This window comes from Mirounga leonina, unplaced genomic scaffold (assembly GCF_011800145.1).
Source record: "Mirounga leonina isolate KUSES-001 unplaced genomic scaffold, KU_Mleo_1.0 Mir_129, whole genome shotgun sequence".
Taxonomy (NCBI): domain Eukaryota; kingdom Metazoa; phylum Chordata; class Mammalia; order Carnivora; family Phocidae; genus Mirounga; species Mirounga leonina.
The window spans coordinates 17,950,187-18,094,365 of record NW_023270323.1 but is presented as its reverse complement, the minus strand read 5'-3'; the positions used below and the strand labels follow the sequence as shown (position 1 = coordinate 18,094,365).

Sequence of the window (144,179 nt, the reverse complement as noted above, 5' to 3'; positions counted from 1 at the left end):
TGACTTCAAATGTATAATTGTTGTGACTGCTACTGTAAATCATAGTAAAATGGTCTGTGGTCAGAGTGGATCTGATTTGGCTTTACCTATGCATGTGTTCTTATAATGAGAGAGGTATGGAAATAGACTCATCACTTCATTGTTAAAGTATATCAGAGGAACAGGCTGCTAAAATCAAATGGTTACTTTAGTTTGGTCCCAGCTCCACTAACATGGCCTGTTGTATAGGATAACACTCAAAAATTACCAACAATTTTTTTAAAGATTATTTATTTATTTATTTATTTGACAGAGAGCGAGTGAGAAAGAGAGAGAGAGAGAGAAAGCACAAGCAGGGGGAGCGGCAGAGGGAGAGGGAGAAGCAGACTCCCCGCTGAGCAGGGAGCCTGATGTAGGGCTTGATCCCACGACCCTGGGATCATGATGTGATCCAAAGGCAGACGCTCAACCAACTGATCCACCCAGGTGCCCCACCAACAAATTTGATTGGCTGTTGAGTTAGGTTGGATTCCATGATGTGATTCATTTCATTAAATTTTGTTGCCTCAGGATTAGAGTTATTATTGTTTCCTTTTGAGGGAAACTTAAAAGAGGGAACACTATAGGAATAACTAAAAGTCCTAATTTTTCATGGAATTTTTAACCTTAATGGAACCAAGTTAAGATTTAAAAATACGCAAAATTCATTTTCTATTTTTGAAAATCATGTTCTAACTCAAACCATGTATTTCCTCTTGGTAGTGATTGGTTGGCAGTCATGTATGCTTTTATGGTTTGTGGAGTTCTTAGAAGTCTGAAATATGCCACAGGCTGGGTGTTGTAAGATGAAAATGTGTCGACCTTGATGTTAGGCACAGGGGTGTTAAATGTACTGGTCATGAAAAAGCCTCTTTAGATCAGGCAACAAATAGTAGGTATTATTACTACTATTATCCATGCAGGGCTTGTTAGGAGAGTAAGAGAGAGATACTGTATATTGAAATAATTTATTTGTTGCTAATAACTAACATCATATCTGGTTTAGAATCATGGTTTATTTTGGCCAAGAAATTCCAATGAATCTCAAGGGAAAAAAGTGCACAGAGGAAAAACATGGATATCTCAAGGTTTGAGAACTGACTGATTCTTAATATTCACCTCATTGAGAGCATTAGGTTAAGTTGTGATCTTATCATGTGTATTACTTTGTTCGGCCATGGTCTTGTGGGCAAGAAATTAATATTTAGGTCCGAAAATGATAGCAATTTGGAGGCAAGTACAGAACTGCATTTATTTTGTGTTTGGCGGCTGTATTGCTCAACACTGTGAGCATATTTTTTTTTTTTTGTACGAAAATGAATGTTTCTTTTGTGGGAGGATGCCATTTTATGTGATGTTGAAATTACTCCCCTACAAACTGTACTTTATCTTGGGAAGTGACTGGTGTCAGAAGTATTGCTTGTATCAAGATAGATGTACAGAGTGGCGGTTGCTCTGTAATATATAGTGCCCTGATGGTTTATGTGGATGGTGTACTGGCGCAATTTACATCAGCCATTCTTCCTTACCTTGAACTGTAAGGTGCAATAGCTTCTGGATTTATATTTGTAAGACTTTTAACCATTTAAGGAGTTACTTTTAACCAATTCACACATATTTATGATATTCTAGTTCTATCTGATTTGAAAATAAATATAAAACAGCACTGCCTGTGAGGCCATGAACAGGTAGGGAGCTCTTTGACACGCAGTGCAGTTGATGCAAGTCATAAGAACCAGCAACAAACAACAAGAACAACCACAACTGTTATTATTGTTTCTCACAGCTTACACTTAAGGGGGTGCCCTTTTGAAGTAGTTTGGTGTAATGATTAAGCACCTGGCTCCTGGAGTCCAAGTGCCCAGGTTTGAGTCCCAGATCTGCTAGGCATGTGACCTAGGCCAAGTTGCTTTACCTTTTTGTGCCTTAGTTTCCTGATTTTTAAAATGGGGAAAAGAATAGAAGGAGTGCTTTGGGGATTATGTGAGATAATATACAGAAATACATAGAATGGTAAACTATTAATTTAATGATGATGCTTTGCAACATCTCTAGTCCTTACAGCAACCCTGACAAGTTATTTTTTCCTCCAAATTATAAATATGGAACTGAGTCTCAGAGAAGTTAAATGACTTGCCTTGAACACAGAGACTGAAAGTTAGGGGTGGTTGCCTTTGATTCTTGAATTCATTTCACTAAGTTTCATTGCTTTAGGATTCAAGCTATTATTATTCCTTTTTTAGTGAAACTTTGACAAGGGAGCACTGTAGGGTATTTAAGTCCTAATTTTTCATGGAATGTTTTTAATGGTAATGGAACCAAATATCATATAGTATGTTGAAAGAAACCATTATCTAGCCTACAAATTGTTTTTGGGGGAGAGAGGATTAATATTATCACTGAGTCATAGTGTAAAATTTATGCAGTTTGGTTAAGTTGGAATTTATTTATAATCTAGAGAAAGTTAGAAGAAATTTTTGAGCATGGGTGTTGCACACAAACTGTCACACACAGTGTGAGCCAATTTAAATTACATGCACCTTGATTATCCAATCTGAGTACCAACCCTGGTAAATCTTACTTTAAGCTCCTATTAATATAAATTCCTGGGGCGCCTGGGTGGCTCAGTTGGTTAAGCGACTGCCTTCGGCTCAGGTCATGATCCTGGAGTCCCTGGATCGAGTCCCGCATCGGGCTCCCTGCTTGGCAGGGAGACTGCTTCTGCCTCTGACCCTCCCCCCTCTCATGTGCTCTCTCTCTCTCATTCTCTCTGTCTCAAATAAATAAATAAAATCTTAAAAAAAAATAAATTCCTACTTTGCTTAAATAAATAATTTATGGAGATTATGAAAAAAGTTTATCTCTCTTTGAAACTATTCCTCATACTCTCAAGATTTTTAGTGGCAAAAGCCATTAACATGCGAGTGCTGTCCCTTGCATAATTGTGACCCTCTTGCCATCTGGTTCAGTCTATGCATATTGTAGAGAGTTAGTAGTTTGTTGAATGGTTTTGTCAAGATTATCTTTTGTATAGCCTTCACTGTCCTTAAACTTTTTAGAACCTGCCCTCTGGAGCTTTCAGCATGGTACCATGTAGCTGCAGTTTGACATGTTTGAACATAATGTCAACACTAGTAGACTGTGCGAGGCCTGTGATATCAGAGGCAAGACAGAGTGAGATGTTCCCAATACTTAAAATACCCCTGTTGTGGGAGTAGGGGCTAAAACCCAATGAGATGAAAAGAATCGGGTACAAAGCGAGTGCTTATGTTTATATTTGAGAGCATTATGTTAAGTTGTGATCTTATCATGTATATTACTTAGTTCGGCCATGGTCTCTCCCACTCATGCCAACACCTGAGTCAGTGTCCTGGGAATAATCCCCCATATATCCCCATTTGCACACGCCCTTTTAGTGATCAGATCCTGTTTTATTACTGTGAATCTTAAATTGTTCTCCTGTTCATCCCTTTTCCTCACTGCTCTTGCTGTTAAACTTTTTACACATTTGGAATGAGAAATGAGCATTTCTCAAATTTATTAAATATCCTTCAAAACTGATTTTTATGTCTGTGTTCTACTTTATTATATGGTTCTACTCAATGAAAAAAATTCCTTTACTTTTGTTTAGCTGATCTCTATTTTTTTTTTTTTTTAGTTTTTATAAGTGATGTTTTTATGCAAATTATTTAGAAATGTATCTTGGGCTAGATTTCTAGATATAGAATTTCTGACCACAAGTTCTCATTATATTTTAAAGGCTCTAGAAACGTAGAGGTGTATTTCTTTTCAGAAAGGTTACCAGTTTATTCTCCCATAGTAGTATTATGGTATCCGTCTCACCAACCTTGATTATTATTATCTAAAACAATCTTGTCAATTCAGTAGATAAAAAAACGTTATGATGTTAATTTAAATAGAATGCTAGTGAGGTCGAGCAGTTTTTTGTATGTGTGTGTGACTTGCATCTCTAATTTTTATAGTTTGTAATGTTTGAATAGGCATTTTGCATATTAATATAGTAAAATCTGTTTTTCCATCATGTTTTCATTGGTTTTATACTGATAAAATACTTTTATAAACTGAATATTGATCTCTGTTTTATAACATTTAAAAAATATTTAACTCTTTGATTCATCTGAAATACATCTTGGTGTACTTTGTAAAATGAGTTTTCAATTTAATTTTTTCCAAGTAGGAAATAATTTTTCCTTTGATTATTTAATGTGTTCTTTACTGTATATGCTACAGTCTGTTTTATGGCCATCTAATTAGTTCCATTGATCTGTCTGTTGATTTTTGCACAGATTCTCAATTTGTTTTAAATACTGAAGCTCTAAAACTACATTTTGATATTTAATGGAGTGAGTGCCCCTTGATTGTTCTTATTTTTTAAAAATACCTCTTATGTTTGCGTTTCTGTTGTCTGTTAATCCAGAAGAATTTTAGAATAAATTTATCATGCTTTTTCCCAAAATATCCCACTGGAAAGAACTGACACATTTAAAGTATTTTGTGTCTCTTTATTTAATTAGATCTTATTTTACATTTTCAGTAAAGTTGTCTAGTTTTGGGTAATATAAGTCCCACACATGTTTTTGTCATAATTATTTGTAGGCATTTTCTATTATTTTGTTGTTGTTATGTTAGTCACCATACAGTACATCATTAGTTTTTGATGTAGTGTTCCATGTCATTGTTTGCGTATAATACCCAGTACTCCACGCAATATGTGCCCTCCTTAATACCCATCACCGGGCTAACCCATCCGGCATTTTCTATTCTTGATTGCTACTCTGAATGGGATATTTTTTCTATGATATTTTTCAGCTCAATTTACTGGTGTACATCTTTTAAATAGTTTTAATAGTTCCCACTGTTAAGTTGGGCACCAGAGGGAGCTGTGGTGTAGTGGAAAGAGACCTTGTCGTGAGAAGGCCTGAGTCTGAGTCCTGGCTCTGTAAATTATTATTTCCAGTGTAGCCTTGGCCAAATCTTCTATAAAATGGGAGAATTCCCCCCACCTTTCACAGTGTGTTGGGACAATTCATTCAGAAGTGTTAATGTACATGAGCCCCTTGGCAGATGATCTGGAGCGATTGAGTTTGGGAAACCTTGGGAGGCAAGTGTACTCACATTATATAATCTGGGCAGCTAATTACTTAGGTGTGAGGCAGTGCTTAATGGGAAACATGGTCTTATCTTGAGATGGGGAAGAAAGAAAAAAATCATTAGCAGCATTTTTAGGATTTGGTAGTAAAGTCAGTATCAGTTTCTGATTTTTATCTGTTATAATTATAGTATCACATGAATCAAGAGGGTAGATTATTAGGATGGCAGCATGGTGTTGTGGAACTCAGGGAACATGGGTTCTAGTCCCCACCGTGCCACTTTGTAGGGTGATCCTGAGTGGTTCAGTCTTTTGGGACCTCAGTTTGCTAATACATAAAACAGAGAGTTTCAAGTATAAGTCAAGACAGTACAGACTAATTAAAGATTGTTTTTGCAAATGAAATTATGGTGCTAAATGGAATACCTGATTTTTTCCACATGCTTCACTAGATTCTAGGTTTCTAGTGCCTGGGTGTAGGTATATGATGCTTGATTTGGGTGGGCTTCCTGCATTCTCTAAATTTATCATCACTGATAGATCAAAAATCATGGATCTTTCAGGAAAGCTTTTTTTTTAAAAAAATAAAACTAGAGTAAAAATGCTACAGTTTTTAAAATTTAAATATATTTTTAAAATATCATCAAACTATTCATGTCTTTTAGTTTGTTAAAGTGTTGACAGACTCTTAACTAGAGCCTTGGGAGGAGCAACACTGTAATCCAATGAATAATACCCACAAATCCAGGATCATATTGGATATTATCATTCATTACCATTGTGAGAAAAGGATGATTAAACTAATAGTTACTGGGAGACATTTCTGGTGACAGGAGGCAATGATGAAAATAAACTGACTTCAATATACATTTAGAATCGGGAATAATGGGATGTGGCAGGAAGCCAATAAATGAACATGGCCCTCCGCTCTAATCAATGAATTACTTTCCCCTCTCTCTCCCTCCTCTTGAGGGCAGCACAGGAACCTTAATGAAAAATCAATAGCCCTCTGTAATTCAAAACTGGAATCAGTTGTTTGACCTGCCTTTCTTCTTTTTTTTTTTCCCTCCCTCCCTCCCTCCCTCCATCCCTCCCTTCTTTCCTTTCTTCCTTCCTTCCTTCCTTCCTTCCTTCCTTCCTTCCTTCCTTCCTTCCTTCCTTCCTTCCTTCCTTCCTTCCTTCCTTCCTTCCTTCCTTCCCTCTCTTTCTTTTTCCTTCCTAAGAGAGTATCTTAGTTCAAATCAGAGTTTAGTTGTAAATAGCTATTCTTTAAAAAGCCTGCAGAAGAAACCTAACATCAGTCCACAATTTATGCCTGCTATCAGTAAGGCTTTTCTTTTTTGGCATCTCAGGACATGTTGGGCTTTAGATTTACTTCTCCCCATAGGTCCTCCTTCTAATCCAATCTTAAAAATTATATGCAACAATCATTTGTTTTGTTTTCTTGATGATTCTTACAGCAGTTACTGCTACCAGTGTTATAGATATTTTTAAAACATAGGTTTCCAGTTCTGGATGCTATCTTTAGACCCACCTAGGACTGAATGGGAATCAATTTTTCTAGCAGTCCCTCTCTCAATACCTTCTCTGGCATCTGTTAGCTGTTAAGTCTGTGCTCAAAACAAGTCAGGGCCCACAAGCCCTTGACCTAAAAGCAATTAGGACAGGCTGAAAGGGAAACTGGAATGTAGGTTTTAAAATTAGGTCTTCTGCTTTTATTTCAAATCTATCACAGTATAGGACAGAGGTCTTCAGGGTCTCAAATAGCCCATATGAAATGATATGCTGGTAAATCTTCAACAACTAGCTCTCTTATTGGGGATAGCCCTTCTTTGGATTTGCTAATTTCCTTGATATAAATACCCTCACCATGGCTGATTTCAAGCTACCAATGTGACTGTCCTTGTACATGGGGTTGGGAGGAGGAGATGCACACAATGAGCTCAGCTTGACAGCTGGTGTGAGCTGTCTTACTACACCCCTACCACTATAAGGCACCTTTGAGCAAATTAGAAAACAGTATCCCTTCTGTGTGGATACAGCATGGCTTAGTGAATGGTAGAGGAGATGGATTCAGTTCCTACTTCACCCCTTGACCAAGCATGATAGTGTAATAGATCAACCTGCACAACCATGTGTGACCTGTGGGAGTTCTTAGCTTGAGGTCTGCAAACACTGAAGGGCCCCTGGATTGGTTCCAGAGAATCTGTAACCTCCTAATCAGTCAGTGTGTGTGTGTGTGTGTGTGTGTGTGTGTCTGTTTGTGTATGAATGGGCTTTTATCTGGGGAGAAGATCCATGGGGTTTATCAGATTTTCAAGAGTACCTTATCCAAAAAGTTAAATCCTTGAAAATTCTAATTACATTGGTATGAATGTGGGGATTTTGGAACTACTTTTAAATGCAATTTTATAGGATACGGAGCCATAAGACCTAGTGAGAGTCCTGAGTTTGCAGCTTTCTAGAAATTAAGATGGCAAGATTTGGCAAAATGGAGGCAAACTGGAATTTTGATAGGCCTATGCATTTTTGAATACCTCATAGATAGATGCAATATTCACATTCTGTATAACGATGCAGTCAGAAGGCAGCAGAATTTGGTTTTTCTGCATACACACATACCAATCTCTACAACAGGCATTAAGAAAATAGGAGAATATTCATCCCTTTCATCCTTTGTAAGTGACACAGGACTTTAAGAATCATTGATTCTTTTTCTGATTTTACTCCATGGCTGGGCATACACTTAATTTATGGTCCTTTTGCTCAGGCTCATCCTGCACAATTTCTAGCATTTGGAAAATGTTTCTCATGGTAGCATCTACTATCTCTGACTGCTGTTGGAGGGCAAGGAGCGATAAAGGGAAGACACTGTTCTCCATTTGTAGTTAAGGCTGGGTAAGCCAGAGTTACAATCTAAGAGTATCACGTATATATAGAGGTTTAAAAACAATGCCTTTCTGGAGTGCTTCAGATTTTCAGTTAATAACCCAAAGGTGAGGTCCATAAGGTACATCTTATTATGACTATTTTGTAGAGATTCAGGAACTAAGATTCACAGGGCTTGAGAACATGCCCTAGGGAACTGAGAATTAGAAGCAGAGTCAGGTCCCAAACCCAAACCTTCTCAAATCTTGTCTATTGCTCTTTGCACTACCTCTATTGTTGAGCTGTCATCACACTCTTGATTGTTCCAAGGGTTGAAGGTGTCAGTCTAGCCATGGATGTGCTGAAGGTAAATCTCAGGACTGCTCATTGGAGTGTAGTTATTTAATACTCCTGATGACATTTTTTTTTTAAAGGTTTTTTATTTATTTATTTGACAGAGAGAGACGTAGCGAGAGTAGGAACACAAGCAGGGGGAGTGGGAGAGGGAGAAGCAGGCTTCCCGCAGAGCAGGGAGCCCGATGTGGGACTCGATCCCAGGACCCTGGGATCATGACCTGAGCCGAAGGCAGATGCTTAACGACTGAGCCACCCAGGAGCCCACTCCTGATGACATTTCTTAAGGCAACATCTCCTATGAGCAAGGACTTTGAAGCCACACAAACCTGGGGGAGAACCCTGGTTCTGCCTCTTACTGATTCTACAACCAATCTGAGTCTCAGTTTTCTCTTCTGCATAATGGGGGCAAAAGCACTTCCCTCAGGATTGTTGTGAAGATTAATGCACATAAAATACTTAGATAATGCCTGAAAGGCACATAGTAAGCATTCACTAAATGGTAACTATGGCAGTTATTAATACTGTATTCAACATATTGGTCCACTTACCACAATGAAAACACTATTTAAATGTTCAAGGTCATCATTTATTGGAAAGCATTGTATGGCAAGCTTTATTTGAAAACAGCTGCACTAAGATATGCATAAAAATTCCAAATAGAACCACATGGCCCATCAAGCTTTGTTTCTACTCTCTAAACACCAGAGGAGTCTACCCAAAGGAGCCTAATGTAACAAAGAAAATAAATAAAGGGGGAAAAAAAAAGAAAATAGAACAAACCCTTGGCTCCTTCACACCACAAAACTCTCAGGCATCCACAGTAGGGCTTCTGATGGCCCTCATTTCCAGCTCTGCCTAGATCCAAAAAACAATGACTGGCGTCTCTGCTTGTTTTTGTGGGCTACTCCTCCAAGGTTTCACTGAGTGACATATTTCTGTTCCCAGGTAATATAATCCACATTACTGCTGAGTTACAAGTACTGTCTCTTATCACAAAAATCCTGCTGCTATGGTCAGTGATAACCTATTTTTCTTATCTTCTCTCTTTTTCTCATAAATGCGCGGACGGTTTCTCCTCTGCTGGACAGTTCCCTTCTGCTTCTGTGCCCCTGCTTCTGCTGTGTCGTCTGTTTGCTGAATGTCTGGGCTGATGGCAAGAAGGCAGGCTCCATTCCTTGGCATGAAGCTAAGCACACTCACTGTTGCCAAGTGACCATGCATCACTACGCTTGTATTTTAGGTTTCCGGGTGTCTTATCCCTTGACATCTTCTTAAGTCCAAGCAGGGAGGAGCAGTGTTTGAAATGCTCGGGATGCTGGGGCAGATGGATGCATTCCTGGAGGGGAGGCCCTGAGAGCTGGCACAGACAGACTGAATCTGCAGTCATTTCTCCTCCATCAAGGTCATGGTGGGGTTCAGTTGGCATCAAACCCCTCTGTTTTTCTCCCTTCTTCCCTCCAAAAAACCTGTTCCAGTTGTCAAAAAGACTTCTTTTGATTCCTCAAGAGCATTTTCCAGACTTCCCCATTGCATTATAAAGACAAACTTAGCCCCCTCCCTTTTTTTTGACTCAGTTTTTTAAAGCTTTCTTATTCCTCCCTCCCTCCCTTCCTTCATTCATCTCTCCATCCCTCCTTCTCTCTTTCTAGAGTTACCTTTATTCGTAACTTTTAGTTTAAGAGTATAAACTTTGGAGCCAGACAGCTTGGTTTTGAATTCCAGCTTTACCACTTACTAGCTTTATATTGTAGGGCAGGTTATTTAACCACTCTGTGACTCAGTTTATTCATCTGTAAAATCTGGATAATAGAAGAATTTAATTTATAGGATATTCTGATGATTAAATGAGTTAATATATTTGTGACTATCACATAGTGGGTCATAAGTTTTATCTATCTATTTATTATTTTATAATCCAGAATTATGCCACATTGACTACAGACATTTTAGGCTGTACTATGATGACATTTAAACTTAGAAATGAGAAATATAAATATATAAATAAATGCATTTTTAAAATTTCTGTGAATATTCACTCTATAAAAAAATAGAAAAAATATTTAAAGAAAAAGGCATTTTCCAGAACATACTTTGGTGTTGACATTTTTAGGAGCAAGAAAGCACAATTATCCAACCCTGAACACTGTTGGCTTTGGTTGCCTGCAACCGAATTAAAATACGTAGGTAACTAAATACAACCGTAGGTTTTCGTTGCAATCTGCTATATGCATTTTTTGGGTTTTAGTCCCAGCTGTTACATGTATATTTAGTTAAATAATGTAGCTATATAAGAACAAGTGTTATGCCTATTTTTAAAGGCACATTGTTTTAATTGACTGCATATATATGTTTTATTTTAGTCTGTGTAGAAAGTACTCAGACTCAGGGCTCGTTCTGCATGGTTACCTACAGGACTTGTGAGCACCACTGGATACCAGAAAGTGCATTTTCTCTCAGACTTTCTCCAAAGACAAAAAGCTTTGGTAAGACTTGGACTCAGTTTTTCTAACGATACAGGTGTTTGTTTTTTTTTTTTCTCCCTTTTTGTGTACCACCACGTACGTCTTCTTGGGTTTATAACTGATAGCTCTTTTGCATTCCAGGCAGTGGCTCCCCATACTTTATAAACATTACTTGATGATATTTCTCTATCCTTAATCTCTTAACTCATCAGTGTCCTGTTTGTAAAATTAAGATAGTATACCTATACTACCTGCCTCACCAGAATTTGTTAAGGCATGACAAGCCATCTGTCATATGTCTTAAAACATTTTAAGGATTGTTGTTTTTAGAGGATACTTTCAAATGCTGTTTGTCACCATACTTAGGTTTCTAGGTAGGCCCGTTTTTGTTGATACACTGGGAGAAATGCATATTTAGATTCAAAATCAAATTATCAAGTGGAATATAAACAGAGAAAACATCAAAGTATATTTTTAATACTTTGGCATTTTCACATGAGTTCTTGCCAATCAGTTTCCTTTTTATGGCTATAAGCTAATTTTCCTCCCCTGTTAAGAACAAATGCCCTTTATTTTAATCAGTTTCCACTTGCTGACAGCTTCCTTTTTATATGAATTTCAAGTGCACTATATTATGTGGAGTTCCTGTTTGCCAAACTGTGCCCACGTACAATCATATTGGTCCTGTCAACTGATAGACATAACTTACAAAAAGAAACTCTGGTTTGGAAGGCTCAAAAACTGAAAGTTGGCCATCAGTAAGATTTCATTTGCTTCCAAATCTGAATTCTGTTTTTGATGTAAGAATTAAGGATATGATTTGTGTTAAAAAAAAATTTTTTATGGGTATCAAAACATACACTGCATGCTTCATTAACATTCTGCTCCAAAGTGTAGAATTCCCAATGCCATTTGGGAACTGGGACTGGGGAAGGAGAGAAGACTAGATGGCCCTGGACATGGATATCAAGTGGAACAATTAAACCACCTGGAGAACTATAGACATGGAAATGGAACAGGGGGCCTTTCATTGCCAGTTTGCTGATTAAAATCTGGGCTGAGTCAGAAGTGATTGCAAGCCATTAGCATCTTACCCTTGGCCAAGGGCCTACTGAGAATAAAATAAGTATAAAATGGGCTTGTTCAGCCCCCCAGCCACAGCCCATTCAGATATTTCTCAATACTATACTCATTAGCAATGTCTTTGGAGATAGAAACTTAAGGAAAACTGAGTTCTAATCATCCCCTTTAATTCTGAATGAACCAAGTTGGCAGGGTGAGTCTTGTCTCTTGCTCCTAGGGACAGTCACATAAATGGAGGGTTCCGATGTCTAGACTTGTTAATCCATCACCTTTGGTGTGCACCGTAAAACAAACAGTGATGTACTTAGCAAGGCTGTTGACCTTTTGTGAACTAGAATGACAATGTGCTTGCAGTTGGAGGGTGAGGTCTGGGGAAGAGGAGTAATAAAGATCTCATCAATATACCACATTTGGGTAACAATTGTAGTGAGTGTTATGGAGACAAAGGGAAGGGAACCAACCTATGCTGGAATCTCAGAGGACTGGAGCTGTTAAATGGTTGAAAGACCATTGGTTGTTCTGCAGGCATGCATGCACTGGGTTACTTGCGTGTGATATCCACACATATACATATGTGTACTATGTAAAGTAAAATACTGTTCTGTTACATGGATGCAGTTATAAAAGTGTGACTATACTGAGGCTAGCTCCACAATGTAAGAAGAAAGGTCTCATCCCTTTTAATGATCCTATCTTCTATAAGGCCATGAGCACTGTAATATTAATTAAAAACCATTCCTGTCTGAGTTGAGATTTTGGTATTTGGAGGGCTGGTCAGTGGAATGGATAGAGCTCTGTACTGGTTAGCGGGGGACCTTTCTTTTAGGCTCAGCTGTCTCACCCAAAAAGCTGTGTGATAGGCGGAAGCTTTTTAACTTCTTTAGTGTCCTTTGCTTGTGGGCAAATCGGGAGATAATCTCTGATCTCGCTTTTTAAAATTTGGTGCTTCCCAAATAATAGTTATGGTGGTGATGTTGGTAAGCATCTTTACCTTGGTTTTTCCTGAATTGGTGTAATTTCTGAAAGCCTTTCTTTGTCTTCTCTCTCCTAGGAAACCCTCTCACTTTTTGTTCCTTTGAGTTTTTTTTTTTCCCCCCTAAGAAAGGAAAAAGTGAGGAAAGTGATAAAAAGAGGTGAGAAGGAAGCAGAGAACTAGCCAGGGTGCCAAGCTGGCGTTCTGCACACCCAGCCAGGGCTCTGCCCCGCCGGGCCCACCTGGCAGCCAGACAGGAGCACCTCTCAACCTGGGCAAATGCTGTGCATCACAGTCAGGGAACAGCTCAGGGTTATAGCTTCACTTTATTTGTTAAACAAAAGGAAATAATTAAAGCAGCTATAAAAAATTCCCTCCAGAGCCTGTACTTGATCTGCACACTGGCTTGGTTTATTAATGGACACAGATTTCTGGTTCAGTTCACCTTGTGCCTGTTGTTGCACAATGATCTGTGTGGTCAGGGTCTGTGACTGCAGTGGTCTGGGGGGCTCAGGGCTGTGCACCATGTGAGGTATGGCTCCTCTTCCTGAGAAAATCAGTCCCCGTGGCCGAAGACATGGATCCAGATATTCAGGGCACGCAGGAGAGAGCAAGGGAGGAAGCCAATGTTGCTGATCCCACCTAATGTCCCTCTCTTGCCCTCCTTCTTCTTCATGTTCCATGTTTTCCTGGTCCATTTTATTCCCCCTTTTTCTTCTCCCCCATTCCCTTAAGTAGAGGTGACACAGATCAATACCTTTGATGGAAAGTAATAATCAGGCCTATTAAGTGACAAAGGTTTACTCTGCAACAGCTGTGCTGGCGGGGGAGGAGAGCTTGTCTGACTAATGAATCATGAAACAATCAGGCAGTAGCCATTTGTGTTTAGATCTGTAAATATGGTGTGGTTCAAGTGCCAGACCATTGCCGGCGCTCCAGCTGGGGGCACAGATGGTCCGCATTCAGAGCAGCACGAGTGTGAAGAAAGGGTTTTTTCCCTGTCTCTGTCCAACACTGCACCTCTCGGAGCTTCAACTCAGCTATCTGCAAGAGGAACTTCAGAGAAAGAAAGGAGACTCCTTCTAGGAGAGGAAGTACCTCCAATGTGCATTTCAATATAGGTTACCAAGCATTGAGGCTCCTAAGTGTTCTACCTGAGAGGAAAAAAATGCTAATGGAATGTCACTGTTTTGTATTCCCATAAGAAGATTCGATATGTATGTGCCTCTAAATGCCTATTTGCTTTGGCACTCCCAAATATATTTCTTTATACTTTTCTTACCCATTGCTATACTTGACCTCTGCTTTGTTCTTAGCTATGAACTGAACAAGTTGAGAGGAAAAGATATATTCCAAGATGAGAAACTCACATTTATATATAAAACAAAAACTATTCTGTGTAAAAATATGCTAGTAATGTCTGTTTGGATTCAGTTTCTCTTAGTTCTTGAAGTAAGGATCTTCATCTTCTTCAAGACATTACAACATCAAGAGCTAGTCATCCTGACCTTAATCAAATGTGGTTTTGCACTTTTTGTTACTATTGTTCACCTTAGCCAAGAAAGCTTTATTTCTTATTAGAGATGGATACTGAGGTTCCACTTTAAAAAAATCAACATTTAAATCATTATTGCTTGAATCATTTTTTATCTATTGACTTAATTGATGAATCCATTTGTAATTAAGTATTTTGTTCTGTAATTTCTTGTGGTGCTCTAAAAGCTTTGTTACTTACCAGTTTCTGGTGAGTTCCTTGCAGAACTTGCATTGTGGCATTGTTTTAACAATGGAAAACCTATTCTTCACCATTTTTTTCTTACCTTTAAAACAAGTAGTAAAAAAATGGTCAGTAGGAGGGAAATTTATAAATGTCTAGGAATATTTAGGAAAGATATTTGGAAATATATTCTGGAATTTATGTTTTTCTCTTTTTGGGAGGACTTTCTCTCTCTTTCTCTCTCTGGAAAAACTAACAAAGAAGATATTTTTCAGGATGAGCTGCAACTATTGAAATAATCCATATCAATTTTTTAACTGAAGTGCTAAACTCTTTGCTTTTAAAATTACAGATATGTATGAAATATATGTGAGAAAACTGAGTTGTGATAAAATAGGTCGAATGTTGTCTCCAAATTGTTCTGCATAGCTGCCTGGAGCTGGCTGACTCTTTGTTCCTTATGGATGGGCTGGTATAAAGATGACTTAGATTTGGTTTACAGTTGTTAGTAATTTCAGTTTATTATTCGACCAGGTAAGAGGCAGTACAAAGGGCACGATAGAAATTAGAGGTATCAGTGTGTGGAAATGGCTCTGCCCCTGGCCTCCACATCTCCTTCAGAGCTTTGCCCAAGGTTGGGTGGTCAGGGCCACCTGGTGAAGGCAGGACCTCAGAAGGGCGTGCTCAGTGCCATCTCTAATGCTCAGCATGTCATCACTCAGCATGTCATCACATAGGCAACACCCAGATATGGGGGCTCCTGCTACCTGAGGTATTGGGCTTATTGTCTTGAGAGCCAGGGCGTTGGACAGATTCCAAGTGCTTCCTCTCTCAGACCTTTAAACATTCACAGGTTCTGTCCCCAGCCCTCCTTTTTACTTGGTGTATCCTTTTTCCTGAGGTGGTTTCAGGCAGTCACATGACTTTAAATAAACCTTTAAATGTGTTGTCTCTACAACTAATGTTTCTGGCCTGGACTTCTCCATCTTTCTACTCTTGTACCATTTTTCTCATGCAGCAGAGTGCTTTTTGTAAAGGGGAAAGATCACATCACTTGCTGCCTAAAGGCACCCAGTGAGTTCTTTTGTCACTAGAAAAAAATCCAAGCTCATTAACACTCTGGGCCCTGTGTGTTCTAGTCCTGTCTATCCCTCTGATGTCATCTCCCTCTGTGTCTGCCTTGTCTGAGAAGCTGCAGCTACACTGACTTTCTTTCTGGGTCTGGAATATGCCCAGCTCATTTCTACCTCAGGGACTTTGTACTTGTATATTTTTCTTGGGAAGTTCTTTTCCCATATCTTCCCAAGTCTGCTTTCTTGTCATTCAGAACTGAACTCACATGTCACCTCATTAGCCTTTAGCTGTTCATCCAGCCTTAATCTTACTGTTTTGTCTTCATAGAACTTGTACATACTCAAAATTCTTTCTTTATTGGTATAAACGTTTATTGCTGGCCTCCTCTACTTAGAATGTAAACTCTCTGAAGAGAGAGTCTTCTTATTTTGCTCCCTGCAGAAGTCCCAGAGCTTTGAACAGTACCTGGCAATGAAAGGTCATCAATAATATTATTTGGCAGGCTGATTATTCCAGAAATCCTTCAGCTTCTTTGTCATAGACCTTACTATGAAATGTTTAATAAAATACCACGTTTCAGGAATATACCAGTGGCCTTCTAATTTCAAGATGCTTTCGGTTGCCACGCTGGTTGAATAGCTGGTAGAGAGGTACAATGGAGAAGAGCCTGATCCACTCAGTAAGAAGCCAGACAGTGGCACAGGGAAAGCTGTCAGAAGCTCTTGGGGGTTTTAAAGGGTAAGTGTGGATGATAGCTTTGGGTTGGGAGTTGGTGATAGAGAAGGGTGTTGGGTGAGCTGAGTTTTCTTCTAGTCCTTCCTATTTTAAGATACATTAGGAGTTTTCTAAGACTTATTCTAGAGGTTGGAATCTATTCAGTCCAGTGCCATAATACTTTTTTTTTTTTAAAGATTTTATTTATTTATTTTTGAGAGTGAGAGAAAGAGAGTGTGCCAGCACAGGAGCAGTGGGGAGGGGCAGAGGGAGAGGGAGAAGCAGACTGCCCACTGAACAGGGAGACCAATGCTGGCTGGATCCCAGGACCCTGGGATCATGACCTAAGCCAATGGCAGACGCTTAACTGACTGAGCCACCCAGGCGCCCCAAGTACCATAATACTTTTATGTACTTTATTTATATATTAACCTTATTACCTGGTTCCAGTTTTTATCTTTTATTTAGTAAAATCCTTCTGTTAGTGATATTCCCCTCTTTTATTTTTATCTGTCTCCTATACCCACTTTTATTTTCTAGTTCTTGCAGCTTTCAATAAGAAGAACCAGCATTTAAGTCCTAGACTTGAAGTTTGCTATCCTTTTGTCTCAGGTCAAATGGAATCTTAGTTTCTAATCTATAAAATGTGGAAACCTTGTGAAATTATTAGTTCCCTTCCAATTGAGTGGTATTTGAGTGGTTGTGGATATTTGAGAGAAGGCTAAGGGAAACTAAGTTGAGGATACATGTTATCTGGGTTTGAGTGGGATATAGGTATGTGGTTTGCAGTCACTTCTGAGGATAGTTAAATTTATTGCTGGGTGTTTTGGTGTAGACATTTCTTCTGGTGCTGTATTGATTGGCCTTCCGTATGACACAAAATAACAGGGCCAGAGACCATATATTCTATGGTGTTCATCATTGGCCTATAAGGATAGTGGAGGAGAAACAGTTTGAAATGTATGGAGCCAGAAGCTGGTCTGGATTATTCTTCTATATTCTGTGATGTTTGTGGTATTTATCAGTTTTGTGAATTATATAATTTGCTTTGATTTCTTTTATGATTTAAATAAATATCAGAATATTAAACAAATAGTCACTTCATAGCTAATTTTTATTCACAATTCAGTATTCTTTTTCTTAAAAATATCCTTCCCAAATTGTATAAGCTTTAGGCCCCATTAAACCTGGATCTACTCCTGCCTGATGATAAGAATTTTTAAGGCACCCAGGCCTTTGTTGAATTAAACTTACTTCATTAAAACCAATCTTGAGTTTGGAGGAAACAATCATATGGAGCCTCCAAAGCACTATAATTCCATGTCTTTTGTGCTTTTGGTAGAAGAGGTTCTACATTTTTCTAAAAGTGTTATTATTTTTTAGTTGAAAATAAGTGTTTGGCAGAGCAGGCTCTCTCTGTGTAGCTTCAGGGCAAAAGCAAAAGGATACAGGGGTTCCCACTACAGGAATCAAATCTTATATATGTATTTGGCATCTGTACAACTCTAGTCTCTAATCTCACCTCCTTCTACTCCTACTGGGACTGAAGTAGGGCTTAAAGGCAGCATTCAAGATGAGAAAATGAGACCAGGAATTCAAAGAGCTGTTCATTGTAATCATTCTTACTACCTACTGCAGTCCCAATCTTCCTTCTCTAACTTAACTTTTTTCCAAGGTACTTATTACCATATGACCTTTTAATATTTTGTTTAGTGTCTATTTACCCCAACTGGAATGTAATTCAGTGATGATAGTAATATTTTACCTGTTTTATTCACTGCTATATTCTCAGTGCCTAGGAAAATGCCTGGCATAATAGACATTCAAAAAAATTTGTTGGATGAATGAATGCTAATACTAGCAGATGTAATATGGTGAGATGACATTTCATTTCCTTTTAAGAAACACCATTTCTTTTTTTCACTTGCATAGATTAAGTCAAGGTCCAGGTTAAAAGATATATATACTCCTCATTTCTCATATTGAAGAAAGATCTATAACTTTTTTTTATCTCCGTCTCCATGTCCCATTCCACCATTTGTGCTATTGATTAATAAAGTGAGTGATAGTGTATTTGAACTGGATCATTCAAGGTGAGCTTTAGTGTACCTCTTCATATCTTCCTTCTTTTTCCTTTAAAAGTTATTTTATTATGCTTTTATTATAAAAGAATACATAATTATCATTAAAAAAACCAAACAGTTCAGAATTATATAACATAGCTCCCCTCCTCTGACTACATTTCTGCAAAAACAACCACTGTTAGGAAGTTGTTCTGTAGCCTTCTTAGATTTCTTTTCATCTTTATAAACTGTCAGCTATTTTACTAAACTTTCACATTGAACAGAAAGAGGCTTGCTTTGGGGAAATGCAAAAAGTCAAGGAAAGACGTGACCTTGACTTTGAGAAATCTAACACTTAAATATGGAGATAGGGCAAATGTATGAAAAAGAATACTTCTGAAGAAATATAAGTACTAGTTAATTTTGTGAAAATGAGAAACAAGTGCTAGAGGACAAAGAACAATAGTGCAAATGTGGCCAAATGAGAAGAATTAAGGAAGAGTATCTATGGTCCCATAGGATGTCAAAATGGAAATAAGCAATTATTTCTTTCCATAGTGCTTTGCTCCCAAAAACTTATTAAAAAGTATCCTTAAAGGATATTCTTCTCATTTATTATATAGATAGATAGATAGATAGATAGATAGATTTGTATCTACATCTATATATATATATATACATAAATACATATTTGAACTTTGTGGTTGGATACATTTTTTTGGCAGTGGATTTAACTCATCTAAATTTCTGCACTCTCTCTCTCTATCTCTCTCTCTATATATAGTTTAAAAAATATATATATAAAATTCAAAAGGCTATTTTCCTTTAAAGAAATGACCACATTGTTTTAAGCTGTAAAATCCCTGGAATAACTATGCATTTCTGTCACACTGATAAATACACTATGAGCCTGTGTGTGAAAGGCGAATAAAATTCTGTTCATTTCTACGTAACTAGAAAAGAAAAAATAAATCCTTTTGGGCAGTGGCATGGATAAGGATAATCTACTTGCAGGTAGATTATAATTTAAAATTGACTTCTGAGTTTGACAAGCCTTTTGACCTGTATTCAGAACACTTTGAGAGGGCTCATGCCAGCAAGTTACAATACTGTATTTATCAGCCACCACCTGCAGAGCTTTAGTCTCCAGCTGCTGCCTTTTTTCCCCTCAATCCTTTGGAACTTTTTATTTAAAATGGCTGTAGACCAAATAGCATTGACTAAGAAAAGAAAGCAAGAATTTCCCTAAAACCATTATTTTATTGGGACAAAAGAGCAAGGTTTTCTGAATCAACCTTAAGAAGTACAGATATTGAACATGTTAACAATACTAGTGTTCTTCCAAAAAACCACATTACACCCCACCTCACTGGGTCTTTTGAGTGGAATGTCATGCAAAATGAAAGGGAATAAAGAAGCCCAAACTGTTTCTTCTAACAAGGTGCCATCAATAATGCCCACATGGGTGATCGTTCCCTGATTTAAGACCTTGTCTCCTTCATGCATCCACTTAAAACTCTTTGGTTGGGGGAAAATGCCCCCCCTCCCCCCACCCCTTCTCCCAACAGGATGTTAGATTAGGAAAGATTTGTCCAGTTCTGCTGCCCTGTCCCTTATCTGGCTGATTTCCTTGGGATTCGTTCTGTTGATTATTTGTAGTATTGAATTGCTGATGTACATTTGTACTCCTAAACTTAGATCCTGTGCATGTGTATTTACATATGATAGGAACTTTGTCCTAATTTTTAAATAGGAAAAATTTTGCTTTTTGAAGGCATTTTCTTAGGAAGAGCAGTCAGGGGAGAACACAGCTGGCTTTTGAAAATTGAGTTTCTACTGAAAGTTTCCTGCTATTATCTTGGCAATCTTATTATTATCAAAGCATTTGAATATTAGATATGACAATGAACACTCACTGCAGGGAAGAGAGGAGCAAGGCCATAAGTGGGAGGGGGCCACTAACAATTGTACCCCCTATTGCAGCCATAATAATTTAATATTCTCATCCTGGGAGGCTCCATTTTGCTTGGCCTGTATTGAGCTACTTCATGTGTTGTTTCCCTTTGGCCAAACCATCAGGGTAGTCCCTTGAACAGCCTGTAAGATTTCAAATAAGGATCACGCTGATAATGGCCTAAGGGCAGGATTTTTGTTTTGCCTGGGAGTCAGTAATTTAACTGTTAACACTGAGGGAGGCTTCTGGGTTTTGAACAGAATTTATTTCTGTTGTATTAAGGTTGTATTAAAGTTGTTAGTAGATTGATAGTTTTTCTTCTTAGTGACTACTTGTCTCTTCCCTAAAAATAGGAATGACACATCCACTAAATGATAGAGACTAGATATATTGGAGTTGCCATGTGCAACTTGGTTTGTTTTGAACTTTGTAACTGGAGATATATATATGTATGTATATATGCAGTGGATTTAACTCTTTCATCTAAATTTCTGCTCAATGTCAGGTGGGACTTAAAGCTGTCATGTTGAAGATGCTAAATAGAAGAGAAAAAATATTCTTTCATGTAATTCCTACTCTTGTATTTTTCCTGGTATCAATGCAGAGGATAACTTCCAGAAGTCCTTAAGGCATTATCATTTGGAAATAGATTTGTGAACTCTGCTCTATCTTGGCATAGTATGGTACAGAAGATCTGTAAAGAAAATTTGTCTTCGTCTGTATTACATGAAAGATTTTATTATATTTTTATGCCATAACATCCTACTATAACAAACATTTGGAGGAAAGTGGTTACAGTGAGTTCTCGGGTATTTCTGAGAGGACAGGGGAAAAAAAGGATTAATACACTTTCTTCTTTGTAAAACTGATTTAGCCTGGGAAATAGTGGCTTATCCAAGGTTATGGATGTAGCAGAGTATAGTGTTAAATTAGGACGAACTGATCACCATGTGGTTTTTGAGTGTCATGAGTTGTCTCCAAGAAATACTTTTAAAAAGAACGAGAAATATTAGTAGAGCTGTTAAACATTTGGTCCTTTGTTTTTATTCATTTCGATCCAAACAGTGGCAAGCTCTCACTGAAAATGGCCTAGTTTAAAATACCATATCACCATGGGAAAGTGGATATTGCAGTTACTTTTTTTTTCAACTGCTGAATTTATTTTAAGAATTTGAAGGCTTTACCTGTTGATAAAGGGATTTTTTTTTTTTTTTTGACATACCTCAGAGCAGAGTTTAAGCTATGAGTTAATTAAGAAATGTCAGGTTGTGGTTTGAAATGTTCCTTTGAGATTCCCATGACCACAGGGTCTTATTTCTTGTTTTGGAGTCTAGTTACCTCATACATGAAGGTCACAGGGCATTGTAGTATTCTGTGCACTTTTGTGTTTGCATTTGCACTCGGGACAGTGAAAAGAGTTATCATTCCCAATCTTCATCTCATAATTGGCTTGATAGAGCATTTGTACATGAATTATTATTATTGGTATATTTGTGTTAAAGTCCCCAAGGGGAACAAAGGTTCTTTAGGAGATAGGTTCTGACCAGTACTATGGCCATTACCATGATAACAAAGAATGTGGTTTAGGTTAAGGAGTAGATCATCAAGAGTAATACCCTACTCTTTCTTTATATGTATATGTGTGTGTGTATAAAGTACTGAATAAGAGAACAACAGCTGAAGGACAGCATAAGGAAAATTCTTCCTTTTCAATAAGAGCTGTAAATGCTGTGGTAGACATGTGTGCAGATGTGTGGATCTCTCTTTGAACACTGAAAGTTAGAGATCTAATGATCAGTTTTAAAAATGAGATGTGAAATAAGGGCGCCTGGGTGGCTCAGTTGGTTAAGTGTCTGCTTTCAGCTCAGGTCATAATCCCAGAGTCCTGGAATCGAGCCCCGCACCGCATCGGGCTCCCTGCTTGATGGGGAGCCTGCTTCTCCCTCTTGCACTCCACCTGCTTGTGTTGCTGCTCTCGCTCTCTCTCTCTCTGTCAAATAAATAAATAAAAACTTAAAAAAAATGAGATGTGAAATAGACACATAGAGTATTGCATATGATGTTTGCATTTTGAATTTGTAAAAGGCACAGCATTCTAAACTTGGGTCTACAGAAAGTAAGAGATAAGAAAAAAGAACAGATGCAGAGAGACATTAATAATTAAATTAATTCAGACTCAAGATAATTTAAAAGTTCTAATAGAGAATTTTATTGGGGAAAGTATAAGATAAAATTTCCATAAGTTACATTTGCTAAGTCCTTGGTGGTAAGTGTATTAAAATTGTCATCTAATGATTGATGCTGAATATGCAGAGCAGGGCCATTGGCTCCTCCTGAGAAGCTCACATTTTCTTTAAAGTCTCACTTGGCAAGCATCACATTTTATGGTGCTAACTTGGCACAGACCTTACAGCTAAAGGAGGCAGAATGGCATAGTTGTGAGGGGCATGGACTCTGGAGCGCATTTCCCTGGACTCCATCCCAGCTCCACCAATTAGTAGTTGCATGATCCAAAGCAAGTTGTACCTTCTTGTGCCTGTTTCTTTCTTTATAAAATAAGGCTGATATGAAGATTAAATAAGTTAATAATATAGGGTGTTATAGTGCATGGCACATAGTAGATTATTTTAGCTCTCTGTGCCTCAGTTTCCTATTTTAGGGATAGTAATTGTACTTCTCCAGGGTTATTGTTAGGATTTAATAAATTGATATAATACATACAAATTGCTTAGAACAGTACCTGGCACTCATTTTAATGATTGTTAATATTCTACATGGTAATGATCAGATTTTCTGAACACACAATTTAGCTCTTTCAGAAACATGCTGACTTCATGAAGAATGTTGTTCCCTTCACATACAATTCTTAAAAAAAAATCAGAAGTGCTAGTCAGAAGTTTTGGCACATGATCACACTTGTATCTACAAATTTTGCAATCCTTTGTCGGAAATCACATACTGGTAGAAGAAATTAATTTCCATGAAATCAACAATGAATCTCTTTAGGGGCCTACTCCTAAATTTTATTTATATTTTTATTCAGAAAAAAATGGGTGTTACAGAAAATGTGCATATTTTTTTAAAAGTCAATTTTAAGGACTCTCCCTTTGCCACCAGGGTAGGCTTTCCTGAGAAAATTTTGTCTACTTGGAGAAGTGATTGACCTCGGTTCCCTGTTAAATTCTGAGTACATTCTGGTACACCTGGTGACAAGTAATAATCTGAACATCATGCAGTTGTTAAAGTTTTGTTTTGGCATAGAAATGCCCAATTTGAAGTCCTCACACTTTGGGCCTTATAAATAACTTCTAATTATTTTTATTCATTCGTTCGTTCGTTCATTCATTCATTCAACAAATAATATTAGGATTCCTATGTGCTTGGACTGGGCTAGGTGTTGGGTACCTTAATGAGAATGTTTTTTTTTTTTTTAAACTGTCTATGTGACCCTGCTTAATTGTTTCCATACTATAGGTTGTGGCCCCTTAGTAGATTGTAAGATAAATTTAATGGATTGTGACCAGAATTTCTTAAAAGATGAAGTGGAATTGAAAATAGCAGAGTGCACTGCACATAATATTGTTTCAGAAACTTTTTTTAATACCTCTATTTCAGTATCTATGACATACATATTTGTCATGTGAAATGTTATTTTCGATCATTATCCAAAAAATTTGAAAAACTGCACTCAGCAGTAATCTGCATCTTTCTGCACTTCACCTCTTCTCCCCTATTTTCTCTCTTGTTCACTCTTTTCCAAACTGGTTCCTTTGCCTCCCTTCAACTTGCCAAGCACACTTGCCTCTCAGGATCTTTGCATTTATGACCAGCTCTGCTTTGAAAGCAGTTCTCTCAAATATATTTCCTTTGTTTCTGCTCAAATGTCACCTTCTCAGAGATTCCTTGTCCTGACCACTCTGTCTAAAATAACTCACCATGCTGTCCATTCTCTCACTTCACATCCCTATCCTCTTTATTCAGCCTCACTTCATTTCTAGAGACTAGAGCTTAAATGGTCTCTGACATGTTACCTTTGCCTGATATGATTTGTCAGTGTTCTGTTGTCTTTCTCTCCCCATCAAAATAAGCACACCATGAGTTCAGGACTTGGTTCTGTTCATCACTGTACCACTGACACCTAGAACAGTGCCTGGCTTATAGTAAATGCTAAACACAACAAAACTTGCTGAATAACTAAAAGAACAAATAGATAATGAAATTAAAGTGTCATATTGGTTTTACTTTATTGCGTGTAAATGATGTTGGAAGGATTAGTGATTTAAATTTGTTACACAGCCCCCAACGACTTGGACTTTCCCCAGCTCTCCAGTTTCATCAATTGCTTTTCCTTCCCTTTCTTGTTCCTCAAGTTTATGATCACTGTGCTCTGACAATTTGGAGATCCCAGTGGTTCAATGAATACACAGAACTGTGCCACACATCCCTGTCTTTGCTCACACTACCCCCTCGGCCTGGGATGCCTTCCCCCCACTCTTGCTTCTCCAAATGAGTGACTGTGCTGGCTCTTCATGATTTGGTCTGAACCTCATCTTTCCTTAGAAGCCCTCCATGATCTCCCAGACTGGGGAAGATGCTTAGTCTCTGTGCTTTAATATCACCCTGTGTATTTTAAAGATTTTATTTATTTATTTGAGAGAGAGAGTGAGAGTGAGAGAGAGAGCACAAGAGGGAGGAGCGGGAGAGGGAGAAGCAGACTCCCTGCTGAGCAGGGAGCCCGATGTGGGACTCGATCCCTGGACTCCAGGATCATGACCTGAGCTGAAGGCAGTCGCTCAACCAACTGAGCCACCCAGGCGCCCCACCCTGTGTATTTTAAATACCTATTTTTGTGACTTCTTGTTTATGAGCTACTTGAGAGCAGAAATGAGTTATTTCTATTTTTATATTCCTAGAATCCCCCATTGGGCCTGGTATGTACTAGGAATTCAATAAACATTTCTTTCGCTGAAAGGAAACATGTTTGAAATTTCGGACAGTTTATTTCTTAGTTTGTCTGAATTGTATTTTCTTGAAATTGACAATTAACCTCTGTTTGGTAAGTTTATCAGATCTTTAGTCCATTAATAAAGACAGGTGTTTTCATGGCTATTTTGCTGTTTTCCATTTCTTAAAAATTCTTTTGACTGAGGGGAGAAGTTAAATAGTTTGGATGAAGGAAAAATGGAAAGGCACAGATGCAAATTGTACCCTGCATCATGCATCTTGTTTTTCTGTTGCACATCTCGGTTGTCTGAGGATATGTATTCAATGGGTAGGTTCTTGCTTTTGCTTTTTTTTTTTTTGTCCGTTTACTTGTAAAGAACTGATCCCTGGAGATGAGAAAGGGATTTGAGTAAAATGTGAAGTTGTCTTTTTAGATCCTGAAAATATGCTGGTAAAAGATTCAGCCCAAATGAAGATTTTGGATTATGTGTGGTTTTCACTTCTATTTGATGCTTTGGGTCCTTTTTGCCGTGGAAAATTGAGAGTTGACTGAACATGTCAACTACCCAACTAATATAACCTTCTGAGGAAAATTTATTCTTTGCACTCCTTTGACTTTTTATTGTGATGAAAAGAGAGAAAAAAAAAAAAAAACCCAGAGACTCAACGGGCTGTAACTTTAATAGGTCATTCCAGCCAGTGCTTACCTTCACAAAATTCTGATAATACGGGGAAGACAATACAGTGATCAAAAGCAGTGATGAGATTTTTTAGCAGCATTAACCGTCATGACCTAGCAAAATGAAAGAAAATGGTTTAACAGAACTGTCAGCTTCAATATAGCTAATAAAGGCATGGATAAATGTTTATTACATACCGGAGACAGATCATTTCTGTACAGAAATTGAGGATGACCTTTACTGATAACTCTTATCTGCCTGATATCCTGAGCGAGAGGGAGAGACAGAGGGGAGAGAAGCATATTTGCTGATATTTATGAAAGGAGAAATTATCATGTGCAAATAAAACATTTTAGCAGTGATTATCTCAAGTCACCCTCTTGCCCTCACTTCCACCCCCACAGACATACCTCATGGAGGTATAATGTACATTCTTCTCTAGGAGACCAAATATGCCTCAAAGAAGCATTGGTAATCCTCCCCCGCACGGGCCTAATAACCAGTTCTGCGCTCGAGTCGACGCGCGCCGGCGGGCTGCAGAAGCAGGTATGTCGGCTGTCCTGCAGCGCGTCGAGCGGCTGTCCAGTCGGGTGGTGCGCGTCCTGGGCTGTAACCCGGGACCCATGACCCTGCAGGGCACCAACACCTACTTGGTAGGGATCGGCACCAGGAGAATCCTCATTGACACTGGAGAACCAGCAATTCCAGAATATATCAGCTGTTTAAAGCAGGCTCTGACTGAATTTAACGCAACAATCCAGGAAATCATAGTGACTCATTGGCACCATGATCATACTGGGGGCATAGGAGATATTTGTAAAAGCATCAGTAATGACACTGCATATTGCATTAAAAAACTCCCACGGAATCCTCCGAGAGAAGAAATTATAGGCGATGGAAAGCAACAGTATGTTTATCTGGAAGATGGAGATGTGATTAAAACTGAAGGTGCCACTCTCAGAGTTATACATACACCTGGCCACACTGATGATCATATCGCTCTACTTTTAGAAGAGGAGAATGCGATCTTTTCTGGAGATTGCATCCTAGGGGAAGGAACAACTATATTTGAAGACCTCTATGATTATATGAACTCCCTAAAAAAGCTATTGAAAGTCAAAGCTGATATTATATATCCAGGACATGGCCCAGTAATTCATAACGCTGAAGCTAAAATTCTAGAATACATTTCTCACAGAAATATCTGAGAACAGCAAATTCTTACATTGTTTCGTGATAATTTTGAAAAATCATTTACAGCAATGGAGGTTGTAAAAAACATTTACAAGACTATTCCTGAGCATTTATATAAAATGGCTGAACATAATGTCTTGCTTCACTTGAAAAAATTAAAAAAAGAAGGAAAAATATTTAGCAACACGGATCCTGAGAAGAAATGGAAAGCTAATCTTTAGTTTCAGATTAATGAAAGCTTTTGTTGGCTTGTTTTATTTTTAGAGAATGGTATGTTTTCTTAACTATAATTATTTACAGGGAATATAGAGTATAGAACATTGAAAATAATCCTAAATATACTTTAAAATAATGTCTTATTTCATCTAAAATATATATTACACTTTACATGTATAATATAGGTCGCTTATCTAATCTGAATGGTATAACATTTTACCAAAAATTCAGAATCCAACAGTTTATCCATGTTCAACAGATTTATGGTTACTTTAAAAAGAATAAAATTTGTATAAGTTAAAAAAAAAAGAAGCATTGGTAAATTCATGGAAATTCTTAAAAATGTAAAAAAGCAAAGAATAGGAGCACATGTATATGAATAGTTATATCAGTAACATCGACTTTTAATTTCTTCTAAGACATGACAAAGATATTGCAATTATAGGACATGGTCTTCTAATAAAATGGTCTCAATTGTAGCTAGGAATTTAAAAGAAATTAGTAATAACCAATCCATGTCCATTCTGCCATAAATTACTTTGCTGATATCCATAACAATGTTTAGAACTTTTGAAAGACAATGCAATTTAAGTACCATTACTTATTTATTTTTTTAGTACCATTACTTATTGATATTAGTGTTTTTATTCTTACTATGAAACTACACAGTAGTTGTGATGATGGTATAAATAATGGTGGAGGTATTAATTAATTAATTATTTTTTATCCCCAAAGGAGATTTCTTTGTACTTCAGTTCAAACTGTTTATAATTTAAGTTGAGCTGTCATCAAAAATATAAGTGAACATTTGATGTGATAATTTGGGTAATTTAAGTAAGAAAAAGTAGATTTACCTGAAATATTTAAACCCTAAGCTTGTTTTTTGTTTGGAGACACATGTCAAATCTTGTTACATTGTTCCTGGAATAGTTCCATGCGTCTGGTGGCTGCCCAGGACATTTTAATTAATGACAGTATTTATGACAAAAAAGAAATCTCGGACACTTGGGGATTTTTCTACATATTCTTATTTTGAGATATGTTTATATATAGGACTAGTTTCACTCTGAACTTAAAGTTTTTTCAGAAGGCATAAAACCCAACATGAATAGTAGATTACAAGTGGGAAGAACAGACATGCAGTGAATGGAACTCATTTGACATTGAAATTGACAGTTCTTGTTTTTAAATTAAATTCGATTTAGTAATAGAGGTGGAACTGGAAACCTCTTATCCCCTTAGCTCTATGGCTTAATTAATTGTCGTTTTTATCCTTCCCTTCAGAGGCTCACTTATTTTTTCTATTTTTTTTAAACAAGCCTACAGGCCACTGTTTTGCACACCTAATATGCAGAAGCTCTGCCAAAAGGGTTGGTTGTATTTAGGAGCCATAGTTGGCACTGGGTGCTTAGAAAAAGGGAAGTGACTCCTCTCTCCCTTTCTCTCTCTGTTTTGCAGCTGCAGCAGCCATGTGTTCCCTTGGCCCATTTGGGCTGCTCTAAGCCGCCGACTCTGCCACTATTAGAATGAGTTTTCCAGAATGTCACAGGGGGTTTGTTTGGCATTTAATATTGAATATAGACTCCACTGAGGCTGAAACAGGCAACACAAACAAAATCTTGCAGATGAGGTAAAACAACAGTTTGTGCCTTGTCATAAACATGTCATTTTGTGCCTCTGACCCAATCTCCACACCCAGTTTTCCTCTAAGCACTATTTCTCTGTTGACACACAGGAACTGTTGGTGAGACACACACACACTTACACACATTCACAAAGAGAGAGAGACAGAGACAGAGAGAAGGAGAGCAAGTGCAAGCATCAGACATGGAAATCTGTCACTTCTCTTTGATCTCAATAGCTGATTTAATTTAGAAATTATAAGTTTGCAAATACCTGATAGCAGAAAGGAACTAGAAAGAGGTCTTTTAATTATTTCTGTCTACAATCTTAAACTATCATGTTGGAGCTATAAAGAACAGTAAAGTTGTAATTTGATGAAATTGTACTTTGATGAAGAATAATTAAATATTTACTCTAAAAGATTTCTCATTAGAATAACACAGCTTTTAGATTTATAGTTTTCTGCATTGTTCAGATTTGGTGTCTAAAATAAGTTAAAACAGGAATGAGGTTGACTATTTTTAGTGGTTATGTGAAAACTGAAAGCCTCAGAAATCTATTTGGATTAATTAATTTCTTAAAGATTTTTTTCCCAGTGAATAATTATGAATACTTTGTCTGACAAAAGATGAGGTGACTCACTGATCCTGCCATGTTTTGATAAATACTAACCAAGAAGTGTATCTGCTACCTGTCCTGGGTAATATATAATCTTTATGTCTTTACTTTATCAGCACCATGTGTAGACTTTATTATAGACTGTTTTAAGCACATGTCACATGTATTAATTGATTTAATGCTAATGATTACATCCTTATTTTATACATAGGGAAACTGAGGCATAGAGAACTTAGGTAATTTGTTCAAGCTCATGGAGCTAGTGTTATAGCCAGCATTTACCTCAGGGAGTCTAACCCCAAAGAACTTCTCTGTTGTCATGCTTTGCTGCCTCTTAAATACCAAGGGATTGGAATTGAGATAGTTATAAAGCAGAGTCTGTATGACTTTGGGTAGTGTGTGGTCTGAGTACCAATTTTGTAAATAATACTAAGTGATTGAAAGCATTAATTGGCTCTTTTTCTCATAAAGCTGGAGGGAAAAAAAGCAGGCAAACATAAATAATATATGTGTATATCCACCTGTTTGTGGAGTTAGTTAGGGTGGAGTAAAAAGGCATTTCTCTTACCCCACCTCTCTCCCAGTACCTCTTCATGTTTCCTGGATTGACTTTTATTTGTCTTTTCTGCCAGTCTTTTTCTGCCATTGAGCATTCATGGGGAACCTCAGTGGGTAGGACATAGTCCTTTCCCTTGCCGTCTAGGTGAGGAGACAGATTAATATCCTGCCCAGGGTTCTGGGGAAGCAGATGGAGCAGATATCATATACTGGCTGAGCCCAGGAAGAATGCTTGGTGAAATCTTCTGATTAAAAGGAAGAGAAAAATTACTTTTATATTCATAAAAAGTAATTTCTGTTTATAAAAGTAATTCTTAATATAGAAAATTTAAGAAGTGTTAAGAAAAGAGCAATCCCCTTTAAGATTAGCAGGCAGAAAGAAATATATAAAATCTTGGTGTATATCAAGGCTTTTTTTAATGCCCTAGGCATATATTTTTATAAATTTGGAATCATACCAAATATAATATTTAATATAATATTTGAATATTTTCATGAACATATGCTGTTCTATAACATGACTTCTTTGGGTCTGCAAGTATTTATCATATTAGTGTATTGTACCTATATTCTTATTGGATATCTAGGTTGTTTCCATTTATTCACTACTATAAATACAGGGATAATTAACATCCTTAAAAATGTTGTGCAAATCTGATTGGGCTAGAATATGTGGTTATTTATATTTTTTTAGTTCATATTGCTCAGTTGTCATCTTGAAGAATATACCGATTTATATTCCCACCAGCATAGTATAAATAGTAGCACAGTCTTACCAGTAATGTTATTTTTTTAACAAAAATTCTATTTCTTAATTGATGTAGTACTATTTGGATCCTATATTTCCCCTTGAGGGAGCTTTAGTAGGATGTGCCTTTCAAGGAATTTGTCCATTTAATGTAAGATGTTAGATGCACTGGAATAAAGTTTTTGTACTATTCCATTAGTATGCTTTCATACTAATCTATAGCTCACCTGCCTCTATCACTCCTCTATATTGATAATTTGTGTTATCTCTTTTTTGTTCCTCGTTAGTCTTGCTAGAGGTTTATTGATTTTATTGATCTTACTAAAGAAGTACTTTGAGAAGCATTGATTTTTTTTGTTTTCTATTTAAGTTGATATCTGATTTTTACTATTTTCCTTTAAATATTTGGGGTTTAATTATTCTTCCTTTTCTGAGGAAGTTGAGGTAATTAATTTGAGAACTTCAATTTTAATAGAGATACTTAGTGCTACATATTTCCCTCTAAGTACTGCCTTAGAAACATTTCATAGATTCTGATATGTTGTATTTTTCATTTGCATGCAATTCAAAATACTTCCTAGTTTCTCTTTTGATTTCTTCTTTGATCCATGAGTTCTTTAGAAGTTTGTTATTTGAGAATTTTTCAGACACTTTTATAGATTTCTAATTTAGTTTGTGGTTAGACAATATACCTCATATGACTTGAAATCTTTTGAATTTATTGTACTTGTTTTATGACCCAGAATATATTTTTGTCTAGGTAAATGATCCATGTGCCCTTGAAAAGAATGCATATTCTGCTATTGTTGGGTTGAGTGTTCTACAAATGCCAAGTGTATCAATTTTGTTGATAGAGTTGTTCTAGTCTTCTATATTCTTTTTTTTTTTTAAATTTTATTTAATTGAGAGAGAAAGTGAGAGTGAGCCTGAGCCAGGGGTGGGGGGCAGAGGAAGAGAGAATCCTCAAGCAAACTCCCTGCTGAGCACTGAGCGGGAGCTCAGAGCCCCATGCAGGGCTCATCCCAGGACCCTGAGATCATGACCTGACCCCAAATCAAGAGTCTGCTGCTCAATCAACTGAGCCACCCAGGTGCCCCCAAATCTTTTGTATTCTTTTTTTTTTTTTTTTAAGATTTATTTATTTGAGAGAGTGAGCAAGAGAGAGTACAGGTGGGGGGGTGCAGAGGAAGAGGGAGAGAGAGAATATCCAGCAGACTACTGTCTGAGCATGTAGCTGGACGTGGGGCTTAATCCCTCCATCCTGAGATCAAAACCTGAGTGGAAATCAAGAGTCTGACACTTTAACCGACTGAGCCACCCAGGCCCCAATAGAAATTTTTTTTTAATGGTTCAATTTTATCTCCTTTTTTTTTATTGTTACTTATAACTCTTCACTCTTACTTTAGTAGTTGCATTGATATTATTTACTTCATGTTTAGTACAAGTAATGTTTAGTACTAGTACTCTTGGATAGCTTTTTTTATTTGACTATATTTTCAATCTCATTAATCTTTTCTTCAGCAACAGTTACTCTGTTAATCCCATCAATTTTATGTTTCCCATTTCAGACATTGTTTTCAACTCTAGAAATTCAGTTTGGGTCCTTGTAAAGAATATATCTTCCATGTCTCTACTTAGCATGTCATTTTTTTCTCTACCTTTTTAAACATATTGAATACAGTTATAATAATTTTTTAATATATGTGTATATTTTGTCATCTCTGTCATTTTTGTTTTAGATTGAATTTGTTGATTTTTCTCATTATGATAATTCTTTGCATACCTTTTAACTTTTAACTTGATGCCAGACATTGTGAATTTTAACTTGTTGGATCCTGGATATCTTACATTCCTATAAATATTCTTAATAATTTATATATTTATGTTGTGAAGTTACTTGGAAACAGTAACTTTCATTTCTTGCTCTTAAGTTTTGTTGAGAATGCCCCTAATACAACTTAGTCTATGGCTAATTTACCCCACTACTGAGGGAAAACATTTATAAATAGCCTACTAAATGCCGCATGAGGTATGAGAACATTCTGGTTTGGTGAGAACACTCGATCTGGTGAGAACAGACATTAATTCTGGTTCTGTGTGTACTCCAGGGATTATTCTTTGTAATGCTCTCAGATGATTTTTGTCCAGTTTGTTTTGTAGTTTCTTCTCATAAATCCTGAATAGTTGGGGAAGACCTTCTTCAGATCCCTAGAGTTCTCTGTCTTTGTAGTTCTCTTCTCTTTGTTACTCTGCCTGTAAGACTGGCTATCTTAGCCTCCAAAGACTTTCAACTTTTTTTTTCAACTCAAGAAGACTTTTGTGTCCCATCTGCTTTCCCTCACTATATGCCATGGCCTGGATATTTTCTCCAGGTGGTATGCTGGGGCAAATTATAGGGCTAATCTTATTAGATTAGCTGATCTCTCATTGCTTCATTTACCGTATGTTGAAAACCACTGTTTTATATATTTATTCAGTTTTTCAGTTGTTCAGGCCTGAGAAAAAATCTTTTCTCTATAACTCCATCTTGGCCAGAAGCATAAGTTGTGTTGAGAATATTTTCATGCCCTTATTGGCCATTCATATATCTACTTACAAAATGTCAGTTTTTTGCCCATTTAAAGAATTGGGTTACTCATTTTCTTAGTATTGTGTTATAAGAATTTTATTTATATTTTGGGAAACTTTTAATCCTCACAGTTTTAGTATTAATGAAGTCCAGTTTATCAAGCCTTTCTTTAATAATATTTTAGGTCCTATCTAAGAAAACCTAGCTATAAAGTTCATGACAGTTTTCTCCTATATTTTCTTTTACAAGTTTTATAGGTTTAATTAAACTTTTAAATTTACATCTAAGATATATTTTAGGTTAAAATTTGTGTGCATGAAGGGCGAGGTTCACTTTTCCAACTTTTGCTGTTAAGCTGTTTTAGCATTATTTGTTAAATGGACTGTCCCTTTCTATCAAATTGCATAGACACTGTGATTGAAAATCGTGTGTAGTTATTTTTCTAGACTGACTATCTATTCAATTGTACCCTAGGTCAGTATCACTGTACTGATTCTTGTTAGCTTTACAGTGAATCTTTAAATGAGGTAGTGTATGTCTTTCACTTTTGTTTTTTCAAAATTGTGTTGAGTGTTTTGGGTTCTTTGTATTTAAATTTTTAGAATATTTAAAAATTTAGAATTTTTAAAATTTCCACAAAGTAGTCCTGCTGTGATTTTGTCTGGGATTCTCTCAAATGTATAGATCAATGTGGGAAAGATTTACATCTTAAAATATTAAATCTTCCAACCCTTAATCATGGTGCATTTTCCTCTTTTCAAGCTTTCCTTTAAATTTTCTTTAATTTCTCTCAGCAATGTTTTTGTTGTTGTCACTGTATAGGTAGTTCATATATTTTGTTAAATTTATCATTAAAATATGAAATATTTAATGCTATTATAAAATGAATTTTTTAAATTGTTTTCCGGTTGTTTGCTGTAAGTATTTAGATATACAAATTATTTTTTGTATATAGTCCTTGTATATTGTAACTGTTAACATTGCTTGCTAGTTTTGTTAGTTTTTTTTCAGATTCTATAGGATTTTCTATGTACAAAACCACGTGTGCAAATAGAGACAATTTCACCTTTTCCTTACCATGCTGCATGCTTTTTGTTTATGTGTCTTGCCTCAGTTTACTGAGTAGAGCCTCCAAACTCAGTATGAAATAGAGGTAGTGAAAGAGGATATCCTTGCCTTATTTTCTATTTTAGGGAGAAAGTGTTCAATCTGTCTCCACTAAGCATGATGTTACTTGTAGGCTTTTTATAGGTATCCTTTATTAGATTGAAGAAGTTTTTTCTATTCCTAGTTTGCTGATAGTTTTTAATGTGATTGTGATAGAATTTTTTCAAATTGATTTTCCGTATCTATTGAGATGACCATGTAATTTTTCTCCCTAATGTCCTAGTTCGGTTAAGTAAATTGATTAATTTTCAAATGTTAAACCAACTGTACATTCTTTGAATAAACCCTACTTCATCATTATGTATTAACTTTTTCAATGTTGCTGAATTTCATTTGTTAATATTACATTAAGATTTTTTGCATTTATATTCATCAGAGTTATTGGTCTGAGGTATCCTATTTTTGTTACATTTTTGTCTGGTTTGGTGTCAAAGTAATGCTGGTCTTTTAAAATGAGTTTGGAAGTATTCTCTTCCTCCTCTATTTTCTAAGGTATTTCCCTATAGCATTAGAATTATTTCTTCCTTAACTGTTTGCTATAGATATCAACTAGTAAAGCTATTTGGGCTTGTAGTTTTTTCGTGAGAAAGTTTTTATTTACAAACTCAATTTCTGTACTAGATATAGGGTTGTTTTATGTCAGTGTTGGTAATTTCTTTCAAGTAATTTGTTCATTTCATATATATTGAATTTACTTGTGTGTTATCTCCTTTTTTTCTTGATTAGTCTAGTTAGAGGTTTTTCAATTTTTTTTCAGAGAACAGGTTTTGTTTTCTATTATTCTATTATTTGTCTATTGTTTTTCTGTTATATGTTAATTGATTTAACATATCAATATTATTTCCTTTCTTTTTTCTAGTTAATATGCTATTGATTTTAGCTTCTTTTTTTTTTAGATTTTATTTATTTGCGAGAGAGAGAATGAGAGACAGAGAGCATGAGAGGGAGGAGGGTCAGAGGGAGAAGCAGACTCCCTGCTGAGCAGGGAGCCTGATGCGGGACTCGATCCCGGGACTCCAGGATCATGACCTTAGCCGAAGGCAGTTGCCCAACCAACTGAGTCACCCAGGCGCCCCTTGATTTTAGCTTCTTAAGGTAGAACTTCATTTTATTTATTTATTTATTTATTTATTTATTTATTTATTTACTTATTTATTATTTTTTATTTTTTTTAAAAGATTTTATTTATTTATTTGAGACAGAGAGAATGAGAGAGAGAGAGCACATGAGAGCGGGGAGGGTCAGAGGGAGAAGCAGGTTCCCCACCGAGCAGGGAGCCCGATGCGGGACTCCATCCAGGTACTCCAGGATCATGACCTGAGCCGAAGGCAGTCGCTTAACCAACTGAGCCACCCAGACGCCCAGAACTTCATTTATTTTAGATTCTTTTTTCCCCAACGTAAGCATTTAAACAAATTTCCTTTAAGCACTGCTTTATTTTATCCCACAAATTTTGATGGGCTGTATATTTTCCATCAGATCAAATAGTTTTTAATTTTCCTTTTTGTCTTCTTATTTGATCCATGGGTTATTCAGAAGAGTGTTGTTTAATTTCCAAATATTTGGGCATGTCCAGATTTTTTTTTATTGATTTCTAATTTAACACCATTATGATCAGAATACATATTCTGTATGATTTCAATCCTTTTAAGTTAATTCAGGCTTGCTTTGTTGGAATGTATTTTATAATGTCAGTTGTGTCAAATAGGTTGATGCTATTAGTCAAGTCTTGTATACTCTTATTTTTTGTGTGTGTCTTTGTATTCTATCAATTTATGGAAGCGAAGTGTTAAAATTTCCAGCTATAATTGTGGATTTGTCTCTTTTTCCTTCCAGTTCTTTTAGCTTTTAAGTATTTTGAAGCTCTGTTATCTAGCATATACACATTTAATATTGGTCTTTCTTCTTGACTAATTGAGACTTTTGTCATATTGAAATGCCTATTTTATATTCTGTCATATTCCTTTTCCTGAAGTGTAGTTTTCCTGATACTAATATAGCTTCTTCAGTTTTCTTTTAATTAGCATGTGTAGGTTTTTTTGTTATTGTTTTCCTGTCCTTTTACTTTTAATCTATATTTTTATATTTTAAGTTTTTTTTTTTTTTTTTGAGTAGTATATAGTTTGGTCCTGCTCCTTTGTTCCTTTGTATTTTACTGGAAACTTTAGACAATTTATATGTAATATAATTATTATTATTTTTTTAGTTTTATTTATTTATTTTAGAGAGGGGGTAGAGGGAGAGAGAGAGATTTCAGGGCCCTGGAATCATAACCTGAGCCGAAATCAAGACTCGGCCACTTAACTGACGGAGCCACCCAGGTGTCCGTGTAATATAATTATTAATATGGTCGAGTTTAGTTTTACTATTATCCTATTTGTTTTCTTTTTGTCTTATATATTTTCTTTTCCTCTTTCCTCTGTTTCTGTTTCCATCTGAATTAGTTTAGTTGAGTATTTTGTAGTGTTTTTTTAGCTGTATTTTTGTATTATTAGAAATATATCTGTTTTGTTTTACTTAGTTTGTGCATTATTTACCTTATAATCTACTTTCAAATAATATTACACCTTCTTATGCATATTGTAATAATCTTAGAGTTGTATACTTCCATTTCCCTCCTCCAATCCTTTGTTCTAGTATTGTTGTGCATATTTTCCCATGTTTTAAACCTCAAAATACTGTTATTACTTTTAAATATTTGCTCATTTTTTGAAGAAACTTTACAAATGACTAAAACATTTGTTATGTTTGTCACATATTTACCATATTGGCATGTATAGATTTCTTTGTGTATATTGAATTTTCTATATGGTTTTATTTTTCTTTAGCCTGAAGAATTACTTTTAACATTTCTTTAATGAACATTTGATGCAAAAAAATTCTCTGAGGTTTAGTTTTTTTTCTAAAATATACTTTGCCTTCATTTTTGAAGATTTTTTTTTTCCAGATATAGAATTCCACTTTTACCATTTTTTCTTTTAGCACTTTAAAAATGTCATTGCATTGTTTTTTGGATTGCATTGCTTTTTGACATTCTTATCTTTGTTTTCCTGTTTTATGTCCTTTCTCATTGGTTGCATTTACAATTTTCTCTTTATTATTACTTTTTAGCAATTTAGTAATGATATGCCTTGATGGGGTTTTATTTGTGTTTGTTTGTGTTTAAGTCTCTCAGAATGGAAAGTATATAATTTTTATAAAATTTTGAAGTTTTGACCATTATTCTTAAAATATTTTATCCCATGTCCCCTCAGTTTTCTAGATTAGACACAAAGAAATATCTGTGATATGTTATGATATATAGCTTGTTCTAAGAAATACTAATAGCAAAACAACTCCAATTTTAATATTGCTTTATAATTTAGCTAATTGTTTTGATCTATACTTAATATATTCATTCACACAATTATGAAAATTAGTTAATTTACTCTGTTACCTCATAATATAATTGAAGGTGATAGACACAAAGAAAACATCTGTAATATGTTGTGATAAGTGATTGCAGTGGAGGTTTGCATTCTGCACAATGGGAAAGGAAAAGAAAAACAATAATAAAGCACTAACTGCCCTGTATTGGGGTAGCTGGACAGACAAGGATGGTGACACTTCAGCTGGGTATTAAAGAATGAATTTAAGTATACTAGCTGGAGAAGAAAGGAGGATCAGTATGTCATCTAGAGAGAAGAACATTTAAAAAGTCTTGGAGGTTTCAACAAGCTTGTTCTTTGGAGAATGATGAAACATTTGTTGTTGCAGAAGCTAGAGTACAAGGATTTATGAAAAAAGGCATGTTAAGTAGTTGGCTCCAGATTGTGAAGGTCCTTGAGGGCTATGTTAACAAATTTGGATTTTGAACTAGAGGTAGTATATTGTGCTTCCTTTTTAGGTGATTTGATTAAAACAGCAAGTAATAGTGGCATTTTTAGCAACTTTGATCCTGATGTAGTCACAGGGCTTCTCTCTTGCTTCAAAATCTGTCTCAATTTTATACAAACACATAACAATGCAGTAAGCTTTCATTTACATACTTTAACAGTCCCCTAAGTGAGAAGCTCTGACAGAAAAGTTAGAAAACTGCCTTAGTCTTACTCTCATGGGACAGAACTCTTTCCCAGCCTTTTGAGTTTGGGATGTTTAGGATGTTGGTAACTTTTTTTAGTTCAATGATTTAATTGACTAAGCTAGGAAGGAAATATCTGAAACTGACATGGCCTCTTGTCAGAAGATTAGTGAGGGAAATATAAGATTTCCCAAATCCAGTCTCTATCCCTTTAAAGCAGATAATTTAGAGGAGAATAAAAAATCTTGAAAATTAATGGCAATTTTGAAATGGAATATTTTGTCAAAATCAAATTCATTTCATTAAATGCTTGAGGAGAATGCAAAGAGTAAATGAGGTATGAATAACTGTAAGATGGGACAATTACCACCTCAGAAACAATATATTTGTAAAGTTAATTCCTCTTGAACATGAACAATCCCCTTACACTTGACCCCTTTCTATTGCCTCTTCCATGCTTGAACTCTCCTTGAACTTTGAAGATCCATCTTGAGAGTATGATACGGCCATCTCTTTTGCATCTGGTTATTTTAGCTCCAATTTGCAGCCCTAAAATGGCAATTATGGTGATATATTGCTGAAGTCACCCGACATGGATTAGTATCGGGATCAGCACATTTATGCATAGGAGTAGTGAATGGAGACTGCAGCTATGATTTTAAATGACTTGATTAATTCTGAAACAACATTTCAGAGTCCATTAGGTCCAGCAGGTGTTGGGGTGCAGACTGCTTTTTCCCTAAGCAGCATATTTGATTAAAGTACCAAAGTATTTTGGATTCATATATTATCTTTCCCAGAATAGTTTCCTTTCACTCTGTTAAATCCCCTTAACACTCAACTATACTCCTGCTGAAAGAGATCTTCTTTCCCCCTATTCTGCCTCTACCCAAGTTCTCTTGTGTCAGTTACTGATCACCAGTTCTGTTTGAGCAACTTGAACAATGTGTTCTGTTCACGTTCAGGAGAGCATTTACATGACAGAACTCCTGCTAAAAGCTCCTGCTGACTCAGGTCAAAATAAGGCCAATTGTGTTGTTTATCCTAAGGGCCATTTCATCAGCAACCCTCTTGTCAAGGTTAGGAATGTGTCTGGTTAATGCCTTGGTTCAATGCTTTCTTTTACTACTAAATATACATGTACATGACATTATGTGTCTCCCCTCTGCCCTCTACCCCATCTGGATGTCACTGCTCTAATAAAAATGTGTAGGGCTGGGTTTTTCATTTAAGTTCTTTGGGGTTTCAAATTCCTGTATTCTTTGTTGATTTCACGGATTCTAAGGTATCTTTCTTTGAAAAATTCTGACAATGGGCCCTTCATGCTTCATTACTTCCAGTTCTTTTCTTTACAACATAAAGAACATTTCAATGGGTCTGTGGTACAACATTTGTAGAATAATCTCAGAATGTAGCACCATGAATTGTTCTGTCATCTGTTCCCCTAGTACAATGTACCTGTGTCTATTATTGCACATATCAACATGTATTCTAGCTATTTGTATGTCATTACATTTATCCTCCTTAGGGGTTACATCTTATTCTTCTATTTTCATGCCTATCACATATCTATCCCTCCATCCATCCACCCATCCATCCATTCATTCATCTATCCATTTACTTAACATACTTAGAACCTTCTATTATTATTATTCTTGGTATTTGCTAACCCATGTGCTGGATACTCAATAAATATATTTAATTATATTGAATTAATATGCTCTTAGAAGCCAAACAAAACACAGATTATACAGTTTTAGTCATCTTTAATTAATACTGTCCTTGTAAGTGTGTAATATAATGAGAATATAATAATGAGAATATAATAAATATATAAGTAGCAGCCTGTTTACTACTGGCTGAGTAACTTCAAATAGTCACATAATCTCTCTTTGTGAACTGTTTCATTGTTAAAATATAGATAAAACTATTTGCTCTACCCAATTTATGGTGCTGTTGAAGGGGTTGAATAGAATGTAAGTGAAAATATTTTGAAAACCATCCCCAAATACTATTTGATATGATAAAGAAGATGATAGTTGGAAGCATATAGTTATGATCAAGATGTGGTATGCCTGGGCATAATGTCTCCTATAGCAAGAGAATTTAATGTTCATTCTGAGGCTAGCTTAAATAAGCTGGTAAAGCTATTCTGCTTTCCAAAGCCCCAAATTATAAATTTATGTATACAGTTAATGTACTGGCCAATACAAATTTCCTTCATAAAAATGGATACCAAGTTTAGCAATAACAATTTAAATTTTTCTGTTTTACTAAAAGAAATATAGTATAAAAATGGAATACAGGTGATTGTAATGTTGAAAATTTGGAGGCTGAGTTACCTAATAATTTTCTCTGTTGGTTTTAAAACCATTGTAAATTTCAAAGGAAAGCTTATAATTTAGAGTTATTTAATGCATGAGCTTAAAAATTGAGACTTTCTGTTCTGTTTATCTCCTTTTTGTTGCAAATTTTGAAACAACTGTGAGATAGGACACAGGAGCCAAACAAATAGAAATCTTTATTACTCATAAGAGTTGAATTAATGAATTATATGTGGAATATAAGAAACAGTGCAGAGGATCATAGGGGAAGGGAGGGAAAACTGAATAGGAAGTCATCAGAGAAGTAGAAAAACCATGAGAGACTCTTAACTGTAGGAAACAAACTGAGGGTTGCTGGAGGAGAGGTGGGTGGGGGGATGGGGTAATTGGGTGATGGGCATTAAGGAGAGCACGTGATGTGATGAGCACTGGGTGTTATACGCAACTGTTGAATTACTGAACTCTACATCTGAAACTAATCATGTACCATATGTTTAATTGAATTTAAATTAAAAAAAAGTAGATGATAATCATACTTTGTAATTCTTTAAATTTCTCTTAACACTATTTAAATGCACATATGTATATTTTAAATTAGTTATTTTGTGCTCTATTATTTTAATAAAATATATTTTATATAAAAAAAAAGGAGTTGAATGGGTGAATATTACTTTACATTTATGGCCAAAAAGGGCTTGCTAATATATTATCTGATTTAAACCAGTCTCTCCTCAGAACTACAGGCTCCCCCTTGCAGAGGTAGGTCTTGATCTGCCAAGCAGATCATGGGAGAACAGGCCTAAAAGCTTGCATTCTTCAGGCAAGCTGGCTTTCAAAGTGAGGGACTCAGGATACTGAGCCAAATGTACTCAGTTACTTGTGAATTCATCAATTGGATCATGAGAGGAATGAGTTGAGGAAAAGGCTGAGTAGTTCTTCCTGGCTTTGCTCCCTGTGGAATAGAGTGGAAGAGCCCTCTTCTAGATGGACACATGAGGAGGAGGAGTAATGTCCTCCATACTTCATTACTGAAGTCCTCCACACTTCATTACATCTGTTACCCACTAAGTAAACTCTACCACAGAAACTCAGGCTGTGCCACTGGCAGTTCTCAACATCGACTAACATTTTGAGGAAGAGAGGAAAGGCCTTACTCTTTTTTTTTTTGACAGAGAGAAACACAGCGAAAGAGGGAACACAAGCAGGGGGAGTGGGAGAGGGAGAAGCAGGCTTCCCGCAGAGCAGAGAGCCTGATGCGGGGCTCGATCCCAGGACCCTGGGATCATGACCTGAGCTGAAGGCAGACGCTTAATGACTGAGCCACCCAGGCGCCCCAAGGCCTCACTCTTCAATCCCTCTTCCCCAACTCCTGGGGCGCCCACTCCCCCCAGCTTTTCTTTTTAAAAATCTAGCCAAGAGTTTGGTCCCCTTGTTTAGAAACAAAACAAAACAAAAAACCAAATCATTTCCTTAGCATACAATAATCTGTCTTTTGCTTCAAGAAGTTGGAACCTGTCAGTTGCTAAGAACTCTTTCTGCTGAAAATATTTAGTGACTCAGCAATAATAGTGTTCATATAGGGAAATCATGAAGTTGCTAAAAAACGAAATTTACTCTTTTCAGTCAGGCTTTCTTCTTTCCTTTTTCATTCCAGAAAACAGAGATTGTTGATTTTAAAGGGTAGATGATCAGGTACTTCAAATCTCTTAATAGATGTCAATAGTAAATTAATCAGCCACTATTAAATGAATGAAAAGTATCAAAAGATTATTTCAGTGCCTGATATTTTGTAAATATCATTATTTCAGCATTGTTTTACTTTTTTAGGCAATACTTTCTTAGGTAGAAAAAAAAAAGACTAATTAAATTTCACATTCCTTAGTTGAACATCTATCATGTGCAAGGCATTGTGCCAAGTGCTGTAGAAAATACAAAAAGACTAAAACATGATCAGTTCCTACCCACCATATATGAATAATTTCACCCACAAAATACATTTTATTCTATTAGGAATTATATTTGTAGAATAGAATTATTATTTATAGAATATATATTATATCTATATTCTAGTAGAAATACACTGAAATAAACCCCAATACTGCAGACCAAGAACATAAGAGTGTTTAAAACAAAATAGAACAAACTCTGAGCTGCCTGGATTAAAAATAATGGAAAAGAGACTCTAATGCTAAAGATGCGCATTCCAGCTGGTGGGAGGTGTATTAGAACAGATTGAACCACAGAATTCACCAGAGTATTATATAGCTGGACAATAGCACAAAGCCCTAAGTGCCTGGGAGGGAGCTTTGAATAGCTCAGTTAGTCTTTCAGTTTGAATAGATAGTTTGGGACAGAAGATTCTCAGGCCTTGGAAGAGTGGGAGGGAAGAGGAGAATATATTATGAATATCTTATTCCTGCACTTTAAAATGAGAACAATGGGCTTCTTATCCAAACTGAATTGACATGACCACCCTATTCCAAATAGCCAAGAAACCGCATAACTTAAACCTGGACATCTTAATGCCCCAGGGAGTTTGCATAAATGGAATCACTTTACAGAGTAGTACACTGTCATTTCTTGATTTTTTTTCAAGTTTCTTTAAACAAAATTACTTAAAGTTCATGAAATTAACGTTAACATCATCTTCCTGCTTAAAAGAGAGACACATGCCTTACTGAAAATGTCAAACAAGACTTAAGCTGGCCTTGAAGACGACATTAGTGGAATAAATAAATGTTTGTTAGATTTCTTGTTTGTTTGCTTACTTCACAAACTTTCCTAGCTTTTGACTTGTCATAGAGGTATAGAATTCTTAAAGTTTGAAGTAGTTTTAAAAATCATCTAAAAGTAATTTCTCACCCATTTCAGCAATACTTTCTCCTAAAGCATCTTTCATAGATGGTCATGGGGAGCACAGCACCTTCTGAGCAAGTAATAGTTTGGTAGTTTTAGTGATTCAAAAGGTTTTTTTGTTTTGTTTTGTTTTGTTGTTGTTGTTTTAGGTTGAGACAAAAATCTACTACTTTACAACTTCCACCCATTAATCCTGTTTCTGACCTTTAGACAAAAAGAGCAAATATACATTCCCAATCTGTAGCTGGCCTTCAAATGTTTGAGTGTCACTCTCATGTCTTTCTTTAGTTTCTCCTCTAAGCCAGTCATACTGAGGTCCTTTGGTTATTCATTGTGTGCCATCTTCTCTAGGAGGATATCTCAGGAATAATACTCCTCTGTATTTTTTATTTCATTACCCGTGACCTTAACACATCCTCTCCCTCTCCACTTTTTTTGGACCTTTTCCACATTTCCTTTCCCATACAAAATTGTTGCAAGGTGACTTGGGGGGCATAAACAAGGGTAGGCTTTTCATGAACAGATAGAATTTTCGAAGTCTGGGAGGGATTCAGAAGAGAAAACTGATTGCTTGCAAAAAAATGATTCCTCTGCAGACCACTGCTGTGTGCAGGTTGCTCATTGGTCAACTTTTGAATGGGCAGGAAAATTTAGTGGGCCATTTTCTTAGCATTTAGTAGTAAATTAGCGCAAAACAACTGGTCTGTTACATTCTACATGGCCATGTATGTGTACCACAGACCTTATGTCTACTTTTTATGGGCCAAAGCAGGAAAAAATATTTCCAAATGATTGGGGAGAAAAATTTTTCTCTGGAAAGGTGTTTTATTTTGGACCTAATTTAGCTAAGTTTTGTGACTGTGTTTATTCATTGCACAGAATAATTTCTCCTTTGTTGATTGTTTTTGTCATTTTTTCTTTTTTTAAATTGAGATACAATTAACATATAACAGTATATTAGTTTCAGGTGTATTAACATAGTGATCCAATACTTGTATGTATTGCAAAATGATCACCACAGTAAGTCTAATTAATGTCCATCACCACACATGTTTTTCTTGTAATGAGAACTTTTAAGACCTACTCTCAGCAACTTTCAAATATGTATACAGTATTGTTAGCTATAGTTACTATGCTATATATTACATCCCCATGACTTATTTATTTTATAACTGGAAGTTTGTACCTTTTGATCATCTTCACCTGTTTCACTCACCTTCACCCCCCACCTCTGGCAGCTACCAGTATGTTCTCTATATCAATGAGCTTTCTTTTTCTTTTTTTTAAAGATCCCACATATAAGTGAGATCATATCGCATTTGTCTTTCTCTGTCTGACTTAGCCTAATGCCCTCAAGGTCCACCCATCATGTTGTTGCAAGTGGCAAAATTTTCTTCTTTGTTATAGCTAAATAATATTCCATTGTGTATGGAATATTTTCTTTATGCATTCATTCACCAGTAGATACTTAGGTTGTTTCCATATCTTGGCTGTTATAAATAATGCTGTAGTGAACATGAGGATGCATATATCTTTTTGAGTTAGTGTTTTTGTTTTCTTTAGGTAAATATCAAGGAATGGAATTGCTAAATCATATGGTAGTTCTATTTTTAAATTTTTGAGGAAACTCCATCATCTGTTTTCCATAGTGGCTGCATAAATTTACATTCCCACCAACAATGCCCAAAGATTCTCTTGCTTTCATTTTTTTTGAATTGGTACTGCCTAAGAGTTGAAGTTGAAGTTCAAATACCAGAAATGGCCATTTAGTTTAATTTGAAGAAATCAAAACTTTGATTAGGAATATTTTGTCATTCAAAACTTCATTTCCTTGTGAGTTTCAAGTCAAAGCACTCCCTAGTTTTAAGGGAGAGGACTATAGAAGTAAAAGTAAAAGTGGATGGGTATTCTAAATAGCTAGAGAAACTAATATATGTATTGGGGTAATGCAGGAGTGATGCCACGGGTGGATAGTGGAATGTAAATTAGGTGAATTAGGGTGAGGAGCCTTGAGTAAGAAGGTGATGCACAGGACACTGGTCTTAGATGACCATCCCTTATTAGAATGTCTATGCCTGACATTTTCCCAACCAACAGTTAACATGTTTAGCCTGAGAAAATGGGAAATCGGAACTTCACACCCTTCCAGAGACTGGAGAGTGGGCAGACTTCAGGACTTGATTCACCACAGAGGGACCCTTTTTTCAAGTCCACACTGAACTCCTTTGGAGCCTCATCCAACATTCTTCCCCACCCTCCAAAGCTTTGAGACATCAGCCTAACACCAGTTATGTCTGTAATGAAAGAGGAGGAGTGGCAGCACCCCTTTCCCTGTTGCAGCCCTGAAAAATTCCACTGAAATATTTCATTTGAAGCAGAATCTGACTGTAGGCACACAGCATCCTTTGTTCACATTTCTTACTCTGCTCCCCTGCTCCACTCTAGCAGTTAAAATCTGCTAAAGTGGATTTTAACACTAGAAGCTCAAGGAAGATGTGCAAAATAGAGCACAGGGATATACAAATCTTCATTTTATTAACACTGTAAATTCCATTTTCTCAGAATGGCCAGTTTTTTTCCTGCTTAGCAGCAAAAAGACAGTTAAAGGGACTTTTGGTGACATTCCCTTTGTTTAATGAAGCTTGGAGTTATGGGCAAGTGCCTTGAACTGCCGTTATTATCTGCATGACTGAATAAGGGCTGAGGGTCCAGATCTGTGCAAAGAATTTTATTGCAAATAGGGACATTGATCATTCATAATCAGACCTACCAGGTCAGCAGTGCTCAGTGCCAGCAAGCCATGAAAAAGCTGACCAAAGGAGCACCAGTGCTCATAGGTTAAGGTAATATTCAAGCAGAATGAGATCTTTCTCTTCTTATATGCTTGTCTCTTGGCTTTCTTCTGACAGAGTGGAAATGAGAACCCAAACACATTTGAACTATATCCCATATAACCAATCACTGAGTCATCCTCTGTTCATCTGAGAGCTCTACATGTTTCCAGAGACTGTTTCCTTTAGAGGTATATTCCTTCTGTGTAAAGGTTTGTGCTTTAGATCTATCATTATCATACTACTTGAGGTATTATGGAGCTGCTTCATTGTAGATCACTGCTTTCTGATTACCAGTATTTACTCACATTAGAGATCATATTCAGAAGGGAGCATTTTAAAGAGATCACTATTTGAAGATTCAGAGTGAATGTCAAACCACATGTTTGTTTCTTTATCATTCCTTTGGTTAGTAAGCTTTTAAAATATACTTTTGTATACAAAAACATCCTATTTAAAAATTCAGCTTTGTGTAAGTTATTGCACTTGTGAAAATGTGATGAACATATTACTATCATGATCAGTCAGGTATTTATTTCACAGCAGTGTCTTTGTATATTGGATCACTGACACAATAATACAGGGACAGTTGAAAAGGGAGTGCCTTCTCCTAGATTACAAATTTGGAAGAACTAGAAGCACATACATTTTAGATTTTATGCCTCCCAATTCTGCTCAAAAGAGTAACAAAGTTAAGGAGGTATTAATGTTGGCTGGGATGTAAAATTTGAACAGAGTCTAAATCAAAGAGGAGGATTTTGAGATTAATAGCATATGGTGAAAGCACCAGAAACTTAATTTGATGTCCTATGTTCACACAGAAAAATGATGTTGCTAGCCCATTGTGAATTGGATCTGCTTTGTGAATTATTTTTCTATTGGTGATGAATTTGCAATGATACATCCACATGCGATCACTCAGTTGACCTTGTGACCAATGACAAGCATATGTCTGATAGCTGGCAAGGGTGAGAGGTTTACTGAGTCATCTGAATGATGAACCCATGAGCTTGTTAGCTAATCAGCTATGCTTAGTGAACACAGAGTGCACTAAAGGGTTAAGAAGGAAAATGTGACCAACTTGATAATCACCTCTTCTGAGATCTGATTCAGGTTATTATTGGAATTCAGCTCAGGGCATGATTATTCCATCATGTGTTGAGAAACAAAGAAGAATTTTTTTTTTTTTTTTTTTTTTTTTGAGAGAGAGAGAGCACAAGCATGCAAGCGGGGGTGGTTGGGGAAGGGAGAGGGAGAGAGAGAGAATCTTATGCAAGCTCCATACCCAGCCCGGAGCCCAACTCCGGGCTCGATCTCATGACCCTGAGATCATGACCTGAGCCGAAACCAAGAGTCAGATGCTTAACCAACTGAGCCATCCAGGCACCCCGAGGAACAAAGAAGAACTTTTAATCTAAAACAACCAAATATATAAAGTTACATATGAAAGTATTTTTAGATTTTTTTTCCATATTGTCAAAAAACTCAAGATCATCCCAAAATAGTAGTTCAACAAACTTTATCATTGATTTGTGTTTAGTGAAATACTTAGTCATTATTTGGGCACTAGTAGTTTGATTTAAACCAGTAATTGGAGGAAGTTGAATCAGAATTTTAGAAATAAAAGGGACTTTATTGTTTAATCACTCACTTTATAACTAAGTAATCTTGAGGCTCAGGAAAGTGAATGACTATCCTGAGGCTTTTAGGCTAGTGATTGTCAGACCTCAGGGTTCCCAATTTCCAGCTCAATGCTCGTACCTTATGCTTTGTAATAATTTGTATTTTTTTAGTTTTGCACAAATGAATATTCATTTCTGATGCCAAAAAAACTTGAAAAATATGACCACTCTGGTAACCATGGTAATTTTGTATGAGACGTCTATTCTCATTTCTATGTCTTGTCATTTCTTTGGCTAGTAAGCTTTTACAATATATTTTTCAATACATTCAATATATACTATATCCTTTTAAAAATGTTTTATTTGGAATTTATTTCATACTTATAGAAAAATTGGAAGAAAAGCACAACAGACTCCCATATATCCTTTACCCAACTTTCATAAGTATTAACATTTTATCATATTTACCTCATTCTGTATAATATATATTTTTATTATATATTTCTAAGCCCTTTGAAATTGTTGCAGATATAGCCCCTTAGTATTTCAGTGTATTTTTTTTTAAAGATTTTATTTATTTATTTGACAGAGAGAGACACAGCGAGAGAGGGAACACAAGCTGGGGGATTGGCAGAGGGAGAAGCAGGCTTCCGCAGAGCAGGGAGCCTGATGCAGGGCTCGATCCCAGGACCCTGGGATCATGACCTGAGCCAAAGGCAGATGCTTAATGACTGAGCCACCCAGGTGCCCCTCAGTGTATATTTCTTAAAAGCAAGGACACTTTCCTACATGACCACAGTATAAGCATTAAAAAAAGCAGGAAATTAGCACTGACATAATTCTACCATCTAATCCACAGACCCCATTCAAATTTCACCTTTTGTTCCAACTGTATTTTTTAGAGGTTCAGGATCCAACTGAGAATTATATGTTGCATTTATTTTTCGTGTCTCTTAAGTCTTCTTCAGTCTGGAACAGTTCCTTAGTCTTTTCTTGTCTTTTATGACCTTGATGTTTGAAAAGTAGGGGCCAGTTACTTTGTAGAATGTCCTTCACTGGGGTTATTTTGAGATTTCATTATGATTTAGTTAAAGTTATGAATATTAAGCAGGAATGCAACAGAAATGAAGCTGTATTATTTTCAGCATATAATACCAAGAGGTACACTCTGCCAGGTTTTCCCACTACTGATGATACACACTTTGATCATTGGGCTAGGGTGTTATCTTCCGAGATTCTCGATCGTGAAAGTATTTTGCACTTATTAAAAAATAAGTAACTAATAAGTATTTGTGGGGAGATGTTTGAGACCATGTAAGTATCCTGTTCCTCATCAAACTTTAATCCATTGATATTAATATCTATTGATGATGGTTGTCTGAAACAATTATTTTTTCATAGTTGCCAAATAACTATTTTCTAATTAAGATTTCTTCTTCATTCATTTCATTGTTAGCTGGCATTTGACTAAGTAAGACTTTCCAATCTCCTTCATTTATTTATTTAATCATCTATTTATATCAGTATGAATTCAAGGATATCGGTTTTATTTACTGGATTATACTTTTTATGATTATTATTTATTTTGTTACTCTATTTCACGTATTTGACCGGTAGGAGTTCCTTCAAACAGAAGCCTATGTCTTCCTAAAATGTGCCCTTCATTTTTTGGATATTTCATTAATTTCTGGCAAGCTATGATATTCTAGAATTATCATAGACTTTTTCTACCCCAGCCCAGAAATCAGCCAATTCTCAAAGGAACCCTGTTTTTTCAGTGGATAGTGGTATTTAGAAACCAAGATCTGTGTACTAGGTGTGTTCATTGCTATGGGGTATTATTGCTGCTAGGTCCTCTTAGCAGAAAAACCTAGGGGAACGTGTGTGTGTGTGTACATGTGTGTGTGTGTGTGTGTGTGTAAAGAAACATGAATTTACACTGATATCCTCAATTCCAATCTAAAAACCAACAGGTTTTTTTCTAGCCTTCTCCCTTTTTATACTTATAAATTCCTTTTCTGATAGCAAGAAATTTGGCTTTTTTTTTTTTTTTTTTTTACTTATTTGCTTAATCCCCTTACAAGTCTCAGAGACAGGTAAGCCACCTCCTTGGACTCAGCCAAATGGGATTTATCCTTAGCCCTGGCCCCAGAGAATATACTAGTTAAGTCTCTTAACATGCTAGGAGAATTCCCAGCTGGAGTGTCATGCCCTGTCCTTCCCATCCCTTATCAGCCTTTGCAAAATTCTGGTGGAGTCCATGACCAAGCCCTCTCTGGCCCTGACCCTGGCTCAATGCAATATATATACCAGATGAATTCTTCTAAAAAAAAAAAAAAAATCATTCTAGCAGTATACACTTATAACTAATCCAAGTTCACTTTCAAATAACACTATACCATTTCACAGGTAGTGTGAGTTCCTTATAACAACAAAATAATAACAAAGCAATTCTAATTTCTTCCTCTTATCTCGTGTCATTCATTCATTTCATTTATATGTAAGTTTTCATATATATGCAAATACATATATATGTAAATATATAAACATAAATAATAGAATCCATTGTTGTTACTATTTGGAGCAAACTATTGTTTGTTAAATTAAAAAAAAAGAAAAGTTTTTATTTTACCTTCATTTATTCCTTCTGAAGCTCTTTCTTAATGTATTTCCAACTTTCTTATATCATTTTCCTTCTCTCTATGGATCTTTTAATATTTCTTGCAAGGTAGATCTACTGGCAACAAATTCCCTCAATTTTTGTCTGTCTAAGAAAGTCGTTTTTTCTTCATCACTTTTGAATGATAATATTGCAGGGTTCAGAATTCTAGGTTGGTGATTTTTTTTTTCTTTCAACACTTAGTAGTTTGCTTATCTCTCTTCTTGTTTGCATTGTTTCTTTTTTTAAAAAAAGATTTTATTTATTTATTAGAGAAAGAGAATGAGAGAGAGAGACAGAGAGCATGAGAGTGGGGAGGGTCAGAGGGAGAAGCAGACTCCCCGCCGAGCAGGGAGCCTGATGTGGGACTCGATCCCAAGACTCCAGGATCATGACCAGAGCCGAAGGCAGTCGCTTAACCAACTGAGCCACCCAGGCGCCCCTGCATTGTTTCTGAGGAGAAGCTGGATATAATTCTTTCTTTTACTTCTCTATAGATAAGGTGATTTTTTCCCTCTGCTTTCTTTAAAAAATTTTTTATCTTTTGACTTTTTTTTTGTTTTTTCAAAATGATATACTTAGGTGTAGGTTTTTGTTTGTTTGTTTGGTATTTATCCTGCTTGTTATTCTCTGAGCTTCTTGCATCTGTGATTTGCTGTCTGACATTAATTTGGGGAAATTCTCAGTCATTATTGTTTCAAATACTTCTATTCTTTCTTTCTTTCTTCTTTTGGCATTGCCCTTATATGTATTTTATACTCTTTGCAGTTGTCCCACTGTTCTTGGATATTGTTTTGTTTTTGTTTTTTTCTTTTTCAGTTTTTGTGTGTGTGTGTGTGCTTTTCAGTTTTGCAGTTTCTGTTGAGATATGCTCAAGCTCAGAGATTCTTTCCTTAGCCATGTCTAATTTTCTTTTTTTTTTTTTAAAGCCATGTCTAATTTTCTAACAAAGCCCATCAAAGGCTTTCTTTATTTCTGTTACAGTGTTTTTGATCTCTGTCATTTTTTTGGCTTCTTTAAATAGCCTTCTCTCTGCTTACATTGCCCATCTTTTCTTGTCTGCTGTTTACTTTATCCATTAGAGCCCTTAGCATAATAATCATATATTTTAAATTCACAGTCTGAGAATTTCAATACCCCTACTATATCTGAGATTGATTCTGATGCTTGCTCTGTCTCTTCAAACTGCCTTTCAGTATGTCTTTTAAAGATTTTATTTATTTATTTGACGGAGAGAGAGAGAGAGACAGCGAGAGAGGGAACACAAGCAGGGGGCATGGGAAAGGGAGAAGCAGGCTTCCTGCCGAGCCAGGAGCCCAATGTGGGACTCGATCCCGGGACTCCAGGATCATGACCTGAGCCGAAGGCAGTTGCTTAACCAACTGAGCCACCCAGGCGCCCCTCAGTATGTCTTTTAATTTTTTCTTGATAGACAGGCATGATACCCAGGGTAAAAGGAAGTACAATAAATAGATCTCTGTAATGTGGTGGTGAGGTTTGGGGAAGGGGAAGTGTTCTACAGTCTGTGTTTAGCTCTCAGTCTTTTAGTGATCCTATGCCTCTGGACTGTGAACTTCACAAGTGCTTCTCATTTTCCTCACCCCAACCTTAGGTGAAACAAAATGGGCGAGTGGGCTGGTATTGGCTATTTCCCTTCCCCCAGGTCAGCTGGGCTCTGATAAAACCTCAGCTTATTAGGCTATAGCTAACTAGATTCTCCAGAGGGCAGGTCTTTTTAAGAACAGAGTGTTCTGATGTATTTCAAAATGGTTCCTGGGCGCCTGGGTGGCTCGGTTGGTTAAGCAACTGCCTTCAGCTCAGGTCATGATCCTGGAGTCCCGGGATCGAGTCCCGCATCGGGCTCCCTGCTCAGCGAGGAGCCTGCTTCTCCCTCTGACCCTCCCCCCTCTCATGTGCTCTCTCTCATTCTCTCTCTCTCTCAAAAAAAAAAAAAAAGGTTCCTTTCCCCCTTTACCTGCTTCAGTATTTGCTTTGAGGACCTGGTAGGGCTCCCAGAGGTGCAACTCACAAAAGCATGCACCCTCACCATGATGGCTTCTGCTGGAGTTTTTAATTGTCAGACTGAGCCTCCCCCAATTTGTCAATGACAGTTCAGCTTTCCATCTTTCAGCACTTGTTCCTGTGGAGATTTTAGCTCAGGGGTTCTGCTCTGGTAAGTTGTGATTCTCTGGGGTTGCCTATGGGTCTCTCCAATTTGGGGTTTGTCCTGTGATCTCACTTTTATTAATCTAAGAAGAGTGTTGATTTTTCAGTTTGTTTAGCTTTTTACTTGTTAGGAAAGAGTGGTGACTTCTAAACTTCTTAAAACCTGGGCTGAAAATCAGAAATCTTTATTTGGGCCTTTAAAACTTTCTCTTGGTGATGTTTTGTGGTTTTGAGTGGATAAGTCTTGGACTCATTTTGTTAAATTTATCTCAAAGTATTTCACATTTCTCAAAGGGCATTTTTTTATTTTAATTTATAATAGTTTTATTGATACTATATGGAAATATAATGATTTTTATGTATTGAACTTGTATCCTGCATTCTTGCTAGTGTCAAAAATCCAGAAATAGCAAAATTAAAATGACCAAATCAATAAACAGTATTTAGAAAGAGTGTACTGTGCATATAAGAATAGTTCATGAACTGGGAGCTTTTAAAAATAAAAACTGATATGAAGCTCAGAGGCATGAAGTTACAGGATGGCTTATGAAGTGAAAATGAGGAAGTTTTCTTAACCTATACAATAATTGGTTCTCACAGTGGTGATATCCAAATGGCAGGGGATTGGTTTAAAGTGATTATCTCACACCATTTTTAGGAAGGTGGTGTTTTAGGAAGGTAGTTTCTTTTTGACTGTCAGAGACACTTACAAGAAATAACCTAAGTTAAGTTTTGTTTATGTTCATGAAATAAGATGTAGTTTTATTTAAGTGGTTTTGTCTTCTCAGGGAATTCTCAGGTCCAGTCTCCATTTTGCTTTTAATTTTAACACTAGTAAGTACCTTTTTGTACATTCCTTAAGACTTTCTTCATTGATGATCATATTATCTGAACAGAGACAAATTTTATTTTCTTCTTTTCCAATTCATATGCCTTTAATTTCTTTTTTCTTATTGTAGTAGCTAGTACCTCCAAAACAATGTTGAGAATTGATGAAAGCAAACATCTTTGCGTTGTTCCTGATCTTAGGGGAAATAGTCTTTTATCCTTAATTTTGATGTTGGCTGTGGGTTTTTGTATGTGCCCTTTAGACTGATGAAGTTGCCTTTTTTTTCCTGGTTTCCTGAGAGATGTTAATCATGAGTAGGTGTTCAATTTTAGCAGATGCTTTTTTTTCATCTCTTCTTAAATGTGGTAATATATTGATTTACATGAATAGATTTTCAAATGTTAACCCAACCCTGTTTTCTTGGGATAAACTCTTCATAGTCCTGATGTATTATCCATTTTATGCATTCCTGGATTTGATTTGCTAAATTTTTAAAGGAATTTTTACATCTATTTTCATGAATATTGGATTATAATTTTCTTATAATGTCTTTGTCTGGTTTTGTTATCAGGATAATGTAGGCTTCATAAAATGAGTTGGGAAAAGCTCTTCCCCCCTTCGATTTTCTGGAAGAGTTTGTGTATTTTTGGTATGTTTAAAAAATTTTTTTAAGTGTTAGGTAGAATTGATCCAGGAAGCTATGTATTTTCTGGAACAGTTTGAGTATGTTTGGTATTTTTATTTTTTTCTTAAGTTTTATTAAAATTTACCCAGGAAGCTATGTGGGCCTATTGTTTTCATTGTGGAAAGGTTATTCAAATTTTTTATAGATCCAGATGTCTCAGGTTATCTATTTATTCTTGAGTAAACTTTGACAGTTGGTTTTCAAACTATGTGTCCTTTTAATTTGTTGAATTTATTAGGATAAAGTTGACCTTAAAATTCCCTTATTATCCTGTTAATATTGATAAGGTATTTAGTGATGACCCATCTTTTATTTTTAATATTGGTAAATTTTTTTCAGTCATTTATTGGCAAATGTTACAATAGTTATGATCTAAATTACAAGATATTGTCTCTTATAAGCACAAGTATTTGATTAATACTTTTTTAACTGAAGTATAGCTCACACATTATATTAGTTTCAGGTGTACAACATAGTGATTTGACAATTACACATTATGAAATGCTCACCATGATAAGTGTAGTTACCATCTGTCCCCACAGAAAATTATTACAATATTATTGACTATATTCCCTATGCTCTACTTTTCATTCCTGTGACTTACTTATTTTCTAGCTGGAAGTTTGTACTTCTTAATCCCCTTCATCTATTTTGCCTATCCCCCACTCCCATCCCTTCTGGCAACCACTAGTTTGTTCTTTGTATTTATGAATTATTTCTCTTTTGTTGTTGGTGTTATTTCTTCGTTCACTTGTTTTGTTTTTTAGATTCTACATATAAGTGAAATCCTATAGTATTTGTCTTTGTCTGACTTATTTCACTTAGCATAATACCTTCTGGGTCCATTCATGCTGTCAGAAATGGCAAGATTTTCTTTTTTACAGCTGAGTAATATTTTGTTGTATATAAACCACATCTTTATCCATTTATCTGTTAGTGGACATTTGGGTTGCCCCCATATCTTGGCTATTATAAATAATGCTGCAATGAATTAATGAATTTAGGGGTACATATATCTTTTTAATATTTCCATCTTTTAAATTATGTTGGGACTAATGTTATGGTCCAACATTTGATCAGTCTTGGTTACTATTCCATGTGCACTTGAATACATGGTGTAATTTGAAGTGGTGACATTATAGTGTTCTTTAAATGTCAAATAGATTAAGGTGGTTGACAGTGTTGTTCAGGTCTATATTATTATAGATGCTTTTGTCTGGTTGCTCTATTAATTTCAGAGGATGGTTTTGTTAAAGTCTGCAACTGAGATTGTAGATTTGCCATTTTTTCCCAGTTTTTGCTTCATATATTTTGATGTTCTTTTATTGGGTCAAGTATATTTATATTTGTTTTATCTTCTTGACACATTGACTTTTATAGCAATCAAATATCCCTCTTTATCTTTAAAAATCCTCTTTTTTTCAAGTTTATTTCTTATTATATCAATATTCAATTATTCTTATTGTTAACAAACAAATAGACAACTTTTACTTTCAGTATTTGTGTTTTCTTTTTAAGATATTAGTTCAAAGCTTTTCTATTTAATGTAATTATTGACATGATTGCATTTTGATCTGCTTGTCTACTATTTTTATTAAATTTTTGGATTGAGTTTTTTCTTCTCTTTCATCTTTTCTGCCTTTTAAAAATTTAATCAAATAAATTTTCAAATAATATTTTCATATCTGTGCTTGCTTTCTATTTATATCTGCTTATTTTAGTGGTTGCCACAGGGGTTAAAATAAGTAGTTTATACCTATTCAGTCTACTTAGAGATAATTTTTAATTTTTGTAAAATATAGGAGCCTTGTTACAGTAAATTTCCTTTTTCTCCCCCTTCATTAGGCTACTGTCCTGTGTATTGTACCTGTTTATCCTATAAAGCAACAAATAACATGATACTTTTTTGCCTTATGTACTCATATAACTTATAAAAAGTCAGGAGAAAAGAAAGTTTTTATACTTACTCATACTTTTACCATTTCTGGTGCTCTTCCTTCTTTTCTGTAGCTCTAAGCTGTCATCTAGTGTCTTGCTTTAGGTTGAAGAACTCCCTTTGGCATTTCTTATAGTGTATATCTGTTCCTGACAGTTTCTCTAATTTTTTGTTTCTCTGAAAATGTTCTTAATTTTCCTTCATTTTTAAGTATAGCTTTACTGTAAATTTTTACCCTTCATTGCTTTGAACATGCCATTCCAGTGTCTTCTGGCCTCCATAGTTTCTGATGAGAAATTGGCCTTTAAATTTTGTGGTACCCTTACTTTCTCCAGACCTCTTGAAATATTTTACTCTGGCTTCTTTCAAGATTGTCTCTATCTTTGACTCATAAGTTTGTCTCTGATGTGACTAGTTATAGATTTCTTTTTATTTATCTTGATTGGTATTTGTTAACCTTTCTGGATCTATAAATTAATGTATTTTACCAAATTTCTAAATATGTAGTTAATAATTTACCAAATTTCTAAATTTTTAGTTAATATTTTTCAATTTTTTTTTTTTTAACCTTTGTCTCTCCTTTTTTCCCCCTGGAATTCCAATTACATGCATGTTGGATCATTTCAGAGGTTCTGTTTTGTTTGTTTATTTGTTTGTTTGTTTTTTCCTCTCTGTTCTTTAGATTGGAGAATTTCTGTTGATTTACTTTAAGTTCATGGATTCTTTTATTCAGACAGTCAATGTCTGCTATTGAATTTATCTGGCTAATTTTAGGATTAAGGATTACTCCTTAATTTACAGCTGCTCTGCCATCCTGGGCTCTGTACTCTCACATTTTAAGCTTTCTGTGGCCAAACTGTGCAAAGTTGTGGAACTTACTCAGCTGGGAAAAGCATGAGACTTGGATTCTGTATAGTTTCCAAGAGGTTATTTCTTTTTGATCTCTTGCCATGTTTCTAATCATATTAACAGCAAGTATTTGGACAATCTCTGCTCTGAATTTTAACCTATTTCTTTTTTTGTGATTCTTTTACTCTCAGGATTTCTCCTTTACATTTCTAGTTCCTTTCTTTGCACTTCAGTGGTACCTGGCACTATACTCTGTATGCCTATGGTTTTCCCCTTTATCGTTTTCTATAGCTGTATGGGTTAGTAGTGCTTTTGGGCCAAAAGTCACTAAGGCAAATTCATACATGTAATTTTTCAGTTATGGTTTTTAAAGACTAAACTCTTCCTGCTTCTGCTTGCTTTTGATTGCTTTATAGTGTACGTAAATAATTGCTTGTTATTTTATTTTATCCAGTTTTTATAAATATTATCTGTTGCGTGTTTACATGACCACATCACTTCTCAACCATTTACCCTTTCTGGCATTGTTATAAATGGTGGTGTTCTCTGGTGTTATTTCAACATTAATGCAGGGATATCTGCTTTTCATCTTTAAAATATTTAGGATTTCTTTCTCTTATACAATCTTCTATTATTTTCCAGGAAGTTTTTATTTATTCCTTTTCAAAAATTACTTCAGAAAACTTGGAATAGAAATAAAGATAGATACAAATATTAAGCTTCCCACATTCATTCTAATCTTAAAATTGGTTATGTGAATATCATATGTTTCTTTAACATTTTATATTCATTCATCAGCTCATTCTATGTAAACTAGAATATTTTGAATTATAATTCTTTCAAAAATAAGAGTAAAAAATTGATAATTGAAGTAAAAATGCATTTGAATTTAATTACTTAAGATTGAGTTCAGAGTGGCAAATCCGCCACTTTTTCTCAGATATATAGAGTCTAATATCTTTGGTCTTTATCTAAAATTTTCTCTACATTATTTAGTTTTTTCTACTATTTATTTCAAATATATTTATAGGCAGCCTCTTATTTTTATTTTTGTTCTTGGTTGCATTTCTAGTTCTCATTTATTCACCTAGATAGATATAAACTTCTTATGGGCAGGAACTTCACATGTCAGGAGGAAAAACTCCAGGGCCTTGGCAATGTTGACTAAAAAAATGTATACTTATTTTACCTTTCTCTAAGTTAGTCTAATTACAATAGATGAAGAGAGGTCAATTCACTTAATATTCCTAAACCTGAGCATTTCATTTTATGTAAATTTTATAAGGAGACTGTTTAAAAAGGTGTAGATATTTTCTTTCTTTTATACCAGTTGGCTAGATATGTAATATCCACATTTTATTTCTGTTGTTTTTGAAGGAAATTAAGCACTATTGCTTGAAATCTTTCCCTTGTTTAAACATTTTTTCTTTTTATATAAAAGCTTTTTAAGATATATATATATATGTATATATGTATATATATATATATATATATTTTAAGAAATTAAAAAGGGCTGGGAGGAGCAAGATGGTGGAGGAGTAGGAGACCTAAATTTCATCTGGTCCCAGGAATTCAGCTGGATAGTTATCAAACCATTCTGAACACCTACAAACTCAACAGGAGATCGAAGAAAAGAATAGCAGCAATTCTATGAACAGAAAAGTGACCACTTTCTGGAAGGTAGGATGTGTGGAGAAGTGAATCCAAGGAGATATTTGGGAAGATAGACCACAGGGGAAGGGAGCCTCCCTCAGCTGGCTACCGGCAAGTGACAGAGCAGCGGAGCACAAATTTGGAACTTTTAGAAGTTTGCTGTGCCTACAGATGTCACTCCAGTGGCTAAGTGGGGGGGGTGGAACCCTTGCTGGGACAGTGTGGTCTCAGACCCTCAGGGTCACAGACTGGGGGTGCCTGAGTGTGGCAGAGCTCCCAGGTATTGGAGTGGGGAAGCCGGCTGCAAAGATGGAGCCGAGGAGTGGGCTCTCAGCTCGGGGTTGCCATAAAATGTGATCTGCGGCACAGTCGGGCCACTACTCTTCCAGCAGGGACCCAAAAAGCAGCAGATCCAGGGAGACTCCCCTCCTCCCCTGGGAGGAGCGGCATGGGAGTGCACTGCAGGAATCTGCTGGGTTAGGAGACTCCAAATGGGGTAATGTGCCAGAAATAGAAATGCTCAGTCACAGGCTGGGTGAGCACAGAGTGCGGCTGGAGACCAGGGAGAAAGTAGTGATTGACTGGTTTTCTCTGGAGTCTCACTGAGGAGTGGGGCCCTGAGTTCTCAGCTCCTCCGGGGCAGAGATTGGGAGGCTGCCATTTCACTCTCGTCCTCCAAAGCTGTACAGAAAGCTTGCAGGGAACAATAACTACCAAGAACAAACCCGAGCAGATTACTTAACCTGGCCCCTAGCAAGGACGGGGCAATTCCGCCTCCAGCAAAGACATCTGAGAATCACGGCAACAGGCCCCTCCCCCAGAAGATCATCAAGAACAGCCACCAAGTTTACCGATCAATGAAAACTGCAAAACTCCAGCCACTAGGGGAATACAGCACAGAGAATTCATGGCTTTTTCCCCCATGATTCTTTAGCCTTTCAAAGTTATTTTTTTAATTTTCTTTATTTTTTCTTTTTCTATTATTTTTAGTTGAATTTTTCCTCTTTCCTTTTTCAACCATCTTATCAATTCCTTTTTTAAAATCTTTTTTAATTTTCATTTTTATAGCCATATTCTATCCCTTCATTGTGTTTAACCTTATTCTTTGTATATATATAAGTTTTCTTCCTTTAAAATTTTGGGATACAGTTTCTTCTAACAGACCAAAATATACCCTAAATCTAGTATACGACATTGTCCTAGTCTCCCACCTGATCACATTCTCTTTTTTTAATTTTTTTCCCATTCTTTTTTCAACCAATTTCTTATCAATTCCTTTTTTAAAATCTTTTTTAATTTTCATCTTTATAGTCATATTCCATCCCTTCATCCCTAATACCCTTATTATTATAGATATATAAGTTTTTCTTTCTTTAAAATTTTGGGAGGCTATTTCTTCTAACAGACCAAAATATACCCAAAATCTAGTGTGTGGCTCTGTTCTATTCACCAGCCTGATCATATTTTTTTTGCCCTTTTCCCCCTGGTTTCGAGTCTCTTCTGATATGTTTAGTGTATATTTTTCTGGGGTTGTTGTTACCTTTTAGCATTTTGTTCTCTCATTCATCTATTCTTCTCTGGACAAAATGACAAGATGGAAAAACTCACCTCAAAAAAAGGATAAGAGGCAGTACCCACTGTATTGATTAGGTCAGTCACTACAGACATTAGTAAGATGTCAGAACTAGAGTTCAGACAGACATTAGTAAGATATTGGAACTAGAGTTCAGAATGACTATTATAAAGATACTAGCTGGGCTTGAAAAAAGCATAGAAGATACTAGAGAATCCCTTTCTGGATAAATAAAAGAACTAAAGTCTAACCAAGTCAAAATCAAAAAGGCTATTAATGAGGTGCAATAAAAAATGGAGGCTCTAACTGCTAGGATAAATGAAGCAGAAGAGAGAATTAGTGATATAGAAGACCAAATGATGGAGAATAAAGAAGCTGAGAAAAAGAGATAAACAACTACTGGATCATGAGGGGAGAATTCGAGAGAGAAGTGATACCATAAAGCAAAACAACATTAGAATAATTGGGATCCCAGAAGAAGAAGAAAGAGAGAGAGGGGCAGAAGGTATATTGGAGCAAATTATAGCAGAGAACTTCCCTAATTTGGGGAAGGAAACAGGCATCAAAATCCAGGAGGCATAGAGAACCCTCCTCAAAATCAATAAAAATAGGTCAACACCCTGACATCTAATAGTGAAACTCACAAGTCCCAGAGACAAAGAGAAAATCCTGAAAGCAGCTCAGGACAAGAGGTCTGTAACCTACAATGGAAGAAACATGAGATTGACTGCAGACCTATCCACAGAGACCTGGCAGGCCAGAAAGGACTGGCATGATACATTCAGAGCACTAAATGAGAAAAATATGCAGCCAAGAATACTATATCCAGCTAGGCTGCCATTGAAAATGGAGAGATAAAAAGCTTCCAGGACAAACAAAAACTGAAAAAAATTGTGAACACCAAACCAGCCCTACAAGAAATATTGAAAGTGGTCCTTTAGGCAAAGAAAGAGCTAAAAGTAACATAGACCAGAAAGGAACAGAGACAACATACAGTAATAGTCACCTTACAGACAATACAATGACACTAAATTCATATCTTTCAATAGTTACCCTGAATGTAAATGGCCTAAATGCCCCAATCAAAAGACACAGGGTATCAGATTGAATTAAAAAAACAAGACCCATCGATATGCTGTCTGCAAGAGACTCATTTTAGATGCAAAGACACCCCCAGATTTAAAGTGAGGGCGTGGAAGACCATTTACCATGCTAATGGACATCAAAAGAAAGCTGGGGTGGCAATCCTTATATCAGACAAATTAGATTTTAAACCAAAGAGTATAATAAGAAATGAGGAAGGACACTACATCATACTTAAAAGGTCTATCCAACAAGAAGCGCTAACAATTTTAAATATCTATGCCCCTAACATGGGAGCAGCCAATTATATAAGCCAATTAATAACAAAAGCAAAGAAACACATTGACAATAATACAATAATAGTGGGGGACTTTAACACCCCCCTCATTGAAATGGACAGATCATCTAAGCAAAAGATCAACAAGGAAATAAAGACTTTAAATGACACACTGGACCAAATGGACTTCACAGATATATTCAGAACATCCCATCCCAAAGCAACAGAACACACATTCTTCTCTAGTGCCCATGGAACATTCTCCAGAATAGATCACATCCTAGGTCATAAATCGGGTCTCAACTGGTACCAAAAGACTGGGATTATTCCCTGCATATTTTCAGACCACAAGGCTTTGAAACTAGAACTCAATCACAGGAGGAAAGTTGGAAAGAATTCAAATACATGGAGGCTAAAGAGCATCCTACTAAAGAATAAATGGGTCAACCAGGAAATTAAAAAAGAATTTAAAAAATTCATGGAAACAAATGAAAATGAAAACACAATTGTTCAAAATCTTTGGGATGCAGCAAAGGCGGTCCTAAGAGGAAAGTATATAGCAATACAAGCCTTTCTTAAGAAACAAGAAAGGTCTCAAATACACAACCTAACCTTACACCTAAAGAGCTGGAGAAAGAACAGCAAATAGAGCCTAAACCCAGCGGGAGAAGAGAAATAATAAAGATCAGAGCAGAAATCAATGAAATAGAAACCAAAAGAACAGTAGAACAGATCAACGAAACTAGGAGCTGGTTCTTTGAAAGAATTAAGAAGATTGATAAACCCCTGGCCAGACTTACCAAAAAGAAAAGAGAAAGGACCCAAATCAACAAAATCATGAATGAAAGAGGAGAGATCACAACCAACACCAAAGAAATACAAACAATTATAAGAACATATTATGAGCAACTATTTGCCGGCAAATTAGATAATCTGGAAGAAATGGATGCATTCCTAGAGATGTATAAACAACCAAAACTGAACCAGGAAGAAATAGAAAACCTGAACAGACCCATAGCTAGTAAGGAAATTGAAGCAGTAACCAAAAATCTCCCAACAAACAAGAGCCCAGGGCCAGATGGCTTCGCAGGGGAATTCTACCAAACATTTAAAGAAGAATTAAGGGCGCCTGGGTGGTTCAGATGGTTAAGCGTCTGCCTTTGGCTCAGGTCATGGTCCCAGAGTCCTGGGATCAAGCCCTGCATTGGGCTCCTGGCTCAGCGGGGAGCCTGCTTCTCCCTCTCTGTCTGCCTCTTCCCCTGCTCATGCTTTCTCTCTCTCTCTCTCTATATATATATATATATCTGTGTTTCAAATGAATAAATAAAATCTTTAAAAAGAAGTTTGAAGAAGAATTAGTACCTATTCTTCTGAAACTGTTCCAAAAAATAGAAATGGAAGGAAAACTTCCAAACTCATTTTATGAAGCCAGCATCACCTTGATCCCAAAACCAGACAAATACCCCATCAAAAAGAACTATAGACCAATATCCCTGATGAACATGGATGCACAAATTCTCACCAAAATACTAGCTAATAGGATCCAATAGTACATTGAAAGGATTATTCACCATGTCCAAGTGGGATTTATTCCTGGGCTGCAAGATTGGTTCAACATCCGCAAATCAATCAATGTGATACATTAATAAAAGAAAGAACAAGAACCATATGATCCTCTCAATAGATGCAGAAAAAGCATTTGACAAAGTATAGCATCCTTTCTTGATTAAAACTCTTCCCAGTGTAGGAATAGAGGGTACATACCTCAATATCATAAAAGCCATCTATGAAAAACCCACAGCAAATATCATACTCAATGGGGAAAAACAGCTTTTCCCCTAAGGTCAGGAACATGGCAGTGATGTCCACTATCACCACTGTTATTCAACATAGTACTAGAAGTCCTAGGTTTAGCAATCAGACAACAGAAAGAAATAAAAGGCATCAGAAATGGCAAAGAAGAAGTCAAACCCTCACTCTTTGCAGATGATATGATACTTTATGTGGAAAAACCAAAAGACTTCACCACAAAACTGCTAGAACTCATACAGGAATTCAGTAAAGTGGCAGGATATAAAATCAATGTACAGAAATCAGCTGAATTTCTTTATAATGAGAGAGAAGAAAGGAGAAATTAAGGAGTCAATCCCATTTACAGTTGCAGTCAAAACTGTAATACACCTTCGAATAAACCTAACCAAAGAGGCAAAGGATCTGTACTCAGAAAACTCTAAAATACTCATGAAAGAAATTGAGGAAGACACAAAGAAATGGAAAAACGTTCCATGCTCATAGATTGAAAGAACAAATATTGTGAAAATGTCTATGCTACCTAGAGCAATCTACACATTTAATGCAATCTGTATCAAAATACCATCAACTTTTCTCACAGACCTGGAACAAACAATCCTAAAATTTGTATGGAACCAGAAAAGACCCTGAATACCAGAGGTATGTTGAAAAAGAAAACCAAAGCTGGTGGCATCACAATTCTGGGCTTCAAGCTCTATTACAAAGCTGTCATCATCAAGACAGTATGGTACTGGCACAAAAACAGACACATAGATCAATGGAACAGAATAGAGAGCCCAGAAGTGGACCCTCAACTCTATGGTCAACTAATCTTTGACAAAGCAGGATAGAATGTCCAATGGAAAAAAAGACAGTCTCTTCAACAAATGGTGTTGGGAATATTGGACAGCCACATGCAGAAGAATGAAACTGGACAATTCCCTTACACCACACACAAAAATAGACCCCAAATGGATGAAAGACCTAAATGTGAGACAGGAGTCCATCAAAATCCTAGAGGAGAACACAGGCAGCAACCTCTTTGACTTCAGCCACAGCAACTTCTTCCTGGACACTTTGCCAAAGGCAAGGGAAGCAAGGGCAAATATGAACTATTGGGACTTCATCAAGATAAAAAGCTTTTGCACAGCAAAGGAAACAGTCAACAAAACCAAAAGACAGCCGATAGAATGGGAAAAGATATTTGCAAATGACATATCAGATAAAGGGCTAGTATCCAAAATCTATGAAGAACTTATCAAACTCAACATCCAAAGTACAAATGATCCAATCAAGAAATGGGCAGAAGACATGAACAGACATTTCTGCAAAGAAGACACCCAAATGGCCAATAGACACATGAAAAAGTGCTCAACATCCCTCGGCATCAGGGAAATCCAAATCAAAACCTCAATGAGATACCACCTCACACCAGTCAGAATGGCTAAAATTAACAAGTCAGGAAACAACAGATGTTGGCGGGGATGCGGAGAAAGGGGAACTCTCCTACACCGTTGGTGGGAATGCAAGCTTGTGCAGCCACTCTGGAAAACTGTATGGAGGTTCCTCAAAAAGTTGAAAATAGAGCTACCCTATGATCCAACAATTGCACTACTGGGTATTTATCCCAAAGATACAAATGTGATCTGAAGGGGCAAGTGCCCCCCAATGTTTATAGCAGCAATGTCCACAGTAGCCAAACCATGGAAAGAGCCTAGATGTCCATCGATAGATGAATGGATAAAGAAGAGGTGGTATATATATACAATGGAATATTATGCAGCCATCAAAAAATGAAATCTTGCCATTTGCAACGATGGGGATAGAACTAGAAAGTATTATGCTAAGTGAAATATGTCAATCAGAAAAAGACAAGTATCATATGATCTCACTGATATGAGGAATTTGAGAAACAAGATAGAGGATCATAGGGGAAGGGAGGGAGAAATGAAACAAGACGAAACCAGAGAGAGAGACATACCATAAGATACTCTTAATCTCAGAAAACAAACTGAGGGTTGCTGGAGCGGAGGGGGTTGGGAGGGATGAGGGGGCTGGGTGATGGACATTGGGTAGGGTATGTACTATGGTGAGCACTGTGAATTGTGTAAGACTGATGAATCACAGATGTACACCCCTGAAACAATACATTATATAATAATGAAAAAATTAAAAAAATAAATAAATTAAAAAGGGTTTTAATATATTTATTTTTTAAAAGTTTTTATTTAAATTTCAGCTAGTTAACATACAGTATAATATTAGTTTCAGGTGTACAATTAAGATATTATTATACCTCTTATAGAGGTCCTGTTCTTTAATTGTAATTTTTTTTAGAATTTCAAGATATTTTTCAAGCAAGACTTGAAAGATATAGTAATGTATGATTTTTTTTTAAATTTAATTTTTAGAAATGTATTTCATGTAGGTATGGTATGCTTCATTGTTTTGAAGTCCAATAGCTCAAATAGGTAAATGATTTATTTAACATTTATTGTTAAATGATTTTAATATCCATTAAAAATAACACAATGAGGACCCCTCAAAAATTTGAGATTAATTAGTTTCACACTTTGCTTTGTGTGTGAATTATAATCACAGACATAGATAAAAGATATATAGAAGCAATTACTACCCTGTACAGTATTTTATTTATGAAAACATTAAAGAATATGCCTATATATTTTTAATTAATTTACTGATTGAATGCTGTGTAAATGGTAATATATTATCTGAAGGTTTTCTAAATAAAAAGTGTTTGAAAGAATTATATAGAAACAATCCACCATCTTTGTTCAGCAAATAATTTGATATATTTTATCATTAGCTATCATTATGTTTTAGAGCTGAAAGAACATACTAATAATTTTAAAAACCTTGATATTAAGTTTTCTCTTCATTGCCTTGAATTTGTGATTTGATCTGACAATTCAAGTTAATAACTTAAGCTTTTACACTAGATATACATGCCTTTTTTGAGGAATTCAGTATCGTTTTTGCCATTTTACCTCTTTTATATTCACATCATTTGTATTACAAGCATTAGGAAAATTACAATAATAAAGGAAGGAAACAGTTTTTTAATGCTGCCCCCCTTTCCCCCGTGGAAATTATTGTTGTTCACCAAATATTTCTAGCTCCCTTCTTCCTGCTTGCATACTAAGAAAGCACTTACCTGCCCCCTTGGATATTAGGTATGACCGAATATCTTGCTCTAGGCTAGTGATATGTATCATTTCCTCGTGAAAACCTTGAGAACCTGTACGTGTGTTGCCATGTTACTTTTTCCCTGCTGCAGAAGTCTTAAAAGTATAAGATAGAATAAATCTCTATCATTCTGGGTCCTTGAGAGACCCAGGGCACAGCCATTGCTGACCCATCTTGGACAGGAAATAGACATTTATGTGATAAGCCATGAGATTTTTGTTTGTTACTATGGTGTATTCCAGCTTATTCTGACAGATTCAAAAATTACCAAAGGGAGATGTCATAAAGTCTAAAATATGTTACGTTGGCTTAGCTTTCTGGTGAGAGGCAATGAAGAAACTATTTCTGGATGCTGGAAGGATGGCAATCTATGTTATGTGGTGGCAGAATATTTGGTAAAATTGTGAAGATATGAAAATAAGACAATGTATCTAATGAACTTGTAGCTCTAGGGTAGGAGGTTAAAAAACAGCCTTGTTAGTATGTGTCACTTGATGATGGCTGCATTTGATGAGGAATTATATGAAATAGACAAGATCAGAAAAGAATTTGCTTGAAAGTAGAAATGAATGGAAGAAGTAGAGTGCTTGAACTCAAGGTGTTGTAGAATTGAAGAAGCAACCGTTTCTGAACTCCAATTAGTAAAACCTAAAACTGAGAAGGATTTTGAGTCACAAAGGCTGACTGAAACTCAGTTCAGTGACAACAATCAAATTAAGGTATGTGGTTTACATTGTTTAGAACCTCTGGATAAGATGTCTCAGAGTAAATTTCCAACTGAGGATGCAATAATCTTTAATTAGAAATGGACAAAATATTTCAGGGGTATGGATAGTTTTATTATTTCAGGATTCACATAGCTACTAATCTAGAACTCTGGTTGCTGATCTAGTCCTAGAAATCATGTCCTCTGTGACAGTTGTGGAAATTAAGTATAACTTTTAATTATTCTCAAGTGAGGTTAATTCAACCAAGGGTCGGAGTTTTATGCACTAACCAATAAAATATGTCCCTAACAAAATGTGCTTCTGTGGTCCTTCTAAAAACATTATCTGGAATCTAAAAATATTTTCACTCTGATAGTCTCCGTTATAAATGTTATTAAGAACCATATTGAACCAAATAAAAGAGTGGATATGTTTACTTTTATTTATTTGATTCCCTCCTTCCCTTCCTCCCCATCTTTTCTTCTGCTACTCCATGATCTTCCTCCTCCTTCATGATTAAAAAAAAATTAGGCAACATTTGCAAACTGAATAATAGCACTTATCCCATAATTACTGAAAACAAGTCTATAATCTTTTTTTAAAATTATGATCAGAGATGTTAAGACAAAAAGGGTCATAATAATTGTGTAATAAAAGCATTTCCTTCATGAAGAATAAAAGGCTTTTATGTGAAATAATGCTGGGGTCTAGTCACACAAGTCAAAGGAAATTTAGACAACATTTGAACTCTGTCTCTGACATGCTATTATCAACACACATGTATGTGTCTGGTGGTAAACATTATGACTAATAGGTTACTAATAGACCCCAGTCTTAATAAAAACATTTTAAAAATACGTGTGTGTGTCTGTGTGTAACAGCCTTCAAGTAACAATTAACGAACTCCAAGTCCAACAAAGTTTATAAGGCAAGATATTGCCATGTGGGTACAGAGAAGGGGGAAATATAGTTAAGAGTCAGTAAAGGTAGGTTCTGTCTCACTATTCTAACACAGTTATAACAATAAGACAACCTCAAACTTCTCAGATGAAACATCAGCAGAGGTCAACTAAGGAAAGAGTAGATGCTGATCAAGGGCAAATCATCCAAGAATGTTCAAACTGACCAATAATCATATAAAAATAGTGAATTATTCATAATAACCCAAAACTGGAACTAACCTGAATGTTCCATCAGCTGATGAATATATAAACAAAATGTATTTATAAATATTTTTACAATGAAATATTATTCAGCCATAAAAATGAATGATTCATGTTACAACATGAATAGATTTTGAAAACTTTATGCTAAGTGAAGGAAGTCAGACAAAAGGCCATACATTGCATGATTTCATTTATAAGCATAGTCCACAAAAGGTGAATCCTTATAAATGAAATAGATTAATGGTTGCCAGAATCTAGGAAGAGGGGAAATAGTATGTGAGTGCTAACATGTATAGGATTTCTTTTTAGGTTAATGAAAATGTTCTAAAATTAGATAACGGTGATGGTTGTATATATTTGCAAATATATTAAAAACCACTGAATTGTACACTTTAAAAGGTAAATTTTGTAGAATGTAAAGTATATCTCAAAAAAAAAAAAAAAAGAGAGAAAGGAATGGGATGAATGTAAGCCCTCATTGAGCAGGTAACCCTTGAGCCAACAATCTGGAGGTGACTATCTTTTAAGCATCTGTTCAAGTACTATAGGCATCAGTCTCTATGGTTTGTGGGTTTGTTTTGTTGCTTTACTTTTTCCCTTTTAAACAGTAATATTGATGTATTTATGGTAAGACTGGATTACTGAAATAAAACTATTACCAGTGGTAGATTTTGTGATAGTCAGAAATGACTTGAAAATTTATTTAATCTTCTTTCAGATGCAGTTCTATCATGTTTAACTTGATTCTATACACTAACTGTAGGTACTGAGGAGAGATTTGTGGTTTGGACAGTAGTGGTTTACACTTTGAAGGATATAAAAAGGAATAAAGAGTAGCTGAGAATACATCCAGGAATCATGGAATTACACAGGAGAATCAAGTCAGGGCCCCTGCATTATAGGTTCCCACATCATCATCATCATCAACAATAACAACAGCAGCAACAACAAAAACAATAACTGCTGTAAGTACATAGTCTAACCTCTAACAGAATTAGTGTGGGATGGGCAAAGGCTGTCTTAGTCATCTGGGTCTGATATGAGCACTAGAGCTAGTCAAGAAGTAAGGATTAGAGAAATGGAGAAAACAATTGTTAATGACCACAGTGTCTATATAGAAAAGTGGAAAATTTGGCATGGAAGAAGGCCAAGAGACTGCTAAAATTGTTTTAAAGCTGACATTTAAGTGCCCCCATGCAAAGGAACAAGTTGAACTGGGTTCCTACTGAATTGTTGATTTTATTGACAAAACCTCATAAATTTTGACTAAAAAAAATCTATGACTACTTGATACCTAAGATAACCCTTGCTCTCTCAGCTTTCAGGAACCATCTGAAAAACTTCTTAAACTCCAAGGAGGAAATATTCTGCAGTGCTTACTTTATATAGGACCTAGTAGGATAATTGAAAAGGAAGGACCTCCCATTGAATAGAAGCAGAAGTCACAGAGAACAGTGGATTGAGGAGACCCTCTGTTTGCACAGGATTGGAGCCTAGTCCAGAAATATTTCCTAGTTTAAGGGAGGGGACATATACAAAATCTCTAGAACTTCTGATCATCTGAATGGCCATATTTATTTGATGACCAGAAGGCAGAACATGAGTAGTTATTTTGCTTTTCACTAAATATTCCCTCCTCTTTTACTTTTGGGCATGTAAAATTATACTTCCTGTCCACTTTAGATAGCCAGAGTCATCCAGTTTTCTTTGGCTAATAAAATGAGAGTAGAAGTGATATATGTAACTTCCAGGTGGAAATTTTATAAACCAGTATGTGATTTTTATCAATATGCCAGTGTGTGATTTTTTAAATATAGAACTTCAGTGTCCATAATTTTAGTAACCGCCTATTGTGACTTCTGGATTAATTTTCTAAAATATGTAGGTAATGTTTCCAACGTAATTAATTCACCATTTATTGACAAGAGCTATTTGTTTGGCTTTTTCCTAGAAACAATTTGCTATGGTCTGAAGATGTCCCCTTAAAATGAATATACTAAAATTCTAACTCCCAAGGTGATGGTATAAGGAGGTGGGGCCTTTGGGAGGTGATTAGGTCATGAGGATAGAGCAGTCATGAATGGGATAGAGCATCCTTAATGTAAGAGATCTAGGAGAGCTCCCTTGCCCCTTCTGCCGTGTAAGGATATAATGAGAAGTCTACAGCCCAGAAGAGGGCCCTCCCTCGACCATGCTAACATGCAGATTTCAGGACTTCCAGCCTCCAGAACTGTGAGAAATAAATTTCTGTACCAAAATCTGTGTTAGTTTTCTTCAGAGACATGGAACTAGTAGGATATACCTGTGGATACATATAAGAGGAGATTTATTATAGGAATTGACTCATGTGGTTATGGAGGCTCAGGAGTCCCATGATCTGCTATGTACACTGGAGAACCAGAAAAGCCAGTGGTATTATACAGTCTGTCTGAAGGACTCACCTAATAAAAGTAAAAACTATAAGATTTATTAAAATAGTAAAATTTATCTGAGTTATTTACAAAAGATACAACCAGGAGAAAAAATACTGAATGAAGAGGTAGAGAAATTATACTATGCAAAAGAAAGTTAGGCAATATTATATCAAACAATAATTTAAGGTAAAAGTTTTAGTATGAATTAAGAAAAATGCAACATAAGAATGAAAAAGAAAATCCATGATGGAAAAATAATTGGGAATTTGCATGTCTCCAAGTACCTAAGAGGTAAACTCAAAATATGCAAAGCAACAACTGATAGAATAAAAATTTGACATGAAAGGATCAACAATCACAGTGGGAGATTTCTACAAACTTGTTTTGGAATTTGATAGATTGGGAAAAAAGTGAGAAAGAATACAGAAGATATAAGCAACAATAACAAAAAACCTGCACCAAATATGGAATATACATTGGTTTCAAGCCTACATGGAATTTTTACTAAAGAAGAAAATGACTATTTAACAGATTGTAAGGAACTCTCACTCCCAAGTAACCAATAGGTTAATGAAAAAAATCCAGTGCATCTAATGAGAATGAAAATACCATGAATCAAATTTGTGATTTGAAGCTAAATAAAGTACTTGTAAATTTATAGCTTTATGTACATTTCTTAAAATCCAAGAAAGACTGAAAATAAATAAGTTCAGGTTTCAAGCCAGGAAGCAAAGCAGGGGAAAATGGAATAATCTTCAAGAAAGTTGAAGGGACTAAATTATAAACAAAATGGCAGAAATTAATTAAATAGAAACCAAGGAAATGAACTAGCTTTATGTGTCAAATAGCTCTCTAAAAACTGCAAACCGGGGCGCCTGGGTGGCTCAGTCGTTAAGCGTCTGCCTTCGGCTCAGGTCGTGATCCCAGGGTCCTGGGATCGAGCCCCGCATCGGGCTCCCTGCTCAGCGGGAAGCCTGCTTCTCCCTCTCCCACTCCTGCTGCTTGTGTTCCCTCTCTCGCTGTATCTCTCTCTGTCAAATAAATAAAGTCTTAAAAAAAAAAGAAAAACAAAAACAAAACTGCAAACCTCAGTGTTGAATGAGAAACAACTTAGCACAATATGCATGGTCTATTATTTATGTTAATTTAAACATCAAATATACACCATTTATTGTTACATATGTAATATAGTCAGAAAAAAAGAATGCTAGTACAACATAATGAAGGTAGTGGTCATCAATGAGAGAGAAAGAAAGGAATGAGAATGTGAAGGGAATTAAGCAGGCCTTAACTTTATCTATATTGCTATATTCCTTCAAGCAAGAATGGAATATTAACAATAATTAATTTGGGGCAGTGGGTTTGTCATATTTTCTATGTAAGTTTTATATACATTTTTATGTAAAAATTTATATTTTGAAATAATATATGTAAAGCATATATTAAAATTTTACATATGTATAAAACAGTGCAAAATAAAAAAAGAAAAGCAATGCAACCTAAGATCACTCTAGAGATGTTGTAACAGAAGAACTGGGAAGACTTAAATTTATAAGTAATGTTTTGAATGCTAATATTAATGAGAATGGGAATAAGAAGATATGGGATGTTGTTATTGACTCTGTCTCATATCCCATATCCAACCAACTCATATCTCCAAATCTCATTGATTCTGTTGTATTCTTTTCCATTGATTTTATTACCATTTAACAAACTATATATTTTACTTTTTTCCTCCAATAACCCATCTCATTCATTTAGAAAGTCCTCCTTGAGGAAGGGGATTTTTGTCTGTTTGGTAACTATTGTAATCTCCAGCAATAGAACAATTCAGAAACATGGCAGGTATCAGTAAATATCTGGAGATTGAATGAATTTTCAGTCAAATCCTGAACGCTGAAGACTGAGTTGAGAAGGGAGAGGAAAGGGATAGAGAAGATGAATTGATAACTTGAAATTTCAAGCTTGGGTAACCATGGTAGAATAGTAGACCATCATTGAAATAGGGAGCTGACTCTTCTTTACAATACTTTTACTGCTGATGATGTAACTAATATTCTCTCATTGTAGGAAATTCAGGAGAGTGTAAGAAAAGAAAAAAATAATCATCACTCAGAGATGCTCATAGATCTTTGATGTATTGCAGTAAGATTGAGACTATGTGTATTCATTTTATGTTTTTGTTTTTGGCTTAACAATCTACCCTAAATACTTTTTCATACAATTATGTCTGAGGTTCTATTTATAATGACAACATATTTTCCACTTTGTAAAATTTATTTATACACTTTTTTAGTAGAAATGTGTCTATTTTTCCACTATCCCAACTAATATTGCACTGAATATCTCTGTGAATAAATCTTTGTTTCTATATAATTAATTTTTTATTCTTAGAAATAAAATTAGTACTGAGAAGATAAAAATATTTCTAAGGTTCTTCAAGTAGGTTGTCAAACTATTTTCCAGAAGTGTTTTATTTCACTCTGACAGAATACCTTTTTCATTTCATAGTCTCTATTATTCTTTAAATCTTTACTAACTTGATAGTTATATGAATGATATCTCAATTATATTTGCATTTTTGATAAAGAAATTAACATTTTTTTCTGATAGTTTTCTGATGAATATATAGGTTTTTTTTTTTTTAAGATTTTTAAAAATTTATTTATCTGAGAAAGAGAGAGAGAGTGAGTAAGCATGAGCAAGGGGAGGGCCAGAGGGAAAAGCAGACTCCCCTGCTGAACAGGGAGCCCAATGTGGGGCTCAATCCCAGGACCCTGGGAACATGACCTGAGCCGAAGGCAGATGCTTAACTGACTGAGCCACCCAGGCACCCTTGAATACAAAGTTTAAAGTGCTTGTCCTGTTCTTTTTTTTGCATTTGTATACCGTATTGCATATAGGAAGTTTTTACCCTTTTGTATTTTCCCAGTTTTATGGTTCTCTTGATTTTTAATATGATGTGTTTGCTGGAGAATACTTTCATTTTTATGTAGTTAAACCAAGATATGTCTTTCTTTGTTTTCCTCTACTCTGTTACACTTGGAATTTTTTTCCCATGGAGAGTTAAATATTAGCCTATATTTCTTCTATATGGATATTTTGATTTTTTTATTAATTAAAATCACCTAAAATTTAATTTTACCTATTACATGAAATGATACCTCAGTATGTTTTCCCACCTTGCTTATATCTAATTGCAAAACCATTGCTTAACAATTGCTCACTGTTTGTATTGCCACATTTCCCACATGCAGAGAATACTTTTCAGCCATTGTTTTATTTCATTGATTTATTTGTCCATTCCTTTGTCAGGATCACATTAACTTAATTGTTATTGTGACTTCATGGTTTTACACTTGGTGAGCTTATTAAATCTTCAGTTCCTTTTCAATAGTTTTTAAGTTTGGTCTTTAACACAATTTTGTCATTTTCTTGAAAAAATACATAAATCCCATTGGCATTTTGACCAAGAATACATTAATTGCATAGATCACTTTGAGTAGCATTAACAACTTTGTAGTCTTAGTTTCCTGTTTAGGAAAGTATTAACTATCTTCTATACTTCTCTGTCTTCACATAAGTTCTACATGTTTCCTGATAACATTATTCTAATGTTTTTTCTTTCCCTATAATACCACATTGCATTTTTACTAATGCAATGTCATAATATAGTTTCTTATTTTTATAAGTTACTATTCTAAAAATAAAAATAATTTGATGTTAATACATGTCAATTATTAGAATCACTATTGAAAAATATATTATTTAGAATAGAATTTATTTAGAATAGCATTTTTAAAAAACATTTATTTATTTATTTATTTTAGAGAGAGTGTGAGCTGAGGTAGGAGCAGAGTGGGAGGAGAAAAGGGGGAAGGAGATGGAGGAGGAAAGAATGTCAAGCAGACTCTGCTGAGTGCAGGACCAGATGTGGGACTCTACCTCATGACCATGAGATCATGACCTGGACTAAAACCAAGAGTTGGATGCTTAACTGACTGAGCCACCCAAGCACCTCTAGAATAGTATTTTTAACTATTATCAGTCATTTTATATAAAATTAACTCATCCTAAAAATATTCTGGAGCCCAAAATCTATCGACATTGAGCCCAAAAGCTGGATTTAACATGGTGGGCCCTCATAACTACTTGATGCTTTACCTTTCTCAGTAACTTCTATTTGGCCCTTTGTCTTCTTCTATTTCCCAGTATTCCTGCTCAGAGAAAAGGCTTCAACATATCTTTTTCAGGTGAGGAAATAGCAAGACAAATGGCTTTACCCCTAGCTACAGGAATATTCTGGGAGAGAAACAGGTAAGAATTCTTTTTTTTCATTTTAGCTCACTGATTAAGCAATGAATCGAGACACCATTGTTTCCTTTAAAAACATCTTGGTAGACATGAAACTAACACATTGAAACATGAATGCATTGTATCTTCTTTTATCTTCTTGCATCATTCTGATGAATCTTGCATCTTAAATATCCTTTATAAAATGATCCATGTTGACACAAGACACATGGTTAGGAAAATAACGATGTGAGACAGTATGAGACCCATGTGCTCACCTTCAATTAAAGCTGTAAACCATTTTTATGTGTGGTATTTTTAATATATAAGCATGGGTATCCAGAATTCTAATCCAACTATAATGCTATCCCCTAGGAAGACCAGGCCTAAAGAACTCATCTGTCCTGAATGTAAGGCCCAACAAGTGTGTAGGCATAAAGTAATTTCTATTACAGTTTGTGGAATCACTTTATTTATTTATAATTATATATCATTTATGTTGGTTGCCACTTAAAAAAAAATACAGACCTCCACTGGGGAAAGAGGAACTGATAGGTTTTAAAAGGAAAGTGGAAAAAACTCTGAGATGTTTTAACAGCGTAGATATATTAATCTAGGGAGAAGTTTAAAATAAGAAATAAGGGTTCAAATTTTAATATTTCCCTCTAAGGCTACTCCACACAATTTATTTGGATATCTAACCCTATACTTCATGCTATAGTCTTAACTTATATAGAAATTTTTGGTGCATTCAAAGAATGAGGGTTTTATAAGTAATGTAAAGAATTGTCAATAAAATGGTTTTTAAAACTCTGATGGTGATAGTGTGATTGACAGGCACACAGGCCCTGTCCATGTCTCTTGGAATCCCTCTTATTTGAAGAGCTGTTTCTTCAGAATTGTCTCATTATCAGAATTGTCTTACAGTAATTCTTGAGGTGTTTGTGTATCTAAAGCTGCACATATGCTTCCACTACTAATAAGAAAGTTAAAATCTCTATTAAAAAATCATATTTAAAAAAAACAACAAAAAACTTATTTTTAGTGATTAGGTGGTTTATGGTTCTGGATTAGAATGGAAGAGTGAGATGTTGCAATTTTCCATCCCTACTCAAATCCCTAAAAATGGCAGTAATAAACAAAAAGTAAATCAAACAATATGCTACTTGACTTTAACTGAATGTTACCAATATTATAAAAAATTTCGATAAAGAAATACTAGATGTTTCCTTTATTTTTTTCACCCATTTAACCCATCCCCCCACTCACCTTTCCTCCAGTAACCCTCAGTTTGTTCTCTATAGTTGAGTCTGTCTCCTGGTTTGCCTCTCTTTTTTCTTTTTTTCCCCTATGTTCATCTGTTTTATTTCTTAAATTCCACATATGACTGAAATCATATGGTATTTGTCTTTTTCTGACTTATTTCACTTAGCACAATACACTAGCTCCAACCACATCATTGCAAGTGGCAAGATTTCATTCTTTTTGATGGTTGAGTAATATTCCATTATATGTATATACCACCTCTTCTTTATCCATTCATCAGTTGATGGGCTTTTTCAATAATTTGGCTATTGTAGATAATGCTGCTATAAACATTGGAGAGCATGCATCCCTTTGAATCAGTATTTTTCTATCCTTTGGGTAAATACCTAGTCGTGTAATTGCTGGGTTGTAGGGTAGTTCTATTTTTAACTTTTTGAGGAACCTCCATAGTGTTTTCCACAGTGGTTCCACCAGTTTGCATTCCTACCAACAGAATGAAAGTTTCCCCTTTCTCTGCATCCTCACCAATACCTGTTGTTTCCTGTGTTATTAATTTTAGCTATTCTGACAGGTGTGAGGTGGTATCTCATCATGGTTTTGATTTGTATTTCTCTGATTAAGAATGATGAGCATCTTTTTATGTGTCTTAGCCATCTGGATGTCTTCCTTGAAAAAAATGTCTATTCATGTCTTTTGCCAATTTTTTAACTGGATCATTATTTTTTTTTTTTGCATGTTCAGTTTTATAAGTTCTTTAATATTTTGGATCCTAACCCATTATTGGCTATGCCATTTGCAAATATCTTTTCCCATTCCATAGGCTGCCTTATAGTTTTGGTAATTGTTTGCTTCACTGTGCAGAAGCTTTTTATCTTGATGAAGTCCCTATAGTTTATTTTTGCTTTTGTTTCCCTTGCCTCAGGAGACATATTTAGAAAGAAGTTGTTATGGCCCATGTTAAAGAAGTTTCTGCCTGTGTTCTCCTCTAGGATTTTGATGGATTCCTGTCTCACATTTTGAATTGAATGTCTCACCCACTTTGAATTTATTTTTGTGTATGGTGTAAGAAAGTGATCCAGTTTCATTCTTCTGCATGTTGCTGTACAGTTTTCCCAGCACTGTTTGTTGAAGAAACTGTCTTTTTTCCATTGGATATTCTTTTCTTTCCTGTTTTGTCAAAGATTAGTTGACCATATGGTTGTGGGTCCATTTCTGGGTTTTCTATTCTGTTCCATTGATCTATATGTCTGTTTTTGTGCCAGTACCATACTGTCTTGATGACTACAGCTTTGTAATATAACTTAAAGTCTGGAATTGTGATGCCTCCAGCTTTGCTTTTCTTTTTCAAGGTTGCTTTGGTTATACAGGGTCTTTTGTGGTTCCATACAAATTTAGGATTGTTTGTTCTACCTCTGTGAAAAATGCTGGTAGTATTTCAATAGGGATTGCATTAAATGTGTAGATTGCTTTGGGTAGTATAGACATTTAAAATATTTATTCTTCCAATCAATGAATATGGAATGGTTTTCCATTTCTTTGTGTCATCTTCAATTTCTTTCATCAGTGTTTTATAATTTTCAAAATATAGATCTTTTCTTTCTTTGGTAGGTTTGTTCCTAGGTATCTTATGGTTTTTGGTGCAACTGTAAATGGGATTGATTCCTCAATTTCTCTTTCTGCTGCTTCATTATTGGTTTATAGAAATGCAACTGATTTCTGTACAATTGATTTTGTAATTCTGCAACTTTACTGAATTTGTGTGTCAATTCTAGCAAATTTTTTGCTGGAGTCTTTTGGATTTACTATAATGGAGTATCATGTCATCTGCAAATAGTGAAAGTTTGACTTCTTCCCTGCCATTTGGATGCCTTTTATTTCTTTTTATTGTCTGATTGCTGAGGCTAGGACTTCAAGTACTATATAAGTAACAGTGGTGAAAGTGGAAATCCCTGTCTTGACTGTAGAGTAAAAGCTCTGTTTTCCCCCATTGAGGATGATATTAGCTGTGGGTTTTTGTATATGGCCTTTATTATGTTGAGGTATGTTACCTCTGTCCCCGCTTTATTGAGGGTTTTTATCATGAATGGATGTTGTACTTTGTCAAATGCATCTATTGAGAGGATCGTATGGTTCTTATACTTGCTTTTATTAATGCAGTGTATCATGTTGATTGATTTGTGAATATTGAACCACCCTTGAAGCCCAGGAATAAGTCCCAGTTGATCATGGTGAATGATTCTTTTAATGTACTGTTGGATTCAGTTTGCTAGTATTTTAGTGAGAATTTTTGCATCCATGTTCATCAGGGATATTGGCCTGTAGTTTTCTTTTTTAGTGGAGTCTTTATCTGGTTTTGGAATCAGGGTAATGCTGGCTTCATAGAATGAGTTTGGAAGTTTTCCTCCCATTTCTATTTTTTGGGATAGTTTGAGAAGAGTAGGTATCAACTCTTTTTAAATGTTTGGTAGAATTCCCCTGTGAAGCTAAATGTTTCCTTTAAAGTTCATTTTATCTGACTTCTGAATTTTGTATTTTTTCCTCCTCTATTTACTTGGAACTGAAGAATATACTTTATTGAGCTCAAAGTTTCATTGAACACGATTTTCTTATGGCCTATTAACATCCAAACATAAAACTGTTGACAGTTGTATATTTTTGGAGGAACTTTCACATATGTTTTGTCTAATACTTCAGTAATCATATATCAACATTAGTGATGATAAGTCACTAATACAGTCACAGCTCCTGGATCTTTCTCCATCTCTTCTTTCTCCCTGTTATCCCACTGTTTTCCTTAGCATGGTCACTATTTCCCAGATGCAAATGGTAAATATAACACTGGAAACTTTTCAAAGTTTGCTGCAATTCTAATTATAGAACATTTACAGAAAATGGATCTGTATTGATTATTCAGTTAAGCTTGTTTTAAACTTTTTTTTTTTGGTTGTTTAATTTTAGAGTGGTATTATTTTCTGCAGATATTTTAAATTAATGTAGTCTGGTAATTCAATGCAACTATACTAATGGGAATTCAACCCCATGAACATAGAGGAGAGATATTAAGAGTAAATTTGAAGAACATTGCTCTTAGAGTAGATCATAATAAGTAAGAGAGGGGAATTCAAGCAGTGGCACATTGTATTTCCATGATAACTACATGTGTATTTATAAAGAGTTAAGCAATAACAAAATTTAGGTCATTGATAGGTTTCAGTGATGTTTTATGATTTCTTCTTTCCACTATTAGGCTGGAATGAATTTTGAACCACTAATGGTGTAGCTAAAGATGTCATAGCTTGAAGTCCTTTGATTAAGAAGTGCTTATTGCAGAGAAATATTCTGTCTGACAAGAAGCATTTGTTTGGCCACTTCCCTTCTCAGTTCTTTTCCCTGTGTGTTAATACAACCTCTCCCCTGTTCCCTCCCTCACTTATGTCTTCTTATTTTTTACATAAATGCTGGAAGACCCTTCTGCCTGTAACAGAGGCAAACTGGGCAGGCAGTCAACTCCAGAGGGCCTGGCCGGCTGCATCACCTCTAACCTCCCTCATCTGCTTATCTGTGAACTTTGGATAGGGTTCTGCTGCATCACACTGAGTTCTGTTAACTGTCATCCCATAAGAGCATCCACTGAGGAAACCAAGCTGAGAAAGGCACTTATTGTATAGCACAAATTAATGTACCACCTCTCTGCTCTTGGCAATGATACTTTAAATGGCAGATGGTCTCTACCAAAGTATCATCATCAGATTACTGGGAAAATCTTTTATTAACATGAAGACAATACATATAAGATTTAAATATTTTTGTCATTTATGAATCTCTATGGTGGGGAGGAGTCAAGTGATTAACTCTATGAAAGTTTCATTTAATCCCATGTATCTGATTAAGGGAAATAAGTAGCTATAACTTCTTTTTTTTAAAGATGAAATTATGATTTCTAAGGCATTGGATTAGTCTGAGTTATGCATTGTGTGCATAATTACAAGCAGGAAGTATAGTTTAGAATTGTAATTTGTCTGCCAACTTTCTGCTTCTCAGCTCATTCCCGTATGACTTTAAATTTCCTGAAGTATGGGAAAATCTTTCCTCAGAAGATGTTAGAATCAGATTTGCCGGAAGGACAAGAAGGGATGTGGACCTTAAAGGTAAATTTGGTTGTAGCAGGAGAGGAGAAAAAAAGAACAGAAAATAAGCAAACCTATAGCTTAACTAAAATTTTGAGGAACAGTTGGGACCCAAAATTCCTTGAACAGGGTTATATGATTATACTTCCTATGTTCATTAAAATTTGTGTTTTTTGGCTAATATTGCAGTGTATTTAGAACAGTGAATATGTCTCACAGTTTTCTATCCCTCTTAAGGTGCTGTTAGAGTGATAAGTTTAGGGATTTTTTGATAGTTGCAAGGGCTGCAAATCTCCTGCCCAACATGCAGTTCTTGTGATAAGGAAGAGTGACTCTCTCCTATCTGTATTTGGTGCTTCTAAAGTATTTGCATCAGAGTGTTACAGAGTTAGAGAGACAGCTTCATTTGGCAAATATCCTCAGTTCTCAACAACTTCAACCATAGCACTAGAGGACAAATTCACAATTTTCATAGTTACATAATTAAAAAAATATATAACCTTTTCTTATTCTAGGGAAGTGAGGTTGTTAATCATAAAGAACTTAAAATCTTTTAATATTTTGGTATAGCTAAAAGTATACTGTGACCAAATACCTTTTTATTTTTTTTATTTTTTATTTTTTATTTTTATTTATTTATTTATTTTATTCTTATGTTAATACCCATACATTACATCATAGGTTTTAGATGAAGTGTTCCATGATTCATTGTTTGTGCATAACACCCAGTGCTCCATGCAGAATGTGCCCTCCTCAATACCCACCACCAGGCTAACCCATCCTCCCACCCCCCTCCCCTCCAGAACCCTGTTTGTTTTTCAGAGTCCATCATCTCTCATGGTTCGTCTACCCCTCTGATTTCCCCCGCTTCATTCTTCCCCTCCCGCTACCTTCTTCTTCTTCTTTTTTTTTTTTTCTTAACAGATATTGCATTATTTGTTTCAGAGGTACAGATCTGAGATTCAAGTCTTGCACAATTCACAGCGCTTACCAGAGCACATACCCTCCCCAGTGTCTATCACCCAGTCACCCCATCCCTCCCACCCCACCCCCCACTCCAGCAACCCTCAGTTTGTTTCCTGCAATTAAGAATTCCTCATATCAGTGAGATCATATGATACATATCTTTCTCTGTTTGACTTATTTCACTCAACATAATACCCTCCAGTTCCATCCACGTCGTTGCAAATGGCAAGATCTCATTCCTTTTGATGGCTGCATAATATTCCATTGTATATATATACCACCTCTTCTTTATCCATTCATCTGTCGATGGACATCTTGGCTCTTTCCACAGTTTGGCTATTGTGGACATTGCTGCTATAAAACATTGGGGTGCACGTACCCCTTCGGATCCCTACTTTTGTATCTTTGGGGTAAATACCCAGTAGTGCAATTGCTGGATCATATGGTAGCTCTATTTGCAACTTTTTGAGGAACCTCCATACAGTTTTCCAGAGTGGCTGCACCAGCTTGCATTCCCACCAACAGTGTAGGAGGGTTCCCCTTTCTCCGCATCCCCGCCAACATCTGTCATTTCCTGACTTGTTAATTTTAGCCATTCTGACTGATGTGAGGTGGTATCTCATTGAGGTTTTGATTTGGATTTCCCTGATGCCGAGCAATATTGACCACTTTTTCATGTGTCTGTTGGCCATTTGGATGTCTTCTTTGAAAAAATGTCTGTTCATGTCTTCTGCCCATTTCTTGATTGGATTCTTTGTTCTTTGGGTGTTGAGTTTGATGAGTTCTTTATAGGTTTTGGATACTAGCCCTTTATCTGATATGTCATTTGCAAATATCTTCTCCCATTCTGTCGGTTGTCTTTTGGTTTTGTTGACTGTTTCCTTTGCTGTGCAAAAGCTTTTTATCTTGATAAAGTCCCAATCATTCATTCTTGCCCTTGCTTCCCTGGCCTTTGGTGATGTTTCTAGGAAGAAACTTTGGCTGAGGTCAAAGAGGTTGCTGCCTGTGTTCTCCTTTAGGATTTTGATGGACTCCTGTCTCACATTGAGGTCTTTCATCCATTTTGAGTCTATTTTTGTGTGTGGTGTAAGGAAATGGTCCAGTTTCATTCTTCTGCATGTGCCTATCCAATTTTCCCAACACCATTTGTTGAAGAGACTGTCTTTGTTCCATTGGACATTCTTTCCTGCTTTGTCGAAGATTAGTTGACCATAGAGTTGAGGGTCCATTTCTGGGCTCTCTATTCTGTTCCATTGATCTATGTGTCTGTTTTTGTGCCAGTACCATGCTGTCTTGATGATGACATCTTTGTAATAGAGCTGGAAGTCCGGAATTGTGATGCCGCCAGCTTTGCTTTTCTTTTTCAACGTTCCTCTGGCTATGCGGGGTCTTTTCTGGTTCCATACAAATTTTAGGATTATTTGTTCCATTTCTTTGAAAAAATTGGATGGTATTTTGATGGGGATTGCATTGAATGTGTAGATTGCTCTAGGTAGCATTGACATCTTCACAATATTTGTTCTTCCAATCCATGAGCATGGAACGTTTTTCCATTTCTTTGTGTCTTCCTCAATTTCTTTCATGAGTATTTTATAGTTTTCTGAGTACAGATCCTTTGTCTCTTTGGTTAGATTTATACCTAGGTATCTTATGGTTTTGGGTGCAATTGTAAATGGGATCGACTCCTTAATTTCTCTTTCTTCTGTCTTGTTGGTGTATAGGAATGCCACTGACTTCTGTGCATTGATTTTATATCCTGCCACTTTACTGAATTCCTGTATGAGTTCTAGCAGTTTTGGGGTGGAGTCTTTGGGGTTTTCCACATAAAGAATCATATCATCTGCAAAGAGTGAGAGTTTGACTTCTTCTTTGCCAATTTGGATGCCTTTGATTTCTTTTTGTTGTCTGATTGCTGTGGCTAGGACTTCCAATACTATGTTGAATAGCAGTGGTGATAGTGGACATCCCTGCCGCGTTCCTGACCTTAGGAGGAAAGCTCTCAGTTTTTCCCCATTGAGAATGATATTCGCTGTAGGTTTTTCATAGATGGCTTTTATGATATTGAGGTATGTACCCTCGATCCCTATACTCTGAAGAGTTTTGATCAAGAAAGGATGCTGTACTTTGTCAAAAGCTTTTTCTGCATCTATTGAGAGGATCATATGATTCTTGTTCTTTCTTTTGTTAATGTATTGTATCACATTGATTGATTTGCAGATGTTGAACCAACCTTGCAGCCCAGGGATAAATCCCACTTGGTCATGGTGAATAATCCTTTTAATGTACTGTTGGATCCTATTGGCTAGTATTTTGGTGAGAATTTTTGCATCCATGTTCATCAGGGATATTGGTCTGTAATTCTCCTTTTTGATGGGGTCTTTGTCTGGTTTTGGGATCAAGGTAATGGTGGCCTCATAAAATGAGTTTGGAAGTTTTCCTTCCATTTCTATTTTTTGGAACAGTTTCAGAAGAATAGGTATTAATTCTTCTTGAAATGTTTGGTAGAATTCCCCTGGGAAGCCATCTGGCCCTGGGCTTTTGTTGGGAGATTTTTGATGACTGTTTCAATTTCCTTAGGGGTTATAGGTCTGTTCTGGTTTTCTATTTACTCCTAATTCAGTTTTGGTAGTTGATACATCTCTAGGAATGCATCCATTTCTTCCAGATTATCTAATTTGCCGGCAAATAGTTGCTCATAATATGTTCTTATAATTGTTTGTATTTCTTTGGTGTTGGTTGTGATCTCTCCTCTTTCATTCATGATTTTGTTGATTTGGGTCCTTTCTCTTTTCTTTTTGATAAGTCTGGCCAGGGGTTTATCAATCTTCTTAATTCTTTCAAAGAACCAGCTCCTAGTTTCGTTGATCTGTTCTGTTGTTCTTTTGGTTTCTATTTCATTGATTTCTGCTCTGATCTTTATTATTTCTCTTCTCCTGCTGGGTTTAGGCTTTATTTGCTGTTCTTTCTCCAGCTCCTTTAGGTGTAGGGTTAGGTTGTGTATTTGAGACCTTTCTTGTTTCTTGAGGAAGGCTTGTATTGCTATATACCTTCCTCTTAGGACTGCCTTTGCTGCATCCCAAAGATTTTGAATAGTTGTGTTTTCATTTTCATTGGTTTCCATGTATTTTTTTAATTCTTCTTTAATTTCCTGGTTGACCCATTCATTCTTCAGTAGGATGCTCTTTAGCCTCCATGTATTTGAGTTCTTTCTGACTTTCCTCTTGTGATTGAGTTCTAGTTTCAAAGCATTGTGGTCTGAAAATAGGCAGGGAATGATCCCAATCTTCTGGTACCGGTTGAGACCTGATTTATGACCTAGGATGTGATCTATTCTGGAGAATGTTCCATGGGCACTAGAGAAGAATGTGTATTCCGTTGCTTTGGGGTGGAATGTTCTGAATATGTCTGTGAAGTCCATTTGGTCCAGTGTATCATTTAAAGTCTTTATTTCCTTGTTGATCTTTTGCTTAGACGATCTGTCCATTTCAGTGAGGGGGATGTTAAAGTCCCCCACTATTATTGTATTGTTGTCGATGTGTTTCTTTGCTTTTGTTATTAATTGCCTTATATAATTGGCTGCTCCCATGTTAGGGGCATAGATATTTTCAATTGTTAGATCTTCTTGTTGGATAGACCCTTTAAGTAGGATATAATGTCCTTCCTCATCTCTTATTACAGTCTTTGGTTTAAAATCGAATTTGTCTGATATAAGGATTGCCACCCCAGCTTTCTTTTGATGTCCATTAGCATGGTAAATGGTTTTCCACCCCCTCACTTTCAATCTGGGGGTGTCTTTGCATCTAAAATGAGTCTCTTGCAGACAGCATATCAATGGGTCTTGTTTTTTAATCCAGTCTGATAGCCTGTGTCTTTTGATTGGAGCATTTAGCCCATTTACATTCAGGATAACTATTGAAAGATAGGAATTTAGTGCCATTGTATTGCCTGTAAGGTGACTGTTACCGTATATTGTCTGTGTTCCTTTCTGGTCTATGTTGCTTTTAGGCTCTCTCTTAATGTTAATACTCATGAAGAAAAACTGTGTAGTGTAGGATAATTTTGAAGACAAAAAATTGTCATGGGGATTTATACATTTGTTAAAATAGAATTATGAAGCATAATACCTGAGTACACTGCATCCTAATGACTCAATTATTTCATTTGTTACTCTGTCCTGCTTTTAGTTACATTCAGAGAACCAAACTGAGCTATGCTCTGACAGGCATTTTACTCTCACTAAAGAAAGACATGAATCCAACTGATCTGCTCTATAGTACAGGGGTGATTTTAAACATAGAATTCCACTCTCTAGTTATATTTTATTTGTATAATTAGATAGTTTTGATTATTTGCTCCAGTTCTTCATTCTGCTATTTTATATAATTGCTGGGTGGCGACGATTATATACTGTATAATAGTGAGAATAATGACACTAAATCTGGTATGTTCCTGAGAATTCTCTTTTTCCATCAAGGGGGAAGGGGGACCATATTTCCTGACAATTATGACAGTATGAATGACCAAGTAGTGAAGATGACTCTCCTACATTTACCCATATTGTAAAGTCATAATTAAGGTTGGTTATAAATTTGTCAATGGCACATTATCAAATTGAAAATCCATTTGCTTTTAATCTAAACATTGGAAGTAGACAGGTGCCATTCCTCCAAGATGTAATCCCTGGGACTTTCTATAATTTATTTTTAAGGTGTCCTGTGTTTCTGGATTACCTCCTCCCAAATCTCTAACTTTCTGATAGAAATAGTGAACAACAGAAGTATCTTCTAGAGTTAGATCATGTGGTCTTGAGATATTGTGTATCGTCAGTGAAAACATAGTAAAAATACTAAATTCTTTTTTTTTTAAAGATTTTATTTATTTATTTGACAGAGAGAGACACAGCGAGAGAGGGAACACAAGCAGGGGGAGCTGGAGAGGGAGAAGAAGGCTTCCAGCTGAGCAGGGAATCTGGTGTGGGGCTCGATCCCAGGACCCTGGGATCATGACCTGAGCTGAAGGCAGACGCCTAATGACTGAGCCACCCAGGGGCCCCCAAAATACTAAATTCTTTACAAATAATTCAATATACAGTTTCCTTTTTAAAATGTTTATTTTAAATTATGAAATATTTAAAAAGTGTTCCCCAGATGTTTTGAGAGCATCTATAAGCACACAACCTTGATGAAACAAATATCAATATTTTACTATAACTACTACAGATTCCTATTCATTTTTATTCAAATATAATTAACAGTGTTATATTAGTTTCAGGTGTACAACATAATGATTCAACAATTGCATACATTTCTCAATGTTTCACCAAGATAAATGTACTCTTAATCCCCCCTTTTTTGTAAAGTTTTTTTTTTTTTTATTAGAGAGAGAGAGAGAGCACAAGCAGAGGGAACGGCAGAGGGAGAGGGAGAAGGCTTCCGGCTGAGCAGGGAGTCTGATGCGGGGCTCTATCCCAGGACCCCAGGATCATGACCTGAACCAAAGGCAGATGCTTAACCATCTGAGTCACCCAGGTGCCCCTCTTAATCCCTTTTTTAAAGCCGCCCTCTCCATGTGACCTGGGATTCCTCACAACATAGCTACCTCAGCGTTGTTAGACTTCATATATCATGACTAGGCTCCAAAAGTGAGTGTCCAGGCAGAATCCAGTTAAAGCTGTATCACCTTTTAAAAAAAATTTTTTTATTGTTATGTTAATCACCATACATTACATCATTAGTTTTTGATGTAGTGTTCCATGATTCATTGTTTGTGCATAACACCCAGTGCCCCATGCAGAACGTGCCCTCTTTAATACCCATCACCAGGCTAACCCGTCCTCCTACCCCCCTCCCCTCTGGAACCCTCAGTTTGTTTTTCAGAGTCCATCGTCTCTCATGGTTCATCTCCCCCTCCGATTTCCCCCCTTCATTCTTCCCCTCCTACTATCTTCTTCTTCTTCTTTTTTTTTCTTAACATATATTGCATTATTTGTTTCAGAGGTACAGATCTGTGATTCAACAGGCTTGCACAATTCACAGCGCTCACCATAGCACATACCTCCCCAATGTCTATCACCCAGCCACCCCATCCCTCCCACCACCCCCAATCCAGCAACCCTCAGTTTGTTTCCTGAGATTAAGAATTCCTCATATCAGTGAGGTCATATGATACATGTCTTTCTCTGATTGACTTATTTCGCTCAGCATAACACCCTCCAGTTCCATCCATTTTGTCCTACTTTCAGAAGTCACACAACTTCATTCTGTTGGTTACAAGTGAGTCACAAGCCTTCCCAGTAACAAGAGACATCTCTCTATAAGAAGACATTGTTCCCTTTGGCCAAAGATTAATTGCACTCTTTTCATATGCAAAATACATTCAACTACTCTCCCAAGACTCCCAAAACCTCTCATCTCATTATAGCATCAGGTTTAGGCTTAAGATGAGGATTGCATCACCTAAATCAAGTTCAGGTGTGGTTAAGATTTTTCAAGTGTTCCTTTGGTACAGCTCCTTTACTGAAGCCCCTCTTGATCCAAAGACGTGTGAACTGAAGAGACAAGAGTATCTGCCATCCATACATCCAACATACAGTGGTTACAGAAGTATAAGATGATTGTAATACTCTTGGTCAAAAAGGTATGATGCACATAGCAATCTTGGTCCAGAGCAATTGTGAAATTTATGTAAGCACATTTTCCAGTTTCTGGACTAGGGCTCAGCCCTACTCTCTGTGAGGTTTTTTTCTGCAGTTATTGGCCCCATGTTATAAGTCATCCTTTTTCTATAATAAATGGTCTGTGATTACAACTTGGATATCCTTCTTAACCTGCTTTCTGCAGAAAAAGTCTAGGAGTCCAAAGCCTTCTTTGCATTTTGTACTGTTTGTATTCACATAGTTGAATTTGGTAATATTTATGCTAATACAATTCTTGTAAAATTTTGTGACTCTTACTGGATATTCATTTGATTTTTTTCCCCTAAGGACTAGCTTTGGAATACATTACCCATTCTACTGTTTTTATTTTCTAATTCATTAATTTATGCTTTTATCTTTATTAAGTCCCTTATTTGCTTTCCCTAGGTTTATTTTATAGTTCTTTTTCTTTTTTTAACCTAAGTACTTTAGGATATATATTTTCCTTGGATCATTGGTTTAGCTGTAGTCTTTATATTGCCTATTCATATACATGCTGCAATTTTTGGTTTGTATTTCCTCTTTGATGTATTATTTGCATAAGGTACACTTATTTTTTTAACTTTTCTTTTTTGAAATTTCCAGAAATAGAAGTTTTCCTAATTTTGTAATTGTCAATTGTTAAATCCCTAGAAGTCCACCAGAAAACCCAAAGTTTGTATGACCCACTGCAGTAAGAGAGAACACCACCTTGATTTAACCTTTGTACTGTATTAGAAGGGGGAGATCACATCTGTATAGGTTTTCAGTTCTGGGCTCTAGTGGTATAATAAGGTAGATATTTCAAGGTGGGGAAATGATTGGAACTGGTCAAAGTTCAGAACATAATGGTTTAATATTGGTGGGTACAATGAAGTGAGAGTCATGAAGAGAGCCTTGGTAAGTAAACTATTGTTTGGTAGGTAACATATTTGCCTATATAAGTATTCTGTTGTAATGATACACAAGTTATTTGCCCAGGTGAGTTAACTAGTTTCCTACTAGACAAATTGGTTTGCTAGGATTTCTGAATTACTGGAATTACTGAAGCAAAAAGTAAAGTAGTTTTTTTATTTATAGCTTTATCTTGCTGGTCAATAATTTCCTGATACAAATAGTGAAGTCATGTCAATATAGGTGGCCTCTGTTTCAGATTTGATAATTAAGATATGTGGAAATAGGTGGTCTCAGTTTTTATTATTGACATCTAATTTTATCACATTTTTTTCAGAAAATATCATCTATGTTATTTCCATATTGTTGGCATTTAACCTACCATTGTCTGTTTTTTTTTCTGTCTACATGACATTTCTTAGACATTTCATCTATTATTTCAAATTCTATTTGTATTTGGACTACACTGCAACAATCTCCGAAGTGTGTCTTTTACTTAATTTACTTACTCATTCACTGGCAATCATTTATTAAGTGCTTACTAGGGTCATTTTACTACTGATTGAATTATGAAATTGTATCTCCAGTTAGACATTTCTATTCTAACTGAATTTTTAAAATGGATTCTTTTCCTAAGTTAGCTTTTTTTTAAGTTAATGGTACTACTAAATCACTCAGATTCAAACACTTAAGTTATCTTTGATTCATCTTTGTTCCTCTTTATTATTAAAAATATTAATTATTCCTTCCAAATACCAGTTTACTCTCTTCAGTCCTAGTGCCACAATCCTTGATCAGCATTTATTATCTTGTACCTAGACTTTCCATAATAGTCTTCTAATTGAGCCACTTGACTCTATAGACTTTTTAGTCTCCCTAACTTGATGATTTACACTAAAGTCCATATTCATCAGCCTTTCATTGTCTACAAGATAAAAGGTCAAGATAGTTTGGCTTTGGTTCCTTTTCAAATGTCAGTCGCCTACATAAAGTCACTATTTCATATTAATGGGTCTGTTCACCAGCTCTCAAATAATCTGAATCTTTCCTATCTTCTTTGCTCATCCTTAGGGGAATGCAGTAAAAGCTGGCTACTAATGATAACTTGAAAAATTAAAAATAGAGCTACCCTATGACCCAGTAATTGCACTACTGGGTATTTACCCCAAAGACACAGATGTAGCGAAAAGAAGGGCCATATGCACCCCAATGTTCATAGCAGCAATGTCTGCAATAGCCAAACTGTGGAAGGAGCCGAGATGCCCTTCAACAGATGAATGGATAAAGAAGATGTGGTCCATATATACAATGCATTATTACTCAGCCCTCAGGATGAATACCCAACTTTTACATCAAAATGGATGGGACTGGAGGAGATTATGCTAAGTGAAATAAGTCAAGCAGAGAAAGTCAATTATCATATGGTTTCACTTATTTGTAGAACATAAGGAATAACATGGAGGACACTAGAAGGAAGGGAAAAATGAAGGGGGCAAAATCAGAGGGGAAGACGAACCATGAGAGATTATGAACTCAGAAACAAACTGAGGGTTTTAGAGGGGAGGGAGTGGGGGGTTGCATTAGCCCGGTGATGGGTATTAAGGAGGGCATGTACTGCATGGAGCACTGGGTGTTATAAAAAAACAATGAATCATGGATCATTACATCAAAAACTAATGATGTATCATATGGTGACTAACATAACATAATGAAATAAAATTAAATTAAAAAAAAAAGAAAACCCATCCTTTCATACTCTTCTTTGAATTATATTTATAATTTGGTTATAACCTAATATTGTTTTATTTGTTGCATAAATTGTTATGCAATGGCCGGTGGGAGCTCATGTTCCTCTTTGATATATCCCCATCAATATTTGTGTGTGTGTGGTGCATGTGCATGCACATGCACACTTCCTTACTTTCTGGTACTAAAAGATGCTTCATCTTATCTTGTATATTCCCTGCCCCAGTCACAGAATCAGCATTTCTTTAAGGAGTCATGGTTTATGTTATTGGAGAATAGTATTAGAATCAAGGTCTGGGTGCAAGGTGTGCTTGTTGCTACTGGGATGTCATTTCTTTTATGTCCTTTGAGTGGACAGAACAAAGAAATTTGTAGCTATAAATACTTATATATGTAACCATCTGTATACATATTAAACTAAATGTGAGTTCTTTCGTCTCCAATAGTAATCTATGACACATGAATCATTATTGGCTTTTCTGTATTCTTATCTATATATTTCCATTCCAACAGTTAGAAACCTGCCTCCTATCATCAGCCATCCATTTAATTAAATATTTAATTCTAGTATACATGTATAGCAGTTTCAGAATTTTTTTTTTTAAAGATTTTATTTATTTATTTGACAGAGAGACAGGGAGAGAGGGAATACAAGCAGGGGGAGTGTGAGAGGGAGAAGCAGGCTTCCTGCTTAGCAGGGAGGCCAACGTGGGGCTCAATCCCAGGACCTTGGGATCATGACCTGAGCCAAAGGCAGACACTTAAGGACTGAGCCACCCAGGTGATCCATCAGTTTCAGAATTGTTAACCCCATATGTGTGTGAAACAACTTTATCAATTAGACTACAGTGATTATGTGGTTTCTTTTGCCTTTAGTTGTACAGACTCTATTAACTTCCACAGCTACTTAGGGATCAGTATCTTTTCTGCCAACCCCTTCAGAGAGGTTGTTTCATACACTTGTAATACCATTAGATTCTCCTGTCATTCCTTCTTGGAATCTCCTGACCTCTGATTTTTTCCAAAATTTGCATAACTTAAGCATCACTCTTTGTGCTGTCAAGTTCAATGGATTTTGACAAACGGTCATGTATCCACCATTGCGGAATCATACAGAATAGTTTCACTGCCCTAAGATACCCCTTGTGCTTTATCTCTTCAACCCACTTTCCTTTCCTGAACCCCCTGCAAATATTGGTCTTTTTATTGTCTCTATAGTTTTGCATTTTCTGTAATGTCATATAATTATAATTGGAGTCACAAGTATATAGCTTTTTCAGATTGACTTCTTTCACTTAGCAATATGCTCTTTTTTTTTTTTTTAAGATTTTATTTATTTATTTGACACAGAGAGATAGCAAGAGCAGGAACAAAATAGGGGGAGTGGGAGAGGGCGAAGGAGTCGTCCCGCTGAGCAGGGAGCCCGATGCGGGGCTTGATCCCAGGACCGTGGGATCATGACCTGAGCCAAAGGCAGACGCTTAATGACTGAGCCACCCAGGAGCCCCAGCAATATGTTTTTAAAAATCATTTATATCTTTTTGTTACTTGATAGCTCATTTCTTTTTATTACCGAATAATATTGAGTCGTTAGGATGTGCCACAGTTGTTTATCCATTCACCTACTGAAGGATATCTTAGTTGTTTCTAGTATTTCGCAGGGTTTTGTATGAGATAAAATTTCAAACCAGATGGGTAAATATCTAGGAGTGAGTGTTGGGTTTTATGGTAAGACTGTGTTTAGCCATGTAAGAAACTGTCAAATTGTCTTCTAAAGTGGCTGCATGTACTTCACATTTTTTTAGAAAATAAATTCTTTCAACAGTTTTTCCAAATTACCTTTGTGGCAGAATAAGTCATAGAATTATTATGGTATAGTGGTTAATTGCACAGGCTCTGGAACTACAATGTTTGCATTCAAGTCTTGATTCTACCATTGATTAAGTGTATGACTTTAATCATATTTTCTTCCCTATAAACTGAGAATTATCTCCTAGGTGTTGTTAGGATTAGTTAGATAATATGAGTTTGGCAAGAGTAAGATGTTAATTGTTGTCTTTTTTCTTTCAATGCTTTGCTTTAGATTTATTGGAAGCACTTCTGGACTCTTCCTCATTTCCTTCCTCCCTAACCACTCAGGAGGACAACTAGGTCTTTATTCCTAAAGTTGAGCTCCTCCTTATAGGTGGTAGCAGAAAAGGCAAAATGCCTTTTTGTTTGAGAGCCATTAAGGGAATTAAATGGATTGTTCAGGGGCGCCTGGGTGGCTCAGTTGTTAAGCGTCTGCCTTCAGCTCAGGTCATGATCCCAGGGTCCTGGGATCGAGCCCCACATCGGGCTCCCTGCTCAGCGGGAAGCCTGCTTCTCCTTCTCCCACTCCCCCTGCTTGTATTCCCTCTCTCGCTGTGTCTCTCTTTGGCAAATAAATAAATAAAATCTTTAAAAAAATAAAAATAAATAAATAAATGAATTGTTCAGAGTGGAATCCACTCTAGAGGAGGTTGAGGGGAGAGTGGCCTAAATTCAGAATGGTGTCAGACCTGAGGGCAGGCTGACCTATACCTGACTGACCTATACGGTGTCTGTGTAAATTAGAAAAAGACTCACCCTCTGAGAAAATGTAGCCTAGAGCCAAGACATGATGCTTAGCCAGAGGAGCAGAGCTAGATTTCAGCTCTTCCACATACCTCCTAAGCTGGGTTCTTTTGTGCAGTTCACACACTACACAACTTAAGTGTTGGCTCTGCCTGGGGGATGGGAGAGAGGATTATGGGTTCCATGTAGGGTAAGCACATGGACCAAGTCCATTGGAGTGCAGCATCTCAGAAGTTCTTAGACATCCATCCCAGGGAATTCTGTAAAATAACAAGAAAGAGTGAGTCACTAAGCACTGGGCTTTGGGAATAATTATGCTACCATCAAAAGCTATCAGTCAACATAAGGATCACATGTTGTCCTAGCAAAAAAACTAAGCCCATGAGAAACATGGCAGACAGAATCACAGGGGGAACAGATAGTGGAAAACCAATGTCTGAACAAGCATTGAGTCACCATGTACAGAAAAGGTAAAAGGTAAAGTTGGTTGTAGACTGAGAGACTTCTGTGATACATGTAAGTCTTAAGACTTTCCTAAAAAAAAAAAAAAGGTCCCCCCAAGGAGCAATTGATTGGAATTCCTGTAGGCAATAGAGGGTAAAAATATATGATTTGGGAAACAAAAATAAATGGGAAGTTTCTAAAATAAAAATAAATGGGAATATTTATAAATAAAATATAGATGTACATATTTTAATCAGGCTGTAGAAATCAAATTGTACAGACAAGTTGAGTTCTATTTGAATTCTCATCTGATGTCCTCCAAAGTATTATTATTTCTAAGTTACTAGAATTCTTCCTTTAGGCTTCTTGTTCAGTGGGAAGTGTAATGCAAATATTTTCAGATGATTCATCTCCCTTTATGAGTGATTTCTTAATATTTTGACTTTCTGGTTGGGAGTCTGTCAAAACAAGGGGTGTCTCACGGATTGTCAGAAGATGAAGAGGGTACACATTAGAACACATAGGGTATTTTTTCTATAAAATAATCAGACACCCAACTTTAGCTGAAAGTGTCAGGAATCCTATTATTCCCATAACCTATTTTTAGTTCTATTATTAGCTTTTTAAAAAATTTTTAAAATTATTTTTAAATTTTATTGTTATGTTAATCACCATACATTACATCATTAGTTTTTGATGTAGTGTTCCATGATTCATTGTTTATGTATAACACCCAGTGCTCCATGCAGAATGTGCCCTCTTTAATACCCATCACTAGGCTAACACATCCTCCCACCCCCTCCCCTCTAGCACCCTCAGTTTGTTTTTCAGAGTCCATTGTTTCTCATGATTTGTCTCCCCCTCCGATTTCCCCCCCTTCATTCTTCCCCTCCTACTATCTTCTTCTTCTTTTATTTTTAACATGTATTGTATTATTTGTTTCAGAGGTACAGATCTGTGATTCAACAGGCTTGCACAGTTCAGAGCACTCACCATAGCACATACCCTCCCCAGTGTCTATCACCCAGCCACCCCATCTCTCCCACCTCCCCCCACTCCAGCAACCCTCAGTTTGTTTCCTGAGATTAAGAATTCCTCATATCAGTGAGGTCATATGATACATGTCTTTCTCTGATTGACTTATTTCGCTCAGCATAACACCCTCCAGTTCCATCCATGTCGTTGCAAATGGCAAGATCTCATTCCTTTTGATTGCTGCATAATATTGCATTGTATATATATATACCACATCTTCTTTATCCATTGATCTGTCGATGGACATCTTGGCTCTTTCCACAGTTTGGCTATTGTGGACATTGCTGCTATAAACATTGGGGTGCACGTACCCCTTTTGGATCCCTACATTTGTATCTTTGGGGTAAATACCCAGTAGTGCAATTGCTGGGTCATAGGGTAGCTCTATTTTCAACTTTTTGAGGAACCTCCATACTGTTTTCCAGAGTGGCTGCACAAGCTTGCATTCCCACCGACAGTGTAGGAGGGTTCCCCTTTCTCTGCATCCCCACCAACATCTGTCATTTCCTGACTTGTTAATTTTAGCCATTCTGACTGGTGTGAGGTGGTATCTCATTGAGGTTTTGATTTGGATTTCCCTGATGCCGAGCAATGTTGAGCACTTTTTCATGTGTCTGTTGACCATTTGGGTGTCTTCTTTGCAGAAATGTCTGTTCAGGTCTTCTGCCCATTTCTTGATTGGATCATTTGTTCTTTTGGTGTTGAGTTTAAGAAGTTCTTTATAGATTTTGGATACTAGCCCTTTATCTGTTATGTCATTTGCAAATATCTTCTCCCATTCTGTGGGTTGTCTTTTGGTTTTGTTGACTGTTTCTTTTGTTGTGCAAAAGCTTTTTATCTTGATGAAGTCCCAATAGTTCATTTTTGCCCTTGCTTCCCTTGCCTTTGGTGATATTTCTAGGAAGAAGTTGCTGCAGCTGAGGTCGAAGAGGTTGCTGCCTGTGTTCTCCTTTAGGATTTTGATGGACTCCTGTCTCACATTGAGGTCTTTCATCCATTTTGAGTCTATTTTTGTGTGTGGTGTAAGGAAATGGTCCAGTTTCATTCTTCTGCATGTGGCTCTCCAATTTTCCCAACACCATTTGTTGAAGAGACTGTCTTTGTTCCATTGGATATTCTTTCCTGCTTTGTCGAAGATTAGTTGACCATAGAGTTGAGGGTCCATTTCTGGGTTCTCTATTCTGTTCCATTGATCTATGTGTCTGTTGTTGTGCCAGTACCATACTGTCTTGATGATGACAGCTTTGTAATAGAGCTTGAAGTCCAGAATTGTGATGCTGCCAGCTTTGTTTTTCTTTTTTAATATTCCTCTGGCTATTTGGGGTCTTTTCTGGTTCCATACAAATTTTAGGATTATTTGTTCCATTTCTTTGAAAAAATTGGATGGTATTTTGATGGGGATTGCATTGAATGTGTAGATTGCTCTAGGTAGCATTGACATCTTCACAATATTTGTTCTTCCAATCCATGAGCATGGAACGTTTTTCCATTTCTTTGTGTCTTCCTCAATTTCTTTCATGAGTATTTTATAGTTTTCTAAGTACAGATCCTTTGCCTCTTTGGTTAGATTTATTCCTAGGTATCTTATGGTTTTGGGTGCAATTGTAAATGGGATCGACTCCTTGACTTCTCTTTCTTCTGTCTTGTTGTTGGTGTATAGGAATGGCACTGATTTCTGTGCATTGATTTTATATCCTGCCACTTTACTGAATTCCTGTATGAGTTCTAGTAGTTTTGGGGTGGAGTCTTTTGGGTTTTCCACATAAAGTATCATATCATCTGCAAAGAGTGAGGGTTTAATGTCTTCTTTGCTGATTCGAATGCCTTTTATTTCTTTTTGTTGTCTGATTGCTGTGGCTAGGACTTCCAATACTATGTTGAATAGCAGTGGTGATAGTGGACATCCCTGCCGTGTTCCTGACCTTAGGGGGAAAGCTCTCAGTTTTTCCCCATTGAGAATGATATTCGCTGTGGGTTTTTCATAGATGGCTTTTATGATATTGAGGTATGTACCCTCGATCCCTATACTCTGAAGAGTTTTGATCAAGAAAGGATGCTGTACTTTATCAAATGCTTTTTCTGCATCTATTGAGAGGATCATATGATTCTTGTTCCTTCTTTTGTTAATGTATTGTATCACGTTGATTGATTTGCGGATGTTGAACCAACATTGCAGCCCAGGGATAAATCCCACTTGGTCATGGTGAATAATCCTTTTAATGTACTGTTGGATCCTATTGGCTAGTATTTTGGTGAGAATTTTTGCATCCATGTTCATCAGGGATATTGGTCTGTAATTCTCCTTTTTGATGGGGTTTTTGTCTGGTTTTGGGATCAAGGTAATGGTGGCCTCATAAAATGAGTTTGGAAGTTTTCCTTCCATTTCTATTTTTTGGAACAGTTTCAGAAGAATAGGTTTAATTCTTCTTGAAATGTTTGGTAGAATTCCCCTGGGAAGCCATCTGGCCCTGGGCTTTTGTTGGGAGATTTTTGATGACTGTTTCAATTTCCTTAGGGGTTATAGGTCTGTTCAGGTTTTCTATTTTTTCCTGGTTCAGTTTTGGTAGTTGATACATCTCTAGGAATGCATCCATTTCTTCCAGATTATCTAATTTGCTGGCAAATAGTTGCTCATAATATGTTCTTATAATTGTTTGTATTTCTTTGGTGTTGGTTGTGATCTCTCCTCTTTCATTCATGATTTTGTTGATTTGGGTCCTTTCTCTTTTCTTTTTGATAAATCTGGCCAGGGGTTTATCAATCTTCTTAATTCTTTCAAAGAACCAGCTCCTAGTTTCGTTGATCTGTTCTGTTGTTCTTTTGGTTTCTATTTCATTGATTTCTGCTCTGATCTTTATTATTTTTCTTCTCCTGCTGGGTTTAGGCTTTATTTGCTGTTCTTTCTCCAGCTCCTTTAGGTGTAAGGTTAGGTTGTGTATTTGAGACCTTTCTTGTTTCTTAAGAAAGGCTTGTATTGCTATATACTTTCCTCTTAGGACTGCCTTTGCTGTATCCCAAAGATTTTGAACAGTTGTGTTTTCATTTTCATTTGTTTCTGTGAATTTTTTTAATTCTTATTTAATTTCCTGACCCATTCATTCTTCAGTAGGATGCTCTTTAGCCTCCATGTATTTGAGTTCTTTCTGACTTTCCTCCTGTGATTGAGTTCTAGTTTCAAAGCATTGTGGTCTGAAAATAGGCAGGGAATGATCCCAATCTTCTGGTACCGGTTGAGACCTGATTTGTGACCCAGGATGTGATCTATTCTGGAGAATGTTCCATGGGCACTAGAGAAGAATGTGTATTCTGTTGCTTTGGGATGGGATGTTCTGAATATATCTGTGAAGTCCATTTGGTCCAGTGTGTCATTTAAAGTCTTTATTTCTTTGTTGATCTTTTGCTTAGATGATCTGTCCATTTCAGTGAGGGGGGTGTTAAAGTCCCCCACTATTACTGTATTATTGTCAGTGTGTTTCTTTGCTTTTGTTATTAATTGGCTTATATAATTGGCTGCTCCCATGTTAGGGGCATAGATATTTACAAGTGTTAGATCTTGTTGGATAGACCCTTTAAGTAGGATATAGTGTCCTTCCTCATCTCTTATTACAGTCTTTGGTTTAAAATCGAATTTGTCTGATATAAGGATTGCCACCCCAGCTTTCTTTGGATGTCCATTAACATGGTAAATGGTTTTCCACCCCCTCACTTTCAATCTGGGGTTGTCTTTGCATCTAAAATGAGTCTCTTGCAGACAGCATATCGATGGGCCTTGTTTTTTTTAATTCAATTTGATACCCTGTGTCTTTTGATTGGGGCATTTAGGCCATTTACATTCAGGGTAACTATTGAAAGATATGAATTTAACGCCATTGTATTGCCTGTAAGGTGACTGTTACTGTATACTGTCTGTTTTCCTTTCTGGTCTATGTTGCTTTTAGGCTCTCTCTTTGCTTAGAGGACCCCTTTCAATATTTCTTGTAGGGCTGGTTTTGTGTTTGCAAATTCCTTTAGTTTTTGTTTGTCCTGGAAGCTTTTTATCTCTCCTTCTATTTTCAATGAGAGCCTAGCTGGATATAGTATTCTTGGCTGCATATTTTTCTCATTTAGTGCTCTGAATATATCCTGCCAGTCCTTTCTGGCCTGCCAGGTCTCTGTGGATAAGTCTGCAGCCAATCTCATGTTTCTTCCATTGTAGGTTACAGACCTCTTGTCGTGAGCTGCTTTCAGGATTTTCTCTTTGTCTCTGAGACTCATAAGTTTTACTATTAGATGTTCGGGTGATGACCTATTTTTATCGATTTTGAGAGGGGTTCTCTGTGCCTCCTGGATTTTGATGCCTGTTTCCTTCCCCCAATTAGGGAAGTTCTCTGCTATAATTTGCTCCAATATACCTTCTGCCCCTCTCTCTCTTTCTTCTTATGGGATACCAATTATTCTAATGTTGTTTTGCTTTATGGTATCGCTTAGCTCTTGAATTCTGCCCTGTGATCCAGAAGTTGTTTATCTCTCTTTTTCTCAGCTTCTTTATTTTCCATCATTTGGTCCTGCATATCACTGATTCTCTCTTCTGCCTCATTTATCCTAGCAGTTAGTGCCCCCATATTTGATTGCACCTCATTAATAGCCTTTTTGATTTCGACTTCGTTAGATTTTAGTTCTTTTATTTCTCCAGAAAGGGTTTCTCTAATAACTTCCATGCTTTTTTCAAGCCCAGCTAGTATCTTTAAAGTGATGATTCTGAACTCTAGATTTGACATCGTACTAATGTCTGTATTGTAGGTCTCTGGCAGTTGGTCTCTTGTTCTTTTTGTTGATGTGATTTTTTTCGTCTTGTCATTTTGTCCAGAGAATAGATGAATGAGAGAACAAAATGCTAACAGGGTAACAATGTCCCCAGAAAATATACTCTAAATAAATCAGAAAAGACCTGAAACTGGGGGAAAAGAAAGGGAAAGAAAGAAAAAAGGAAAAGAAAAAAAGAAAAAGAAAAAGATAAAAACAAACAAAAACAGAACAAAACAAAAAAAACAGAATATGATCAAATATGATTAGGCTGATGAATAGATCAGTGCCACACACTAGATTTTGGGTATATTTTTGTCTGTTAGAAGAGAGTGCCTCCCAAAATTTTAAAGAAAGAAAAACTTATATATGTACAAAAATAAGGGTTAATACAATGAAGGGATGGAATATGTCTGTAAAAATGAAAATTATAAAAAAATTTATAAAAGGAATTGATAAGAAGTTGTTGGAAAAAAGAAAGAAGAGGATTTAAAAAAAAAAGAAAAAAAAAGGGAGAGAATGTGATCAGGCAGGAGACTAGAACAAAGCCATACACTAGAGATTTAGGGTATATTTTGATCTGTTAGAAGAAACTGTATCTCAAAATTTTAGAACAACTTATATATATATGCCAAAAATAAGGGTAACTGCTATGAAGGGATAGAATATGACTCTAAAAATGAAAAATAAAAATGTTTTTTAAAAAACATTTTTTGATTGATAAGATGTTGGTTGAAAAAGGGAAAAAGAAAAATTCAAAAAAAAAGGACAGTAAAAAAAAAACAACTTTGAAAGACTAAAGAATCATGGTAAAAAGGCCATGAATTCTATGTGCAGTATTCCCCTAGTGCTGGAGTTCTGCCATTCTCATTGATCGGTAAACTTGGTCTTGGCTGGCTGTTCTTGCTGATCTTCTGGGGGAGGGGCCTGTTGCTGTGGTTCCCAAATGTCTTTGCCAGAGGCGGAATTGCCCCACCCTTGCTGGGTCTGGGCTAAGTAATCTGCTCAGGTTTGCTCTCGGGAGCTTTTGTTCCCTGCAAGCTTTCTGTACAGCTTTGGAGGACGAGGGTGAAATGGCAGCCTCCCAGTCTCTGCCCCGGAGGAGCTGAGAACTCAGGGCCCCACTCCTCAGTGAGCCCCCAGAGAAAACCAGTCAATCATTCCCGTCTCCCCGGTCTCCGGCTGCACTCCGTGCTCACCCAGCCTGTAACCGAGCATTTCTATCTCTGGCACCCAACCCTGTGTGGAGTCTCCAAACCCAGCAGATCTCCTGTACCACTCCTCCTGGGGGAGGAAGGGGAGTCTCCCCAGATCTGCCACTTGTTGGGTTCCTGCTGGAGGAGCAGTGGCCCGACTGTGCCGTGGATCACGGTTTATGGCAACCCTGAGCTGAGAGCCTACTCCTCTGCTCTGTCTCTGCAGCCTGCTTCCCTGCTCCAATACCTGTGAGCTCTGCTGCACTCAGGCACCCCCGGTCTTTCTGTGACCCTGAGGGTCTTGAGACCACACTGTTCCAGTGAGGGTTCCACCCCCCGCTTAGCCACTGGAGCAATGTCCCTCAGCGGAGCCGACTTCTAAAAGTTCCGATTTTGTGCTCCACTGCTCTATCACTTGCCAGAATCGGTGGACGGAGGCCCCCTCCCCCACCATCTATCCTCCCAAATATCGCCTCGGATTCACTTCTCCGCACGTCCTATCTTCCAGAAAGTGGTCGCTTTTATTTCTTTTTTTTTTTAAATTTTTATTGTTATGTTAATCATCATACATTACATCATTAGTTTTTGATGTAGTGTTCCATGATTCATTGTTTGTGCATAACACCTGGTGCTCCATGCAGAACGTACCCTCTTTAATACCCATCACCAGGCTAACCCGTCCTCCTACCCCCTTCCCCTCTAGAACCCTCAGTTTGTTTTTCAGAGTCCGTCATCTCTCATGGTTCGTCTCCCCCTCTGATTTCCCCACTTCATTCTTCCCCTCCTTCTATCTTCTTCTTTTTTTTCTTTCTTAACATATATTGCATTATTTGTTTCAGAGGTACAGATCTGTGATTCAACAATCTTACACAATTCACAGCGCTCACCATAGCACCTAACCTCCCCAATGTCTATCACCCAGCCACCCCATCCCTCCCACCCCCCCCCCACTCCAGCAACCCTCAGTTTGTTTCCTGAGATTAAGAATTCCTCATATCAGTGAGGTCATATGATACATGTCTTTCTCTGATTGACTTATTTCGCTCAGCATAACGCCCTCCAGTTCCATCCACGTCGTTGCAAATGGCAAGATCTCATTCCTTTTGATGGCTGCATAATATTCCATTGTATATTTATAAGTGGTCGCTTTTCTGTTCAGAGAGTTGTTGCTGTTCTTTTTTTCGATCTCCTGTTGAGTTCGTAGTTGTTCAGAATGTTTTGATCCCTATTCAGCTGAATTCCTGGGACCAGATGAAATCCAGGTCTCCTACTCCTCCGCCATCTTGCTCCTCCCCTATTATTAGCTTTTTTTTAATGGGAACTTTTATTTCATTTTAGTCAAAGACACTTAAATTTTTTTAAAATTTTTTATTTTGGTGTATTTATTCCCCATTACACTGTCAGGCCAAACATCTGTTGTTATATTCACAAATTATTGCTCTTTTGGACAGTAGTGTGTAAGAGTCTAGCTTGTTATTGGTATCATATAGCTTGTTGCATAAATATTTAAATATACCCTTTTGGGAAGACATAAATTTGGACCATCTAGGAGCCCTGACATTCTGTGGACAACTCTGTAGCAGGGACATAAAATCTTGTGAAAGCTGTGCAATTTTCTCCTTTTGTTTGATTTACCTCTGTGGGGCAAGAGCATAACCCTCTTTAGTCTACAATCTAGATGTACCATCAAATGATACATAAGCCCTGTAAATTAAATTAAAAATTAGTTTGGTTGCTATGAATTCTCTCATCACTGAAAAATCACATCCTTTTACAGGGAGGTTTTAACATTAGATTTGATTTCTCACCACAATACACAGATTCAGCCTTCTATGTGAAAATGCTGCTTAACACATAGCAGCCTTTATATTCATGTTATACACTGAATGTAGCTTGTTATTTATACAACATCTAATGAGCATGTGAAATGTAGAACATTTTCAGATAATCCTGTAATATAAATGTAAAGAGGTAATACTTATTGAGCAGGGACTGATTACCAAACAGTCCTGTTTGGGGTACATTACAAAGAAAACTCTTTGTACACAATTTCAAAACTTAATCATTCAGTGCTGACCAAATTATACTGGAGATTGATTATATTTGTTTGAAAACCCATCTGTTCTTATCAGATAACACTGTATCTTAATGGATGTGGTTTGAAACAGACTGAGAAGAATGTTTGAAAGTTTCACTTACTATCTTTTATCTGCTCAAAACTTCACTTTAATTCACCCATATGAATCTCAGTTACCCATACAAAACAGGTCTCTTTTCCACAATACTAACAATTCATATAAGTAGATGCTTGTGAACTTTTAGGATAAGTGGGAATTAGCTAGTCTAGGAGGATGCAGAAGTGTATATACAGCTGAAATAACATGTGGGCCCAGAATGAGCAAGAAGAACAGCATATATTCAAGAAGCACACATTTTATTCTCACTTCAAAAATCTTTTATAAAGGAAATTGGGAGTCAGTTCAAAATAGTGGTAGAGTCCTGGATTAGAAGAAACAATTTTCAGTTCTAATATCATCTACAATTCATTTAGTCAATAATTTTGTAATGAACATATAGTATGTATCACACATTGTACCAAATTCTAGGAACCCCATAGTGAATAAGGAACAGTTAGTCCCAACTCTCAAGAAATCACAATGTATAGGGGATATAGACAGAATTCCCACATGACTTGGGGATCTCCATTCTCCTTCTAAGGCTCCTGAGTTACCTGAGAGTCATGTTACCAGCATGTTGTAACACTTGTCTGATTAGGGAGAAAATTCAAATCAATTGTAAGTTAAATCCATTTATCATAAGAGTATGTATAGAAAACATGACATAAACAGAATAAGAACACTCAATCTACCTAATGGAAAGCAGGAATGGATGAAAGAAAATCAAAGAAAGTACAAGAAATGGAAAAAAATTTAAATTATAGCAGTATTAGATCCCAAAATAATAGAAATTGCAATAAGTATAAATGGGTTAATTTAGCCTATTAAAGTCAGAGGCAATAAGATTTTATTTAAAATAGTCAACAACATTCTCTATGAGTCCCAATTTTAAGCAATATTAAGAGAATGTTGAAAATAAAAGCATGGGAGGGGGTACATAGATCAATTTGAGCAAGGGAGAAGTGGGGTAACAACCTTAAATTTTGACAAAATAGAATTTAAGGCAAAAATATAAGTGACTAAGAAGCATACTGTATATTTAAGAAAGAATATACTAAGAGGACTAGATATGTATCTATCTGTAAAGCCTATGGGCTATGTATATAAATATAAAAATAAAGAGCACATTAACTATAGCTTTGAAATCCACCTTCACTGATTACATCCCATTCCCTACCCCCCAAAGGTAACTACTACTCCAAATTTTCTATTTACTATTTCTATATTAGTTTTTTTATTACTTCGTAACAAATTACCACACTTAGTGGCTTAAAACAACACACATTTATTATCTTATAGTTTGTGTGGGTCAGGGGACAGGCTGGGTTCTCTGCTCAGAGTCTCATAAGCCTGCAATTAAGGAGTCAGGGGACTGCATTCTCAACAGAGACTCAACTGGAGAAAGATCCACTTCTAGCTCCCTCAATTTGTTGGCAGAATTAATTTTCTTGTGGTTATAGGACTGAGGTTCCTGTTTTCTTGCTGACTATTGGCTTGGGGTCATGCAGTTATTGAGTGTTCTTTGCTATGTAGGCTTTGTACATGGGCCTTCTCAGCATGTCAGCTTACTTTGGAGCCAATGGGAGAATGTTGCACTTCAGCTGCTATTATAGAGTCTTATATAATGCAATGCAATCACTGGAATGGCATCTCATCAACTTGCCTTAGTCACAGATTCCATTCATACTGCAGGAGAAGAGCTATACAATGGTGTTATTCATTAGGGGACACCTTAGCGTGTGTCCACACTTTGCACTGACTCACTCTATTTTTTCACCGTATATGTATATATCCAAAAATATATATTGTCTAGTTTGTATATGCTTCTGAATTTGAAAGTGGAACCATTCTGTAGTATTCTGTAATTTGCTTTTCTACTCACATTTTTTTGATGCACTCATGTTGATGTTTATTACTGTAGTTTGTCATTTTCATTAATATATAGTAGTCCATAATAAGACTGTCACAAAATTGATTTATTATTATACCGTTGAAGAGAGTTTCGTCTATTTCCAGTTTTTGCTAGTATGAACAATATTGCTATGAGTATTCTTGTTCATGTTTTTCCTATAAATATGTAAGAATTTCTCAAGGATTATAATCCATTCTTCATTAATGACCAGGGTAAGAAGTCTTTTAAATACATAAATCAACTTGGGGCGCCTGGGTGGCTCAGTTGTTAAGCATCTGCCTTCCGCTCAGGTCATGATCCCAGGGTCCTGGGATTGAGCCCCGCATGGAGCCCCGCATCGGGCTCCCTGCTCAGCGGGGAGCCTGCTTCTCCCTCTCCCTCTCCCCCTGTTTGTGTTCCCTCTCTCACTGTGTCTCTCTCTATCAAATAAATAAATTAAAAAAAATCTTAAAAAAACCCCAACATAAATCAACTTAAACCCTTCCAGGTCTAAGTGACATCTCACTGTACTTTGACCAAAATCCAAACTTGTTTATTGTAATTTACAAGGTCTTTTTTTTTTAAAGATTTATTTATTTATTTGAGAGAGCGAGAATGAGAGAGAGAGAGAGTACATGAGAGGGGGGAGGGTTAGAAGGAGAAGCAGGCTCCATGCCGAGCAGGGAGCCTGATGCGGGACTCGAGCCAGGGACTCCAGGATCATGACCTGAGCCGAAGGCAGTCGCTTAACCAACTGAGCCACCCAGGCGCCCCTGTAATTTACAAGGTCTTATATGCTCTGGCCTGTGTCCATGTCTATGACCTCTTCTTGGACTAGTCTTACCCTTGCCCACTATATTCCACAATGGCTTTTTTCTCAAACATGCAAAAGTTTTCATTCTTTCTTGCTCTTGATCTTTTGTACCCTCTTACTAGAATGCTCTTCCTTGTGGCCTTTGAATGTTGACTCCATCTCATCATGCATGACTCATCTCTGAGAGCATCAGAGTGCCCTTTCCTAGTTACCAAATTTGAAGTATCTTCCCATTCACTCAATCTCCTATTTTAATTCTTTTCCTAGAATCTATCACAATGATAGTCTTCTTTCATTTACTGATTATCCCTCAATCTGTGTATCTCCCTGTTTTGAATGTAACTCCTTTGAGAGCAGGACTCTTTCTGCTACTTAACTGTATATCCCCAATACCTAGCCAAATGTCTGGCACATATAAACTACTCAAAAATGTCATAGTAAATGAGTGAAATAATAACTGCAGTATCAGAACTTGTGAAAACCAATGGCATAGAGATAAAGGTAAAAATGATTATAAAACAACTTTTCTACAGACTGCAGGTGGGCTCAGAGGATCTGTCTGCCCAGTATTCTTCTTACTTGTTAAGGAATGTTGCCAGAAACCAAAATAAAGCGTTTCTTTCAGACACTTTCAATTCTGAACTGGGAAGAAATGACATACAGTGCTGGATGACTGCATCTGGGGAAGGGTTGGGAAATACTGTCTTTCCAGTCCTATCATTGGGCTTTTTAGTTGTTGACAGCCTTCCTGGCTCACTAATTAGAACTGTAAAATTTCAGGTGAGTGACAGTAGCTTATACGCTAATTCTGCTTTTTGCAGCTGCAAGTGCTGGGCAGCTAATGCTATAATTGATGGATGCTGCCAGTTGCTGAGATGGATGGAAATTAATACTTAAATTACCATTGTTAGAGGTCATAATCACATTTTCAGTTGCATCCCAAAAGTGGTGTATTTATATTGCCTCTATTAATAAAACTATAATTTGGGGGAATAAAGGTGGCATGTATATGTTGGATGTTGAATATTATAAATATAGATATAAATATTTACATTAACTTCTAAATTTCAATATGTAATGTATGCAAGTTCTATCCTACCCCCAACTAATAGTTCTTTAAGAAAAATACAAAAATAAAATAGATAAATAGATAAATCCTCAAGAAGAAAATTATTTGTTCCAAAAGGGACTTTGATTTTGTCTTGGAACTCTTAAAATTATTTAACATATCTGATTAGTTAAAATCATATATGCTTCACCATGTTTTAAAGGAAATGAAACTCCTGGGAACACATTTTCTATAATAGGGTATAGCCAGCTAATGATTCTATATTGGTAAAATAAAACTTGAACTCTTGAAATGGGATGTTATTGTGGTGGTCAAGGTTTTCTGAAATGATAGTACATTACAGTATTAACTTTTAAAAACAATGATTATGTCATATTCACTTTGTTCTAGTGAATACAATTGGGAGAATGAAGGTAGTGTCAGATTCTCTTTTTTCTGGTTCTCTTTATATGTTTCTGACCATTTCTTCTTTTTTATTATTATTTTTTAAGATTTTATTTATTTATTTGACAGAGAGATACAGCGAGAGAAGGAACACAAGCAAGGGGAGTGAGAGAGGGAAAAGCAGGCTTCCCATGGATCAGGGATCCTGATGTGGGGCTCAATCCCAGGACTCTGGGATCATGACCTGAGCCGAAGGCAGACACTTAATGACTGAGCCACCCAGGCACCCCTCTTCTTCTTTTTTAAAAGATATTATTTATTTGAGAGAGAGAGAGAGAGCAGGAGGAGGAGCAGAAGGAGAGGGACAAACAGGACTCCATCCTGAGCACAGAGCCAGATGTAGGGCTTGATCCCAGGACCCTGAGGTCATGACCTGAGCCAAAATCAAGAGTTGGATGCCCAACTGACTAAGCCACCCAGGTGCCCCTCTGACCATATCTTTTTAGTTTTCTTCATGGGCTTACAATCTTGGGCTTCTTATTTTCACCTACCCAGTAATTCCAGACCAAGGCTACACTTCTGTAAGTTTGATTAAAGTGGTTTGGATGATACTTGGGCATAAGTATCATTTCAATTGATTCTAATATGCAGTCAGAGATGAGAACCAGTGTTTTTATACTATCTTATTGGGTAGTTCATTCACTCACATAATTTGAACTACTGTGCTGATGATTCTCATGTATATCATCAGCTCTAATCTGAATTTCACTTGAGTATGAAAATACATGCTTGTCTTCTCTCCTTGGGTGGTCTCAACATGCCAATACTGAACGCATCAACCACCATGTCCCCTCCACTTGTTCCTTGTTCTGTTGCTCATCTGGAATCCTAGAAATCATTATAGTCTTCTTTCCCTGTGCCTTTCCTACTATATTCAACAATTCTGACAAATTTTCTTCCAGATGTTTCTCAAGGCTTTCCCATTTTCCTTACCTAAACTTTCTGTTTAGCTTAGACCTTCCCATCTTAGCTTTCTTAATAGTTTAAACAGATTTTCCTTGTTTAGATCATCTTCCCTACTATTCAAACCCACCCACCCTATCATAAAAACACACCATTCACAGTTACAGTTCTGCAGTGGCTTCTCATCATTTACTGGATCCAGCTAAAGTTCAAGCTTCTTAGCAAAGGTAATAAAGGTAATTCCATGACTGGCTATGTCTCCTTTCTCATTGCCTGATTCTACTTGATTCACACTTTAGGATCTAGGATATGAAACTGCTTGTGATTGTCCCTAAACATCAAGTGTTCCTAACACTCCATTTTTTTGTTCATGTTCTTATTTTTGTCTAAAATTATCTTTCCTTTCCCTTAAACTAACTTCTAATCATCCCTTACTACTTAACTTAGATATTACCTCCTGCAAAATGACTTCTTGGACTTGCTAGACTTGGGTAAATGTCCCTCTGTCCTCTCCTAGCATTCTGGAAATTCCCTTATCATAGAGTTAGCTAAATTAAACTCAAATAATTTATTTACTTATCTACCTCTCCATTAAAATTTAAGCAGGAGCTGTGTCTTACTATCTTCATATCCTCAGTGCCCATGTGGAACTTATATCTGGAATTTAGCAGGCTTTAATTACACACTTCTTGAATGGAATGATTCCTGATGGCTCCACTAAGTTACCATATATCCTTCAGGCACTGCAACTCAATGAATGTGTTTCCCCACTATGAAATGGGTTGATGAATTACTGTTAACATTTGTTTGTGATCATTTCTATGAAGACGTTTCAGTAAGCATCAGATAGTATTAATAAGAAAATGTCATCTTACTTCACAATTGTTCCTCTTTACTTGCTACTCCCTTTAAGGCATTTCTAGTTATTTTATGTATGAAGCTTTCCTTACCTAATGCCTAATTGCATTCTCTGCTTTTTGCACAGTCAATTCTTGATTATCCATGGTCACAGTAGAAAGGGAGAGCGTGAAAAATCTAAAAATCTCATTTACATCAACTGCCTCTCTCACCAAATCTTTTGCCAGAGATAGTAATGAGTGTAGCAAAGCTGGTAGAGGTGCAAATGAGCTGTGAAATGGCAAAAACTCCTGTTGCCAGATAAATAGAAAATGAAAAGCTCTGAATAATACACATCTGGATAGTCACAGAATAACATAGAATTGACTATATTAAAAAATTAGAATTTAGTATATGATTGGTGAAGACTAATGTCTTTGGCTTCTGTAAGGGTATCTGGGTTTGTTTTACTCATAGACAAAGTAAGTGGTTGCATACATACTATTGTGTCAGGTGTTCTGGGTTGATGTTATTTCTCCAAATGTTACATTAATTCTCTTGCCTCAGTATCTGAATTTCCTCCATTAAAATATGCAAAGCATGCTAATTAAAAAATAAAGTAAAATAAAATATGTAAAGCATGCTGAAAATAGGGAGACTGGATTACCAAAAATAAAAAGAAACTCTAACTACAGCTAGTTTTCTTAAGTCTGGCTATCCTTAAGCCATATAAACACTTGCTTTCATATTCTGATCACATAGACTTTTAGGAACCATTTTATTCCATTTCCAGCTTTAGAGGACAGCTAGAAGGCAGATGAATGAATGAAAGTACTATTTCTGTAGACACTTTTCTCAGTGGAATTGATAAAGTCAGTTGGAACTTCCAAAATGTTCTGTAAGCTCCTGCAACTTTTAATACCCATATGGTTTTGAATGTTGTTATTGTTGGAGATGGAAGAGACCTTCAGTTATTAAATAAAGGAATTGGTGCATGTGATTATGGAGAATGGAAAGTCCAGGATCTGCAGAGTGGGCTGGCAGGCTGGAGACCTAGGAAGAGCTGATGTTGAAGTTCAAGTCCAAAGGACATGTGCTGGCAGAATTCCTTTTTGTTTGGGGGAGATCAGTCTTTCATTTTATTCATACCTCCAAATGATTGGAAGTCCATTCACATTATGGAGGGCAATCTGCCTTATTTAAAGTTCACTTATTTAAATGTTAATCTCATCTTTAAACACCCTCACAGAAGTATCCAGAATAATAATGACCACATAACTGGACACCATTGCCCAGCCGAGTTGACAGATAAAATTAATCATCACACTCTTCATCTGTTAGATGATGAAAGGGGCTCAGGGAAGTGAAATAACTTGCCTGAGCAGCTGGTAGTTGAGTTCAGACTAGTATCCAAATCTTTTGATTTCTTAATTGGCACCTTTTCTACCATAAAACACTGATTTTTTTACAACTGTGATAATGAGAAAAAAGCAACAGAATTTAGCTCAGAAATAAATATCAGTAGTGTTTCATTAAAAAAAAAAGTGTATTGAACAGGACTCTCATGATATTTCAAAATGTCTAGCATACTTTGTCCTGCCTAAATTGCCAGTAGTAGGTTCTTAATTTTTTTGAAATAACAGCTTTTTATTGAGATATAATTCACATACCATAAATGTCGCCCTTTTAAAATACGTAATTCAGTGTTTTTTAGTGTATTCACAAAGTTCTGCAACCATCACCACTGTTTCTAGAACATTCTCCCTCTCTCCATTCCTTGGAAACCACTAATTTCTGTCTCTATAGATTTGCATTTTCTGGACATTTCTTATAAATGGAGCCATATAATATGTGGCCTTTATGACTGCTTCTTTCACTTAGCATAATGTTTTCAGGGTTCACCTATGTTGCAGCATGTATCAGTACTTCATTGCTTTTTATTGCTAAGTATGATTCCATTGTATGGATATGCCACATTTTTATCTATTTGTCAGTTGATGACTATTTGGGTAGTTTCCACTTTTTAGCTATTAGGAATAATGCTGGTATGAACATTTGTGTATGAATTTTTATGCAGACATATGTTTTCAATTCTCCAGGGTGGAATTGTGGGGTCAAATGGTAACTATGTTTAACTTTTTGAGATGCTGTCAGTGTTTTTCCACAATGGCTGCAACATTTTACACCATTAGCCATGTATGGAGCTCCAATTTCTCTACATCCTTTTGTCTCCACAATACTTGTTATTACCTGTCTGAAAGGTGAGGGTTGAATTCCAGAGAATTAAATGTTCTGCCCAATAAAAAACTGAAGTCATTAGAATTGTCAATTGTCAATGCTGGAAATTAGGATTGGTAAACCTCTTGACATGGAAGAGGAAAGATTAATGACAAGGATACACTTGAGAGAGTAGACCTATAGCACTCATGGTGATAAGTGAGTACTAAAGAAAAGGAAGGTCAAAGAGAAACTCCTTGTAGCTGGAATGGCAGAAAAATTGTAATATGTCTTATATTGTCTTTCTAATTTATATTGTACACAAATATCCCTTGATCATAACTAATCCTTTAGACAGAGCCTGTAACATCTTTGTGCATGTTCTACATTGGACAAATGAAGAAGAGATTGTTTCTTGATTGGGACAGCTTGGCATCATAAGAATATTTATTTGGCATGGCATGGGAATGAAACACTCTGGTTAATTTTATTTTATTTAAAAGGAGTCACTAATTATTTTATATGGTTTACTTGTTTCCGAAGAGCTAGGATATTGCAAAATATATTTACATTAAATGTTTCCTGGACGAAAGAGGAAACATGGTGAAGTGTTGATGACATAGAAGAGGAAGAGAAATATAGAGAAGGAAATACTCTAGGAAGCATTTTTCATAGATTGTAATATATTAATATAGCATATCTATGCTTTAGGGATTGTTATTATCACCCATTTCACAGATGGGGACACTGAAATTCATAGAAATTTAAAAATTATCTGGGGTAATGCAGCTAGTAAGTGGCAAAATCAGGTCACTGATTCCAAAGCCCTCCCAATCCTAAGTGTATGGTACCACAAAAGACCCTGAATAGCCAAAGCAATCCTGAAAAAGAAAAGCAAAAGCTGGAGACATCACGATTCTGGACTTTTAAGCAATATTACAAAGCTGTAGTCATCAAGACAGTATGGTACTGGCACAAAAACAGACATATAGATCAATGGAACAGAATAGAAAACCCAGAAATGGACCCACAACTATATGGCCAACTAATCTTCAGCAAAGCAGGAAAGAATATCCAATGGAAAAAAGACAGCCTCTTCAATAAATAGTGTTGGGAAAACTGGACAGCAACATACACAAGAATGAAACTGGACCAGTTTCTTGTACCAAATACAAAAATAAATTCCAAATGGATTAAAGATCTAAATGTGAGACAGGAAACCATTAAAATCCTAGAGGAGAACGCAAGCAGCAACCTCTTTGACCTTGGTCATAGCATCTTCTTACTAGACATGTCTCCTGAGTCAAGGGAGACAAAAGCAAAATGAACTATTGAGACTTCATCAAGATAAAAAGCTTCTGCACTGTGAAAGAAACAATTACCAAAACTAAAAGGCAGCCTATGGAATGGGAGAAGATATTTGCAAATGACATATCCAATGAAGGTTTAGTATCCAAAATCTATAAAGAACTTATCAAACTCAACACCCAAAAAAACAAATAATCCAGTTAAGAAATGGACAGAAGACACGAACAGATATTTTCCAGAGAAGACATCCAGATGGTTGACAGACACATGAAAAGATGCTCAACATCATTCATTATCAGGGAAATACAAATCAAAACCATGATGAGATATCACCTCCCACCTGTCAGAATAGCTAAAATCAATAACACAGGAAATAGCAGGTGTTGGCGAGGATACAGAGAAAGGAGAACCCTCTTGCGCTGTTGGTAGAACTGCAAACTGGTACAGCCACTGTGGGAAACAGTATGGAGGTTCCTCAAAAAGTTAAAAATAGAACTACTCTACAACCCAGCAATTGCACGACTAGGTATTTACCCAAAGGATACAAAAATACTGATTCAAAGGAATACATGCTCCCCAATGTTTATAGCAGCATTTATCAACAATAGCCAAGCTATGGGAAAAGCCCAAATGTCCATTTTATATATATGTATATATATGTATATATATAATATATACATAATGGAATATATATATATAATGGGATATTACTCAACCATCAAAAAGAATGAAATCTTTCCACTTGCAATGATATGAATGGAGCTAGAGTGTATTATGCTAAACAAAGTAAGTCAATCAGAGAAAGACAAATACCATATGATTTCACTCATATGTGGTATTTAAGAACCAAAACAGATGAACATATGGGAAGGAGAAAAAGAGAGAGAGGGAAATAAACCATGAGAGACTTTTAACAATAGAGAACAAACTGAGGGTTGATGGATAGATGTTGGTGGAGGATGGGCTAAATGGGTCATGGGTATTAAGGAAGGCACTTGTTATGATGGGCACTGGGTGTTATATGTGTGATGGATCACTAAATTCTACTCCTGAAACCAATATTACACTGTATGTTAACTAACTAGAATTTAAATAAAATTTGAAAAAAAGAAAAAGAAAAATCACTATAAAAAGACAAAAAACAAAGCCTTTCCTATTTCTACTATATTGTGCTGCTTTTTAGGGCAGCTGTGTTGCTCAACTGCAGGAGTGCTCTTCACGTAATACAATGTGAACGGTGCCAGCTAGAGTTGGCAACACAGTTCCCTGAAAAGGAAAGAAAATTCTGGTCCTAGCTATGTGACTTGGGAAAGTCATTTGTCCTTTCTGAGTCTTAGTTTCTATAGCTGTACAGTAGTGATCCTAATATCATCTCTCAATGACTACACTGGACTTTGTTGTGAACCAGAAGAGATAATGTAAAAGGTCTTTGTAAAGATATAAAGGTAGATAGAAATAAGGAATGAAGAAGATGCAGAATTCTTGTCAATCTCTTAACCTGTCATCAGGTCCTCATGACAAACATTATTTATCATAATACTAGAGGTGTGTGTTGGCGCCAGCACCTGAACACTTTTAGTTAACAGAATGCTGACTGACAGAGGGTTTGCCACCAGGTATTTTCTGTGGAATGAAAGACTCCATGAGTGCAAGGCTGCCCAGCTATATCCAGATTCTGTATTTAAAGATGTATACTTGGAAGACAGCTGGATCGGCTGTGCTTGACTGGGAGTCTGGCAAGCTGCTTAGCATCTTCCTGAAGAAATGAAAAGATCTTGTAGCATGTTCTGTCAGGGGTCTGCAGAAAATGGGAAAGACCGCCCTATTTGTTATATTTATTGGAGATATTATTATTTGTTTTATGCTGTGTGGAAGGAGGGCCAGAGCTATAATCTATTGATCATTTAGTTTTATGAAGTTCTCAAATGGGTGATCTGGTATTTTTCTGACAGAGAGGCTATGGTTCCTGAACACCAGTAATAAGATTGTCACGTCATTTTCTTCTCATTGGTCTTTTATTGCTTTTTATCTCTTTGCTGATATTGCCTCTCCCCAACCTCTACTCCTCCCCCTTGCCAACTGTATTTTTTTTTAACCCCTCAGGGCCATAGTTAGGATGAGGTTGATTCATTTCACAGAATCTGCCCTGTGCTTTTAAGAGATTACTCATCTTTGCTTTTCATTTTTCATCCTCTGAAACAGCCTGCCCACTGCAGTCACTGTTGTAAAGTCTTCGTAGTAAATACTGGAATGTAACTTGGGAAGAAATAGGTCAGGGAAGCAGAGACCAAATGTTCATTTTGCAGCCACAGTGTGAGCAGATGGATAACAGAATGAGGTGGCTCTCTCTGTGGACCTCAATTTTCTGTAAACTCTTTCAGGATCTCCTAGGATTCATGCTCCTTCAAGATCCCTGAGAGTTTTGAGCAGACGAACATTGAGAATATTTTCCTAATATGACACCAAGGTTATTACTTTCCTTTTGGTTCTATTATTATACCAAGAATAAATTTGATGGGATACATCCTTTCTCCCCCTTATCATCTAGGAATGCACCAAAGAATACAAAATGTCTTTGGGAAACAGCTTGGCTCTCAACTGGTGACAAATGAGGGGCATTGCCCCCAGGTGGTCACCAGTGGCCACAACATGGATGAAACTCAATTCTGCCCTCATGCCAGGCAGTCAGCCTGATGAGGCAGTTCCAAATCATCCATAGGCTGGCTGTACCTTTGATCCCAAGGAACACAGAGTTTAAAAGCAGAAACTGTTAAAAACAAAGACAAAACAGAGTATGCTTTAAGGAATAGACTGGAATGAATGCAAAGATAGCAGAAAGATTAGCACCAGCAGGCAGCTGGTGTCCAGGCTAGTGAAGAGTTAAACTCTGAATGACTGTGGGAGGCTGGTGTTATGGCCGGGGAACAACTGTCTAATGTCTTTCAACCGAACTGTTTAGCAAAGCTTCATTATAAATGTAATTGTGTGCTTGCGCAGGCACACCACACGGAGGGAATGCTCACAGTAAAGGTATGATTGTATTGCCCGCTGCCATGCCAATTACTGGATATTAATGGCAGGATGGCATGCATATGCCGGAGCTGGGAAGCAGAAGGTTAATAGACGAACAGCACCAGAAGAGCCCATTTATCAGTTTCTATTTATCTCTCCTTGGGAGGTGGCAGGTTTACAGTAAATACCTTCTGTCCTCCTAATTTCCTAATGATGGGGATAATGATGGAGAATGGTGAAGTCATTAACTGGGACAGGCTCTGTGCATCACTCTGTCAACCATATCTCCCCAAGACCGGCTATGAGAAGTGATGGGCCCCAGCTGTTCACCAGAATCTGAGCCCCTCCTCCCATCCCTTTCACCCTAATCTGCAGGCCTGGGAAATGGCTTCCCAGATGAAGAAGATGGAGGCCCTGGGTGGGTGGAGAAGCATGAGGAAAAGAGACCAAGGCTCTTCAGACGGGAGTATAGCTTTACCCGCCACTCCCCCTTTGCACAGAACTTGGAGGAAGCACTGTTGACACATGCTGGAATGCTTCTCCAGTGATGCCAAAGCTACTAGGAATTATATGTGGATTTGGATAATGAATGAGTAATTGAAGTGAGTGTGTTGGGGGATGGTGGAGAAGCAGATTTCACTAAATGTTCTTTTCAAAAACCGAGAGAAATTAATAATTCATTTTCTCACCTCACCTCTAAATGGACTGGATATACTGGAGGAAAATTTCTTTTGCAAAAGTCAAGTTTTTCTTTAAAATTCTGAAGGCAGACTAAAAGAGCTTAGATCGATTGGCTTGGACATGCTTTTTTTTCCCTCATAGTAATCACAAGGTATCTATTCCACCTAATTATTGTACATAGATTCTTTCAACCTTTAGTTACTGCCTGAAAGTAAGTTGGATTTGCCCCCATAATTTATAGAGCCCTTGAAAAACTATGAGCTTATTTTTTATCTTTTTATTTGGTAAGCCCATTGGCTGTTTGTAGAATTTGTTCTCTGTTGGCTGAAGCAAGCTATCTTTTTTTATTTTTTATTTATTTTTTTACCTATATGTGTTAGGATTATTTTGCTAGCAAATAATGGAGAATGACTTAGGCCAACAATAGCAAAACATGACGGTGTATCCTTTTTAAAAAATTTTTTTTTAAAGATTTTATTTATTTATTTGTCAGAGAGAGAGAGAGCACAAGCAGGAGGAGTGGCAGGCAGAGGGAGAAGCAGGCTTCCTGCTCAGGACCCTCGGATCATGACCTGAGCCGAAGACAGCTGCTTAACCAACTGAGCCACCCAGGTGTCCCATGAAGGTGTATCCTAATGATATGTAGTTATCCCAGGATAAGGGATATAGTTGGGCCTCAAGAATGAACTGAGAAAATATATGAATATTAGTACTCTCTTTCTCTTGTGTGTCTTATTGCTCTCTACCCGCTTAATTATTTTTTCTTTCTATAAATCTATTCCCCTGAGAACATAGAGTGGAAAATAGAGGCTGCATACAGTGCCCAGATTTATATATTTCGGGTTCAGACCTTGAAGATAGACCAAATCAACTGATCTTTGTATCTATCTCTCTTTCTGCCTTCTATTCCGGGGTGAGTCTCTGTTCTAGTTATTTTCCTGGATAGCCAGGCCATTGGGATCAGTCATGTGAACATGTGTGCTGTGAGGATGGAGGGATGGGGAGTCACCAGAGAAAGAGAAATTATGAGTTATGATGACAACTTTTTAGGTTACCACTATAGTTAAACCTTATAGAATGACCTGGGGGTAGGAAACGGGGAGAGCACAGTTCATCGCATTTGTCTCTTGGGAAATTTACTTCAACAACACTGAACAGTGATAAGCACTCTTAGCATCAGATCAGATCAATTCCCAGTTCTGTTACTGATTGGCTATATGAGCTCTTTCCATCTGTGATATCAGCTCTGTGACAGCGATAATGGCACCATACCTACTAAATGTCACAGGGTTAAATGACGTGATGTCTCTGAAGTGCTCAGTAGCACCCCACATAGAAAGTTCCCATTATATGATGTGGATATTATAATTGTCAGTATGCATTTTCCAAGTTTGACATGTTTTTGTTCTCCAGAAACGAACTAGCCATTTATAGCAAACATGTGGCAGACTGTATTTTCAGAAATGACCACAGTGATTATTCACAACCCTACATGCTCTTCCAGATCATGGTCACTCCCAATAGGATGTGGAGTTATTTCTCTTCCTCTTAAAATTGGGTGGACCTTTATGACTACCTCAATGAACAGAATGCAGTAGAAATGATGCTGAGAGATCCTAGATCATAAAATACAATATGGCTCCTTCGCACGGCCAGCATCGTGGACATGTGACCTGTGCGATGGTACAGGGCGCTGCATTCAGAAGGGCTCCAACCTTGGTTTAATGCTCTGTTGTCGTCATCTTGAAATTCTTACTGATTTTTGAACAAGGACCCCTACATTTTCAATTTGCACTGGGCCTCACAAATTGTGTTGCTAGTCCTGCTTTCATAAGGCTCTCTATCTCTTGGGACACACACCTTGGTATTCCTAAACTGAGGGGTAAGAAGACCAGCTATGCTGAAGACATTATGCTGGAGAGGCCACATGGAGATTACATCGGGTTAGAGAGAGATGCCCAAGGAGCTCCAGTTCCTCTAGCCCGGAGCTATTTGAATCTTCTTAGCCCAGGTGGCAGATATGTGCATGAACAAGTCTTCAGATGTTTCAGAACCAGACTTAAAGTCACTCAGCTGACACTGAATGGAGCAAAGACAAGCTATCCTGGTCTATGCCTACTTAGATTGTAGATTTGTGAACAAAATAATGTTGTCTTAAGATGCTTGGTTTTTGGGTCATCAGTTGTATAGCCACAGATAACAGGAACAAAACAATTTCTTACTAGAGAGGTACAGATGTGAATGATTAGTTTTTCTAATTTCTAATCTGTACATTAACACATATTAATGTTAATATTACATGAAATATCATTTTCATTTTCATCTTAAAAAGTTTTCAAAACCTTTTGTATCACAATATTGTTATTATTACCAGCATTAGTTTATATTGTTCTATGAATGTGAAGACATAATTTAGCAAGGGCAATATAGAATATTAAAAACTAAAATCACAAATGCCTAGAATCACTATGAAATAAATATAATATGAATAATACTATTATGCCTGTCTTTTTTATATAATTCAGATCTTTCTGAATGTTTATTATAAATTGGGTATTGCACTGGGTGCTGGTGATCCAAAGATAAATAAGACAAATGTCCCTATCATCATAGAAGTATATTCAGGTGTGGTGGGGAAAATATAGTGAATAAATATACACATCAGTGAATTTATAATTATAAATAATATGTGCTATGAAGAAAAAGAAATCAATGGGGGACCAACTGAGAGAGAACATTCAGGAAGGGCCTTTCTAAGGAGACACATTTACACTGAGACATGAAGAATGAAAAGGAGCCAATCATGTGAATGCTGGGAGAGGAATGTCCCTGGCAGACACTAAAATGTTCAGGGCCTCTGAGATCAGAAAAGACTTTGCATTTTGGCTCAGTGCCAGGGATTATGTTGAAGGAGTCTCCATAATTGGTAGGAAGTTTGAATATAAAGGCCTAGAAAAACATTGAGGAAACTTATTTATCCTTCAAGAAAATAAGGTATGGAACTTTTGTTTTATGATTACCAGTCTCTCCTTTTCCTCTGTTCTTCATTCTCAATATTTTTACAGCTGTAATCTATGAGACTTCTAGTAGGGGGTATTTTTTTTTATTCTAACTTAAAAAAAAAGTAGTCCTGAATACTAGAGGGGAAAAAAGTGTTGTTTTGGATATGTAGAAGAAAAGCATACCATTGACTAACTTTGATTGTTCTGTAAAGTATATTTAAATAGTATAGCATTCACTAAAACGCAAGCTGTGAAACATTCTTTTAAAGTTGGCTCATTTTTTAAGTCAATACATATCCACTAGGTTCCTGTGCTGTGGCTGGTGTGATGCTTGGCACCGGAAACAGTGTCTGTATTCTTAACATCTAAATATCTAGATATGTACAATCTAGAAGCTAGACTGTAGATAAAATATGAGCAATTAAACAAGCAGTAATTTTATAGTTATCATATAGTAAAGGCTATGAAGGGGGAGTTACAGGTGCTGAAGCACATAATATGAATTTGGGATAAAATCAGGATTATGTTAATGTGAACATAGCACCATTATTGGATAAAGTAACATTGATCTTATAATTTTAGTTAAAATGTTCATGGATTATTTACTTTGTAGCTTATCCATGATCAGTGTTTAATCTTAGATGGCCTCTCTCTTGATTCTGGGATGTGTATTTAGGAATACTTAGCAAATGATTAAAAGGACAAATCTATAAATACTATTAGCCAAAATGAACGACCAAAAGTAATACAAATAACATTTGGTTGATCTGTGGTTTGGAGATTCTATGTGGGAACATGCCTAGCATAAAGTCTAGAGAATATGCATTAATTATTAGTTTCCTTATTTATTTGTATTGTTTTTCCTTTATGGGTATAGAAAGTTGAGCAGGTTCAGAAACTTTGGACACTAAGCAGAATCCAAACACTATGAAAGGCAGAAGGTAGTAAAATTAGCAGAGAAAGGTGTGAAATCAGGAGCTTGGCAGTTTTGCCTTGAGTTTAAATTCCTTCCTTCTGAATCATAATTGGTGGTTTAATCATTTAAGCATTGGGAAAGTTGTGTTTTCAATGATTTCATGACTGCACTATAAAATATATAAAATGAAACAAATTAGTGGGAAAATGCTATCTCTTAGTAATACATAATTCCCTTACAAAAGCCATTTTCTGACATTGCAACAATGTCTCTGAATCACTCTTGAAATTATCTTAAAAAAAAAATAGTAAGATCCCTGGGGCGCCTGGGTGGCTCAGTCGTTAAGCGTCTGCCTTCGGCTCAGGTCATGATCCTAGGATCCAGGGATCGAGTCCCGCAACGGGCTCCCTGTTCGGCGGGGAGCCTGCTTCTCCCTCTCCCACTCCCCCTGCTTGTGTTCCCTCTCTCGCTGTCCCCCCCTGTCAAATAAATAAATAAAGTCTTTAAAAAAAAAAATAGTAAGATCTCTAGTTGTGTTGCAAAACTACATATTAACTTATTTTAGGAGGAAAAAAGTTTTACCTTAGAATACTTTCAACAGTTTAATTACAGGCTTTAAACACTTCTCTACAGAGGCCAAGCACCTATTTATTTTGTGGATTTATTTTCCAAGTTTCTGGTTGTCCACGCAAAAGAGCTTTATTTAAATACATGATTAAAATCAACAATACTCAAAGCTTATTTCAAGAATGTTTCCTTGACAGCTTGTCCTTCCTCTACACAAGGGAATCTCAACTCTGGTGAGGGACAAATGTTATTAGAGGTACCTGTGACACTTTTTTCCAGTCCTCCATGTACTTTGAGCTACCGTATATTTAGAAGCACGGATGTACACTAGTGAAGAGTAACCCCTGCCTCTTCCAGCTTCCCCCAACCCTGTATTAATTTCAGGATGAAAGACTAGAAACTATTTCTATGTGGCTAGTTTTTAGGTATTCCTAAATAGTAGTTAGGGGCGTGGGTTCTGAATCAGACTGCTGCCTGGGCTCTAAAGCCAGGTTATGACTTATTAGCATTATAATTAAGTGATGAAGAATTGTGGTGATAGAATACACAAATCCTCTTTTGGAAATTAAGGACTGCATCCCCTAGAAGGGCTCCTGGCAGGCAGCTCTCAGAAATAAAAAGCACACATGCTAGAGTAGTCTTATTTAAGACTGGAAAACCTACCAGAAGACTGTGTTCCATGGGAGAGACTGATGCTATACTAATGAGAGGGGCACCAGCATCACTTAGAAATTCAGCTGTGGCTGCCTTTTGTAGCACAGGGCTGAAAAGTAGGAGATGCCATCGTGAAATGGACCCAGTGGTGACCGTGGGGATAATGGGATTCCAAAACAAAAGGCCAGGTAGTAGTGCATAATAATCAGAAGGTGACTGGACGTAATTACGGCAGTGATTGGGAAGGTTAAAGGACACTTGAAGGCTGCCCAGTGACTTAGTCCAGCAGCTGGGGCAGGAAGTTTTTCTTTGAAGGGGGTCTAGGAGCTATCTCTATGTTCACCACAGTGTCCACAAGAGAAGAATAAGTGGGCATTTTACAAGGGTACTACTTAATTTGTACAAACCAAAGATATAAGCGATATCCATGACCAAGAGACTGAGAGCAGGTACTCCAATCAAAAGGCACAATTCTTTGCCAGTTTCTATACCTGAGCCTATTTACAGACCCAGAATGCATTGACTGAAGGAGAGGCCATATCCCCAAAGAGAAGTATGGTAATGATTCCCCCATTGCTTCTCAAAGGAGACCCATGGCAATTTACTTGAGTAACTATATACTGGGTAAATGGGAGTACTCAGATATCTTAAGGATTGTTACTTACAAGATTTGAGTTGACATTGATACCTGGAAACCTGAAACATCACTGTAAGCCAACTGTTAGACTGATAGCAACATTTTGGGGCCAAAAGTAGATAGGCAGAGAAGTAACATGATATAATTTATATTTTTAATAGATCACTGTCTGTGGTGTTGAGACCAGACCCTAGGGTACAAGACTAGAAGTAAGGCAATAATCCAGATGAGAAATTATTATGGTTTGGATCATGGTGGCAACAGTGGAGTTGGTCAGAGGTGGTCAGAGTCTGCATGTGGAGGGTGGAACCATTAGAATTTGCTGATGGGTTGTGTGAGGGGTAGAGATAAAGAGAAATCAAACATGACTCCCGAGTTCTCCCCATTTGGCCTTCCTTACTCCAAATGCCAAGGTTGGGACATCAGTTACTACCACTTATTCCGACCAAATTTTGAAGTATCAATGAATCCAAGCATATAAGCTAATGCAGGCATAGTAATTGTGATGGTTAATTTTATGTGTCAACTTGCCTGGGCTAGAGGATGCCCAGATAGCTGGTCAAATAGTATTTTGGGGTGTGTCTGTGAGGGTGTTTCCAGAGAAGATGAGTATTTCAAATGATAGACTGAGCAAAGAGGATAAGCCTCACCAATGTGGATGGGTGTGATCCAAATCACTGAGGGCCTGAATAGAAGGAAAAAGCAGAGGAAGGGCTAATTTGCTCTCTGCTTGAGGTGAGACATCCATCTTCTGCCCTTCCTTCTGTCCTGGTCCACAGGCCAGAGAAACAGGATATCAGTGCTGTTTCTCTGGCCTACCACTGGTTTTCCTGATTTTCCAGCTTGCCCACAGCAGACTGTGGGACTTCTCAGCCTCTGTAATCCTATAAGAAATTTCCCTCTCTCTCTCCTATTGGTTTTGTTTCTCTGGAGAGCCCTAACACAGTCATCAACGTAATTACTGGTTGATATTTATTAAGTTTTTATTGGGAAGTGGTATTCAATTATTTAGTAAAGATATTTTGGGGCGCCTGGGTGGTTCAGTTAGTTAAATGTCTGCCTTCGGCTCAGGTCATGATCTCAGGGTCCTCGGATCGAGTCCTGCATCAGGCTCCCTGCTCAGCGGGGAGCCTGCTTCTCCCTTTGCCTGCCACTCCCCACTGAGCTCTCTCTCTCAAATAAATAAATAAATAAAATAAAAAGATATTTAGAGGTATATGTAAAACCAAAACAAGCAAACAAACGTACTATCTCACTCTTAATTCCCAAGATTGAAAACTGTAAATCAGAATGAGCTGGGCAGTTTCATGATAATAACAGAGAAATTGAGTATCAATCATAGAGTAATTACTGTACTGACAGGTTTGGAAGGGGCATTAAAGGCAATCATATTCAACCCTTATTTTACAGTTAAGAAAGCTGAGGCACAGGAAGCTTACATAACTCAAGTGTGGCTGAAATTCAAGCAGAACTCCTGTCTCCTGACTCCACATTTTGTTCCTCTGTCCACATGACCTTAATCCCTGCTCTCTTAGCTCCCATCAGATAGTGCAAACTGGACCATATGGGAACTTGAGTAAGCCAAGGTGGATATACATTTGTGGGTGAAAAGAATGGGAGACTTTGAAGACAACTTTTTTTTCCCCCCCAAGAAGAGAACAATGTGTTGTGTCTTTGGTTGGTGTAATTCTGTGAGTCTGGGCGTTAGATGAAAAGGCACGGTGAGAGCTGCTGAGAAGAATGAGACAGCAAGTATGAGGAGCACAAGCAGTGCTGACCCACTACAGCACCAGTCTCCAAGCATTCAGGCAACTGTGTGCTGAGCTGAACTCTGTAGGGGCTAATCAAAGATCATAGGATACTCCGTGAGTGGTATCACATTGTATAATCTCACTGGGAGGTAGATAAACACAAATGAGGTACACTGAAACTGGATAAGCTTGTCTGTCTGCTTCACCATTTATGTCTATGACATAGAACAGTGCCTGGTACATAGTAGATGTTCAGTAAATATTTATCTAATAAACTATTGCATATATGATTAAGAACCCAGACAAGCAGAACAGAAAATAAAGTCTCTAGGAGTTTGGAAGGGGAGTAGCCACTGTAGGCTGCAGTCATTTGGGAAGGTATCACAGAAAATGAGAGCTTGAGGTAATCAAGAAGAATGAGAAAGCTGAGAATATCTGGAAAGAAGAAGGTATCTGAGTTGGGGAGGATAAAGATGAGGGAACACAGACAAAGGCACGGAGGTAGGCATTAGTAAGGAATGTTCTCAGGACAATAAGAAGGCAAGTTTAGCTTTATTTATTTTTACTTGGAATAATACGAATTGTTATTTATAAGGTCAAGTGAGATTTTTGCAGAGTCTTTATGCCTAGGCTGCCCCTGGAACTAGAAAGAGCCATTGAAGTTTAGAAGATTGGTAATGACAATGATGTTGTTGGGCTACAGTGGAGCTGGGCTCGTAGGGCCATGGCACTTGGAGGAAATAAGAGGGTAGAAGAGGCCTCAGACACACAGGAGGAAGGAGATTCCTCACCCATTCCCCTGGCTGGCCAGTCCTGGGTACTTGTGTTGCCCACCTCTTGCTACCTCTGCTTCCTTCTCAGCATTTAAGCAGGTGCTTGTGTGAAGAACACGTTCTTCAGAAATCGAAGGAACCTTAGATAATCACTATAGATTAGAGAGAATGTGATTTTGAGATAAAATCATCAGGTTTTAAGGAAAAGTTCCATGGAGTCTTTTCAAAGAAGATGAAGAAATGGGCAATTTCTCTGAGAATTAGACATTCTGAGACAATATATTTATATTTGCTTACATGTTGCTTAAATGCAACACATTCCTGATGCTGAGGCATTTGTTACAGGGGTAAAGTGGGAGAGGGTAGGAAAAGTTTCGTAATGCTCTTCTGATGCCCCCTGTGTTCACATTTTTGAGAGGCTATGGAAGAATCCTATGTTGTGGGCCACTGGGAACAATTTAAGGTCTCAGAGTATGAAGTTTGTCCTCTGCTGTGGTTCCCTTTCTTTAGAATTTACCAGCCAGTGCTAACATAGAGACCAGAGGAAGCAGTGGGAATGTTTGTACCTAAAAACTCCAGACTGCTTTGGAGCAAAATCACCATGACTGAGTTAAAACCGGATGCAGCCGCTCATTTAGCATTTGCCTCCTTAGCTTTGGAACATCAAGTATGACATGCATCAGGATGTATATTAACAAAGATGGTATAAAACATCTGTGGATTCTAAATAAGGGAAGAATCACATTAGTCACCATGCAAACAATGTGTGTGATAATTTCCATAAAAGCAGAAGGTATCCAGAAACTCAAACAGACAAAAGAGCGGAAGTAGATCTTTTATTCCAATGCAAGTAATATACAAAAGGAACAAGCTGTTGTGTATCTTTCCCCCTGAAAGAATGTAAGGGATTTTAAATAAATAGAATGCTTCCATTTCTTTAAGACAAATAGATTCTTCTTAAAAGAAAGGGAAAATGGTTTCTTCTTGAAGCACCTAATTGCTGGCAAATGATCCTCTGCGTGTCTAAGTCACATACTGCCCACTAAGAACAGTTTGCTGGAACAGTTTGCTGCTAACTTCCAGACACAAGTTCTGCCTTTAAAATTCTTGGCTACGGTCAGTTTTGAAGAAAGGAGAGCCCTGAACACCCCATACAAAAAGACATGGGTATTCATATCCAGGCATGGCCTTTGTAAATATTTTTTTGGCATCAGATAACTTATGTGCCCAATTACATAATGTTCTCAACTAATATATTTCTACTAACATCAAAAAGAACCAAAGATGGTTGATTGTGTGCATCACGAAGCATTAAGAGAAATTCCCAAGTTACCATGCCCTTTCCTTTTCCTTTCAGGATAATGACACCTGACATTAATCAAGTAGCCTTAGAAATTACAGAAGGACAGTTGTAGGGATAAGAGGCAGGTCTCCTTCTTCCTTTGTCCTTAAAATCATAAAACTTCTCATTTCAACAACCATTGTACCTGTGTAATTTGTGCTGTGTAACAATGAAAATGATGTTTTCATTATTCGTGGTATATCAGTCTGTTCCTTTCCTTGCCCCCACTAACAATAAAAACCCATGCAGTTTTCAGCCATTATCATTTTTCTCCTGATAAACCATCTGTGACATGGAGACCTTGAAGCTGGGAGTTCTGGCCACAATGCTCAATAGACTGTGCACACAGCTTGTTCAGAGGTAACTGCTGTAAAAAATCAGCTCCACTGTTCTTCCTTTCTGTTACGATTTTTCTCTCTCTCCTTTTTATATATCTAATGTAATGTGAGTTCACTTGAATTCAGCCAACAGTGTTTTGCCTGATAATAGAAATTACATTTAAGGCTCCTCCTGGGTGCTAGAGTGTCCTTTCCTTAATCCCAGCTCTTACTGCTATATTTAACTGAGGTGCTAGAAGGAAACTATTCTCACTACAGAGCTACTTTGTGCATCTTTTATAGAGTCTTTTCTTACAGGGTTCAGGAGCTATGTGCCTTTTGAACAGACTAGGTCCACCTGAACTGACCTAGCCACAAGTGAAATGAAAAAGAATCAGATGACAAAGTCTCGTCCCCAACCAATTGGTTTCATAAATACATAAGCATATTTAGCTTTAGCTCTCCAGAGTCTTCTAGTTTTAACTTTAAGTCTTTATGAAGTTTAAGTGATCATGGTAATATGAAGATAATGTTTAAAAATCAATTATAAAAGTAGATTTAAAATAGGTGTTAATGAATCAGTTTTTGTGTCTGTGTATGTATTAGGGTTCTCCAGAGAAACAGAACCAACAGGAAATATATATAGAGGGGGGGGGGAGAGAAATTAAGGAATTGGCACACACGACTGTGGAGGCTTAGCAAATCCAAAATCTGATGGCAAAGGCTAGAGACTAAGGAAGGAGTTTCAGTTTGAGTCCAAAGGCAATCTGCTGGCAGAATTCCCTCTTTGTTGGGAGAGGTCAGCCTTCGTTCTATTAAGAATTAATTATTAGAGAGAATGTGTGAGGCCTGCCCACATTATAGAGAGTAATCTGCTTGACTCAAATCCACCATTTTAAAGGTTTATCTCATCCAAAAACACCATCATGGAACTATCTGGGATAACGTTTGACCAAATATCTGGGTACCATGGCCCAGTCAAGTTGACACATAAAATTAACCATCACCATACACATAATAATGTTATATAGGTGATACCCATAATTAGATATCACTTGGGAACTCAGAAAGTCATTTGGACAAGACAGTGCTTTTATTTCCCATAAATATCCGAAGGACAAGAGATTACAGTTTTTATTTTAGTCATAGACACCACATGTAACTATATATATGTATAGATACTGTATGTAGTTATGTAGTTACTGTACATGTACAATCAGGAAGTCCTCTGCTGAGTCTAAGCTAGTTTGTGGTACCTGGTATTCTGTTATCTTTGGGGGAAGCTCTCCTGTGTTAATGGACATATGTAAGGCCATTATAAACTCAAATAGTAATTTTAATCTCTATTTAAGCAAGAAATTAGGTTGTTTCCTCATAGATAGAAATTGTTTCATATATATTTTTGGAATTATAAAATATGGATGGACATTGTATATGTGTGTGTGTGTGTGTGTGCGCGCTTGTGTGTATGAATTTTTCTTTTTTAGCAAGTCATGGAGTGTCTATAATTGGAAGAAACTTTGTGTTTAGCTCATAATGCTTTGGGGGGTGAACCACATTTTATCTTTTTGATTGAATTTGATTTTTTCTCTGAAAACGTCTGAACCAGTGATGGAATTGGGTCCAGAGAGGGGGTCTCACCAGTTACCTCCTGAGTCCTCCTCTGTTCTCTTCTTCCTTAACTGAGCTGTAGAACCCTTGCCCTTTCCTTCTTTACCTCAAAAGAAGAATGACACAAACATGGAAAGAAATATCAAACTGAAGAAGGAAATGTGCATTTTGGGGGAAGAAAATGTCCTGTCATACATTAGTTGAAAATGAAAGCCCAGTGCTCTACTGTTCCTAGAGAATGGGTAGCCATCAGCTCATTTCAGGAATAGAATTCATATTAATGGTATGTAAATGAAGTTAACATAATTGTTTCTCCTAAGTGGGTTTGTAACAGCCCTAATTTTGTTTTGTATCCCATGAGACTTTTATATTTTTAGTGATGATAAGAACAGGTCAGATTATACTATACAAAGTTGAGAGTTTAGGGTATATCTTTTTTTTTTTTAATTTTTTATTGTTATGTTAATCCCCATACATTACATCATTAGTTTTAGATGTAGTGTTCTATGATTCATTGTTTGTGCATAACACCCAGTGCTCCATGCAGAACGTGCTAGGGTATATCTTTTTGGTAGTAAACTATTTCTTTGAAGTAAATTATCTCTTATAGGCAGTTTAGCTTCCTGGGAAAAATAATTTCTCTCAAATGAGGTAAGAGGAAAAGTTTATTACTTGCCTTATTCTACTTGAGACTAGATTTCATAATAACTATGCTAATAACCAGATAAAAACATCACAGAGAGGTAGAGGTTAATATCATGTGGGGAGGATTAATAACTTTTGGAGACATTTCTCATCTAGCCTGAGCTGACCTTATAGATGGGAGATATTTTCAGCATCTGAATTGGACATGAAAAGTAAAATTGAGACAAATAATTAGAGACAAATAATCAATCTTTTGAACAATAATACTTAGAAATATTTCTAATTTAAAGTTTACAGTGAATTTTAAATCTCATTTGTTAGTTGCCATGGCCCAGAAATTTGACTATACTCAAAGCTGGTTTTATTCTTAGTTTTCTCCCTATTAAATGGTTAGGCATCTCTTTGAATCTCGGACATTTTTTATTTGCAAAATAAATGATATGAATCTGGCATTTGTATTAGGGAACTGGAAAATACTGTGTCAATTGTGTGGTTTGGGAAAACATATCATGATACAGATATTAAATTCAGGATATTTAACTTCTTCACAGAATATGAGTATTACTAAGTTACTAGATATTTTCAAATATTTAGTTAGTTAATTTGATACAAGGCCTAGAGATTAGTTCAAATGATGATCTATCTCAAATATTCAGGAAAAGTATATTAGGAAGGATAATCATAGGTCACGAGAGCTTCTATTCATCCCACAAGTACTGATGTTTAACATGTGTGATCAGGTGCTGTGGTAGGTGCTGGGCATATTGTTTTTGTACAGCAGAAGCATGGTGCCTGCTTTTACGGGACTTCAAGTCTAGCAGTGAGGTTGTACAGTAGACAATACACACAAACACACACATGCATCTACTTTGTGATGAGTTCTGTAAAACAAAAGAACTGATGCTGAGACAAAGAATAACCTTTGTGGTAGTGGTGGTGATGGAGGTCTACCTTAGACTGGCAGGTCAGGAAATATGTCTCTAATTTGACATTTATGCTAACGTGTTCAGGATGAGGACACCGCCATGCATAGAACGACAGAAAGCCTTACAGAAAGAAAGAGGAGCATGTGTGAAAGCCCGAAGGCAGGAAAGACCCTGGGGAATTCCTGAAATTGAAAGAAGGCCAATAAGACTAGAGCCCAGAGAGCGAGACGGACAGGGGTGGGTATGGCGAGAGAGGGGAGAGTGTGGGGAGAGCTTGGGCTCACACTATCCAGATTGTCATGACCGTTGCAGGCATGAGGGTATTAGGCACGTGGAAGCCACCGACAGGTTTTGTATAAAGGTAAGTTTGATACAATCATTCAAACAGATTTGAAACCTCATGATATTTATTTCATGATTTTAAAAGTATAGGATTTTAACCTTTTTTCACATATCATCTTCCACATTCTTGGGTTTTGTTTTTGTTTGTCCGAGAGTCATTTTCAGTAGAGAAGTAGCAATCATCTATAACAATTAGATAATACCTAGGAGAGAGGAAAACTTCTGTAGCTTGACATTGGGAAAGTTGTTTAGTCCCTCTCTTCCATGCTAGAACTCTGAACGTTAAAAATAAAATATGGCAAAGTAATTTTAAGGCAGCGATCTAAGAAAATTTGCTTCGAAGTATATTTACATTTTGTCATATTACTACGTTCTTTTAAAAACCCTAGTAAGGGGTGCTATTTTTCAAAGATAGTCCAGAAATACACACAATGGTTTTCAAATACCATTTTAGCAAAGCTATTGTCTACTACTCCCTGAGCGACCTCACAGTGGTATAAATCCTTTCAAGCCTCCTGCGTCAGCCTGGAGAATGTGAGAAAATACTGAGGCTTTTGTGATCAAATAATGCTTTCTCGGGAAACAAAAGGAAACATTTCTTTCAATCCGGACCAAGCAGAAACCCAGGGCAAATGCAACAACAAGAGCATGCTATTTCCCCAGAAAAGATGGTGAGATATTTCATGATGATTTTGAGCGTGTATATGTTCTTCAACTTGTTGAAAATGAAAGAATGGAGCTTGTTGCTTCAGGTGAAGAATAAAAATACCAAGCTCTATGCTTAACAAAAAAATGAGATGTGTTATACTAATAAAAGGAATTATCAAATATAAGGAAATATATATGAGCCTCATGTTTTCCCTAAAAGTGCAAAATATTTATGAGTTCACAAATGTATAGTTTATATAACCAGCTATTCCCCCCAGATTGTAGGTGAATGAAGTCAGAACTCTTCTCTGCTTGCCCGAAACATATTCCTACTTGCTATGGAAGTATTCTGTCTGTGCTAACCTGTGCCCATTTCTCTAGTCCTCAGTTTTCTCCTAGGTAAAAGCAAAGACGAAGTGGCCAGGGCTCCACCTGCCATCTGCGCACTTGCCCTGAGTGGGGTTCGTGGCTGGTGCCCTCCCCCCACCCCCGCCCTGCCCGCGCTGCTGTCCAGCTGCTAGGGACTCCATGCCCTACTGTGGTTAAGTCCGGTTCCCAGAGATTTTCCTTCACTCCTTAGAAAGTTCTAGGAAGAAATTACACACGCTGTGGTCATGATTGATTACACTGAATGGGAAGGAGACTGAAAGACCATAAGGTGGTTTACATTAAGGAGGAATTTTACTCTAGGGGCACATTATAGTTAAGTTTCTTGGTTAACAGTCCTGTAGTTTATTAGTCTCTGACCTTGTGCTGCTGATTTGAAGCTCTGTAACCTGCTCCTGATTCTGTGTTCTCTTGTCTTGCCTGCTTTTGAAAGAGGAAAAAGGTTAAAATACTTAACTTAGGATGATACTAATGTTACACTAAAATGTGGAGTTGAAGATGGTGTGTGGGTAGTTTGGCCACTTCAGTCTGTGCGTAGTATAGGATTCACTTACTAAAATGTAGCCCTTTTGTTAGGGCTCATGTGCTGATACTCTCGTAATTTTATCACATACTTCAGATAAAGCATCTGAATGGAAATACTTAGACATATCTTCAGTAAAGTCGTTTCATATATGTCCTGAATTAATCCTTAAAGAAATTCTATAAGCTAGATTTATTCCAGTTTTAGAGATAAAACCAAAGATCAGAAAAATTAAATGACGCATCCAGAATCACAAGTGATAACTGCTGGGACAGAAATTGCCCTGTGGCTGAAAGAGATTAGTAATCTTGGACCTATTGGTTTTCCCCTTGCTTCACCAGCATGCTAAATCCATCATTCCTGCAATATTAAATATGAAGATAACGAGGGCACAACACAATCAGAATTGTAGCATCAATGTTTATTTTTAAGGTATTTAAAAAATCTCTATTGTGTATTCACGGCAACAATTAAGCTCCTGGTAAGGCCAAAGGGTGCGAATGTTTAAATGAATCTTTTTCTGCCATCCATTATCAAATTGGAAAATCAATACTAACAGGAGCAGCACAAGAGCAATGACTAAGTTCGTTACACGTGATCAGAAAATGAAACACATCTACCATGTTAGTGTCGCTTTCAATTTATGGTGACATTTACGGAAAATACTCTGCAATATTTGGCAAAGTTAAAAGAGAGATTGCTCCCCAATTAACCAGAGGATCAAAGAGGGAAGATTAGGGAGGGAAGTGTTGTCTATTTTTTTTTTTTATTTTAAGAAGCAAATGTTTGGAAAGGTCAGGCTTTGAGTGAGCTAACCTCCACCACTTTTAGTATTCAGGTTGACTAATGAGCACTTCACTCATCATTCTAATGGATGCATTTATGCTTAGAAAGAATAATAAAGTGCTTTTCAATAACTGGTGCCAATGGCACCTCTATACACAAAAGTTAAATAATTTCTCTATTATCTACTTAATGTCTAAAAAAGAGCTGAATATAAACTGTAATTTTATACTATAGTATTTTGTATTAAGTACTTTAGAATCATTAATCAATCATCCAACCAATATTTACTGAGCTTCTGCTATGTGCCAAGCCCTGTTCTAGGCTTTGTAGAAACAGTGGTATACAAAGTCCCTAACCTCTTGCAGTTTTTACTCTAGAATGTCTTTGCAGGAATTATCTAGGTATAGTTAAGAAAAGTTGGTCTTGTGATGATAACATTTTCCCTCTCTGAGATTTGGAATGTTTTAAAGGATCTGCATAGATCTCAGCACCATATCAAATAATGTGTGAGTCCTCTTTGTATGAGGAAAACTAATAGTTGTAAAACTTTAAATCTCAAGGTGGTTGCTGGTTGCTAGGATATGTAATATCTACTCTCTCCTCTACTTTCTCCTTAAACATTATGTCACTTTGAGAAACAAATTCCTGTTTTGCTATTGCCTGCAGTTGCAGGGATCTAAAGTGGAAGAAACAAAATCCTTGCAAAAGGAAACTATCTATAACGTTAATGCTTTGGGGCACCTGGGTGGCTCAGTCATTAAGTGTCTGCCTTTGGCTCAGGACCCTGGGATCAAGCCCCGCATCAGGCTCCCTGTTCCACGGGGAAGCCTGCTTCTCCCTCTCCTACCCATCCTGCTTGTGTTCCCTCTCTCACTGTGTCTCTCTCTGTCAAATAAATAAATAAAATCTTTTTTTTTTTTTTTTAAAAAGAAAGCTTTAATGTTTTTAAGTGGTTTCTATTCCAGTGATAAATAAATTTTAGTTAGAAATAGTGGGGCCTCTGGGTGCCTTGGGTAGCTCAGTCAGTTAAGTGTCTGACTCTTGGTTTCCACTCAGGTCATGATCCTCAGGGTCTTGGGATGGGTCTTGGGATGTCCAGCTCCCTGCTTAGTGGGGAACCTGCTTCTCCCTCTCCCTCTACAGCTCCCCCTGCTTGTGCACTCTCTCTCTCTCAAATAAATAAATAAAATTAAAAAAAAATAGTGAGGCCTAAGAAATTACAGTCGTAATAACTGCCATTTTTCAATGATTTCTGTGGAACATTAATGCTCACCCTGGGTTAAAAGTATTTTGTGGTCAAATACTTGGAAACTCAAAGTAGAAGCCTCTTGCTGGGAGATTTAATTTGCAAATGAATATATTACGCTTTATGAAGTCCTGCAATTGAGAAACCTCTTTAACCCAGTGATTCTTAACCATATTTGGCCAGGGAAATATTTTCATGTATCAATAATTAGCAGTTTGAGAAACCTTCTCAAATAAAAGATGAGCTCTTGACCATTGCAGAAAGAGAATTCCTTTAAGATTTCACTAGGCTGCTGTCTTGCTATATATTCTAAAACCCTGAGTAAGTGCATAATTATAATATAGGCTACTTCAGAGATGATATGGGTTTGGTTCCAGACCACCGCCACAATGTGATTATAACAATAAAGCCGTCAAATGAATTTTTCGTTTCCTAGAGCATATAAAAGTTATGATTACACTATACTGTACTCTCTTAAATGTGCATAGCATTATGTCTAAAAAAACAATGTACATATGTTAATTAAATACTTTATAGTTAAAAAGTGTTAACCGATGTGGGGAACAAAGGCAGAAGAAAAAATTTAAATTTCCTTACAACTTACAGCCCATTGACAAGTCTTTGAAATAGGTAGAGTGCCCTTCCTCTAGGAACTCAACTGCCTCAATGTTAATACTTTGCTAAGAGCAAAAGGCCATCTTAGCTTAACATTATCCCAACCTCCAGGATTCTGTAAGTCTACTTTAACATATAAAAATTCCTTTGGAAACTTCCTTTATCTCTAACCCCCCAAGATATATGTTAGGAATCATCCTCCAAGCATATGGCCCACTGATATATATCTGAAGGGTCTCATGACTAAGGTTTTCCTAGACAGTAATAAATGGACCTTTCCTAACAATAGCTAGCCCCCTCAAAGTCCTGGAAGCCTTACTTCCAAAATTCTTTAAAAACTTAACCCCCTCCCAACTTGAAAGTATATAATCAGTTGCTCTTCACAATCTCAGCATAGCCCTTTCTGCCCACGGATCCTGTTCCTGTGCTTTAATAATACCACCTATTTGCACCAAAGACGTCTCAAGAGTTCTTTCTTGACCGTTCACTCCAAACCCCAACATTTCCACATCAGTAACCATCATCTGAGCTTTTGGCAAGTTGTAATCACTGATCACAGGTCACCATAACAAATACAATAATAATGAAAAATTACCAAGATATGACACAAAGACACAAAGTGAGCAAATGCTGTTGGAAAAATGGCGGTAATAGACTTGCTCAAAGCAGGGTTGCCACAAACCTTCAATTTGCAAAAAGTGCAGTGTCTAGGAAGCATGGTAAGCCAAAACTCAATAAAATGAGATATGCCTATACTGCCCATCTCCAATGTCTGTAATTGGCTTTTATTCTATTATGGCTGCCATCTTTTTCTGGCCTTGCAAATATAAATCTGTTCAGCCTCCCCTTGCTACTGAACCAACTGCTTTCTTCTTCCTAAGTAAAATACAACCCATTGTACCCTGCTGAGTTCTGTCTTTTTTGTTTTGTCTTGTTTTTTCAGTATACCTGTTCCTTTAGCATTACAGGTTGTTTTAAATTTCTGATTGTGGTATGCAATATTTATGATTTCTGGTTTTCATCAAAAAATAATTTTAAATGAGGATTAAGTTGTATCACATGCTGAGTGTTGTCTTTCACAGTTTAAAATCTCCTCTATCTGGACAACAATATTTATTGTAAGCATCCAAAATACTGACTTTCATATTCTTTATGCCATCTACATTTCTATTAAGAGCCACGTAAGTCAGAGATGGTTTCTGTCTTTTATTTAAAGATCTGATGATACTTTAACAATCAAAACATACCCAAATTTGCCTCTCCTGGCAAATTAATGTCTGCAGAGCACTTTTCCAATAGTAAGTGAAATGTTGCAATTTGTTTTGATGAAGTCCATGTTGTATTAAGATAAATGCTAATTTTCAGGTAATCCTGCAGTCATTCCCTCAAATAGTAGAGAAAGATTGAAGAAACAGCCCTTTTTAAATGGCAAAGTTTTTAAAATATAATGAACAGCTACAAGGATACTGCCTGGAATTCTTATGCAAAGATGCAAAGTAGCCTAGAAGAAACAAAGTCACTAAAAAGAATTCCTAAAATAAAAGATAATCAGATGGAAATATCAGATAACAAGGGGATGGGTGAAATAGGGTGAAAAGGGGGATTAAGAGTACACTTATGATGAGCACTGAGTAATGATGTATAGAATTATTGAATCACTATATAGTACACTTGAAACTAATTGCAAATTCAGAGAAGCAGCTTCAGTTCTGCTGGGGCTATAACATTATATGATAACTATACTGGAATTAAAATAAAAAACTTAATAAAAAATACAGATGAATTAGTGCAAATTCATCATCATTAAAATAAAACTTCTCCAAAGATTAATAATTTTACAGAGAGAAAACCTGCATTTTAAGAAATATTTAGATCAGGGGCGCCTGGGTGGCTCAGTCTGTTTGGCTCAGGTCATGATCCCAGGGTCCTGGGATCGAGCAAGTCAGGCTCCCTGTTAGTCTCCCTCTCCTTCTTGCTCATGCTCTCTCTTGCTATCTCTCTCTCTCTCAAATAGATAAAATCTTAAAAAAAAAAGAGAAATATTTAGATCAAGTAGCATGCCTTTTTTTTCTATTAAGACAAATGTAACAGAGACATTAAATTTTTTTTAAATCACTGATTTTGTCCCCATAACAAAACTATTTTTATTTTGACATCTTACATCCAGACTTTGTTGTCTTTCTCATTAATAAGTATACATTTAAAAATCATTGCAATTAAAAAAAATAACAAGGCCAGTTCTTACAGAAATTGAAATCATAGGTGAATTGTTCATTGAGTAGTACAGAACTTTTGATTTAGTCTGTTCCATTCACTCAGATCTCTGTGGGTCTGAAACACCTTAGAACCCCTGCTTTAATTGCCTGGTGCCAAGTAGAGAAGAGAAAGATCTATTGTTTTATTTAGGATCTTAATTTATGCATTGGTTAGAGCTTACTCAGGCTCCGTGAGTCTGGGAGAGCAGAATGGTATTCTGGAAGAACAGCTGTTTCCTAGCAAATGTTGTGCATAGGTTTTTTTGGCTAAGAGCTTTCCTCCCCCCACCTCTGGAAGTGAAAAATGTCTTTTGTGGAAATAACATATATTTCTAGAAGAGAAATAGAAGCGGATATGTAAGTTCACTTCCTCTATGTAACATAGACACTTAAATTTACCTGAAAACAGCAATTGTATCAAGTCAGATCGGTTAATTGACAAAAAGTGAAAACAATTTCTTTTGTGTTTTGTTGACCAAAATAATTATTTTATTGACTACATCTTTTTTTCTTTTCTTTATTTACTCTTGGACTTCTGAGTGGATATTTACTACGTTGAAAACCTAGATAAAAATTCTTTGTAGATAAATAAAATTTCTTTGTAGAGTTGTTTTTGTATTGAATTTTACATACTTAAGTTTGTCTTTAATTGTAGTTTGGGTAATATATTCCATTTGATAAGGTTAATATAAGTGCATTTCCTTTCATTTTGTGTTCTTTTTACTTCTTTTTCTCCAATAAGCAGTATTGTATACATTTCATGCTTTTATACATGGGCTACCATGTTTAACAAAACATTGGTTCAATTTCATTTCTCATTAAAGAAACCAGCTAAACATCTAACAAAGTCACAAACTTTCACAGAATGCACAATGCCAAGACAGATGGTCTTCTCTGCATTTCCTATCAGTACCTTTCTTCCCATAATTCACATATAGGAGTCTTTCTTTGGGGTTTTGAAATTTAATGGCTAGTGAAGTCATGATGGGAAGACAGTATATCTTTAGAAAGCAGATAATGTGGCACACTGATATTTTTCAAAGAACTGATTGCAAGGGTACTAAGATGTTTGGGGGTTGAGTTTGGAATCAGGAATTTCCTAGATGATCCTCAAACTCTTTGGGGGAAGTTGCTATTTCAATGGATAAATAATTCTCTTGTAAAAAACAGACTTGCTGTTTCTTTAAAAAGCTGTTTCTATGTCTTTTTTTCCCAATTAAAAATCTCTCATTGTGTAGATATGGCTTTAATTTGAAGCAATATGGTATTCTCTTTTTTCCCCCTTTCTAACTAAACAAACTCTGTAAGAATTAGCTTTGAGTTATTCCATCTGTGGACTTTTAATTTTGTCATAAAAACACAGAAGCCTGGCAGGGAACTCTTTCCAACTGGCTACATGTATCATCTTGTCTGAAAGCTGGTTAAGTAAGTATGGCATTTAAAATGAAATAAAAAAACTTCATTTATGGAACTAGTTCACACAAAGTGTTTGCCCACTTCTTTGACCATCTGTTTATGTTGACAACCACCGCCCCACATTGTGCCAAAGTGCCCTTGGCTATTAAAAACAGTGTTTTGTGTGTGAGTGGTGTGTGTGTCCTCACACATGTATGTGTTTCTGGGGTGCCATTTTCTTGAGAAATGTCTTGTTAAAGGTTTCATATGATCCATGTGGAGATATTTCAGGTCATTTGCTGTTCAGGAAACATTGCACTGAAAATGCTACAATCCCAGTCATTTTTAAAGAAGCTCCCATTCCCTTCTCCCCATCCCTCCCCCCTCCCTTAGGTATTGAAATGTCTTCTAAAAGACTATGAATATATTATCAAAATACCTGTTGAGTTTGGCTAGCATGGTAATGATATTATGTGTTGAAGGTGATTCAAATAGGAATCTAAACATTTCTGAGTACAGAAATATTTTGGGAATGACTCAGGAATCCTAAGCTCTTGGCAAGATTCTTTTTGCCAACAGGAATATCTGAGTTGATATTTTAATTCATCAGACACCAAGGTAACCTTTCTTTTACATTTAACAGTGTAAATAAAGCCCTTGGGGGCAAGATGGCCACCTTGAAGAACTGTGGACAAAGGAATTGCCAGTCTGGCATCATCATTGTTTTTCATCCTTTGAACAGCTACTTATCAAAGGTTTTAAGCAATGACTTATTAAAAGTCAATCAGTGCAGAACACTGTTTTAAGCTGAGCTGGAGAAATAAAATGACATGTTCTCAGTTGTACCAAAATTACAATTCTAGTGGGAAGGATGAGACATGATTGAAAAGAAAGATTAGACAACTAAGAGATTTTGTTAAGTGGGGATCAAAATTTTACAAGTTCCAAGAATGGAGAGGTTTTGGTGGGCTGCTGAATGTAAGTGACAGGTCAGCTTCTGTGCTGGAAGGGCTTCATCTTCTCTTTCTTCAAAGACCCTAAATTATATGGAATGTACATGGGAGCAACTGAGAAGCTCCTAATTTCCCCTGAGCATTAAAATGCATGTGATAACACCAGAGGACCATCATGAGAGCAGTGATATTTATATACTTGAGTAACTCACAGGGATACAGTGCAGGGTTAGAAACAAATGTATGATTTGGGAACTAGTATAATAAACTGTCACAGAACTCTTTTAGATAAGGTTGAGTGGGTATCCTTTGTCTGGCTCTAATCTGTAATTATTTTTATTATTACATTTTAATCCTCTAAGATGAAGTGATGATTTTATTTTATTTTATTTTTACCATTTGGTTTTTAAATAGGTTTGCTTTTTCTCAAATAATTTTCCATGTGTTACCATCGGTTGCCTTAGAATTCTTTCTCAGAGCCTGGGTTGAGCTGAATAACAGATATCATTTCTGACAGCTGTAAAGTGAGGCTAACGAACATCCCAATGAGGATGTACGGTGCCAGGCTCATCCATCCAGCTGAATTTGCATTGTGAGTGCAAATAGCTGCATGTCATGGCCCACTGCTGCCCAGGGCTGGAGTCATTTATTTAATAGCTCGGTTCACAAGCATTATAAAGTAACTGCAGCAGTTCATATTATTGAAGACAAATAAGAAATCAAAAAATGCTGCATAGAAAAAAGTAATGTTTTAGTTGTTCTTCTCACTGACTGCAGTTGTTTAAATGCTGAGCATTACAGTTACACCTGAGGAGTAAAATGTGAACAATTTCTACTAATTATGGAAACTCTGTATTTCCAGCTGTGTCATTTGATGGCATGCATTTTTTCTTTGTGTTTGTTGGGAAGGATTTTTAAGATGTGTTTATTTTTGTAACCTTCAGTATTTAAAGTGCAGACCATTTATGCATTTTAGTAAATTGAACTTGCTTGTAATAGTTGATGCTTAGAAACATTTGTGAGAAAATGCATTAACAACAACAAAACAAAACAAATCCAGTGTTATATATGGATTATTTGTTTTACTTGTAATGAATTTTCTCTCCTTTTTTGGATCTCTTCCCATCCCCCTTTTGTTCATCTATAACTAGTCTAGGTATTCAGCCTTACTTTGAATATTACAAAGTTATCATTGAAACAGCAAGCTACAAGTAAAACAAAATGAACCAATTTTTAGGGGGAGGCAAAAAGAATGGTAAAATAGCAACATAAAGTTACAAACTTTAATTTAAAATATATAATCAGGGGCACATGGGTGGCTCAGTTAGTTAAGCATCTCCCTTTCGCTCAGGTCATGATCTCAGGGTCCTGGGATCAAGCCTCATGTCAGGCTCCCTGCTCAGCTGGGAGTCTGCTTCTCTCCCTCTACCCTCCCCTTGCTCATACTCTCTCTCTCTCAAATAAAATCTTTAAAAAATAAAGTAAAATATATAATCATAACATTAAGGGTGAAAAATTATTTTGCATAGTAGATTCTCAAGACATATTGAAATGAATGAGTGAATAAAATATATACCTTTGTGATGAAATAACACTGACAGAAATAATGAAAAACCTTGGATATATTAAGTGAGTCTTAGTGAGTACCCATAAACATCATGTCAAGACAACCAAATCCTTTAATTTGTTTTTCCTGAATAAAGATATTTTCTTCCAAAGAGAGGATTTTTGAGTATTTAAGAGCAAGTCAAAATTGGAAAAGTCCAATATAAGGTACAATTTGTTTTCTCTTCCTACTATGAACTCTTATACCTGTGTAACTATCTCATTTAATCAAATGTATAGCTCTACACCTGGCTTTAAAGTTATCTATTCATGGGGCACCTGGGCGGCTCAGTCGTTAAGCGTCTGCTTTCAGCTTAGGTCATGATCCCAGGGTCCTGAGATCGAGCCCCACATCGGGCTCCCTGCTTGGTGGGGAGCCTGCTTCTCCCTCTCCCACTCCCCCTGCTTGTGTTCTCTCTCTCACTCTTCCTCTCTCTGTCAAAAAATAAAATCTTAAAAAAAAAAAAAATCCTCTACAAGTTAAAAAAAAAAAGTTATCTATTCATACTGAGGGGAGCAGAATATGCCACGCAAAATGTGTCCTTTTTGCATGTGGATTATTTTGAGCTGAAAACAATTCTGGGCTCAGCAAACTCATCAGAGTCTCCTTTAACGACCTAAAAGAATTTAAATAGTGGGCCTGTACCAGCAACAGAGCTATTACCAGAGATAACATTTTATATCAGAAAGACTTATCTTCATGGCATGGAAAACATTTATTTACCAAACATTTGCTCTTCTTGTTTTCCTGTGTATTGTCTTTTTCCCTTCTGAAGCCCCAGATGCTTATACCCTTCTCCTTAGGAGCTCAAGATGGTGTAACAAGCCTCAATTACCAGACTGTCGAGGGGAGTCTCATATTTTTTATGGCACTCCCTGAAGTACGAAATTTGTTTTTCTTCTGTTAACCTGTCTTATGTCAATTTAATTATTAGACCAGAAAAAGACCCTAGAAGGGAAGATGGGGAAAGTTTTCTGCCCCTACAATATGTTCCTTCTAAAATAAAAGCTTCTTGAGACAGCTCTGTGCCTTCTTCATTCCCATAGTTTTGTACGTGAAGTAGCTCAGTAATTGTTAAATAACTGAAAGCTTGTTTTCTTGGAGTCTTTCACAATATTGAAATTGGGAGCTACACACTACTCCTATAGGCATTCCTTAATCTATCAGATTAAACAGGTGAGATAGACCCGCAAACAACGACAGTACAATGGGTTTGGGTTTAGACATGGCTTGTTAGGGAGCATCCATAGAGCTGGATGAGAAAATAGCAGGAAGCATACTTGTGGAGGTATGGATGGACATGTGGAGGTAGGATGGAAAGGGTCATTCATAACAGCTTGGTTTATACCTGGAAAATGATAAGAAACATGGAAGATTTTGAGCAGGGTATGATTAAACATTTTAGAAAGATTATTCTGATAGTAATGAGAATAATGACTGGGAGGGGGTCAAGGCCAGAAGCAGGAAGATCAATTGTGGTCTGCACTATAAAAAGGTTCACATTGGCATTCCCCTCCCTGTTTCCTGGCATTGCCTTCCAAATAAAATGCTTGTATTTGATCTCTTCCCTAAGGGTTTGCCTGTAAAGATCCCAAACTAAGACAAAATTTGTTGAGGGCAGGAGCTAATGGAAAGGGTAAGTTTGAAGATACAGAAAAGAGAAAATCAATGGGGTGAGAACTTCCCGAGTTCAGGAGTGGTGGTTGATAAAGGAGTCTTGTTGACAGCAGTAAACATAGCAATAATTGGGGAAGAGAAAAGTGCAGAACACTTGCAGAAAATTATGAAAGGTTTTAAGTGAAATGGATGCTGAAACTGACCTTGGGTAGCAAAAAGACACAGTTATACATGAAGCACATAAAGAATAAAGATACTTAAACATAAAGTAAAACAAAGCATTTATTTATAATTTGTTGTGTTGATATTAGTATTTTATAATTTGGAAGAAAATCCACTTTCAAACATAATAGAAATGTGAAATTTATTCCTCTATGAATTGCAAAACTAAAAAAAGAAAAAAGAAAGAAAGAAACACAAAAAAACCAAACTGAATGTGTTTATAAGGAAAAAAAGTTCTTATTCTTCTTGGATTGTTTTTACAAAGATGAGATTTCACAAAAGTATTTTAAAGTAAACGTCTTATTTCTATTTGGCCTAATATGTGAAACTATTAAAAAAACAACAACCAGGGGTGCCTGGGTGGCACAGTAGGTTAATTGTCCAGCTCTTGGTTTTGGCTCGAGTTGTGATTTCAGGGCCATCAGATGGAGCCCTGCATCAGGCTCTGTGCTCAGCTGGGAGTCTGCTTGAGATTCTCTCTCCCTCTCCCTCGGCCCCTCTCCCCAACTCGTGTGCATACAGTACACTCTCTCTCTAAAAGAAATCTTTAAAAAAAAATAAAAGCACAGATTAAACTGTTAATAACTTTTCTTCATGTCCTGATGGCAAGAATAAGAATAGTGACTCCTTTATTCATTTAACTTTTCCTGATAACTTAATCATGATGAACAGTTGCTGTGCCAGACACTGAAGGTAAGCCAAAAAAAAGAGCCAGTTCTTCCCCTGGAAGAATTGTTTGCACTTTAGTAAAAGGAACATACATGTAATGAAATAATTACAACACGGTGTGAGGAGCAAGAGGTCAGAAAGTCATTCTGCATGACGTAATATTGAAGATTCAGTGTGGGTCTTTAAGGATGAATGGAAAGTTTAATAGCATGACTCTGGAAGCCTAGGGAGGGGCAAAGTAGGGCAGAGGGAGTGGAAGGAGGGATGAGGAATGAGGTTAGAAAGGAAGTAAAAGGCCAGGTTTTGAAAGACCTTAGGTAGCACAGGTATCAGGATTATGTTCTGCTGTAAAGATCAGAAAATCCTCCCTCTAGAGGATTAAGCAAGTATAAGGTTGATCTTTCTCACATACCTGGCAGTCTGGGGTGTTTATTTTATAAACACTTCCATGATGCCTATTTTCTAAGCACATTATAGATATTAACTCATCTGATGCTGAATAACAACCCTGTGAAGTATGTTTTATTTTTATCCCTATTTTACAGATGGAGAAACTAAGACGGAGAGTAGTTAAGTAATGTGCTCAATGTTGTATGAAGAAGTGGTGGAGTCAGGTTTGAATCCAGTTTGTCTTAAGCGTGCCCTGAGTGACTCCACCATGGCCCAGCCAGCCCACTCTGCTGTCAGGTAGGAGAGGCTCACCACAACACAGCGGGGCAAACAGCCAGAGACTGCCATGTCCCCAAACTATAAGAAGTAGAGACAAAGGGGTCTGGAAGGAAAAAAGGAATCCTATCTTATCTGAACATGTCTTTGTTATGTAAGAGTGGGAGGAGATTCAGTTGGAATAACACACTCTCATCATTCAAGATCTTGTGCTTCTGATAAGAATGAGATAATATTACTTGACAATTATATACCCTGGAGCTTTGGACTCTGCTTATAGCAGAGAATAGACCAGCACAGATATGATTGGACTCTCAAGAAACACTTGACAGTAAGAGGT

General features: G+C 36.6%; 1 protein-coding gene across 1 annotated transcript; it reads left to right on the top strand.

The window, feature by feature from the left end:
* Positions 1-26,419: 26,419 nt before the first annotated feature.
* On the top strand, positions 26,420-27,721 carry LOC118010412 (endoribonuclease LACTB2-like). Its single transcript, XM_035004703.1, is given in 1 exon segment — positions 26,420-27,721. A coding segment is annotated over 1 exon segment (963 nt). The 5' UTR covers positions 26,420-26,469; the 3' UTR covers positions 27,433-27,721.
* The last annotated feature ends 116,458 nt before the right edge of the window (positions 27,722-144,179 follow it).